Source organism: Harpia harpyja, chromosome 1 (assembly GCF_026419915.1).
Source record: "Harpia harpyja isolate bHarHar1 chromosome 1, bHarHar1 primary haplotype, whole genome shotgun sequence".
Taxonomy (NCBI): Eukaryota; Metazoa; Chordata; class Aves; order Accipitriformes; family Accipitridae; genus Harpia; species Harpia harpyja.
Window position 1 is genome coordinate 29,893,194 of NC_068940.1, and position 102,438 is coordinate 29,995,631.

Here is a 102,438-nt window from a genome sequence, read left to right on the forward strand (position 1 = left end):
AAATGCTTCTGCAGGTTGTGCTCATGAGAGTTTCTAGGGCACTGTTAGGGTGGAATTAGCCCTTGCTCCAAGCATCCACGGGCTCCTCTCCCTTTCTACGGAAACCTTCCTGCCTCTGTTGGCCTTGCTGACCTGCCATCAATCTCCCGCCCGGCTGAAACGCCCTCTTTCTCTCTCTTCCCCTCAGTTATCATTTAATTCAGGAGAGCATGTCTGTGTGTACTGTTTGCGAAAAAGGCCCGGCACCAAACAAAGCAGCTCTGGGCAGATGATGAGCCAAACCCTGACCCTTTTCCCTGTCTCTGCTACACACAACCACAGAGAGATGCTGCGAGTTTATTCCTTAACAGTCAAGGGAGTTTGTATGTCATCTCACAGGGAACAAAGGTACCTCTAAAGAGGATTTTCTATTTAGGCTCCTGCCAGACATTTCTGGTACGCCCTGCCAGGCCCTCAGCCATTCCTGCTGAACAAGGGTGTGCAGCTGGCAGGTTCTGCCAGGCAGGTACCAGAGCAACCCCACCACCGCTCCCCGCCAGCCCCGAGGCTCTCCAGCATGGACAAGAGGTAGGACATGGCTGGGGGGGCACAGCTCCTCCGCTCCACCACTGGAGCAGCTGTGAGAAGCCGGGAAGCATGGCCAGGGCTTACATGAGCAGGGAGCAGTGGCTGGGGAGAGGTGGGGGGTCCCTCCCCACCCCTGGGGGCAGGCTGCACGTCCTCTGCATACCGTGCCACGGACACGTCCCTCCCCGTGACGGAGTGACTCCCATGGGCAGCATGGCTGGACTGCCCAGCGCTTCTGCAAAAAATCATTCCAGCAAGAGCCATTTTCACACCTGGCTGGCCTCCCTTGGCCAACATTTCAAATCCATGGAGCTGGTGACCAACCAGCTGAAAGAGCCACTCTGTCACCATCATGACAGAGTCGGGACTGGCAACATCCATCCACATCAAAAGGGACTCCTCATCCTCATCTTCCACTGAGAATGCTTCCCAGTGACCGCACCAGCACTTCCATGCATAACTCATCACTCCCGACCCTGAACCCTCCTCCTCACCAAAGGCTGCTCAGCCGTTGCCTTCTCTGCAGTATCCCTGGGTTACGGCACCAGGCACAGCTCTTCTCTGACCACCCTATTCTCCCACTTCAATTTTCTTGCTAAAATTCTCCTTTGCCACCCTGGCCAGGCAAACCAGCACCGTTCCCTGCCCAGAGCTCTGCTCTGGCTCCAATCACCCGCTGCCTCTTTCTTTGCACCCAAGTGTTTGAGTCAGGACCTGCTCCGTGCTTCATAAGCAGCGTGCCTGGAGATCCTAGACAAATAAAGCAATTGAGCAAATATGTGTCATTACCTACAGCCGCCAGCAGCACAACCTCGTCATCTCTGGATCTGTGGGTCCCAGATTCCCAGACCCCAGTAACAGCTAAGTGCTTGTTTAGTCTTCTAGCAGGTAGGGAGAAGCACCAGCACCATTAAATCTCCTCGAACAGCTGTGAGCTCCTGTAGCAACCCTGGGGCAGGGAGCCGGAGGAACTCTTCCTTTTGCTGAAGCCAGCGGCAACGCTCCTGCTGAGTTCAGGCTTCGGGGTTTCCCGTGTCAGTGTACACACGGCACAGCGGCTCTTTCCCAGCCCGCAGTAACAATCATTTTCACTGCCTGGCATTCTTCACTGCAAGACCCCATCAGAGCACGTCCTGCGGGATATGTCCTCCTCTTCCACGAGCAGCTCTGTGGCCTGAGCCCTCGCCCCAGCCCCACGCTGGCCGCCTGCCTCTCCACCAGCTCCACTCCATTGCAGCTCCCAGCGACTGGCTGCTCCTCACCACTGCTCCCTGGAGAAGCTCTCCTGTCCGCGGCATCTCTCCTGAGCGTGGGGAGAGCTGTGCTACTCAGCAGCACAGTGGCAGGGCTCTGGCTGCTGAAAGCAAGGTCGGTCCCCGCTGTGGGAAAGCCTCATCCTGCTGCCATATGTGGGAATACAGCATCCAGCCTCCCCTACAGCTGGGCTGGCTTTTCCCATCTGGGGGGAATTGCTGTTTACACGGAGATAGGAAGCGTTATCCCTCCTACATGAAGTTTCTAGCCCTTCCTGTGGGCTGGGCAGGACCGCATGATACAAACCTCTAATAAAAATAAGGTTAAAAATAAGTGTCATCCCTGTAACCAGAACATCTAGAAAGTCTGCAGCTACCAGCGTGTAAACTTCAAACGCAAAGGCACACAAAGAAAAATCTTCAATGCCTCTCTAACAAAGCTGGCCACAAAATCCTCTTTTTCCTAGAAAACAGGATACGCCTGCTACAGCCTAATCTGAAGTGACGAGGCCTCCCCAAACCACCCTCCTAAGCATATATACTTTTATCAGGAGAAACGCTGCTCCCGGGGGTGGCTGCCAGCAGAGCCCCCCCTCCACTCCAGGTCCAGAGCTGTTCCTTCTCTCGTGGGTAAGGAGGGTAAGGGATTATCATCTCTGCCCCCGGGCAGGGGAGATGCAGAGGAAGGGTTTTGCCTGCGATCACAAGGCAGGAGCGTACCAGAGCCCAGCAATGGCGCTTCCAGCTCTGCCGCAACCTTCGCACGCAATGCTAGCAATTACTTACTCCTGCAGCAACGTTTGCCTGGGAGCAAACAGTGCAGAGTGTGGTGGGGGAGAGGAAGGGACGTCAAACTGCAGGAGAAGCTGAAATCCTGGTCTCAAAGGTCTCATTTATATCAGCCTCCCCTGGGAACAGAACTAACCCCTGCAAAGTTTCAGCTGGGCAATCTCCATCGCACCAGCAAGCCGGGAGGAGTTGCAGCATCCCTCAGCCCGTGTGGAGAGATGTTCTCCCGAGTCTACACAGCCCAAGGCAGACACTGCAGATGGGCAGAACACACAGAAGCGGGTGGGCTCAGCACCAGCCAGGGCGAAAGGCGTCTGGGTTTTACCCCCAGCTCATTGACACACTCTTACCTTTCCCAGGCCTTTCTCAGGCCAGCAAGTGCAGGAAATGCTTCCCCACTTCAGGAAGGTTCTCCAAGGCTGACCTCAGAGTGACTGCAAAGGGCTTTGAGAGCTTGGGGTAGGAAGTGGCATCAGAGAACAGGACAGTGACACCCCAGGATTTGATCTCTTGGGAAGATGTAAGAAGGACCCTTCCCCAGGTAACACTCTCCAAGTGCTGAGGAAGCTTTTCAAGTTTCACAGGTGAAATGAAGCTGAAAAATGCATCTGAAGTAGGGCACATTGCCCCTCTGGTTCATTCTGGAGTGCACCATTTTTAATACCCTATTTCCCTCGTGTGTATGTGTGTGTGTGTGTCCCCTCCATTGCTTTTTTGCTGCTGTTTTTACTCCAGTATTTGTGGTGACCAAGCCTGCGTATCTGTAACTCCGAACTGCCGTCCTCAGCTCTGAAGAGTCGATCAGCAACACGTTCTGCATGACAATGGCCTGGCAGGGACACCCTCGGGGCCGATGGCTGCCAGGGGACACGGGCCACCTGCACCAGGCAGGGGCAGCCCTGGGGGTTCTGCCCAGGGCACTTGGGACCATCCTCTGCCTGGCATCCCTGTAACTAATCCAGACCGTCACCCTGCAACCTTCTCTTTTATTTGAGCATAGCCTTTTCAGAAATGAGCGCTGGCAGAACCAAGCCCGCCTGCCAGTGCAGAACCACCAGTGCCATACCAGGGTTCGTGGCACTTGCATGCCACACTGCAGCCAAACCAGCATCCCAGGAGCTGACTGCCAAATTTCCTCGTGATTGTTTGAACAGGGTGTTTTGAGCACGTACCTCAACTTAAACACTTCTTCTTCGATCCCATCACTCAACTTTCTCCAAGAATTTGGTTTGCTGCCTGGGAAATTGTTTAACGACGTTGGCTTCTGCCTACTGCTGTACCTCCTGCATGCTCACACAAGTAGGCATGCGTGCAGAGACCATCCTTAATTAGCTCCTAGAGCATCACCCCAGAAAGACGTAGGGAACTAAAGATCAGTCACAGGCTGCTCCTGCATGGCTAATTCCGGCTTACAAACCAGACAGAAAATTGCCTCTCTCCTTGTTTCAGTTTTTTGGCCACACAGTACAGGTGAATGAATTTTGGTGGTTATGAAAATGTCCAATAATTAACTGCAATTATTAATTTACACTTAGGAAAATTTACATAAGGCTGTATGCAACATTTTAAAGCCAGAGAGGAATGTTGGTGTTCACACGCACTGGCATCCGGTGCTACCCAGTCCATACATCTCCCTGAATGAGTTTTAGTTCACTATTTTTGAAAGACAAGCATATCCTGTGGTTTAAAAATGCCAATGTGGCCAGTTCACCACAGAACCTGATAAATTGTTCCAACGTGAAAAATCTGCACCTCGTTTTAAGGTGTCCTAAATATTTAGGGTCAAATCCTGCAGGCACGCCCGCATGCAATTTTTTCACCTCAACAATCCTATTCAATCGAGGTACACAGTTCCACCCTGTCTATATGAGACAGAAAATCTCCCAGCTGGGCTGGGAGGTAGAGGGAGAAGGAAAAGAAGTGTGAGTGCTATTTCCAGCCAGACCACCAGTAACTATCTCCTAACTCCTCATCATTAGTGGTACTTCGCTGCTTAACTCCTTGTTTATAAACCACTACTGGGATATCTTCACAATGAAAGGCCCTATAAAATTTCCTACCCTCTCATGCTCTCATTTGCAATTGAAAGTGTCAGTAATAAAACAGAAGCCTTGTGGGCTGCTGCAGTTTTACCTTCCACAAAGGCTTTTATACACTGTCCGCCTGCGCGGCAGCCAGTGAACACCTTCCCAGATAAAACGGATCAGGATCAGACACATTCACACTGATAGTGGAATAACTGGTGGAGAGCTTATTTTCCTGCTCTTGGAAAGCTGCGAGATAGCAGCTTAAGGCAAGGGAGTCTTTAAGGATGGGATCAGCTCCATTGTCCTCTCCGGGAATACATCCAGTTTTAATATTTCCTGGATCGAGGCCTTCCTCCCGAGCACAAACAGAAACAAGAGCAGGTAACAGAGGGTGAGAAGGTCATTTTACAACTCACCTGCCTTCCTAGACCTTTCTGAATCAAGGAGACCTCCTGCTTATGGGTTATGGCGAGAATCGGGTCAAAATCTCCCTGTGAAACCCTGACCCCTTTGACATCTAGGCACCCCCTCCCTGGCAGTGTTCAAGGCCAGGCTGGATGGGGCTTTGAGCAACCTGGTCTAGTGGAAGGCGTCCCTGCCCATGGCGGGGGGGTTGGAACTAGATGATCTTTAAGGTCCCTTCCAACCCAAACCGTTCTATGATTCTATGATTCTGCCCGTGGGCTGGCGCAGCCCCGGGCTGCCTCTTCCTTACCTGACACCCGTCCATCCCATGGACACCCATCCATCCCACAGAGCCCAGCCTTGGGACATGGGCTGCTCTGCCCGGGCCACCATCACCGTGAGCCTGTGCCGGGTGCAGCACCGGGCAGTGCTGGGAGCAGCAGCTGGAGGGGGAAAATCATACCTGACTTTTGGGTCCTAGGTGGAATTTTCAGGGGAAAAAAACCCATTCACTCTACAAACTATGGTTTTTAAGCCATTTATTTGAGGTTTTTGTACAGAAAACCAACTTAGACTATTCCGCTGTCAGCCAGACCTCCACCCCGCAGGTGAAGTTTAAGCCTCTGCACACTGAGGGTACCCGCAGCTCTCTCCCTTTTTGCCACGCTTACCAGGAACCGCGGGTTTTACTTTCCATGGAAGCGATCAAGTGCACAAAACTAACACGCGACTAGACATCTCTGGGACGGAGACCTTGGCAGAATGAAAGCATCTATGGGCACAAACACGCACAGACAGATACACAGGTACCGCAGCTCTGATTCGGGGGTTCCACCGCCCCGGTTTTGGGTAGGAAAGCGAAAGCCTGTCCGAAACCTTCCCGTCCAAAGGAACGGTTCCGTAGGGCCGGCGAACGGCACACCGGGTCGTGCCGGGTGGGGTGGGGGGGGTCAGCCCGGCCGTGCTCCCCGCGGCCCGCGGAGGCGCAGCCGAGGGACCGCGGGTCCTCGGCCCCCCCCCCCCCCCCCCGCTCCCACCGGGCCGCCGGGGAGCCGGGGCCGGCGGCGGTGCGGAAAGTGCGGCCGCCAATGCTCAGGCTGAAGGCGGGCGCCGGCGCCGGGAGCGGGCGGGGCGGGCGGAGCCGCGGCCGCCGCCATGGGGCTGCTCAACTTCACCCGGGAGCCGGTGCCGGAGGCGGTGAGCGGCGACATGCACAACCTCAACCAGCTCAGCGCCCAGGTGAGGGCCGGGGGAAGGGCGGGATCCCGCGGGGCCGACGACTCCGGGGCAGCCGCAGCCGGCCGGGGAGAGCCGCCGGTCGGGGCGCCGGGCCCGGCTGGCCCCGCTACCGGCCCCGGTCAAGGCCTCCAGGCCCCGGTGGCAGGGCTCCCAGCCGGGTCTCAGCCCGCTCCCAAGGGGAACCGCGTTTTCTGGTGCCGGGGCGGGGTTGCGGCCTCTCGGGAGCCGGCTGGGCTCGCGGTTGAAGTTGCCAGAAGAGTCGCGGCTCGTTTAGCCCCAGCTTGCCAGGGCCGCGGGTGACAGCCCGGTGCCGCCTCCGTCACAGGGGCGAGGGCAGGAGGGGATGAGCCGCTGCAGCAGCAGAGCAGCCAGCCGTACCCAGGTCACGGCCAGCGCTGGTGCCAGGGCTGGAGCTGGCGGGGGGGGGGATGCTCTGCCCTACAGGCAGGCTCTCCAGCCCTGCCAGCTGCGCGCTCAGAACACTGAAGGCAGCAACTAGACCTTTAACCAGGTCTCTTCTTTTCCCGAGTTAGTCTGGTTACCCCATGGGGTTTGTGAAACATGAGAGGAGATGTTTGCATCTTTTCCCACTCGCAGTTTTTGGATTACGCAGGCTAGAACAGCAGCTTCTGATTAGCCACGAGTCACAAAAGCCCTGTGCGGTGCCAGCTACCAGCTGCACAAACCCTTTGAGAGTCTCCGAGAAGCATCCGTGAGCAAATCCTATCCAGAGGCATCTCGTAATGCCGAGGACGGGGGTATCTTACCAGCACAGGAGGTCAAACTCTGGGACCAATGTACTGCAGGCAGGTGGAGCTGCCTCAAGGTGATATATCACCACCTAGTCGTGGTGGTGATGGGGGTGGCAGGGTGCCGAGAAGTGAAGCGAGTTGATGCCAGACTCCGTGACACTGTCCTGTTTCTTCACAGCAATTCTCGGCGCTGACTGAAGTGCTCTTCCGCTTTCTAACAGAGCCCAAGGAGGTAAGGCACGTGCAGAACATCGAGAAGTGTGTGAATGCAGTTCTCTGGCGAGAAACCTGCAGAGGTAAGATTGTGTCGTTGCTTTTTCTCTTGAGCAGGTGGAAAGGTTTCTGACTCAGCTCTCAGACTTTGCCACCATGAATAAAATCAGCTTGGGCCCCCTGAAAAACATTGTCAAAAGTATTCTTCTGGTACCTAATGGTAAGTGATACATTTGCATATGCTGCCCTGAGGCCAAACTATTTGGTCCATTCCTGCATGCTGCTAAAGTATGTCTTCAGAAATGCGGTGCGCTTCCTTTGCACAATAAGTGCTAATGGTAACTAATAAATGGCTTAGCATTCAAGAATGAAAAATTCTCTTATTGAAATATCCCTGTTTGGTGACTCGGGCTTTGTATTCTTTGTACCCTGCCTGCACATGCATTTCACAGGCTTAGCTAAACTCACTTAAATATCTATGCATTAAATGCAAGCACAACACTGTGGCAGTGCTTGGTTTAACTTGTACCTGTAAATCCAGACCAGCACAGCCTTGTGTTGGCACTAAATCTTTGTAGGAACTTCCACCCAAGTGACCTGGTACTGCAATTCCTACAAGCACTGTTTGAGACAGGTCAGACAGTGTACACACCCCTCTAGAGTGAATGGGCTGGAAACCGGTGTGGTTCTAGGCCACGTAAAGGAGACATCTGTCCTTGCAGTCTTGGTTTAGGAAAACACACACATGTCCAGCAGTTTCTCATTCATAAATAGTGGGGAAGAAGGGCAGGGGCATTCCCCTTGAATACCCCAGACTCCAGCACTTTATGAGATTACTCTGATGTTGTGGCTGCCGTTTGACATGATAATGCATCAAACACCTCCACTACACGTTCATCCCATTGATCCTTGTTGTTATTAATAGTCCCTTGCTATTATCCTTCAGTCCTGGTTCCCCATAGCTTTCTTCACAGCAGTGAAGCCATGCACAACCATTTCCTACATTTGGTCTAAACTCATTCTACTATCTCAAGCCATTTCTTCTCTCCAGGAGTAGCAGTGAATAATTTCCTTTCCGACAGCTGTCTTGGGGGTATTTAATGTGGAATCGGCATTATTGTCCCTTCTCGATTCTGGCCTAGGTGCACTCAGTCCCATCGTTCCCATTTGTGCGCACTGGCTCCAATCCCACTGTAACTTTCCGTTAGCTCTGGGATGCCACAGACAGTATCGGAAGAGATTCCAGCAGATAACTTTGCCTATGTGCTACACAGACGGAAAGCCACGTGGGACTGGCAGTCTCTTTGAATTTATGAGATTCCTGCTCTTAGCTTCAGAGAACAGAATCCTTGTAAACTTCCATGTGCTGCCTGTGCCCCAGAACAAAGGAGGCAGGCACAGCAGGGGAAAGTGTTATATGCACACGTTCACACCCATAATCCAAAACACAGCAGGTAGGTCAAATTAGTAGCCTGCCAGCCTTAACAGTTCTCCTTTAACAAGCAAAGCTTCTATAGGAGAGAAAGCAGCAACTTCAAAACACAACCGCTGCTGCCGTTTCCATGGATACCTGCAATGAAATCTCTCCCTCTCTCTCAGGCACTCCCAGAGCCCTGACTTTTAAAGCACTGGGCATCTGCACCGGCAGGCACAACTGTATTTCCTATCTTGAGGAGCTGTGGTTTGTTTCAAAATGCAGTCCAAGAACAGAGGCTTTCTATCGCAGGGTCTCCGTCCCTGCGTTTATTTGACTCAGTAAAGATCGGTTTGACTCAGTAAAAAGTGATTTTTCTTCTTTGCATTGTTTATTCAGGTGCCCTGAAGAGGAATTTGTCTTCTGAGCAAGTCAGAGCAGATTTTATTGCTCTAGGTAGGTCACCTGACTTTCACTAAATAAAAGATAATTAATATTTATCACATATAGTAATCTCATGTTTTCTCCCACAGGCCTCAGTGAAGAGAAAGCCAGTTATTTTGCAGAACAGGTATTGATATATTTTTGCTTGTTTCTAAGCTAACAAAATGACAGTCTTTGAGTGGGAACTTGTAAAACCCCGCTGTGATACTGAGATGTCTACGCACTTTGGGTATTTTCTTCAAAACCAACTCAGAATTTTGAACTGAAGATCCTCAGATAACTGATAAGGAGCACTTTGTCTGATGGTACTTCTGGTTTGCCATGGCCTTTACCTCATCAGTTTAGTGATTACTGCACTTCTGTGTGGCTTTCATTTGATTGTTTTTCTGCTTTGCATGCTTTGAGCCCTGAGGTCATGCAGCTACAGGAACACATGACTTTTTGCGCAGATATTGTTACACTGAACGAGTGTTAAAACAAAAACAGTGAGTTTCGTTTACAGAAGTGACAAGGCAGATGGAAATCCTAGCAGGACTCAAAACATCTTTGAAAACCCTCCCAACCACGTTTGTTTGCCCCTTTGCACTCCTCCACTTTTGGGCTTCTGCTGTCAGTCTGCCTCATTTCTGACTTTTGTTGAAATTACAGGTAACATAAATAGAGGCCTCTCTGAATTGATTGCTCGTGTGTCTTTTGCTCTTGCAGTGGAAGGTGAATTCCCCCACCCTAACACGCCTGGCTGTTGGTCAGACGCTGATGATTAACCAGCTGATAGATATGGAGTGGAAGTTTGGAGGTAGTAGAGCTAAAACATAAACTGAATGGGTTGGGAAACCCAACAGCAGCTCTCAGCTAAATAACTTTTAATTTTACAATTTAGCTAACAGATTATCTCCTTTCTTTCTGACTCACAGTGACTGCTGGGAGCAGTGAACTGGAAAAAGTGGGAAGTATCTTCTTACAGGTAAATCTCCTACATCAGAGAGAGTTCAGGTTGTAGTGCAGTTAAGGAACAAGCTGCGACCAGGCATGTGGGAAGTGCTGGCTCTGAGAGGAACTAGAGGAAAGCTAGAGCTCATAGGAACAAGCTCTGCAACAGTGCATCTGCTTCAGTCTTCTGAGTGCGACTGCCAGCAGATAGCAGACATACTGCTATTTGTTTCTCTTCTGAAGACATCACGTATCACAGAAGTGTAGCCCACTCTGAAAAGCTGTTCAAAAAGCTCAATCTAGCAAAGGTCACACTGTCTTGGGGAAGGAGAAATGTGATCATTTATAAGGACTTCCAGAGATCCTCCCAATGCTTAAGGAATCTATTCCTACAGTGACACTTCCCGAAAAGCCTGTCAAAGATGTGTGTGCTTTGCAGCAGTCTGCAGGTCAAACTCACAGCAGACTCCTCTACTTCTGTTTTTTCATGGCGCTTAGAATACAGGTCTCTCTGAATTAAAATACCTCTGCTTTTTCTTCCCCCAAGCTGAAGCTGGTGATTAAAAAAGGGAGCCAAATGGAAAACGTATATGTAGGTAAGTTAACAGTTCTGGAGAATAAGTAAGCATTTGAGTATGTGAACACCCAGAGCTCCCGGGTGTTGCTGGAGGTGGGGGAGTTTTGGGTGCAGACCCAGCAGGGGTCACTGCGAGAGCATCGCTGGGGGATGCTGCGGCTGCTCCTGCCCTGGCCTCCCCCCCGCCGCAGTCACTCTGGAAGTATTTAGGAACGCTGACTGTTGGGCAGCCTTCGCATCTTTGCATAAGTAAATATAGATATGCCGTGGAGCCGTGGAAAGCAGTCAGAGCAGCATGGCAGACGAAGAATGTAAACAATTCCCAAGCGTCGGTTCCTGTTAGGAGGATCCTAGCCCGGAACCCCGCGCAGCCCAGCTAGCGTAACGAAACAGCTGCCGAGAGTTACAGTGTCTAATCCTGCCTAGCTTAGGCAAACACGAGTTGCTCTGTGGTAGCACCAGAACGGCTTTGCCGATGTTGGAAGTGTAACCTGAAATCTAAGACTTGATGCCTCTCTTTTTTTTCCTGCAGAGTTAACTTTGCCCCAGTTCTACAGTTTTCTGCATGAAATGGAACGGGTCAAAACCAGTCTGGAAAGCTTCAGCTAAAACTGTACAGGCCTGAATCGACATCTGTCCAGGATGTTTAATTTCTCCTTGTGGGCCTGCAGATCTGCTCTTTCCCAGCTGACTCTAACACCCTGATAAGAGAAGACAAGGCTGTGTAACAGGCAGTGGTGCCATGGCCCAGAAGGACCCATCAATCCTTCAGAACCTGAAACTTTGGCAAGTGCGTCAAAGCAGCTATAAGTCCGCTCATCTCTTTTTTTATACTATTATGAGAAATTGTGGTCAGAAATGTGTGGATACTTGTATTAAAATAGCAAATAAATAAACCCATTCCCATCCTGCTGCATTTGTATTTGATTTTGTGAGAAAAAGAGAAACAGAAGCAAAGAATCATTTTCAAACTTGGAAGAATTAAGCAGAGAGGACAAGGGAAGCAAGGAGAGCATCTAACCTGGTGAATCACTTAGGGCTTACTTTCAAGCCTCTCACTTCTCTTGTATGGAGAAATGGATTGATTACATCCTTTCCAATCATGCCTCATTATGGAAAAGTATCTCAGTGGTGATGATTTTAAATCTTAAACAACCAAACATCTGCCTCCATGCACAGGGAGAAAAACATCTCGGGGGGTGACTAGATAAATCTAGTTTGTGCATGCTGGGCTCTAGCGAGCAGCTCTTTAATCGGCAGTTTGTGTGACATTGCACAGTTAGATCCAGCCCTTTTCCTGGTGGACATATGTCCAAACCCCATGAAGTGCCATTAGCTCAACATCGGGAAGCGAAGGGGTGCCCCTGACCTGACACGGGGGCAACGGAAGATGTTATGTTCGCCGAGGTTCCTCCCGTGTCCAGACCATTTAATTGTCCAGTGCCTCTTGGCAGCCCGAGCTCGCTGTAGCCTCCTCCCATGGCAAAAAGCTGAACGAAGCTCCCTCTTACAATGCCGGGATTTCCCGAGGCACCTCCGTGTCCCTGATGCACTTGGTGGTTGCTGTGGAGGGAATAAACTGCAGCAGCGGGGAAGATACCAGTAAGATACTCTCCATTTCCGGCCTACACTTGACGTAATTCACTGTCCTGTGGCATCCTGCAAGTCCGCTGTGGGACAAGCAGCGCTGCGGTCCCCTGCACGCGCATCTGCTTCCAGTTAAAGCCACGCACAAAAAGACAGTTTCTGTGAGAAAGGTGTCGCAAAGCTCCCTGCAACTCACAGCTCTACCCGCAGGTTTTCAGCTTGCGGAAAACCCGGCATTTTTCTGCACTGCATTTCATGCGGTCCTGCATGAGTGACTAGAACCGGTAACGAGTATAGGCTGAACCATGTGTTTGGGAAACAGCTCGGGGAATCCTGCTGGCAAACCTGGGGACAGTACTTGCATATTTATTTTCCCACTTATCAGGCCATTCACAAGCATTTCAAGCTCTGTCACATGATTATGGTAAAAATTATAAATAAATAAATAAATAAATAGTCTGAAATAGTGCCCTGCAAAATATTCCATCTCCTTTTGGGTGGCAGGAAAAGCTATTTCAGGAAGGAAGAAAAGGTCCGAAGGGCTGCTTTCTCAAGACAAAAGGAGGTTTTTTGCTTTACGTTTTCTGCCGCCTGTTCCTGTTATTTCTCCTCGCCCTCCCCAGTGCCAGGGCGGCACCACTCAACCCTCTCCGGTTACAGCGGGAGGTGGACCGCGGCGATGCCGCAGAAGATGCCAGGCTCAGCTGTGGGTCAGGAATCCGCCGCCCCCCCCCGCGCTCCCCCCCCGCTGCCCGGTTGGGATTAAGCCGCTCGGGGCTGACGCACACCGCGGCCCGCTGACCCCAAGCACAGGGGTCACCTCCATGCTGCTCCGCAATCCCCATGGGCATCTCTGATCGGCAGCATTAGAGAGTGCCGCCGCCGCGCTGCGGCGTGACCTTCGTGCCGCCACCAGCGTTCCCCGGTACCCCGCTTTTATCCCGCGCACTTGGCTGTGCATGAGCCGAGCTGGCAGCCCCGGCAGGGAAGGGGCACGGGGAGGGAGCTAGCTCCAGCGGCACCGGCACGGGGTGACGCCAACCACGGGGGAACCGGGTCACCTTCCTGATCGGGCTGGCCTGGGGTAAGCACGATGCTGGAAAACGCAACACGACGGCCACGCTTTGCCTGCGCGGCACAGCCCCGGCTTTGCCACGTTGCCGCCGGCGCATGGGGCGACGGTGAACGCCCGGACCCCCGCGCCGGGGCTCGGCGGACGGCAAGCGCGGCCGCGGGGAAGGTTGAGCGAGCAGGGGACTGAGCTGCAGCCAGGAGGGAAGGGGCTGCTGCGGCGCCCGTTTTGCCCCAGGTTTCCGGACGGCCCCGCCGGTGCTCGGCACACACGGCCTCTTCCGCCTGCCCGTCAAGCCCAGCCAGCCGAGAGCTAATCTCTGCGGGACAGCGGGCGCAGGGGAAACAGGGGCCTCTTACCAGCTTGGGGTGAAGCTAACTGTACTCCGGCAGCGGTTTGCCTCCCCGAGGGCTTTCTCGGTCCATTTCCTTTGGGGGCGGCCGTGCCGCAGCCCCCCCCCCCCCCCCATTCCTGCCCAGGTCCCCGCTGCGGGGGTGGGATGTGGGGGACACACACGTGGGCCCTCCTGGCTGCAGCAGTGCCAGGGGGGGCTCAGCCCCACTGAAGCCGCAGCACAGTCACCCCCCTGCACCCTCATTTGCTCCTGCAGCCCCGCTCGCCGCAGTGGGGACCCTCTGCCGCCTCAGGGACAACCTTATTGCTCCTCGGGCTGCCAGGCAGTCTCTCCCAAGCCCCGGGGAGATGGCAGAGCGGTCCCCAGAAGCCAGGCTGCAACGGGTCCCATGCTCCCAGGCATCCCACACACTCATCCCTGCCAGTCCCCCGCAAAGCCGCACCGGAGCGGCCAGGAGACGGGGGCTGTGCTCGCAGGGTCTGTCGCTTCCCAGCACCAATTCAATGCTGTTGTGATTCTCAACCGTGTCAGATGCTAATGACCGAGGGAGCCGGGATGTTGTCGGATGCAGCATCTTCTCCCCACTGGAAACGTCGATGCCATTCCCTTCACGTGTGAAGGAGCCCTCCAAGCCCAGAGAACAAAAGCCTCGGCGGCGCCCGCCGCCCTCGCCCTGCTTGGAGGTAGCAGAGCAGACGCAGGCTCCGCTTCCACCTGCGAGCCCGCGGGCTGGCAGGGAAGGAAGGAACCGGGGCTCGCTGCTGCCTTTGCCTGACCTTGAGCAGGTCGCGTGGGAACCGGCAGAGATCCTGCGGGAACCCCTCTGCTTTCACAGACCTCGCCGGGAGCCTCTCCGTGCCGGGGGCTTCGAAAGCTTGGTCTTTATCCCTGTCCCAGCTTTCCTGTTTGCAAAATAGGGCAACAAATCTTGGGGTTGGCCAACAGCTGGGAATGAACCATGGCAGGTGAGAAAAGCTGGGGAGAAGAACCAGCAGGCAACGGCCCTAACAGCAGTCCAGAGCTCAGCCCAGCGCCAGGCAAAGCTCGCAGCTTGCAGTGAGGGTGCAGTGTTGTGCCTGGCCCAGCTGAACACCAGCCCTGGAGGGAAAGGAGAAGGCATCGCCTCCATGATGGCATTAATCCCGCACAGAGCAGCGTGGCTGATGAAGCCAGTCCTGCCCCTCCTCACCCCATGCTGTTCCCCTCCCCAGTTCCTCCAGGTTTTGGGCTGATGCAGCACCCAGGCTGTCACCCAGCAAAAACACCAGCTGCAAACTGCAGCTCCCAAAATTGCTTTGTCTGCCTGGGAAGAGCAGTCCAGAGCAGATAGGAGGCCCCAGGGCAGCGCCACCACCCCGCGGTGCCACGTGAGTCCCTGGGGACAGGGACCCGCAGGGGTGCATGGGGCTACCTGGGGCTCCCATGGCACATGCTCGGGGGAGAGGGTCTCGGCATCTGCCTCCCTTACCGGGAGCAGACGGGCAAGCGCTGCGCTCGGTGCGGTACTGTGCCGTCGCTGAGGACACGCTCCCCAGGAATGAGCCCTCAGCCTGCCTTGGGACAGGCTTCTTCTGCGCCTGCCCTGCTCGGGACAGGCAGGGAGGCATCCCACCCTGCCTGCGAAACTGAGCTGCTGCCTCCCATTCTTGCAGGAGGCGGGGAGGGGGGAAAGCTGGTGGTGTCAGTGGAAGGCAGTGGAAATATTCCTAGCATGTCCTCTTCTCCTAAGCCTTGCCATCTCTCTAGGCACTCCTTTGTCCAGGCACACTGCGAACAATTGGGGTTGCTCAGCCAGACCACAGGCTGTCGATCAGCAGAGCGAATGAATGCTCAGGCATAAGGAACCCATCTTCTCCCGCAGCACGGGGAGGTGGCCGCCAGAAACAGGGCCTGTGGCACAACAGCACAGGCAGCAAACAATTCCCAGGCACCGATGCCAGTACCAGCCCCGAGAAGGACGGTGGGAGCTCACCAGCCCAGCTGAGAAACGGCAGATCGGGAGGGGATCGCTGGGCTTCCCCAGAGCCCACTGCAGGGCTGGGGGCTGTGCGGTTGGCACAACGCAGGTGCCCTGACGCCCGGTGCCGAGGTCCCTGTGTGCACCAGTGCTGCCAGCCCTGACGCCAGCCCCGAGCGCCCACCCTGCAGGTGGCAGAGGAGGATCCGAGTCTCAGGAGCCAGAGGGCAGCCCCCCGAGCTGTGGGGTCGGGGCTGGGCTGGCCCCTCACAGCACCCAGTGCCCTTGGGGCAGCCCTATCCGGGACTGACTGCAACTGCTTCCCTTGCGGGCACAGCTTCGTTACTCGCACCCGGACCCGCTGTGACAAACCCACACCGTCCCCAACAGCCCGGTCCAGCAGGTCCCCTCCGTGACACCCCGAGAGGCCATGGGCTTGTGCATGGCAGGGGGGGGAAGCACTCCGCCAGCCACCCGCGGAGAGAGCTCAGCTACCATTTCCCAGCGGTCCCCCGCAGCGCTCAGCTCCATTTTATAGGGCTGCTCTGTCCCAGGGGCATCGCTGCCGCAGCGCAGCCGCTAACGAGGTTATCCCCAACCACGCCACCAACTTTGCCATGGAAAGAGAGGGAAAGCAGGGTTAACCCTTGTGCTGCTGACGTGTCTCGCAGCACTGGGGAATATCTTTGTTTGAAAGCGTGTTCCTAACAAGTCCCAGCGGTGATAGGCTGCTGCAAAACACCAGGCGAGGACCCACGGTGCCATCCCCATGCTGTTCCCTGCACCGCAGCATCCCTCCTCTCAGAGCATCCCCACATCCATAAGAGCACCGCTGAGCCCCGAGGCAGCGCCAGCCCTTGTGCACGGCGCCCTCGGGCCAGGTTTCGGGGCAGCAGCCCAAGGAAGGACTGTGCATGTCCCCATTGGCAGCCAAGCCCCGATCCTTCCCTAAGCTTTGTTTCACGCCAGCGGGTGGGATGGTGAATAACGAGTGGGACACAGCCAGCCTGCGGACAGGAGCCGTTGCTTGACCGAGGCCACTGGGAGCGTCGCTTCCCGCAGGCACCACGGCACTGCTGGCCTTTCTGCCTGAAAATCTGGGGGGCTGTGAGCAAGGTCAAGGGCCTTTCCCTTGCTGGGACCCTGCTTCACACTGCTGCCAGGCTGGCCAGACCTGCCATCCCCCAGGGCTGGGGACTGTCCCTGCGCATTCCCCCCACGGCTCCTTGCAGGGCTGGCTACAGGGCCGGGGGGGGGGGGGGGGGGGGGGCGTGCATGCAGCGCTCCCCAGGGAGCACCAGCCGGGGCAGCTCCATTTTCCCGGCTCAGCAGCCTCGCGGGGCAGGGTTTGGGGGTCCCCAGGCAGGGCCCCCCCCCCCCCATCTCCTCCACGCCTCGCACCGCTGCTGAGCCCGTGCAAACTCACGGCACGGCAGGGAGCCCCGCGCCCCCCCCCGCCGCGGGGCGCAGCGCCGACCAGCAGAGGGCGCCAAAGCACCGCGCAGCGGCCGCGGCTCCGCGCCCCCCCCCGCGCCCCGCCTCCCCCCCCCGGGCATCGCTCCCTGCGCCCAGCTCTCGGGGCGTCCCGCCCGCCATCCCCCGGGATCAATCCCCGCATCCCTCCATCCCCCGGGCACCCCTCCCTCCCCACAGCTCTCCCTCCATTGGGCACCCCCCCTTCCCTCCGACCATCCCTCCCCTGCCCCAATCCGCCACCCCCGTCCCCCCCCCCAGCAGCACCATCTCCCCCCGCAGTCCCCATAAGCGCTTTCCCAGCCGGGACCCCCCGCAGCCCCCCCCCCCCCAGCTGGGCCATCCTGCGCCGGCCCCCCCCCTCCAAGGACTGTCCCTGAAGCAGCGACAGCCGGGAGCACCGGCACCCCCCACCCCGAGCGGAGCCCCCTGCACCAGCTCAGCCTCCGGGCTAGGGGCAGGACGCCCCGCCCCCCCCCTTCCAGATTTAGCCAAAATGCAATAAAACTGAAAACCGACTGCCCCCCCCCATTCCCTGCCATCACCTGGGGACAGTGCCCAAGCCGTCCCTATCCCACCCCACACACCCTGCAATGTGCAGGGTTGGGGCCCTTCATCAGTCAGGGTGGTTTTGCCAAGAGCACATTAATAAAAATAATAGGGAGAAACATTGCTTCGCTGGGGGCCACCTCACAGCATCTGGTCACCCGGCCAGGCAGGCTGGTATTTTTAGCTTCCCCTACCGAGGGACTGGCTCTGCATGTGTGTGTATATATATATATATATATATATATATAAAAATATACATATATACACACACACACATATAGAAGTTACCAACCCACCACCTATGTGGGACGCAGGCAGGTGCCTAGGCCCCCAGCTCCAAGTGGCCTCCGCAGGGCCAGGCCCCGAGGACGGCAGCAGGACGGGGGGGGCCGGGTGCCTGTGGGATGCTGGACCCTTCGCAGCCCCCCTTGGTGCGGAGCGGGGGACCCTGGGGTCAGGCAGATCCCTACGGGCTGGCCCAGCCAAGGTCCCGCTGTGTGGGGAGGGACACAAGGCCCCCGGGGCTGGAGCCTGCAGAACGGGGCTGGAGCCCCTCCACGCAGGGCTGGGGGTGCAAAGCAGCTTTCGCAGAGCACTGCTGGAGTGGGTTAAAGAGAGGGGGAGCACACGCCTTTTCACCGGCTTTTCTACTTGATCCATTTCACGTACAAGTGAATTCCTAGCACACAATGCAGTTATTGAATAAAATTATGCTTTTTTTAGTACCTGTATGCATGTCGTTTTTAAGGCTCTGCCTAGAAACCAACCTTACAGCCAGGAGCAGAGAGATCAGAGGGAAAAGCCAGGCCAACCCCAGATCCCACACCGGACTCAGAGGGTTGCAAGACGCATGGATACAAGCACAGCTCCACCACCAAGAGCAGCTCGCAGGTGGCATATCCATCCCTCACGGGTGACAAGCCCATCGTTCCTTCCACCCCAGGGAAGGAGAAAAAAGCACTCCTGGCTGGGGCAGGGACGCAGCAGGAAGGGCGGATGCCACAGCCAGCCCAGGGGCTGCCTCTCCTCTCCCTGTCACCATCACCCACGAGGATGAGTCCTGCCTTGCCCTCCGCCATCTCGCTCACCCTCCAGGCAGCAAAGCCGAGGTGCTGGCAGCTGCGTCCACACAACGCAGTGAGCACCGGGCCGAGGGGCAGGACCCGGCAATCGCGTTTTCTTGGAGCACATCATGCTCCCACCTTGCCGAGGGTGTTAGAAGCGGGTGGCTGTAATAATGGTGCCGTGAAAAACTGCAGCTCACTCACCACAACCTCCCAGCCTGCTGCATGCTCCTGCTCTGCCTTCAGCTCCAACCTCATCCCCTCCTGATGCTGGTCCAGCTGGTTTCCAGCCTGCCTTATAGCCTCCTGCCCACAGCCCTGCCCCAGCCCAGGTGCCCGCAGTCCCCAATCCCTCCCACCCAAGGGCTCCCCCGTTAATGCTTCTCCCTCCTGCAGCTGGTTTGGCTTTTATCTATCACTGTCCTCCCAGCAGGACTCCCATGAGCTGGGGGCACAAAAAAAAAACCCAAACCCAAATGGAGGATCTGCTGCCCCGTGATAGAGAGCATTGCCTAAACATGGCGCAACACAAAGGGCTTGCAGAGCTGTTATTGCTGCTGATCCCTGCGCCGCTACCCCAGAGCTGCCTGGAGCAGAGTCTGCCCTTGTAGCTGGCATTCTGCAAACAACCCTCCGAGGGCCCCTCAGAAGGGCCAGGGTGCAGCTCCCCGCTCCTGGCCGTGACAGACTGGCCAGAGGGCAGCAGGTACTCCTCTGTCACCAAAACCGGCTGCGGCGGCACTGGCTGCGGCGGTGCCATCTGTTTGGCAGGCACAGCCCCGTGTCACGCTGTGCTGCGGGAGCGATGCCAAAGTGCCCAGACCCCGCTGGGGTGCCCGCATGGGAGCAGGGGTTTGAGCGCGGTGACTGATGTGATTTTCAGCCCTGGTGAAAAGGTGAGGGCACGGATGCCAGCGGCGCCTTCCCCGGCTCTGTACATGAGCCCTGTGGGGTGGAGCTGCGGGCACTGGGGCTGTGGGGGGGCAGCCTGGGGGGGCGCCAGGGCTCTGGTGGAGGGCAGCTCACCAGCCCACCCACGGCTTGGGAAGGTGGGCGCCTTGTGGGGTCCCAGCGGCAACCGAAACACTGGCACATCCCAGCAAGCACACAGCAGTTGCAGGGCTGGAGCGGTGCTGGGAAGCCTCGTGCCGGGCTCCGTCCCACTCTGCTTGCTCGTGAATGAAAGGATTTGTCAACAGGGAGCTGATGAGTCCCACGGGGCTGCCAGCTCGCCCGCCTCCCAGCACCTCCTGCCTGGCGGGCGGCCTCCTGACAGCGCACGGCCGCCACAGGCATCGGAGAGCAGGCTGGCCCCGAGCAGCTGACTGTGCTGGAGGGTCTGCACCCACTGTCCCACCAAACACCCCGGTGTGGGGTCCCTGACTCTGCTGCCTGGGCAGCATGGTGGGTCCGGAGGTGCTGACCCCGTAAGGTGTTTCTGCAAGATGCTCAGAGTAACCTGGGCAGCGCTTGGCACACGGAGCAGCCACACGCTGTGGACAGAGGAATATTCTTTCACTGGGAGAACAAGCAGAGGCCTCTGATGGCTGCCTTGTCCCTTGTAAACACCAACTTTGAGAGCATCATATTACAGCCACTGCAGCGGCTCCAAACAAGATGGTAATCGGGAACGGAGCACGGGAGGCACTGTGCCTGCACAGCGGGTGCTGCCGGGCAGCAGGCAGTGCCGGGCCCTGGCCCGGTGGTACCGCTGAGGCCATGACACCGGCTCCAGCACCGCCGGACTGCCGGGGCCCGGTGCAAGCAATGGTCCTGCTGCCACCCCCGACCCCACATGGCGCAGTAGCTCAGCCGAGCCCTGGGGCGTGCAGGAGCTCCCCTGCCCTCTGCCCCCAGCCCAGCTGCCGGCCCCGGCAGGACCGTTGTTTGCATGTCGCTGGGCACTCGGGTGCAGACGCAGAGGAGGGACCCGGTGGGCACAGGGCACCCATGGCAGGGAAAGAACCATGGCTCGGCTGCGGCCCCATCAGGGCACACCGCAGCCCGGCCCATTGCAGCCCTCGGTAGCCGTCGATGCGTGCCGTGGATGGCTCCCACGGAGAGGGCTGGGGTGGACCAAGCCCCCGCGGGACAGGGCTTGATGTGCTGCCACCGCCCTCCCTCCCAGCTCGGGAGATGCACCGACCCCGCGGCCTGGGGCTTCTCCCTAAACCCCACCCGCAGCAGGGCCGGTGCCCGGGGGTGCAGCCCGTTGCACCAGGCAGAGCTTGCTGCCGAGCCGACCCTTTGCAGGCAGCCGCAGCCTGGCAGAGAGGAGGCCCGGGACAACGCAGCTGGCAGCGCTGAAGGCAGCTGCCTGCAGCGCAGGGCTCCCCCCTCGCCTCTGCCCCGCTGCTCCCCCCCCACCGCCGGGCAGGAACCTGCCCCCCCCCCCTCCCCCGCCGCTCCCCGCCGGTGCGGAGCTCCCGTCCCCGGCTGCCGGGCTGCGGGGAGGAGGCAGCCGGCGCCACCCGCCCTCGCTCCCGCCCCCCCCTTCACCCCCCTCCCGGCTCCGGCAGCGGGCAGGGACCGAGCGCTTCCCCCCGGCCCGGTGCTCCATCAGCCCCGCACAGCGCGGGGGCAGCGGGCACCGTCCTGCCGCGCCGCGGCCCCTCTCCCGCACACTCCCTCCCCCCCCCCCCCGCGGGGATCTGCTTACCCCAGTTCCCCCCCCCCCCCATCCCCGCCCCGGAGCCTCCGCGCTCGGTCGGGCCGGGGATGCTCGGTGCCGGCGGGGACACGCGGGACCGCGGCTGCGCCTCCGCGCCGACCCCCCGCTGCCCACGCTGCGGCAGCTGGCGGGGTGGGCGGGCGGCGGATCAGCTGCGGGCTGAGGCCGGGGATCAGCTGCGCTGCGCTCCGCTCCGCCTGGGCGCTTCCCCCCCCCCCACCTCGCTCCGCTCCCCCGGGGAGGGGCGGCGGCACCGGGCACCGGGCCTCCCCCCGCCCCGGCCTCCCCCGGGCACCCCCCGCCCGGTGCTCCCGGGCCGCGGCGCTGCCCGCCCTACCTGCCCGCCGCCCCTCCCGGCCCTCCCCGGGGCCGCTGGCTGCCGCCCAGCCCGGAGCTGCCCTGCTCTCCTCCTCCTCCTCCTCCTCCTCCTCCTCCTCCTCCTCCTCCTCCTCCTCCTCCTCCTCCTCCTCCTCCTCCTGCGGGCGCTGGCAGCGGCGTGCACAGCCCTGTCTAATCTCATGGGTATAAAAATCCACTCTGCGGCTTTTGCCGCGGAGGAGACGGAGCGGATCCCGAGCGGTGCTGGGCTGCCAGCCCCGGCGGTCGGAGGGGCCGGGGAACCGCACGGCAGGAAGGAGAGGGATGCTCTCCGGCGGGTATTATCCGGCCGAACCCTCCCCGCACATCGCAGCCATAGCAACGGCGATGGGCTGTCCCAGCCCGGGTCTGCAGTGCAATAAAGGGAGAGAGAGGGACGCAGGGAAAGAAAGAGCCGCGCGTTGCGCTGGGCAATCTCCTTAGGGGTTGGCACAAACAAACAGCAACTGGAAGCAACTGGAGCCAATCCCCCAGCTCCCTTTGTAATGCTTTCTGACACAGATTCCCTCGCCATGGCTGACTTTGCAAGTTTCCCCATCCTCTCCCCTTCTCGCGCGGCTTCTTTTCATGCGACTAAATTATACACGAGAGGAGGGACGTGCTGGAAATTCTAGTGAAAAAATAAAAATGTGCAGGTTTGTGTGGGCGGCTGCAGCCTGGCCGCCTCCAGGACTCCTCCTGCGAGCGAAGAGGGACAGGACCTGCTCCCAGGTCAGCAGCATTAAAGCCCGTGAATTTTGAAGCCGCCGAGAAAAAAAGCTTTTCCTGCGGAGAGCGTGCAGACCGCGCTGTGCCTGCGGCGAGCTGTGGGCCGAGTGGGTGCCGGGACCGGGGCCCCGCCACGAGCCGTGGCTGCTGTCCCAGCGTGCAGCACCCTTGGGGACAGAAGACGATGCATTTGCTTCCCCTGAGAAATATCTTGTTTAGGGGCCAGTAAAGAAATATGCAAATCTGGCAGGGCTGGGCCTCTGAGCCTCTAAGGCAGCCTTTCTCCCTCATCTCTGTAGCTGGATGGGAGCGAGCCGAGCCCTGGGCAGCAGAGGGGATGGAAGGGAAAGGCAGGGCCGGAGGGAGCGCGGGGGCGGCAGGGGAGGCTGTAGGCTGAGATTTGGGATGCCATGGAGCAGGACGGGGAGATGTGCGTGGGATAGCAGCTCCTCCAGACAGCGGGCATGTGGAGAAGGCTCCCGCTCCTCACAAGCCCGGGTGGGTGGAGCGTGCTGTCACTTTTTGGTGCTGGGCAAGCCCGGCATCGCTGTCGCAGAATTGCTGCCTGTGCTCTGATGAGTCAGTAACAGCACTGCCACATTTTCCTCCTACCACACAGCGTCCCGTTGCGGGTCGGTCGTGCTCCGCACCGGGACGCTCCCGCACATGCAGTGCCAGTTCAGCTCCGGAGCCACGTGGGTGGGTAAATCTCCGGCAGCGACTCTCTGGGGAAGCTCCTCTGGAGCCAAGGGCTGCGCGGGGATGAGGACGCTGACCTGTGACTCGGACGAGACGCAGAGCGCCTGGCTCAGGCGGTGATCCCACAGGACACGGGCATGTTCCTGTGCCTGCGTCCCACCTCCTCTGCCAGACAATGAAACACTGCCCTCCTTCCTAAGTCGCAGCAGAACAAATAAAGCAAACGCCATATGGTGCCAAGACACATTGGAAATAGGGCCAAGCCCAGGAGGTAGGGGAGGTGGCAAGCCTCCATCCCCACGCCAGTCCCCATCTCGAGCTCCAGGCCAGGACTGGCCTTGGGGGAGCACTGCACCCGCTCCTCCTCCCCCCACAGCCACTGCCCTGCTCCTGAGGCTGCCGGGCACAGCTCCGCATTTCAGCCGTGGCTTCACGGTGACTCACTTGCCCTCCTCCCTGCCTGCAGTCTTGGGGAGTATGGAAACCAGAGCTGTGCCCAAGAGCCCTTCCTCTTCTAAGGGCTGGGCTAGGGACACGGGAGTCACCGCTGGACCAACACTGGGGCACTGTCAGAGATAACACCCTGCACCCTGCCACAGGATCATGCATGTCCTGCTACCCTTCCCCCAGAATTACAAATAGGAGCAGAAGCCGCAGACAGCTTGTCGTCTAAAGCCCCTGCAGCCTTGGGGCCAGAGGAGAAGCTTTCCCACAGCTCCAGGACACCACAGATAGAGGACCCTCCTGTGAGCAGAAAGTGGCATTGTCTTCCTGCCTGCCACAGCAATCCTCTTGCCTGGACACGCTCCCGAAGACCTGCAGCTCACAGATGCCCCGTGTGTTTTCAGGCAAGTCACCTCCAAACACAGGCACCTAGAAGTGAGATACCTGCAAGCAGAGCATCCTGAAGCATCCTGAAGGCTGGGCTTCAGAGGTGCTGAGCGCCTGCAATTCCCCTGCAGCCAGCTCTGTGGAGCAGATGCGCATCCCACCGAGCACCCAGCCCACCCCGGCTGCCTGAGGCTAGGGCCCTCCTGGGGGAAGAGGGGCTCCAGGAGCCCCCCCAAACTCTAACAGACCTTCTGCAGGTTTAGCAAGCAGGTGCCGGCCTCGGCTGTGCCTGGGGGCCCCCTTTGCAGAGCCAGCGTGGTACCTACTCACCCTGCCATCTTCATTTGCCCCATTCCCTCTGCAAGAGCCTCAGAGAGGGAAGGGCTTGGCTCTGCCCTCCAGGCCGCCTGAATCAAAATTAGGATCTCTTGAAGGTTTTGTAGCCATGGGGCTCAACTCTATCACTTGCTAATGTGAGCGGAACATTTGCACCTGAGTCATGCCGATGAGAAGCAAGTAAGTTGTGCAAGCAAAGGAGTTTATTGAATCATACAGAAAAATGTACGGATGATAAGGATCAAACAGGACCTGGGAGCAGCCCACGGTTGTCTCTATGCCACCCTTCTTCCTCTTTTAAAGAGGCAGCTCTGCCTGATGGGGACTCCCACCTTCCTGGCCCCGGTCCCTACCTGTCACTGGCCTCCAGTGAGGCACTCAGCCTCTGGAAATGCCCTGCACCGACTAGTGCTTGTGGGGCACTCTGCAGATGTGAAGCGCTGTATGAAAATCTTATTATTTATTGCCGGTGTTACAGATAATGGGAAAAGCAAGGGGCAGCCTTGTCCCGCACAGCATACCTAGACTTTTGCAGAGCGAACACAGCCTCGACGGAGGGTCCCGGCTGTGATGCTGTTTGTTGGCCAGCAGCTGCGGAGGTTTGCGCTCTTCGTGGTCCCAGCTCCACTTGGACTTCCTACCCCACCACATGTTGATAAACAGAAAAAAATGTACAATGGATGCATTGAAGTTCATAGTTAAGCAGAGTACAGCAGCGTCTGGTCAGAAGGGGAACTTCTGCATTATTTTTTGCTCTATTGATTCAGAGGTGGGACTTGCTGCAACAGGGACAACCCACAGGACAGAGGTCTGGATCTGGATTTTTGAACACCCCCAAGGTTAGAACCAGGGCAGGGTTAAATGCCAGTAAGCAAAAGGACAGCAGCAACACCAGGAACAAAGGGGACGTGGGTGTTGCAGCACAGGCTAAAGGCAGGCTGACTCTTAGGAGCAGAGGAAGGAGTCGCCAGGAGGCATGGGGTCAGTGCATGCCACGTCCCCAGAGATGGGCACTGCTGGGAAGCACGTGCAGCCGCAAGGTGAGGCCGGGGATCCCGGGTGGATCACCAGGCAGCGGCTGGCAGTGGGCTCCGCCAGCACTGCTCGTGCAGTGGGGACCAGCAAGGAGCCACCTTTCCCCAGCAGCACCCGTCCCCGGGGGATGTACCGGCCGGTCACGGCGCTGGCACCCGCGGTTGCATGCACAGGACTGTGCTCGGACGCTGCAGGGGTGAGCAGCATGCACAGCTTGATCCAGCAAGTCACTGAGCTGCAGGCGGTGGCAGCGCAGGCAGGGAGTCCAGGCAGCGCTGCAGGCAGCAGCCACGGCTGCAGGCAGCAGTCTACCCAGGGGCAAGAAGCCGGGGAAGCCCTGGGTCCACGCTGCGACCCAGGACCTCACGGCTTCCGAGGCCCCCGAGGGGTGTGGAGGGCTCCTGGGGTTTGCACCAGGGGATGCGTCCGCTCCACCGCCGCGCCGGCCGGATCCTGCTCATCAGCAGACAGGCCTGGGGCCTGCGCCTGGCAGGAGGTATGGCATGGATCGGGCCCAGAGCAATCTGTTCAGATAGAAGTGGGTGGTAAATTAATGGAAATGGGAGAACAACTCCCCTGTAGCTCCGAAGTGGGGCGTTACCAGCGAGCAGAGCTCTAACGAGCCACAGCCACGGAGAAGGCTGGAGCCCTCTGTGCCATGTGCCATTTCATCGCTGCTGCTCTGAGTCGGATTTCCCAGGAGCCCTGCAGCCTCGGCCTCATTAATTATGCAAATGAAAAGGTGTTGCCAACGCAGCATCCCTAGGTAGGATCCCTGGGACTGAAGTTGCGCTGGGAAGGGCGGCCGCTGCCCCTGCATTTGGGCAGGGAGGGTCCGGGAGCACATCAGGCAGGATGGATGTTTGCAATAATTATCCAGTCATCCCCTTCAAGTGTACTGCAGCCATAGCAACAGACAGATGTTCTGTCCCAGCCAGAGTCCGCAGCGAGCTGGGGAGAGAAGCACAAAAATTAACCCGTTCAGCCCCAGGACAACGCAGAATCCGCTTTATTCTGGGACCAGACCAGACTTCAACATCTCTGCGAAAATTCTAGGAAATCAGGCCAAAAACCAACGACACACCTCCCAGATAAAAGCAACAGAAATTGCCCCAGTGCTGGCTCAGCCACTGTCTGACACAAAAAGTTGAATGAAAGAAGCATCATCCTGCAGGCTGGTGGCCCGGCTCTGCTGACTGCCCCAGTGCCTCTCCTCCTGCTACAGGGAACGAGCCCTGCTCATGCTCAGCGTCTCCCGGGGGCGATGCTGCAGGCGAGGCTCTCCAGGTCTGGTGGTAACGAGCCTTTGGAGACATACGGCACCGGGGAACCTGTTCTGGGATGGCCACGAGCAGCACGCTCTCTGCGGTCAGCACCCACACAGCAGCCGCAGCATAGACCACGCTGGGCACCCAGCCGGGCAGGGAAGGACGATGGATGAGACACGCAGACGAGCTAAGTTAACAGCTGTGTCGAAGTGTTTGAAGCATTTGGAGGTGGGATGCAGCCAGACCAAAGAATTGCCGACATTTCATTATCCCGCTGCTGCACGGGTCTCCAGGATTCAGCCCGAGTCCATTAAATCCCACCCAGAAATATCATCACAAGGGCCCTCGTGCCCACCAGCACACCAAAAATTTAAACCCAGCTTCTCCTGGGGGCCCTGATGAGCAGGCAGCCCTCCCCAGGCACAAAGTCTCCGCTGCCTCCTCCCTTCCCCACCAGCCAGTGATGCCTTTAAGCACCAGCATTTAAATGTTTTAAGCTAAAGGCCAGAGCCTCACCTCACAGTTCCCTTCTGAAAGGATCGGAGCTGCCCACCTCGGCCAGGACTCGCCTCTCCCCTCCCATGCCAGCCGTGCCTGGAGGTCCCACAGAGGCAGCGGGGATTCCTGAGAGCCCAGAACAATCCCCTGACCTCAGAGCAGTGTAAATGGGCTCATGAGAAAGCCCCGTCCAGATGTTTGCAGCTGCAGATGCTGCTGGAGTGCCCCCACAGTGAGGATGGGACCGGGGGAGGACAACCGCAGCAGATGGGCCTGGAGGGACCGATTACACCTGGAGGGAAGGAGAGAACCCTCTGCTCGGCTGGCGGAGCAAGACAACCCACTGCCCTGCACATAAGCACAAGTGTGAGAGGTCACAGGAACAGTTTCACTTCCCAAACTGTAAGACTATTTTTGGTTCATGTTACTTCCCTTCTTGTCCTCTGCCACACAGACAATGAGAACTCCAGCTTGCAGAGGGCATCCCATCTCCTCCAGGCTTGCCTGGCGACAGCTTGTACCGCCTTAGCACAGCCTATCCTGGAAATCTGTGGTCTCCCAGTTGGATTTTTTTCTTCTTTCTCCTGAAGAAAAAAAGCAGAGAAGGGTAAATTTGCTGATCTTGAAACTGAGGGAGATGTGGCATCATGTGCAGTCGCAGAGGATGTGGGCAGGTGCCATCAGACTTCCCCACGCAGCTCTGGAAATGTAGCTCAGTCCTGATCTGCAGCTCCCTGGCTGTTCTGTCCTGGGCTCCCACACAGCCCCGGCAGCTGGTGGGTATTTCAGTCCTCGCCACAGCGCTTGGGCTACTGCACTCCTTCTGTGGTTTTTCCCCCAAGCACATCAATTGAGCGTCCACGTGGTTTGATTCCCAGCCCTCTGAAGCCACGCTGGAGACAGAATAAGAAGGTGGGGAAAAATGTGTATTATTTCCACAAATCCCCATTCAATTTGTAACTCCAGCTCCTCCACTTGTGTCAGTCCCAGGCCTCTCCCGAGCGAAAGCCACACCAAATAATGCTTTGGTGCTGTGACACGGACAGAAATCCAATAGGCTCCAGGAGGAATTCATGCTCTTTGCTACCCTTGGCTGCTTTGACTTATTATCTGACCCGGATCTAAATTAGGTTTTGATTAAAGTCAAGAATAATTCTACTTGGAAAAATCACACTGTTTAGGTTCAGAGTTAGCAAAAATGACACAAGAATTAAAACTCATTTCTCACTTTGGGGACAGAGACCCTGAAGGGACCTTAGAAAGCGCCCAGTCCCCTGCTGCGAGAGGCAGCCACACTGTGCCATGTCACTCACAACCTGAGCAAGCTCCGTTTTCGCAGTGGCCAGGTTCTCTCGCCAATTCTTTTCTGAGATCGCTCCTGTAAAGACTGATGGCTCTGATGCTTGGTCAGCATCTTCTCATTTCAAGTGTGGGTTTACCCAGAGTCCGTTTATTCCTATTCGTTCTCGTGCCAAGGCGGTGCTGGGGTTTAGTCCGTGTCCCTCCCTGGTGTCTGTCTCTTGATTGTCCACAAACATGTCTTCTCTTGGCGTTCATTTTGCTGAGATCAGTGAGCCAAGTCATCTCTGTAAGACACTCTCCTTTCTCCTGAACAATCCAGAAAACTCCCTCTGTACTAGTTTCAGGCTAAATTCTCTCAGCATGGCTAACCAGAACCAGACAGCAGTCCGAAGCTTCACCAGAGCCTTTATACTTCTCCATACCTCTCTCAAAATGACTCTCCTGAGACAACTTGGGATCGTTTCCCTTTTTCTTGACTGCATCCCATTGGTGCATCACAGCTGTACCGTTGGTGGATCACAGCTGTACTGTTGGTGGATCGCAGATCTCCCATCCAGCCTTGGGTAGGCGAACGTCTCAGACGCAGACTGTGTGAGACATGCGGGCTGCCTTTGTGTTTGATGGAAAGAATAAGGCAGCTCCAGCGAGCAATTCATCTCACTCCACGATAAGCATTTAAAGCACCGGGATGAATGGTTTCTGAAGGTGCTCATCGTCGCGCAGTTGAGACACCCAGGTAATGGTAACACTGGCTGTCCAGCTTTGAATGACTGAAGTTACAAGAGCCAAACACTCATCCGTAGTGATTCCATAAGTACCTCAACATTTCTTTATCCTTTCCCAACGAAGCACTCCCAGCTGCCAGCAGAAGTGATGGTTATTAACTCCGGGGCTCACTTTGCACTGCTCGGTACCAGGCTACGTCTGCTGATGGGTTCTGTTCCCCCCGTACCCACCGTGCTGCCTGCCTCTCTTATCCCACCCTGCAGCACACAGGGGTAATTGGTAAATGGTTCCAGTTTGGGTCCTACTCAAGTGTGAATCCAGATGCTGACCAACAAAACCAGCGTAGCTGGGGACACCTCAGGGAACCCGCTGGCACGGCGCCTTCTCCAGCTGGGATCTGTGGGGCACTTGCTGCTGGCCTGCCGTACACAACTTTGTGCACGGTATTTGCCCTCATTTCCAGCCGATAAATTGCTTTTAAAACAGCTTCGAGGAGAAGGGTACCTGCCAGTTATCACTTTCCCATGTAAGCTGTAAACGTAACTGTGGGGGTGTCCGGGGTGAGGGCTGGGAAGTGTCCCCCCACTGCCACCCCCCCTGTCAGCAGGCAGCCGCTGTCGGGGTGGATGGGAGAGTCCCCGGCACGGCTGGCGGGGGTCACCGCTCCCACTCGGCCCAGACCCAGCTCTCCCACTGCTCTGCCCCACCGAGGCAGGAGCCAGGCTCTCGCAGAAGGAGCGGGAGCCCGGAGCAGGGGCTGGGAGCAGAGGCTGCGGGCTCACTGTGCTCGTGGTGCTGGGCACATGGTGAGGATTGACTGCTGTCGCTGCTGAACAGGACAGTCGTGGGAAATACAGGGACCGCGGGAATATGGCTGAGCTGAATTTGTCCCTCCACGCTGCTGTGCTGCCCCTGCCCTGATAATCATCAAGACACTTCAGAGGAAGGCTGGGGTGCTACGGTGAAAAACTGGGGAAGGAAGTATCCTCAAAGGAAGCATCTTTCTCACTCCTGACCATCAGCTTTAGACTTACCTCTAAAGCACGAGTGCTTATCTCGCCCTTCTCTTTCTTAAACCTGTACCTTCCCAGGTCTTTCTCCTCCCAACAGGCACCCGGTCCTTTTGCATATACAAACACTCTCTGCGGTGATAAATTCCACCAGCTAGCCATCAGATGGGTAGAAATTATCTGGTTTTATCAGTCTGGATGACTCATACTTCTGTTGATCATCCCTTTTTCTTGTACCTCGAGAAGGGACCTCTACACACACACCATGTACCTTCTCCAGACTCTCACCATGCTACAGAGGCACCGCAGCCTTCCCTCTTCAGCTCCCATCTCAGCTAAGCTGCCCTGATATTTCTAATTAAGCATTTTCTAGATATTACGATCACTAATTCCCGATTTCCTTAGTTTTATGTAAGTGAGAGAATAATCACAAGCCAATACAATAGTCCAGGGTCTGGGGTACCCCTACGTGAAAAAATGTTACAAAGAGAACTAATGTCTAGTTTATATTTGTTGGAAGTTTCTAAGAACAACTTTTATTTATGTGGTATAAATAACAATGGACCTGGAGTTATTACGTTTTTGTCTATGAAGAAGCCTGCAGCAGACACCCTGTGCTGAACACCACCCAGTATCTGTCATCCAGAACTGACAGTTTAAGGTCCAGTGCCATCAAACGCTTCCACTTTTTTTTTTTCTATCTTTAAGGACAAGAGTGGCCTCAGCATCACGCATTATAATCTGGCACGTCATGAGATTGCTCATGCAGTGCAAGCTAAACCTCAGTTCAGTCCGTGCTAGATTGGGACCTAAAATACTGATCTGAACACTGAGCCCCTGTGTGAGTGGTCTTCCCAAAATCCTCATTCAGAGGATAACAGTTCTTGGTTTGGCTGGCCTTGCCTTCCCAAACTGGGGAAACTCCCGTCCGTGCTCTCCAGAGAGCGACCCTCTGTATGGCTTTCTAGGTGGACCCCCAAACCTTCTTAACAGAAACCCTAGACAGATTCAGCTACTCCCATCAAAAAGCAGACGAGACATTTAACTGTAACTATTAACAAACCAAACCAGGTGGAAGACACGTGAGAGACCTAGTCAAAGGAACGGCTAGCAGGACATAGGTCGCCTCATCTAGAGGACCAGGAGGCAAAGACATCAAGCCCAGTGAGTGCTGTACACCAGACTAAGGTCATTCACTAGAAATACTGCCGTTTCCAGCAGTTTTCTACAGAGGACAGTCACTACCGGTGAGAAGACCGCTGAAGTCCTTCCCTTCCATCAAGCCATGCCTACCATGTGGCTGGAGCAAGGGGCTCACCCCATGCCAAGTACGTGTCCACCCAAACAAACTGCTGTCTGCGAGCAGGCTCAGGGAGTCTGTGACCGACTGACAACCATGCGTGGCCCCTCACTCCTCCCTGAGCCACCCTCCGCTGGTTCCTTCCCCTCTTCTGGGACAGACTCAGGCCCCTCAGCTGACGTCTTGCTCTGCAAAGTGTCGTCCAAGCCAAGGAGGGGTGTCCATTAATCGTTACAGAAAATGTAACGCTTCTCACTCTGCTTCACGCCGATGGAGCTAACCTTTGATGGTCATCATGATTCGGCAGTGATAAAACTCAAATTGGTGCTGTTCATGTGAAAATATCCAGGTTCAATGGAGATGCAATCTCCTACCTCAGCTTCAAATGGGTGGGCTGAGGTAGGAGAAGACTTTTGTCCACACCTATGGTGGTGCGAGAGGACATTCCCTTTTCCCTTGACTCCTGAGCGCTTGGACTGCAAGGTGGGGAATTCAGCGATTACCTCAGCCAGGAGGTCTGATCACGGTGAAGGCGGCACCGGCACCCCCCGCTACAGCAACTCCTCAGCAGAAGCAAAGTGTCCTTTTACTCTCTTCCTCTCTCAACATCTCCTGCGGAGCAGGTGGACTCCAGTGCCGAGTGCTTCCCTGGCCCTCCTGGACAGCCAACTGCCACCATACCTCCTACAAAGCCTATTCATAGAGTTCTTATGGGAAATCCCACCCCTGTGGTCACCCCGTGTGCCAGCCGGTTCTGGACACCGAGTTCAGCCGGTCACTGCTTCACGCCATGCAGGCGGGATGCCCAGGTGCTGTAGCAGGCTAAAAGCTGAGCCTGACTTCATCCCCAAAGCTTTTGTGAGAAAGTTGCCCACCGAGCCCCAACTGTGCAGAATATCCTTCTCTTTTCTGCCATTTCCATCCCCCCAACTGCTCCTTGCAGCAGTCCCCCGAGAAAGCTGTGCTTCCATGGCTGACTGAGGCTTGAAAGGGTGTCCATCTTATTTTTAGTGGTCAGCAAAAATACTGCAGTGCACTAGCAAGTTCCTGTAGGCATCCTGTATTACGTGCGTTTGGGTGGAAAACCCCACAACGGGGAAGACCTTCTGCGCTCCACAAGTCCCTCTCCAACGGTGTCATCCTGGGCCCAGTGCAAACTGGATGGTGACACTGGGAATTTTTTGAGAGGTGTCCAGACATCCAGTGGGGTAGAGAGGGCCAACATGATTTACAATGGCGTATTTCAATAATTAATTTCAATGCTCCCATGTCACGGACATCCCCTGTTTGCACCGTACTCCCTCTGGCATGGCTAACCCGTGGCTCAGCTCCCGCAGCACTCGATTCCCACCTCGGGGATCTGTTGGATGGGCACAGTGCGGCTGGCACGGGGCGAGGGGCAGGGAAGAAAAGTGCCCTTCAGCCGGTGAAGTGCCCTCACCTTCCCCCCTGCCTCCAGCCCCGGGCGTGCGGCATGGTGGCCGCCATGCTCTGGCTGGCTCTGCCACCACCGCGCCCTGCACCTCCAGCACCAGCCTCAGACAACTCCCTGACACATCAAATTCCTTTTCCAGGTTCCCACAGCCTCCCAGCTCCTGCTCCTACATCCTCACGCTGGCCCTACCGCTGCTGACAACGCAGGAAGCCCCTCGGTACGCACCACTGCCGTGCCCCCAACCGGCACGGAGCGGGCGCGTGGCCCTGACGGATGGGCATGGAGCACACGCGTGGCACCGCCGGGCAGGTGCGGAGAACACGCAAAGTGCCAACAGACAGACCGGGAGCACATGTGTGTCACGGATGGAGAGACCGGGAGGACGTGTGGTACCCACGGACAGACCAGGAGCACACGCGTGGCAATGCCAGGTGGGCATGGAGCACGCATGTGGCACTGACAGACCGGGAGCACATGCGTGACATGGACAGACAGGCAGGGAGCACGCATGACACTGATAAACAGACCAGGACCACGCTCAGCACCCGGGGACAGAGACCACATGCACGGCACCCATAGACAAACCGGCAGCACACACGCGGCACCACCAGAAACATGGCACACGCGTGTGACTGCCGGAGGGACACAGACCCACCAGCTGCCGACTGGGACGCGCGGCCCCGTCTCGCCCGCCCCGGGCCAGCTGTGACCGCCCACCGCCGAGGACCCCTCGGAGACAGAGGAACGGGACCGTGGCCCGAGCCCCCCCCCGCTCCCCCGCCGCAGTGGCGGGGCTCGGTCACGCCGCGGGACAGCTGCCCGGCCGCAGCCCCCCCCGCCGCCGCCGCCACCGGGAGGATGCTCTCCCGGCTCCTGCCCAGGGACCGGGCGCGGAGGGCGGGGGCGGCTGCGGGGGAGCAGAGCGAGGCACCGGGGCCGGGGTCCGGCCTTTGTCTCTCGCTCCGGGGCTGGTAGAATCTCGACCGCCCCCGGGGCCGAGCTGGAAAGCGGGGTGCGGTTCTCCCGGTCCGGTGGGACAAACCGATCAACCCCCCCCCCCCCCCCCCCGATCGAGGGCGCTGCGGGACGATCCCGGTCTTCCCGGCTTCGTCCCGTTTCGTTCCAGGCCGTACCGGCGGGTGGCGGACCTCGTCGCTACCGCTGCCCCCGCGGCTCCTCCCCGGTTCTGCGGCGGCGGCTCGGCAGGTGCCCGCCTCCGCACCCCCCCCCCCAGCACCCCCCCCACTCCCCGCCGCCCCGTCCCGCCGCACACGTGCGTCCGCGCCCCGCTGGCCCTTTGTCTGGGACCGGCAACGGGACCCGCGGCCCCCGACACCCCCCTCCCCGGTGTCCTGTCCCCCCCCCCCGCTTCCCGGCCCATACGGGCCGGGGAGCGGGGAGGGGGTAGGCGGGGGGTGGGGAAACACATACACCGACCGAGCCGGGGGAGCGCATCCCACCGGCAGCGCTGCGGGGAACGGTGGGCGGCCGGCGCGGAGCACGAGGGCCGGGGCTGGCCCGGGGCGGGGGGGGGGTGTGAAGCGGCGGCCCCGGGGCGGGCCGTCCGTCCGTGGGAGGGGGCGGGCGGTGGCGGTGAAGGGGGGGGGGGGGGGCCGTCGTCGTCGTCGCTGCCGCTCTAACAGGTGGGATCCCGCTGAGAGGAGGAGGCGGCCGGAGGGGGGCGGAGGAGGCAGGGACGGGCGGGCGGGCGGGCGGAGGGAGGGAGGGAGGGGGGGGGGACGACGAGCCGGAGCCGCCTGTGATCCTGTGACAGGAGCGGCTGCTGCTGCTGCTGGCGCCGCCGGTGCCTCCCTCCGCCCCGGCTCGCCGGGTCGCTGTCCGAGCCCCCGGCGCTCCCCCTCCCCTTGCCGCGGCTACCTCCCCCCCCCTCCCCTCCCCTTCCACCCCCCGCCCCCCCCCCTCCCCCTTCCCTCCCTCTCCCTCCCCGCTCCATCCCGGCCGTCGCCCCCGCAGCCCGTCCCGGGCCGCACCAGCGCCAGCGCCGGCCGGGCTTCGCCGCGCCGCGCCGCCTTGCCCCTCCGGCCGCTCCGGGACGGGGCGCGGGACCGGGCGCCGTTCGCCGTTCGTTTGCCGCCGCCGTTGCCGCCGTTTGCCGCCGCCGCCGGCCGGGCGATGCCGAAGCCGCCGCTGCTGCTGCGGGGGAGCCGCCCCGGGGACAGCGAGCTGGGGCGGCAGTTCCGGGACTGGTGCCTGCGCACCTACGGGGACTCGGCCAAAACCAAGACGGTGACCCGGAGCAAGTACCAGCGCATCGCCGAGGTGCTGCAGGGGGGATCCGGCTCCGGCGGCGGCTCCGGCGGGGGGGAGAAAGGCAAGTTCCAGTTCTGGGTCCGGTCCAAGGGCTTCCGCCTGGGAAACGGCACCAGGGAGGCGACGAAGATGGGTCAAGTGGTGGTATATGTGCCGGTGAAAACGGGAACGGTTAGTGCGCTCCGTGCCCCGGGGGCTCTGTGTCTGTCTGTCTGCCTGCCTGTCCGTGTCTGTCTGTCCTCCCCGGGGGTGCGGGCGGGAGGGGGGGGGAGCGGAGAGGAGGGGGGGGGTTGCCCGGGGCGGGGGCGGGCACCCCCGGGGCCCCTGTCCCCGCCACCGCCGCGCCGGCCCTGTCCCGTCAGCACCGGGCGGCCCAGCCCCGCCGCGCCGCCGGCCGCCGGGAGCGCGCATGCCCCATGCGGGGCGCGACGCGGGGCCCGGCCGCTCCCGCAGCCCCCGCCGTTCCCGGGGCACCCGCCGCGCCCCCGCCGCCCCGACCCACCCGGGATGCGGATGGGGAGAGGCGCCCGCCCGGAGCCTTGCACCTTCCGCCGCCCCCCCCCCCCCTCCCCATACCCCCCCCCCCGGTCCCCATCCCCGTCCCCGTCCCATCCGGTGCGGCCGCCGTCCCCGGGCGCTGCCGGCGCGGAGGGGGGGAAGCGACCGTGCCCCGCGCCCGCCGCCGTGCACCTGCCCCCGCGGGGGGGCCGCGCCGCCGCCCGGTACGGGCCCCGCCGCCCCCCCCCCCTCGCCCCCCACCCCCCCCCCTCCGCGCCCCGTCCGATCACGTTCGCCCGGCATTTCCCATCCGCCCCACGGCCGGGGACAGGTCTGCAGTCAAGGGCAGAGAGCGGCGGGGAGGGGGCGCCGGTACCCCCCGCCGCCCCCGCCGCCGCCGCGCCCTGCCCGGCCGCCGCGCCGAGCGGAGCGGAGCGAGCCCGGCCCGCTGCGGCTCGCCCGGCCCCGGCGTCCCGCGGCGCTGCCCGCCCCGGCGCGGCCGCTGCAGCCGGTGCCCCGGGGGGGGTGTGTGTGTGTGTGTGTGTGTGTGTGCGGGCAGCGGCAGAGCCCGGATTAGGGCAGCCCCCCCCCGTCACCCCCCCACACACACTCCCCCCCCGCTCCGCGCCTGCCCGCGGGCCGCCGTCCCGGGAAACTCCCCCGCCGGAGCCTCATTGTTCGGCGCCCCGCCGGGCCGGCGGCGCGGGGCGCACCGGCCGCCTCCCTCCCTCCCTGCCTGCCCGCCTGCTGCCTGCCTGCCTGCCTGCCTGCTGCCTGCCTCCCCGCCCCGCCGCCGCCCGGGGCTGCCCCGCCGCCCCATTGTTCCCGTCCCGAGCGCGCCCCGTTCCCCGGCGCGGAGGGAAACGCGCAACTTTCGCGGCCCCCCCCCCCCGCCCCCCCCACCGGCCCTGCGCGCAGGGGTGCGCCCGGCGCGGCGGCGGCGTTCCCCCGGCCCCGCTGCCCCCGCGCTGCCCGGGGGAGGAAGGGGGGTTTTGGGGGGGGGGGGTCGGCCCGCTGCCCCGCCGGGGACCGCTGCGGGCCAGCGGGCACAGAAGGGCTCCGGGAGGGATTTTTTTTTTTTTTTTTTTTTTCCCCTCTCCTCGTCCCTCCCCTCCTCTCCCCGCTGCTGCTGCTGCTGCCGCTGCTCTAAAGGGTGCAGTGTTTTCTGTGCACACACAGACTCCAGCATTGATGTGGCTGGAGGATGCTTCCATTGAGGGCAGCCCATCTGTGGCAAATGCTTCTAAACGCACTATTTACCTCCCATCTGGTCTGCCTTATTATTGGGGGGAGGGGGAAGGGTCATTATTTCTCCCTTTCCCTTCGTGGTGCTCAGAGGCGCCTTTCTTTCTCCCCTTGCAGCCCCCCTCCCCCATGCCATGCCCCAAAAAAATTCTTTGCCATTTTTTTTTGAGACCTCTTCGCGGCCCTCCTCTCCCGCTCGCCCCCCCCAAAGAGCCCCTGCCAAGGGCGGATCAGGAGCGGTACCCCCTTCTGCAGATACGGCACTTCCCCCGGGTCCTCTCCATCTAGCCGGCGACTCTATCCCAGATCTTCCAAATGCTGCAGAGTCATGGTACCCCAGAGAGGCCAAGCCAGACTCCCTCGACCCTGCTGCTAGCTAGACGCCCCCTCCCCTTTGTCCGTGAGGGAGTCCCCAGGGTCAGCAGCTCAACCAGGCTGGCACAAGCCCGCGTATTCCCAAAGGGCTTCTGCACAGATGAAGTTTCAGCGAGGAGCGCGTCTAGGCCCCCACATCTTCCGTGGCAGAGTCCCTGCAGGCTACAGATAGGAGATACACCCAGACTCCCGTAAACCAACAAACAAAAAGCAGGCATGCCCTCGGGGGACAACTGAATTTTCCACGGGGCAATATTGCTTATTTCCCAGAGCCCGCGGTGCCTGCTGGGCGTTAGGGCTGGGAGCGCTTTACAGAGCCCCGGGCTGTCGGGAAGACCAGTCATCGCGCTCCCCCAAATCCTCTGGCAACGGGTCTGTAGAAGTTGCTGCCTCCTGGCCCCCCTGTCCTGGCCCTCCCCAGCCCCACCGTGCCCCTCTCTGCCGGGAGTCCCGTGGACCGTTTCAGACGGATGCAGTTGCTGCCTTTTGGTTTTGCCTGAAGTGGCTCTCAAATTTAGAGATAACTTGACAGGGATTTTCTTCAGCTCCTGATAATTCAGTGCTCTCTTCATCCTCCGTGGTTTGGGCTGGGCTTGTGGGTGTATTTCATTTCTCTCATGCATGCAGTCAAATAATTCATGAAGCTGATAGGAGCCTTTTGCTCGACAGTAAAGCGTGTATTCTGGTTTAATGCCTGTTCAGCTGCTTTTCCCAAATACTTCTGGAGCGGCGTTTCGGTTGCTTTCTCCTGGCCGTGCTCCTCAGCAACCTGATACGGCTCATCCTGTCCGCTTGTCCTTCTCGGAGCACATCTGCCGGAGAAGCACTGCGCTCGGGACTGTCCCACGGCTGAAGAGACAGGCAAAACACACACAGCCCGGGTGCAGCCGAGGGGGAGGCGGGGGGGTGTGCGCAGCTCTGCTGTATCTGCAGGTTGCTACAGGAAATCCAAGGTACCGGGAGTGAAAGCCAGAAGAGAGGTGGTAAAGAGCGTGTAGAGGGCAGCAGTGGGGATAAGATCTTGCCTTCCCCTGACAGGGCTGGGGCCACTCCTCCTCTGGAAAAAAAAAAAAAAATCCCAAACCCCAAAAATAATGACCCTCCAGCAGCAACCTGGTAGAACTGTTCCTTTTGGCTTAGGCATTCTGAGCTGGTTCGTGTATTTTCTGTGCATCCGTAGCGAAAACATAATTAACATGTGGTTATTATTTTCTCTCCTGAGTAACTTTCCCTTGCCCTCCTCCAGGCCTCTCATCAGAACAGGCCTAATCAGATTTGGGTGGCTTGAGAGCTGGGGACTGTGCACTGAGAAGGGGGCATCTGCCTTAGGTGGTGGTCAGAGCAGATGGTGGTCTTCTCAAAGAATGCACTGGGAATAGGAACAGCAGTGTGGATGGATGTCTGGCACAGAGACTGTTCAGATTTCTTTTTCCCAGATGAACGTCCCAAAGATGCTGGACATTTAACACATACAATTAAAAAAAACCCTACGCAGATAAACACATGGGGTTTAGCAGTGTAGGACGTTGTTGTCTGACAGCCCTATCCACATACGGGCTGGATGCTGCATCCTTCAGGTCAGGGAGTCGGAAAAAAAACACGTTTAGGCTGTACTGAGGAGGAGGAGGAGGGTATCTTTGTGTGCTACTGCAGCACAGACAATGGATACAGCCCAAAGTGCCCAGCTCTGCCCTTTCACGTGGCTAACACGTGCTAAGGTGTAAAACACCTCATTATCCGCAGAGTGGACTGAACCCCAGTAACGGATGCGCAGCACTCTCCCTTCTCCCCAGATTTGCTAAGAACTGTGGGAGAATTTGTTCGTGACAAGGTGCTAAGATGCAGTTCATTATAACCTCGTGTCCCTCTTGTCCTCAGTATTTAGCATCATTTAGACAGTCTTTCTCATACAAATGTAGAGTGAGATGGAGACTCGGCGCGGGGAAAGGGACTCGGCGCGGGGAAAGGGACAGCGCTTTGTGACAACCAGCGATGCAGATGGGTTTGGCTCTAGCAGCAGGGTGTGCAGGGGAGGGTTAGCCTCAGACTTCGGTTCAGGCAGTTGCTGCGGGAGTGGTTACGCACACTCTCTAAATCAATGCTGTACTTCACCGTGCGTGGTGGGAGCTTGTCACAACTCCGGAGTGGTGGCCAGCCTCGCAGGACAGATTCATCCTGGCAGCCCGTGATGCAGGCTGGAGGATTGCGGGATGAGGCAGGGGGGAAGCCTGGTGTCAGACCGGCCCTTCGGGGACTGTGCGGAGGCTCGGGGATTGGGTAGGCTCTGCAGCGCTGCCCGCATTTCATTTTGCTTTCCTGCTCTCTCCCCGTCCCCTGCAGAGCTGACAGGAGGTTTTGGGGTTCCTGTGGGCACTGCTAAAAGGCTGAGGACATCTGTGCGGGTGGGTTGCTGTTGTGGTACAAGTACAGTTCACCTGTGCTGGCTCCCCCGGAGCCAGATGTTCGAAATTATTTCACAGTTGTGCCTGGTGAAATTCAGCCGAGGAAAGGTACCATAGCCGGGCGAGCGCTATAAAGAGAATTGAAGAGACCAAAAAGCAAAATGGGTGGAGGCCTTTCACTGACAGCAGGAAAAACATCACACGGGACACCAGCTAAATCTGACAGTACAGCCTATCCCTAAATATGCTTTAGCTCCGGAGACAGAGAGCGTTGTGATGTGAAAGCCATGATGCCAGGCCTTGGGACAGCACGGCACAGTGGCAGAACGCTTGAGCTGAGAAGCCGGGCATGTTGGAAAGATGCTGCTCCAACAGCTAATAGAGGCTACATTTTTCCTGGTACAAGTACCCTTCAATGCCCATATTCAGTGCCCCAAAAAGCTGCACATCTATAACTTCTAAGAACATTAGTCAACAGAAGGTTTTCACTATGTGAATAACCACTTAGGCTTTCTGTGGGCTTCAAGTGATAAAAAAAAATAAATCAAGACCATTCAGAAGAGCCTTAGACAAGGCAAATGGGCCTGAGGGTATTATCTGAGAAATTCTCTATTACTTCTACAGCACAAGCCTTACTTAGAGCATACAGAGCCTACACCTGCTATGAAATAGCCTACCCCTGAGTGTGTGGGGCAGCGCTGGCTTTGTCAAGGAGCTGAACCAATGGCAGTTTTACATTTAAATGTGCACTTAGGAGACCGGCACAATGCTGGCCCAGGTGCGTGGTCCCAGCCAACCCAGTCTAGAGAAAATCTCCTACATCAGCATCCCTTCCAGATTCGGCTCCAAGTTTGCACAACGTGAGTCGCAGTTTTTACTTCTGAAGCTGCTTGTGGTAAGAGTCACAGCACTGATACCTAGTCCTCTGGGCCCGAGAGCTGGCTTAAGCTCACCAGGCAGCAGCAAAAGCCTCCAGTACCTTTGCACAGTGAATTTAAAGAGCTCTGACGATCTGCAGTTACCCAGACTGGCAGAATGAAGTTCCTCGCCAAGCCAGGAGCAGGAGATCTGGCAGCAGAGCCTGTTTCCAGCTCCTGCCCACTCCCACCCCTCTGGGACAGCCTGCCGAAGCCGCTTCTGGGGATAAGGGGGGAAACCAGCATCTAATTCAGTCCTTGCTTTTTTTCTGCCAAGACTGCAAGCCTGATTATAAGGCAGCCCCACCGTGGTCGTTAGTATTGCGGTACGGCACACGTGGCGCAGCTCCAGTGGGAGATACCACCATCCCCAGACAGCTCCAGCCTTGGGGACTGGCTTTGGTCACCAACGCTCATCAGACCTGGAGTCGCATCAGCAAAGGTCCCACATCCCACCACTCCTCCCGGTCCCAGTCCCCTGATAGATATCTGACTGAACAGTTTCTAAAAGAATAATCTCTCTGCCATCTACACTATACATCCTATGTGATTCCAGAAACATCGACGGCATTGCTGATCCGAGAGGAACAGCATTTTTTGGATAACTTTCACCCAAAAGTTGTCTCCCTCACCCCACAATTGCTTTCAGATTTGTGGTTCTTGGTAGGTATTGCTCTGAAGAAGGTAAAAAAGCAAACAAAGCAAGCACAGCTCTGCAAGGCCTTGTTAAATGAAGCTAAAATGGAAGGGAAAGAAATCCAGGTCTGATGAGGTGCCGTTGTTCCAACTCCTCAGGTTACTTCCCACCTTTGCAAAGGAAGAGGGGTCCAAGCGCTCAGGGCCCTGAATTAACAAGGAGCTGAGACGACTGTCAGTAAGAGCGATATGTAGGCTGTTCTCACCTCTCCTCGCAGGCTGTGACTCAGAGGGGCTTGCTCTGACCACGAGCAGGCAGGGGAATTTGGTCACTAAGGACAGCAGCAGAGCCCTGGAAAGGTGGCCACACTCCTTTCAATGATTCTTTCTCAAGAATCTCTTTGTCCAAACCATTCTCAGCAATAATCTCCTGCTAATATCACTTCTTCAGTTTTGTTTTTGCTGTTATGTTAGGCCTGATATGAGCAGTCTGTGAACTTACGTTGTGGACAATCAAATGGCAGGGAAACCACAGAGGCGTGGAGGAGCATCGATGGGGCGTCCATTCACCTGGCCCACGCGGATGCTCTGGCTTCACAAAACCTTGTCTGCATTGCCGTGACAGAGGAATGCATATTCATACCTCTTTCCTAGTGCAAATTAGCAATTACCTTCCCTGATTTTATATTAGCTCTGCCCACCTCTAAAGAATTGCATCGAGATGGGCCAAAGCCACCACTGAGTTTCAGTGTCTGATTTAATTAGCTGATTGTAGCGAGGGCAGGTACCTGTTGGCCAAAATCGTCATCTTTTTTGGAATGCTGCTGACTGCCACTTTTATGGCTGGTGCCAAAGACTAGCAATTTATTTGAGGAGAAATAGCTGCAGACTGTATGTGCGTGTATATGGGAGCAGACAGTAAGAGCAGAGGTTTGGCGCAACGGTTTCTTTCCTGCGTGCCTGAGATTAAGGCAGCAGTCATTGAAAGTTAAGCGGAGGCTGGTTGTGTCTTACCAGCGCGGTACAGGGCCTTTCATGGAATGACAGGTGGGAAAACGAGACACTGCGCGAATGATTTCTCTCTGTCCTCGCTCTGCTTCAGCTCGGCAGCCCAGGAGGATGCGTTTCCCTTTGGACACACAGGCAGAGGCAATGCTAGCGGCTCAGATGGACCTGTTCCTTGCTGAGAGGGAAGGGTTGTTCTGGGGAAGGTGGGGTAACTCAGTCTCTGTGGCTCAGAGTTTGGGCTTTCCGCTTGCCAGATACGGTGATGGGTCGGTGTTATGGGAGTCTCTGGGCTAAAAATGAATTCAGACTCATCAGGTGCCCCCCACCCCCCAAAAAAAGGATAGTTTGGGACTCCTGGCTTGGCTCGCATTTGAAGGAGTGATCTCAAAGCAAACCCTGAGTCATCCACTCACCCACGCTGTCGAGACATCCAAAACCTGGGTTTCAGTGCTGCGAGCACCATCCGCACTGGTGCCCAGGTACCGACGGGGCGTTCCAGTTTGCAGTCTCCCGGCACTGGGACAAGCAGCCAGCCCAGAGGAGCTGGTCCCTTGGGGATGCTTTCGGGTTTGTCATTTCCCATCATCAGTTTGGACGCCGGTCGTGCGGCTCCCCGAGCCGGGACCAGGCGTGTGTGCCGGGCTGGGAGGAGGCCTGCCTGCTCCCACTCACCTGTGTCGGGTGTTTGGATCCAGCAGAAAGCCCTTGAGCTGGTGACAAAGGTCTGGATGTGGGCTGGAAAGTACAGTCCTGTCTCTTAGCAACTGGTTCCTACCTCTGAGCTCTCGGAGCCGTGTGTGGGACAGAGAGCATCAGTCACGCTCCTGCTGCAGCAGCAACGCGCGAGGAGGGGATGGGGGATCAGGCCGGCTCCAGCCACTACCAAGACGCTTAAAGAAGCTCAGGCATTTCTAACACAAGCAGTCATCTGTGAGTCCTAATCAAAGCTTCGGTTTAATTGCTTTCCTCGTGCCCTTCTCTGCACGGCGAACGGAGCACCGATTGGCTGGCTGCGGCGGCTGCCTGCCAGCTACCTCGAGAGGCTGCTCTGCACTGCCCCGGCTTTTTTGGTCACAGGGGTGGGGACCAGGGAGGGAGGAGGAAGAGGGAGGACATGGCCCATGTATTTCTAGAAAAATTAGATGTCATAGGGTCCTTCCCTGAACCGCTCTGCACTGCGCTTGGGAATCCCCTGTCCCTCTTACGGACATTTGCATTGCTATTTTCTCTCACGGTGCTCGGTTCTGCTGTTTCACCCTCGTGTTTCCTCCTCCTAACCAAAAGCAACTCCTCTCTGGTGAGTGTTTCTCAGAGGCTCCCTTGCCAAGCACTGTTCCATAAACATTTTCACGAATCCTCTGCTTTGTCCTCCTAATTAACCATCCAATTGGCCCCCAATGGAGCCTTCACCTCTCCTGTGAAGATCCTGCTTGCACAGATTATAACCTGTCAGCTGCCAATTTATTCCTCACGCAGAGGGCAGGTTATATTAATTGTCTGGCTTCCCTGCCCCGTTTAGTTTGCCCTCCCTTTCTTCTGCTCCCAGTAGCATCCCTGTTTGGAGACACGGATTCACAGAAAACCAGGGGGACCCAGATGTGAGGCCGCTCCGTATGTCCAACCTGCAGTGATGTGGCATTAGACCAGATGTGATGGGATGTTGCTGGCTTGTGTCAGACCTGGGAGAGGGGTCTCTGTGGATGGATTACCATGACAGAGCATTAAAGAACATGCTTGACTTCTGCTCCCCCCATGTGTAGTCTCAGTCAAGAGCTCAAAAAAATCCACTTGGTTGTCCCAGGTTAATGGGGATTCCTTCCTGGGTGTTATTTACAAGTTAGAGCTCGGCTTTTGGAAGAGTTGGGGTCCACCTAGTGTGGTTATGATGGAAACAAGCCAGAATACAGAGAGGGTTTACCTGAATGCAGGGAGAGACCTGATGATAGATTTCCATCGATGTCTCTCTCCTGTGCCCCCCTCCCCGACTCCCAGTACAGGACCCCCCTGTCCTTGCAGAGCCACGTGTGCAGCCCAGAACAAATAGGAGTGCCTGCTCTCACCGAGGGTAGCTGTCGTGTGTTTTGCTGGGTTCCTGTGTTGGGAAAGGGGGTGATGGAGTCCGATGTGACCATTGTGGTTTGGCACTGTCTGCATTTAAGGCGCAGTATTCTTGAACCCAGCGTGCGCTCACAGGGAGCAGCAGCAAGCGATGTGGTGGTACTCGGGTGTAAAGCGGGAGACAGGCATTTCCAGGCTCCGGCATCAGGGACGGGCTGTGCTGAAGCTACTGCAGCGCGGCGCGGCACGGCTCGAGTCCTCGGCAGTGCCCTTACCTGGCAAGGAGGCTGGGTTTTGGGAGGGGAGGGTGTGCAAGCGTTTTACCCCCCTTCAAACGGCTGCTGAGCTGTCAGCATTTTCCTAGAGGCACATCTTGCTGTTCCTGTGGGAGTCTCCGACTGTGGCCCACATACTCTGAATTGCCAGGGAACAGGGAGCTGACACCAGGATGCCATGCATCCAGGGCTCAGCATCTCATCCCGGCCTGACCTTGATTCACTGTAGCATCATTTGTAACTTATTTTACATAATTTTGCTTGCCAGTGATGAGCTGAACTGCCGCTGTGGCTCTGTGCCTCCTCCTACTTAGTTTCATTTTGACATCACCGTGTCCTCTCTGTAGGTATGGTGATGTCGCCCAGCTGCCCTAACACTGCTGGGTCTATTCCCAGGAAGAGAGGGGTCACCTTGCTGTGACAGGTAACCTCATCACTTGTTACAGTGCCTTGTCGCCCTCCAACTTGAAAGATTTTGCTTTGGTGGTGATCTTTATTAGATTAGTGCCTCGGCGCTGTGGAGATTGCTCACAGTGATAAGTTACTTCAAGGAAAACCCAGCTCTAAACGTGTTCTGAGTTTGTGGTACAGCTATATATTTTCAATATTTTTTAGATTTCTAGTTTTAGATTTCTTTCATGATGCTATGGAATACAAACGCTCTTCTAATTATAAATGCAGTTTACCATTTTCCCCCCTTTTTTCCACCCTGGTAGCATGCCCCCCCAAATCACCTAAGCCAAGATCATTATGACATTAGGAAATTGCTACCCATCTTTGCAGATTTATTAAAAAAAACCCCATACTCACATTTTAACTCTGCCTATTTAAAAATAGTCAGAAATACTCCAACATTATAATAATCCCTAAATAATAATGTCTGTGATACCTTCCCTGTTAGCGAGCCACGGTGCGGCACTTCTCCCGCACAGGTCACAGCACGCCGCAGAGCCGAGCAGTGCAATGGTCCCCAGTTGACGGGTGGGGAAGACCACGGCCCCGGAGGAGCGATTTCCCGGGCAGGTCAGTCGGGTGCTCTGCTCACGAGGTTGCAGCAGCCTTTTTCACCAAACCCAAGAGAAACGGTGCTCCAACGGCAGCTTAGGCTGCTCCACGGCACCCGGTATTTTGTTACCTTCGCAACAGCCTGCTTGCCTGCCCCGTAACCCTGCCCGCAGGCAGCACAGCGCAGGCAGGGCAGTGCCAGCTCCCCGCTCGTTCCTGGCAGGCGGGCACGGGGTCACGTTTATTGGGGAGCGCTGTGCTTACCTCTGCGTGCCAGATTCAGCTGCTCCTCCGGCTTCCCCGGCCAGCACGCAGCCCGGTGCTCACAGGGAGGCAGCTCTGCTCTCCTGTGCCATGCAAAATGTCCTCTGCCGCCTGGGCAGAGCGGGCATCCGAGCGAGCCTCTCTGCCTGCTGGGCTTCTTCTCGGCAGGCCCGGGATGGAGGGCAGCCCTGTTCCCCAGGGGAGCAGCCGCCCACCAGGCCCTGCGCCCACCCGTCTCTCCTTGGCACCGGCCGGCGTCCCGCGGCAAAGGCTGCAGCCCACCTGAGCCCTCTCGGCAGCTGGAGGCAGGGCTGCCATTTCCAGGCTCGCCCCTCCCAGGCTGCTGTGTTTTCATTCCCAGGCCTGGGAGCCGGGAGAGGAATAAGCCGAGGTCAGAGCAAAGGCCTGGACCCATCTCGATGGCTCAGCTGCGGCTGCTGAAAAAGCAGCTCGCTTGTAAGAGGTGCCTGTCCCCCGCTATAAGACATATACCTCAGCTTTGTTTGCCGTCTAAAAATAATGCGCCCGGCTCCCCCTCACAAGGAAGTATTTACTTTGCAAAAAAAAAAAAAAAGTATTGTGTACAGTTCTGGGTAGAGAAACAATGTGAAAGCACCCAGTGCAGGCTGGCGGCCGCCTCGGGCACGCCAGTCCGCCGGCTTCTGGCCTGAGTCAACGTGTAGCTTTGGGAAAATGACTTATTCTTTGTGCCTTGGTTTCCCCCGGAGAAATGAACTCTCCTGGGCTGGAGTGACACTCAGCTGATCAGCAGAGCCGGGGCTGTTTTTACTGCAGTAAGTAGGACTGAGGCTGTAAGTACAGGATGGGGCTTCACATTTGCTTGGTGGTTCGTGCAAAATGACATATAAATGCTTAGCGCAGAGAAACATCATCAACATTTTAGCAACCACTTTCCCCCCATTTTTCAACCAGAAATGATCAGAAAAATTTCCCAGCAAAGTATTTCCAGGAGAAAAAAGATCAAAATCTGTAAGTGAGAGCTTTTCCCATATTCTTCTGTCGGGTTCTTTTTATTATGAGCAATACAGCTGATATTGTTCTCAGCCTAGCATTTCCCCAGTGCCTATTTCTAAAGCACGCACTGTGCCCGTGGCATGAGGGACAAGAGGAAGAGGGAAGTTCGAGGAATCTAGCTCTTCATTCTCACAGCATTAGCAGAGGGAGCCTGCTGTGGTTTAACATATCCCCCGCAAAAGCTGCTTTCATCCTACACCTAAATACCATGAGGAGTGAACTTCCTAAAGCCCTGGAGAAGTCTAAATATAGAAGCCAATCAAGGGCTGACTTCCCAGAGATGAGAAGTACCAAGAACAGTTTCTTGATCAAAAGTTGTAAGAGTCCATATTGAAATAAAACGTCTGTTTCAGTACTGAAGCCTGTGCAGAAGGAGTAATTGCAGAGGTGGGCTGTGCTCCGCGTGCTCGCCACTCCGTCTGCCGGTGGTACCCACGGTGCCGGGCGCGGGAGGCAGCCGGGGAGGCAGTGGGCTGCCCAGGGAAGTGGACTCGAGGTATCATCTCTGAAGCACCTGACGGGGATGTCTCTGACGGCAGGGCAGGATTTCATCCCTTGCTGTATGTTGCAGTTTCTGTCCAACCGCTTTTTCCTGTGCACGTCCGCCCCCCGTTACAGCTAATAATTTTTTTTCAGAAGAACAAAAATTTCCTTAGAACAAAACACAACTTGTAGGAAATTAGAAAGGCACCTTAAAGAGGGAAGAGCAGCAGAGTGCTCAGATAAAACACAAACCCAGGTTTGCTAATCTCAAAACAGGTATGTGACGGCACCTTTGCGCATGCAGCAGAGGGAACCACCGAGGGCTTACAGTAAGGGCGAGGGATGGCTGATTGCCGCAGAGATAGCGCTGCCAGGCGTGGGCTGGGGAAACCGCGGTCACACCGTGGGGCTGCTCGCCGCAGCGCCGGACGGGGAAACCCTGATCCTGACCCGGCTGGGGGGACAGCAGCCGTGCCCCGCTGCGGGCGGGCAGCAGGAACGCAGGCAGAGCGAACGACGCTGCCTCTCTCCTGCGTGCAAGGGAGGTGACCTTGAGGGGCAGCTCGATACAGCTGGCCCCAGACCTCCCGTACGGGTGTCCCGGGGATGAGAGTGACAGCAGCCCTTCCAGACAGCAGCAGGAAAATGAGAGTTTAACGTGCCAAGAGACTCTGTACTGAGGCGGGGGGGGGGGGGAGATGCTGTGGCTGGGAGGTAGAGAGATGAACGCTTTCACGTGGGAAGTATGAGAAGAGGCGAGGGCAGAGGGTCTGCTCCTCGGCCAGAGAACAGAGTGCAGCCATTATCAGGCAGGGCTCTGCTGGCAGGAAGCGGCTTTTGACTCACAGGAAGCCAGATTCGGGTGGTATCGGCCCCTCACGCGAAGGCCAGGGCAGCATTTTATCTGCCGTGGAGCACAGCAGATGGGGAAGCAGTCGGCACTCCCTGCCGTCCCGCTCCTGCTCCAGCACCCGTGCCCGATGGCCCTCCAGCATCCCCCCCCCCTGAAAAGGGATGCTTCCCTGTGGAGCAGCGGAGCGGGGGCAGCTTCGCAGGCCCCAGGAGAGCTGCCAGCCCCGCTGGAGGAGGCAGAGATTCCCCCCGCTGGCCAGTGCCAGGGCAGAGCCAGGACCCTCCAGGCTGTTGGCCCCAGCCCGGGGAAGGTACCGCATCCTCCAGCAGGCCCAGTGGGTCTGAAGAGGAGCTGGGAGCACTCAGACTTTGGTGAGCCGGCTCCCTGGCTTGCAGCTCGGATTAAATCCTCCCAGACTCTCCCAGATCAGAGCCCGAGGTGGGGAAGGGCTTGCAGGGACAGGGAGCCCGCTGCTCATCCCTTGGCCTTTCTGTAGAGCTGCCCTGGGCTGGGAGTCTGGTTTCGCATGGGGTGGAGGTCACCGCCGAGGGGATCGGGTGGCAGCTGCCGGCCTTAGACCTGCTGCCCCGCCGAAAACCCGGTTTGCTCGTCAGCGCTGCAGTTCAGCTGTGAATCCCTCCGATTAGGACAGTTTTCACGCACGTGCTGGGTAGCTGAGGAATGGCTGCAGGGGCCTGTGGAGACCCAGCGGGTCACTGGGAGCCGAAGGAGCCGGCCAGGTGGAGGAGGCTGGCCGCGGACGCATGCGGGTGCCGCTGTCGGGCTCTAAGGCAGGGCAGGTCCGTGTGGGAGACATGGCAGGGCTACCGTGAGGGGCTCGGAGAGAAGCAGGGAGCAGGCAAGGGCGGCAGGAGCCCGCCCTGTACCCGGGGCCTGCCCACACCCAGGCTCCGTCAAGCTGCCTGCGGCCCGGCAGGCTGCCCGCAGCCAGGGGCCGGGCGTGTCGGGGCCCTGCCCGCAGCCTGAGGCCCCGGCGTAGCCTGTGTGTCTGGGGGGGGGGGGGGGGCCTGCCCGCAGCCGGTAGCCGGACAGTGCCGGGTGGGGCCCTGCGGGAGCGGGGGCACCGGGGCGGGCGTGAGGAGGAGCTCGGCGGCGGGCCCGGCCCGGCCCGGCCCGGGGGAGCGGATTACCGCCGGCAGTGCGCGGCCCCGCCGGTTGCCATGGTTACCCCGCTACCTGCCGGCGGGCCTCAGCCCGGGCCGGGCGGCCGCCCTCCCTCCCCTCCTTCCCTGCCTCCCTCCCTTCCCTCCCCGCCGCCGCGGCAGATGTCACCGCCGCGCTGCCGGCCGGCCGCGCCCGGCTCCGGGCCCCGCCGCCTCTCCCCGTCCCCTCACGCCGAGCCGGGCCGCCCTCACCCTTGAGGGGAAGGGCCAAGGGCCCGGCCCCGGGCAGCGGCGGGGGCCGCCTGCGGAGGATTGAGGGGAGAGGGTGGGAAGGGGGAGCCCGCGGCGGACCGGGCGGTGCGAGCGGGCCCCGGGGGACGGGGGTCGAGCGTGGCCCTCGGCGGCGGGAGGGAGGGCAGGGCGAGGGCGGCTGCCGAGAACAAAGATGCCGGGGCAGGGGCTCGGCGGGCGGCGAGGGCACGCTGCCAGCGCCATGGCCGGTCCCCACGCGTTGCCCGTCCTCTTCCCTCACCCCAGGACATCTCATGTGCCTGAAATGGCTGTCGCCTCCCGTTGCTCTTCACCGGCCTCGGGGACGATGGCCGCTGCTCCCCGGGGGAACGGGGTGGTGAGGCCACCCCGGCCCAAAACGGCTGCCCCCCCGGCACGGCTCTCGGCTAGAAAGAGAGCCCGGTCGCCCGAGAGCAGGAGGTGGTTGCGATGCGCAGCGGGACGGCTGCGCGGGAGAGCGGGAGGTGGGGGAGCCGAGGACGCCGGGGCTGGTGGTGAGGTGGAGCAGGGGGACATGGAGGACAGAGGAGGTGCGGGGGGGGGACCGAGGCACTGGGGCCGTGCAAGAGGCTGGAGCGGGTGGCTGACGCGGAGGGCAGGGGGACGTGGGGCTACAGGGGCTCGTGAGGAGGAGGCAAGCGAAGAAATGTGGGCCTAGAGGAGACAGGGAAAACAAAGGACACTGGGGAGGAAAGAGACCTGATGGGAAACCTGGAGGAGAGGAGAGAGAGCGTTAAGGACGGCTGGGAAGGTGGGGAGGAGGTGGGAGAAAGGGGGGCGAGACCTGCGGGGCAGGGTACGCAGGGACGGAAAGGGAGGAGAGACCGGCAAGGGGGAGAGAGAAACTAATGGTGGGCAAATGTAGGGAAAAAGAGGATGCCCGTAAGGTGGCAAAGGGACTTCCCCTCCTCAGCACCTGAAATGCTGCCCACTTCCGAGCACTTAATGTCAAGGCTGAGCTTTGCTCCTGAAATCTTTTACTCATTTTGGGGGCAGGTGACTTCCAATAAAGCTCCAACACCAGCATCCCTTACTCCCATCCTTCTTCCCAACTGAATTTTTATTGCTTTTTAAACCTAAGGGGTTTTAAGCCGTTCTGAGATATTATGGGCTCTGACTCATGCCTTGAATACTCTGAGCAATACTGGGTGTGGAAGAAGGAACCAGAGGGGCATGGGCCCTCTGAGAGGTAGTCTATAGCACGTGTGTCCTCTTAAAACCTAGGTCAGCGTTTGGTTATATTGCCGGATATAAACCTCTGTAATCCTAGAAGCACTGACTTGATACAGCATCTTATATCTGGTGGCTTTGATACCGCTTGCATCTCACCTGCTTTCCAGCGCTAAATAATCATCACAGGGAGAGAAGTCACAAGGCTGATGAGGGGCTGGAGAGACACGAGGAGTCAGGGGAGGGTCGCTGCAGGCAATGGGATGTCGAGGAGGCAGCTCCGGCATCCGGCATCCAGCCGGGGTGGAGAGGAAGGCAGTGCTGGATGAGTAGAGAGGCTGTAGCGATGCCCAGACCCTGAGGTTACCTTAACTGCATTCATTCTGAAACCAAGGAGGAAATAGAGAACCGCTGACCATGCAGGGAGGAGGGTATTAGTTGGTTGGGATGGCCCTGGAAATAGCGATTTGCGTAGAGGGTTGGTTACAACCTTAATTTTGAGGGCTCTGCTTGTTGCATCTGACTGTGCGTTTCTCCTGATGCATTTTCCTTTGTCCTGTTTCTGTAATTATCCTCATGTCAACCCTGCTCTGAGGATTATTGGTCAGTAGGAAGCCTCCTAATGCCTGCTCCTCCTTGGCAGGGGAATACCCATGCCCTCGATTAAAGTGAAACTCCCTGAATGGTGACAGAAGAAATTAGATCTATATTCCTCAAAGACACTCCCTCGGGCGAAGTTTCCCGACCCCCACCACGGCAGCACTGCCACCCTGCCCCTTGTGTTCGTTCTCAATATTCTCTTTGTTACAGCCACCTTTATACACGGCTCAGGGCTCCCCGGGGAAGGCAGAGGTGGTTTGTATTGGAAAAATCCTCATGCCCGTGTCCCAGGAGAGCGCACCGACCCCATCCCACTGCAGTCTGTGCCCAGCACAGGCAGTCTCTGTTCCAAAATTGGGGTGAGGAGCCAATTTTAATAGCTAGCGCTTTACATTAGAAGTCTGCTTCCCCAAGATATTGGGTAGTCTTCAGCAGAAGGTGGTCCCTCTAAATGATTGATTTTTGAGAGTCCCTTGACTGGTGGCTTAAGAGCAGCATTTAGTCAATCTATAGACCGTATAAGATACACAGAGCCCAATCACCAATAACAACAAAAAGTAGAAGTTATGAGATTGGGTGTTCCCTTTGCATGCAGACCTCCGCCAGCCTCTGCCCGCACTCACAGATGCGTGAATGCACGTGAAAAAGATAGTTTGCAGGTCATTTCGATGTGCAGGTTGCTGCTCACCAGCCTGGTGTGTACCAGCTGGATGGCACCCGTGCATACCTTTTTGGAAAGCATGCCTCAAAGGGAGGTATATATATGTATATGTATATATAATATATATATTTGTATACATACCGCTGTCTATGCAACAATGGCATTTTTTCGAGGAGCAAGCTAAGCGACCTCCTGAAGCCTAGCCCTTTTTCGGTACTCCCTGCCATTACAGTAGCCACCGACTACCTCCCATTAGCACTCCCCGCTCTGGTGCTTTGTGCCGGAGCACCGTTAGCAGCTGCCGGGTACCAAAGGCTGCCTCCCCTTCCCGCGGCACACCCTGCCAGTGTGAGCTGACACCGTTGGTGCCAGTCAGCTTGGAGGAGCACTGCTCCCCACACTTCCCACTCCCACCAGTCTGTCACCACTGCCGTGTGGCAGAATTACTGCCTCCTGCTCTCCAGCACATCCTAACACACAAAGAGCTGTGCTGCTGCTGCCAGCGCTCAGCTGCTCTGCGTATGCGAGAGAGGGAGGGTGCCTTGGAAAGGTCAGTGCAGGGAAGAAGGGCGATTCTGTCTCCTTCCTTTAGGGGCCGTATCCTGGCATCACAGTGAAACCTTGTCCTGCCAGCTGATCTATATCCATGGGGACTGCAGCCAGCGAGGGTGCCCCATGTCGTAGCGCTTCCTGGGATGGTTTAGTACCATGTGCGGGTCCAAACAGCTTCCCCTGCCTGCTCCCCGCCTAGCAAAATCATCCCAAATTGTGAGAATTGAATTTCTTGATTGATTGTGACTCCACTCTGGACTCTTCCTTGTTTTTTTTCCTGGCCCAATTTCACTGGCAGCTTTAGCAAGCAGCACAACAGCAGCAGCCGCCACTGCCCTGGCTACAGCAGGATCCTCCCTGGAGCACTGTTTAATTTATCCCCCACATCCCCCGTGCCCAAGGCAGCCCGGGGCTGGAGCACCACAACTCTGCCCTCTCCAACCGCATTAGCCCCGGGCCGATCTCGTCACCCCTGTCACCCATCGCTGACACTAACTCAACTTGCCTGCACTGTTGTAGGGGGCAGATGGACTGTCGGAGCCCGAGGGCATCTCTCTGAAACGCGTGGCTGTGGTGGAAGATTTCTTTGACATCATATACTCGATGCATGTGGAGAGCTCATCGGAGCCGGGCAAAGCACCCAAACATGCCGGGCAGAAGAAAACCTACCGAGCGGTGAGACTCCCCCTTCGCGTGCCCCGGGCAGCGAGGGGATGGGAGCGAAGGGGGCAGAGGGGCCGTGGGAGTGGGCATCCCACGGGGATGGGGATGGGGGTGGGAGGGCAGGTAGAAGCAGAGCTGCTGGCGGGAGGCAGAGGCGAAGGAGACTCCTGTTTGCCTGTGTGGGGAGGCGTGAGAAAGGAGTCGTTTAAAGGCAGAGCAGCTGTGCTCGGGAGACGGGAAACAGGGCTGCAGTGGCAGCACAACGGTACGGCTGCTGGGAGAGGAGAGACCAAGTGAATCATACAAAGACAACTGTACATGTCTGGGGGGAAAAAAGAAAAAGAGAAATGCTCGGTATTATTGATGGGCAAGGAGATGTTTGCCCACTCCCCTGCACGCTCTGCTCTGTGCCATCTGCCTCCCTGTCTCCCTCAGCCAGAGGGAAATGTCTCGTGTGGGCCTTGAAGGGCAGGAGCAGCCAGAAAGGGGGACTGGGGCACGGCCAGAGCCCGCCTCTCTTCCCCAGCTGAGTGGATGCTCTCGCCACCAGCCCGTGGCTGGGTTTGTTCCGTTACAAAATGGAGGCAGGCACCGAGCTAAGCCTCGTCAGGTGCTCCATGAATGCTGAGAACCAGCTCTATCCATCCTGAAACCACTCTAGTTAGGTCAGGAATAATTTAGCTTGAAGCGTGCTTCTCCAGGGAGCTCGCTGTTTCTCCTGACTCTGCACAGCCCTTCAATACAAACATTTGGGCTCTCCTTTTACAAGAAGAGCTGAATTTACTGTCCAAAACCAAGCTACACCCTTGAATCCCACAGCCCTAAGGACCAGGTCGCTTAGAGACAGAAGTGGCTGGCTGGCAGCTCGTGTCTCTGGTGTATACATCATCTTGGAGAGATCTGTGCGGGCTGCCCTGGTCTCTGCGATGATGCTTGAGATTATGCAGGGCTTGGTGTGCTGCCGGAGCCGGCTCAGGGGTGGAGTCTGTCCTGCCTGTCCTGCCTGCGTATGTCGCTGGATCCATCCACGGCTGTTCGTGCTGGCAGTGCCGGAGGGGCAGCCCAGTGCCCTGCACCCCCCGTGTGCGACAGGACCCTCCGGGGAGCTGGGCTCTGCACTCACAGCTCGTGGCACCGCTCGGCACCCTGCACGCTCGACTCCTGCCCCTGCAGGGCAACACGCTGACCCTTCCCGGCCAGGAGCAGGTGACCTCTTTATAGTTGGGTTGGGGGGGGCAGCCCCACCAGCACAACCACAATTCAGATACTTTCCCCTCATTTCCCCAGCAGACCACTCCGACCCTCCCCTAATTCCTTCAATTCGGCTCTCTGGAGGACTAATCTGTGCCCTGCACAGCCCCGGGGGAGCAGGCTGGATCTGTCTGTTTTCCCAGGCCTGCTCGCAGCAGTCAGAGAGCTTCATGCTCCACCCCTCCGTCTCCCTCTTGAGCTGAGATCATCACATTAGCAGTGTGTATCCCCTCCTGACCTGGCAGGACACTGCTGGCTGGGCTGGCTGGCCTCGCTCATGCCCTGTCTCCCTGGAGCGCCTTTGCAGCCGGGTCCGGAAGGTGGAACGCTGCATAGCGCACCCCGCGCCATGGCTCGGGTGCACAAAGGGACGCTGCTGGGCGGTCAGCTCGGGAGGCTTTGGTGTGCCCTGCCGTTTCTCTCCCTCTCCCTTTCCCCACCATTTCTGATTAGAGGCACGGGAGTTTGCCCTTGTCCGTGACCTCCGGAGGGAGGCAATCAGAAAAGGAGTTTGGATGGGAGATAACTCATCAAGGAAGCTGTCTGCTCTACAGAGCATCAAATCAGCTGAGAAATAACAACTGTATCACTAAAATTAGCTGAACATTTGCAGCAGAGACCGTGGGCTTGCTGGAGCAAAAGAGGCAGGGAAACTGGGCTCAGCCCCACGGGCAACACAAAGGGACAGTTCCCCGCCTGCGCCACGATACCACGTTTGCCACTGGCAATTTTCAGGCCCCTAATTTCAGTGTTTCTGTGGGAGTCCCTAGAGCTTGTGCGTTGATAAATATCGCACAGAGGCAAGGGCTGAGCCGGGCAGCCGCTCAGTCACAACGGAGCTCGGTGGGGCTGTAGGTAGATAGAAGGAGAATCCCATGAGGACCGAGCAGTGCTGCATCCTCCATTTGAAGGGCTGGGACAAGGTCCCTGCCTGAACTTTCCACCCATCTGGCATTAGCGTGTATGTAAAACCTCGGGCTCTGCTGCCGCTCAGTGGAGATAAATGTCTCTCCCTCCCACCGCAGCGTCGGGTCATGGGGCTGCTTTAGCCATCATCAAGCAAACCCTCTGCCCTCTGCCCCATTGCCCTTCTTCTATAACGTTATTTTATTCCAAGCTTAAGCATCACCCTTTCCTGTAGGGTAGAAAAATGCTTGGAATTTAGGTATTTTTAATTTTCGTCAACGAAATAGGGCGGGAGGATGATGCCCACTGGCCGGAGGAGGGGGATCAGGATGTCCTGGGCTGCCCTCCTGGCTCGGCCCCCGTCACCAGCCATTGCTCGCGAGGTGTCTGGTTGCAGCCCTGCTTCCCGTTCCAAGCCCCACTTCTGCCGGGCTCGCAGCCCTGAGGACTGGCACAAACAATTGAATTTCTGTCTGCTTTATGACCCCACTTGTAAGTGCTGTGACCCCTGCTGGGGTCACGGCCCCTGGTTTGGGAACCGCCATGCTAGGACAAGTCACTTAGACCAAACAGGATGGGTGATTAACCGTAGGAACCAACCCCAAAGTAAGAGGTGGGCTCTCCACCTCTTAATGCCTTCCAATTAAGACCAGATGTCTTCCTGGAAGATGTTTCAGGCAAACCACAGGCTACTGGGCTGCAGGAGAACCTGGGTGAAGTTCCCTGACTTGTGCTACACAGGTCAGACTCCATAATTTGATGGTCTCTTATGGCCTTAAAGAAATCTACATTAAAATTGCCTCATTCCTTCTCCAAATAACCTAGTCTTGATCTTTAGAAATACTGTAAAATTGCTGCTGTCAGGGATTAATTGGAATAATAGGACTTTGTGATAGCCAGGCACCTTCTGTGGGTGCTTAGGTCTGGATATAGTGTTTAACTTCAAGCATCCAAGTTTTAAATATTTATCCATAGCTTTTCCTGATCTGTAAAATACAAATATCGCACAAAGGTTCAGGAGACTTAATTCATTACTGTTTGTAAAAATGTTTTCAATTCCCTAGATAAAATATGTCACAGAAGTGCAAAGTATTATTAACAGTAATTGATTGTCATTGTGGGAAAAAGTGACCTGCCCTTACAAAAGATTAATGGATTCTTCAGGTTACTGGTGTGATGGTAATTAACAATGCAAACAGAGCTGACGGAGACCTTACTTTCTCATTTGATTCTTACACGTTCGTAGCTTCGCTCTTCCCAGACTCCGAGGAGGAATGGAAAGGAGTTTCTGGGAAGGTACGGCTACACAGGGAATCCAAAGGTCTGTTCGTTTACATCTCAGTGCCTCTCTGACACACCAGTTACCCTCCCATAATGTTCCTCCATCAACAGTTGCTCCGGAGAGAGGGATACAAGGATCCCAGGACTGGGCTGAAGGGAACGGTGTGTTGCTGTGAGTCGTTGATGTTCTTGGCTAGGCTGAGCAGGCAAGGTGGGAGGGTGCCCGTGGTCTCCTGCGCCCTCCACCCGACTCTCCACTAGTCATTCTCGCTTGCCCAGGACATACAGCCGTCTCGTTGTTTTCCCAGATTGCAGAGACCTATGCTTTTCTCCCGAGAGAAGCTGTGACCAGGTTCCTGATGAGTTGCACCGAGTGCCAGAAGAGGATGCATTTCAACTCCAACGGACTGGAGCCCAAAGGTAAAGGCAAATGACTTCTGCCAGCAGAGCTGACACAGTATTTCGTACCAGCATGGTGTCACAGATAGCTGTCAGGATACTGCCCCATCGATGCGATACTTCTTAACCTAACGGTTTTCCTAACCGGTGTTATTTTTCATGCACTTTTATAGCCAAGTTGAAAGAATTGCTTAAATCTGGTTTGTCTGTCACTGTTTTCAGCCTAGAGAGCAGAAGCAGTCTGGCTTTCTTTCCGAGCTTCCCCAGTGCAACCATACAAAGCGTGGGTCAGAAATATTGCAGATACGTCTGCAATCAACCCGAAATCATATGTGGGTGGAAACTTGGTTTTCTGAAAAAATATGACCTAAATTTTTTCCCTTAAACTATTAATTTTGTAATGAAAGACACTGAGTATGTCTGAATAACTGAAGTTTCTGATAAAGAAGTAATTTGCAGTAATTAATAGATATGCATGTCATGATCCTATTTTTGATAATGGAAAGTATTTTGGTAATCAAAGTTACATTATGCCTATGTATACAACCAATTAGTGTGGCCATTGTGGTGGTTGGCTCATTAAGGTTCTTTTGTAAACAGAACCAATCTGCAGCTCCTAGACCTAAAAGATACAAGTGGCGCACAAGATGGGACCAGGTTTTCTTCCAGAGTAAATGGTTACAGTTGATGTTTGTGTGTTTTTTTCTGAATTGCAAACTTGTTTTCATGATCCAGTGCAAAGCATCAAACTGACTCTGAGAGGTTTCACCCAACAAAATTGCTTCTTTAAAAAAAACTAAGCAAACTGCAGAGAGTTAGTCTGTTTCAAAACTGTTAAGGCAAACAGGCTCATTTGGGAGCTCTTATCAAGCAGAGAAGTAGAATTAAATGAACAAAGGACCCAACAATAGAAAATTTCTAGTATTAAATACCGATTCCCAACTGTTTACTGCTAGGAGCAGAGCTACGGACAGCCCAGAGGTTCCGTTTAAGTGGATTATGTGTGCCAGCTATCCAAAGCTAGTGACTGAAATGCTTTGTACTTGTTATATTTTTTAGAAACTCTCCCAAATAATCCTATGTGACATTTAATAGCCTAAGCTCCATTACCACAGCACTTCCCACTCTGCTGGCTAAGGGCCCGATCCCACTTTCCAATTAGGTCAAGAGAAGTTTTGGCCTTCAGCCTCACTGGGAGCAAACCTGACCTTTACACTGATTGCACCGCATCCATCACAGGTGACATTCCAAGCACTGCGGCTGCAGCAGTCGGCTCAGTGGATGGGAAGGGCGATGGGATGAGTCAGGCCAACAAGGATGTCGCCTGTTGGCTTGACCCAAACCAGGACACTTTTCTAAATGCCTGGCACTAGCCGAGCTGTCTGTCCTGGAGCTCGGGATCCCTTTTCAGGAGGGATGAAAAGGGTCATTGTTCCCTCAGGGGCTCCCTCCTGCCCACCCAGCATCCCCCTGTCTCCCATGCCTCCCCCAGAGACAGGGCAGCCATCCCAGCCCAGAAGCAGCTCAGAGAAGACCAGGTGCTGAGTGTCCTCCCCAGAGCGGTCCTAGCTGTGGAAACCATGATCAGGGCTGAGATCTGGCTGTCCTGAGCAAATTTATAAATGAATATCAATTCTTTTCATAAAGCTTTCCCCCTTAGCAGTTCTCTTAAAAATAAATCAAACAGGAAAACAAAGGATCCCTCATATAAAAAGTCCTGCTTCTTACCCACCAGGAATGGAGGGACAGAAGTGCCTTTCTGCTGTGAATAGTACCTAAATAGTGACTAAGTACCTGTGAAAATGCATAGAGTAGATTAGATAAGGTAACTTTTACTGGGGAGGAGTGTCTGATTTCACTAATTCAGGAATTTATCAGGAGTAAATCACCTAAAAAAACATTGGGGTCATAGAAGAATTACCTGGGTGTATGCCCATGCATACACACATACAAGCATCTATAGGTAAAGTTTAACTCAGTAAGATAAAAAATTTGAGTCATTCCCATCTCTTTGTACTTCTTTTGTCCATTAAACAAATCTCAACATGTTTCATTTGTGATCACAAAAATCCTTAATTAAACATATCTGACATCAAACCCTGCAGGGCACCCACATAATTCATAAAAGCAAATTGTCTTGCTCATGGGAAACTTTGAACATCACTGGACTTCACTGTGATCTCTTTACACTGTTATTAAGTTAGGACTAATTCCAGTAGAGTTATACAAGTATGGAATTAGGATTGAAACCATTTTACTTTAAACGATTCTGCCTGTTCCATCTGTATGTCCAACACACGGGGCATGTGATATAGATAACTTTTTGAAAAATGAGCTAAAGGATTCCAGTAGCCCCCTCTTGTGACGTAAGATATGAGGATTGTTCCTGTGGAGTCCCCCAGGCCTTTTAAAACAAAGGTTTTCTTTCTTTTCCAATTAGCTTAAGAAAGAAAAAGGTTTTGGTTTCTTAGGCTCAAGCTCTTATCTGTTGCAGTTGCACAAATTCACAGTAAATTTGTGGCTGCTAATGGGATTATTCCAGATTTACATCAGGATGGTTTCAGGCAGAATCTAAGCACCAAAGATCACCCACGTCCTGCTTCCTTCCCATGTGAGGATGCTGAGGTGCTTCTGTTGAGCCTCATTCATTTCTGCAGCACTGAACTATTAAGTATCGGATGGCGGGAGAGCAACGTACCATCTTCAGAGGTCTGAAAGGCTCACCTCATCCATGCCTGTGCTTCAAGGAAGGAGCAGCTCTATCTTTGCTACTCTCGGCAAATGCTTTCCTAAACTCTTCTTAAAGACTCAAATATTGATGACCCCAGCCAGCCTGGGTAGGTGTCGGATTTTGTTCCTGGGAGCTGTTTCCCCTTTCACTGCAGAACCAGACTGCGACAAGCACCCCTTGCACTGGGATTTTACCATCTTTTCATCACAAAGTAGCTTCCTTGCACAGTAGAATAATGGGTTATTTTGGGTGCTTAATGTATAGAGATGTAGAACTGTTCTTAATTAATCTGTAGTTCGAAGCATGACAGAGACCACTGACATACAGCCATGAGAAAAGAAGGGAGGAATTAGTTTACAAGGTTCCTAAAAGCTTTGCACTTTCATATTTGAGCGAGCTGGTGGCCTGAGTAGCTCTGGCTACCCTTTCCTGCATCCACAGGCACGAATGCTTCAGCTGCCCAAGGATGAATTAGATGGACCTGGAAGAAAAACATTGTATTTCCGTGGCCACAGTTAGCATCTTGGTACAGAAGATTTGCAAAAACCTATGTGATGTTTAAGTCAGTTACAGACAGTTTTGGGGTCAGGTCACTTCTTAATCAGACATGATAGATCTGGTATTTCCAGAGGTGTGAAGCATCTTCAGGTCTGCTGAGTTTCACTGGGATTTTCTGGATATTCAGCATTTCTGAAAAGCAGGCCCATTGTGTTTGGGTTGATGGGTTTTCTAAGGTGCTGTAAAACATTTTGTGAAGGCTCTTTTTCAAGGGGCTGTGTCAGAGGTGCCTGTGAAACCAGTGACCCCAGGAAATGCAAGCCAGCCAGGGAGATTCAGAGACAGGAATGGAAACCTCCCACCATCGATTCACCTTCAGCTCCTGGAAATCCTTCTTCTCCATCCATTGTTGCTTAAGCTCCCTTTCCAATGGACACCACACATCCTTCAGAGTGTGCTGGAAGGCCGGATTAATTCTCCACACTTGCATCTGCCTGTGCTGAGGGCAAAGAAATCTTCCTTTTAGCCAGCAGCCATCCCTGTGGGAAACGGCAACTTTCCTCTTGAACAAACCCATTGCATGAGCCTGTAAATTCAGTGTTAGAATAGATAATTCTAGCCATCTTCGTGTCCTATGTGGAGAGCTTGCAAGCTCCACAGTGCTGATGGCAGAGCTGACAAAATCATTGAGAATTTGCTTTATGGGGACTCTTCTGGTCTAGCTAGACAGAACGATCTGCAGGAGTGGTCTGAATCTAGACTGATCTCTGGAGCTCAATATGATGCAGCCAGAGGAATCAACAGGAACAATTTAAATTAAAGATCTTTAAAATTAAGTTTGTGTTTTAATGAGGGTGTTAAAAATAGTCTTCATCACCAGATAGAGATACTTAATAAGTTGCCTTAATGTTAACTCCTACCTGAGGGAATCCCAGCAAAATTGGCAAGACTTTGCAATGCTAAAGCAAGCTGCAAATATATTCTTGTTTGTCAACCTCTGCATAAATCCCATTTGCATAGAAGTGCTTCTGAGGCATCGGCAAGACTTGGTTTCTTCCTCTGCTACATTCTAGTTTGGTAGACTGAAAAATTATATATTATGTGTAGTCTTTTCCGCAGGTGACAGCAATGCTATTTTTTTTGCAAAACAACATCTGTTCTGTAATTATGTTCTTGGTGGGGTCGTGTTCTTATAGGAACCTTAGCTCAGCAGGCACCAGCTCTCACTAGGGATTTGAAGTGCTTCTAAATACATATGTTTAACGATTGTGAGAACACATCATAGGTTTGTGCTTCCACATCCCTGTATCTAAATAAAGTTTTTCCTCTGTTCTTCAGAGAGCGAACCACCTTCCTCTTTGGTTTCTGGGATCATTGACTACAACATGCCCCTCACCTCTACTTATCTGAAGCAAATGAAGCTGCGGGTAATGAATTCACAGGAACAGGTGAGTCGCGCTCCGGGTGCAGGGCAGTGCGAGGTGCAGAGTGGGTTTCTGCCCGTGCTGAATGGGTGAAGGGAGTGACTGGTGCTTGGCACATTGATTTTTGGAGGATGCTTTTGGAAATGGCTGGTTTGTCCAGGCGGGTCAGGCTCTGACCAAGTACAACAAATGTTGGTGCATGAAAGTTGGGAGGGCAACGTGCCTCTGATCTTCTGGCTCAGAGAAAGCAAATAGGGCTACTTCAGAATTGTGTCAGTGGAGAGGAGCGGAGATGGAGTTGATGCAGTTTATTCCTTAGAACAGTCTGCTTGTTCTTTAGATGCACAATTCTTCTAAGAAATTGTCTTAAAAATTAATATGGCAAATAGGGATTTGTTTCTTTACCTCCTCCTAATTGCCTGGGAGCTTTAGCAGACGGGGTCTGAAACCCAGACCTTGCTTCAGTTGCTCTGGTGCTCTCTTAAAGTGGTTGGCCACTTGAGGAAGTTCAACTGCAGCCACTCCACTCTCATGTCAAAGTGGGAGAAGGCTCAGTTGTTTGATGAGACTGTTAAGCCACTGGATTTTGATTTGGGAATGGATGGGGCAGACTGCCACAGGATAATACCCAGGCTGTGCAATTTTCTGAAGTTCTGCAGCTGCAGAATTAGCTATGGGAACCTCTGTGCACCATGGAAACAGTCTATAAAAAGAAAAGTATGTTTTACTTGCTCCCCACAATCTGCACTGGAAGCCAGTGCTGGATTTTCTTTCCAGCACGCTGAAACCTGAATCTGATTTCCTACATTACTGCTAGTTGCAAGAAGTGAAAGAGTTTGCATTGTGCAGTGGTGGAAAACATTGCTGATAGCTTGAACTGTGAAGTTGCACCCAATGCGTACTTTTATCTAGTGACGCCCTAAAGGGACATTGGTTGGAGCATCCCTTGCCAGGGTGTAAAATGTCAGATGTGGGTTTGCTGTCAGGAGCTGGAGAGATACCAAGCTCCTCCACTGCTTCAGCAGTGAAACCTTCTTGCTGGAGGACAAAATGGCATCTGATGGGAAGCACTTCTGTGTTTTGGAGTTTTTTTCCTTTGCGCACATTGGACGTTTGAGTGGGTTTAAGGTTTTGTTTGCAATAGGTTATGTCACAGCTTTTGAAACGTGAAAGGCTGCCATGTGCCAGGTTTTGCACTTGGGCTGGGTGGGCGGTAGAACTATGGACAGTTCTGTGGGGTGGTTGGGCTGGGCTGGACTGGACTGGGCTGGGCTGGGCTGGGGACGTGGAGTGAATGAATGCGCTGCTTCGTGGCATCTGGTGTCTGCTTCAGGACCACTTTTGGATAAGTGGGATCGAAAGCTGACATATTCCAACCACCTTTGGCTTGTGCAAAGTGTTTGCTGGGTCTTGGTGCAACACCTAGCAGAGAGGCGTTGAGATTGCAGACCCTACCGTTGTCCGTACCGTTGACTACCAGCCTGCTCTTCACCCAGGTTAAGGACTCAGTGGGCTGTGAAGGCTAGCTGTGCTTTTCAGCATGTGGGGCGGTTCTTTCAAGTTAAGTTTGATGTATACAAAGGACGGTCTGAGAGGTTTGTCTAGTTACCATTTATGCATTTTCTACCAATTCCTCTTGGCTCCAAAGCTCTGTTCAAGACAAGTGTGCTATGAAGCTTGATTAAACTCCTGTACCCAGTTACTACAGGTAGAAAACTGGACTTGCAGTTTGATTTTATTTCCATAATAAAAAACACCCAGAAGCTGGCAGGCTTTAGTACTGAATCTTGAGTTCTGAAGCTGCATGCTTAGGGATGCTTGTTTTGAGAACCTTGGTTGGTAATTTAGAGATTTGAGAAGTTTATACCCTGAATTTTGGTATAGCAGTTTGCATTGGAGCTATCACTAGACGGATAGATACAACGTGCTGCTAACATGAATACTCTTGAAGCTCGCTAAGATCCGAATAGAAGCATATGTCATACGGGAACAAAAAAGGGACCAGCTGAGGCAACCAGCAGTTGTTGGTTTAGATCATAAATCAAACGGCTTGATGTCATTCCCTGCCTCTAAAGTTTTTCTTTTCCTGAGCTCTCATTGGTATGTTGTGGTGCAGCTTTCTAAGCTTTTCAAGCTACAGCAGCCAAGGGAAAAACCTATTTGGAAGAAGTAAAATTTGCCGTTCAGTGTGTTACTGAAGCTGATTCCTGAGAGCAAAATAATGAAAGATCAGTCTTATTGCTCAGACTTCTGAAGCACTAAAACTTTCCATAAGATCTGGAGGTAACAACAGTCTGGAGAGTATACAGGTGGTTGGACCTGGTGGAGAAAATCCAGTGGGACTTGGGTGCCATCCGTTCTGAGATACGGGACACTCCCCAGCTTCCCCTGGGGAAACAAGTGCCACGCTCCTAAGGCAGCTGTGGCTGTACCTGAGCTGCTAACGCTGAAGTCTGTGTGAAGACAATATGTGTAATAGTATCAATACCAGGCTTCAGTTCCCTCCACCAAGCATTTCCTTGCTACTTTTTTCCTTCTTCATACTTTGCAGTGGAAACACGACAGTACCATCCTTTTTTCCTGGATGGTCCTGGCAGTCTTTGTGGAGCATGGGCTGTGAAACATGGGCTGCTGCTCTCCCTCTCCCCAGGGAGGGAGCTTTAGGGTCAGGGACTTGCAGCTGTTGGGGTTCCAGGTGTTTACAAACTGCAAAAGTCCTCTAAAGATGATAGAAATAATTCTGACTTTGCTACAAAGGCAAAACAGGAAGAAAATACAACCTGCTTTTAAAGTTTGCGCTACACAAATATACACCACATGGTTTTTGTATATCAACATTTACAAAATTACATTGGTCCCTCTTTAGCTCAGCTTTGCTGCCATGCCACCTTACGGCCTTGCACTCACTAACATTTGATGGTGATAATAGAAATAAATTAAGCAACGGACTTGTGTTCGACTTAGCTTTTGCCAAAAGCAATTACTTGTATGCAGCAGCACCAGGAGGAACTTGCTTCACTTGGGGTAACAATAAATGAATTTATGCCAAAGTGGCCTTTTAACTTCATTATTCAGGGGAAAAAAGTGTGCATGTAACTGTAATTTATTAGTGCTGCTAAGCACATTAGTATTAGGGCAACAGTGTCTCCAGAAGGAAGCACAGCCAGAAGAACCTTAGAGAAAGCATTTTATCTCTGCTTAGGGACAAAAAACAGTCAGGAGAGGAGCTCTTTGCGTGGTTGCTCACAAAATGAAGAGTTCCTGCACAATATATTTCAATGTATTTCTTGGAGTCAGTACATTTATTTTGGCATGATGGAAGACAACTGTGACCCATGTTGCTTAAATTGGGTTCACTAGAACATGCAGGAGCTTCTGGGGTGCAAGTCTTCCTTCATTCCCATTTTATACCAATTCTCACACGTGTGAGAAAAATCAGGCCCCTTACCCTTTCCAGAGAGTGCTGGATTAGCCACATTTCTGGGTATCTACTGAGGCATTAAAGCATCTCTGAACTTCTGGTCTTCCCAATCTAGCAGCAAAAAGGAATGAAAAGAAGATATTTGATATTTATCTATAATGATCCTTCCACTTCATTTTCAAACGCTAAATATTAGCATATTAAAATGATTGGTTATTCGAGTTTATTGCAGTCATTTTCCAGACAATCTTTTCTGTCTTATTCAAACTCAGCCTTGGATTTATTTTTCATGCCACACTGTTGGGCATGATTTCCACTGGTGGCTGGTGGAATATGAAGATTTTAAAAGAACAAATCCCAGCACTGAAATGCCAGGCTCACTCTCTGCTCTGGAGATGTTGCTGCTACCTTGGCAGATACAGTCCAGGGCCGGGTAACCAGGTTTAAATGATACAGAAACATTTTCAGAGGTTGCTTCAATGACTGCTGACAGAAGGTCATGCAATCAGTGAATGGCAGGAGCGGCTCTTGGATGGGAAATAATACAAGCGTTTTTCTTGTTGCTATAGCTTTGCTACACTGACTTGTAAGTGTTTGAGAGGGATGGAGCCTTGTCCTGCACCGTCACATGCTCCATCCATCCAGTAATTTCCCTGTAAACCTGGAGTGTGTGACGGTGCGTGGATGTGAAGTGGCTCTCAAAAGATGATTTCAAGCAATGTTTTAACCCAAACAGCAGTATAGTCCTGCAAGAGGGGGTGGAGGGGTTCAAATCCCACAGATGTACAGGGAGCTGGCTTCATCTAATGCAGGTGAGGGTCAAACCTCCTCCGCAGGATTTGGGAGCTCACGGAGCCTCGTGACCAGAGGCTGGTTTGCAATGTTAAGTCCTCCTTCTTCCACCCGCCTTTCTCCTTGGTCCACCCCTTATTGTGTTTGCTCGCTTCAGTGTCTCAGAAGGCTCCGGTATTACCAGAACAGCTAAGATGCATCTTCCCCTGGCAGCTCGCTTTCTTCCTTCTGCTTTGGATCCATCTCCAGGCTAACCCTGGGGGTGCAGAACTGGCACAGGGGAGGCAGCAGAGGCAGGGAGGGGAGTGAGCGGCTGCAGAAGAGGGCACGCCAGGTTTTCATTTTCAGTCTCTAAGTTCACTGGTGAGAATTGTAGATATCTCATTTCATGTAGTCCAGAAACCAGAACCAAATCTGGCAGAGCTGGCAGCTGCTGTGCAAGATCCGGGACCTGGATTTATCTGTTTGAGTGCTTAGACAAGGGATCCAAAGAAATGCTCTATGTGTTCATAGATGGGCAGAGAAGGCAGAAGCATGCAGTCAGTATTTGGAAGGAAGTGGGATGATGCGTTTGCATCACATGAGGATGATAAGGTACTTCCCAGTCCATTAAAGAGGGTGTGAAACATCTCCAGGAATAAATACCTCTAAATCAACTTGACGAGATAACTCATTCAAGAGACTTTTCCTTGACTTGAAAAGATCTTTGTTCCCTGATGTTAATTTTTAAGACATTTTTGAGCACTAGAGAAGTTCCCTAAATGCTCCCCTACCCACAGAAGAAAAGGGAATATTGGCCGTACACACAGTGAGGCACCGTGACCATAGCTGTTTGAAATACAGATATTGCATTAATCTATGCAATAAAGGCTTGCTCGTAGATCTGCATCAGCAAAGCCCTCTGGTGGAGACACAGCTTCTGCTGGCAGAAGTGGGCTTTGGCCGGTAAATTTAAATTCTGTCCTAAATGACAGACTTTGTCCAGGCAAAGCCAGGGAGGCAGGTCCGGCCATCATAACAGCGTTCTGTTAACTATCTGGCAAAGATAGTTTAGCAAAACTTTCATCCTTGGCCTTAATGGCTCATGAGATGCAGGAGGTCAGATGATCAAACCATTTAGCCTGGTTTCAGACTCGTGTGAATGGCTTGCTTTCAGTGAATGTCAACTCATTTTTGTTATTGGAATTAACTCTGACGTTCCCAGCTAGTAAAAACTTAAGAGCTTTTATTTCCCGTTGCGTAGATCTTTCAGTATTTTTCCCAGCGTAGCTGCATTACAGGTGTTCATTGCAATGCTCAATGCAAGCAAACAATTTGAGAGCTCTACTGGGGCTGGCTGGGATAAATCCTGCCACCGCAGCTTTTATCTTCAAATGAGGTGTGATGCCAAGGTCCTGACTCTTTGCAGTTTGGGGGAAAATAACTTCATTTTCTGTAAGAAAGGAGGTGGCATTGCCCGATTCCGGTGATGCTAGGCACAATTTGTCCTCCTGAACAGCCGGCTTGGGTGTATTTAGTTGCTGCGTGCGACTGGTCCGGTCGATTTTCCTCACTGGTCCTGTGCACCAGTGGAGAGAAGCTGGTGCCTTTCCCACTCTCTCTTCCCTTCCCTGTGACGTTGTGCAGCTTAACTAAGGTCCTGGAGAAGTGGCTGGGGGATGTTTAGAAGTTTCTCTCACTCTCGGTGGAGCCATGGTTGTCATGCTAGCAGAGGGCTGGGTCGGATCAAGCAGGAGCAGGGCATGGCAGACCAAATGTGAACCGGGCAGTAGGAACCTGCGGCGGGAGTGCCCGGGAGGAAGGACGGGTTGGAGACACTTGGCTGGGGAGCGTGAAGTCCCCTGGGCTGGTGACAGTGACTCCACGGAGCTCAGCGCTGCACGGATGGGGCCACTGGGTCCCTCACAGGCTGGCCCATGCAGAGCCCGTGGGGGTTCCCGGCTTGCTCCGCAGCAAGGCTCTTCTGCACTGGGGCTGATCCACCCGTGGGTAATTACGACTGATTGCCCTCCACCATGCATACCTACCCCCCAGTGCACGTTCTCCAGCGGTGCAGTCTGAGTAGCCTACTAAAGCCGAGCTGCTTGAGCCTGTTTCTGGGAACACTGAGTAGGGCCAGAAACCACATTATCTGTCTTTAATTCATCCTTTCTTCCAAGTACCTCCCCTATTTGGTGAGGAGAGATGCTGCCCATTCCCTGTGCGTAACCAGCATCAAAGGCAGCTGCTCCCAGTAGAACAGGAAACAAAGTTTTGGTTCAGGTCCTGTAAAGTGGGGCTAGGAAATGTTCCTGGGGAAAATGTAAAGACCTGTACTTGCACGTTGATGAAAGCATTTAACATCCATGGGATAGTTTCATGGATTCACTTAAATTTGTCCTGTACCCATGGAAAGCTTTGCACGGTGAGGTTTTCTGCATCGTCTCCCAAGCTCGGGTGCTGACATGCTGTATGTTGACTTTGATCAAGTTACACAAATGGCTGTTTCTTAATTGCCTTCTCCCTTTAAAAAGGGGATAATACCTTAGAGAGACTTCTGAGGTCTCGCTCACTAATAAAGCTCTTCAAGAGCTTGGATGGCAACTACTTTGAGAGTGCGAACTATTATTAATGATTTCCGTTATTATAGAAGATGAAGCTGTGTGGTTCAGCTTTTTAACCTTGAATCATGTACTTGCTTTTGTTTCCGCTGCTGTTAAACCTGCGCAGGCAGGCTTGCACCTTGCCTGGTTGCACAGACTCCTAGGACCCACATCGTGAGCCTTGTGTGCGCAAAACGGGCGTGTGTATCTCTGCGGAGTCATTTTTTTTTTCGCAAAGATGGATTCTGAAACATGTGGTATGGCTTGAGAATGGCCAAAAATGGGTTTAGTGGTGGTTCTGTTTATGTTGACTCAATTCTGATTTGGGTGGCCAAGAGATAAGCTGTGAGGCTCGTCCTCGATGCGTAACGCAATGCAGACATTCCTGCCAGTGCTGTGGGTTCAGGCTTTGGCAAGAAATGTTAGGGGATATTTGACCGTGATTGAGCCATCCCTTCAAACACCCATTCCCTGTACTCCAGAGGAAGGTAAATCCCATGCACAGAAACAACTCCTTTCCTGCTTCTTTACTTGGCAGTGACTGGTGTACCCTGTGAGGTATGGAGATATATTTCCTTTCCATCTCTTGGTCTTGGCTCCTGGGAAAAAAAACCCTTTTATTCATGCATATGCCAGATGCTAACAACTGCTACTTTTGCAGAAGGAGCAACCAAGATGTAGTGGGAATACAGCCCTCAGCCCACAACAAATCTGGTCTATAATAAAATTTCCTAAATCTTTACTCTCCTTTTTTTCCTCACTCTGCTCTGGATGGCAGATAAGTTAAAATACGTGGTTGATAAAAGCTGCGTATCGCCCTCGTGTCATGCGACTGGGGCCCTCCTTCGTCAGCTCTTCTGCAGCGCTGCCCTTCTTGCCCCCCTTTTCTTACTGGCCTCGCCCCTGAGAGATTCACATTTTAATGCTTATTACCCAGTAGGGTTTGATGGTCACGGAGGACCCAATGCAGGAGGTCCCATTTGTTATTTAACCTACTTTTCAGAGGCACAAGAACATCAAGTGACTTGCACAAGGTCGCCCATGAGTCAGTGACTCCTCTGGCATGATGGCCGGATCCTGCTGTCCTGCAGTCCCCTGCTCTCACCACTAGATCACTGCACCCACACTCCTCAACAACGCAACTATGCAATTAAGCTCCTACAAAGTGCTGTAAATGTAGTTTATTCCTGGGTTTGACAGCAGCCCTGGTATTCTTGCGGAGCCTTGCCTTAGGAAATTACGACAGATGAGGTCAGGGCATCGTTAGCGATGCCCTTGGAAGCGTCACTGCCTGGTACGCGGGCAGGCTGCGCGGTGCAGGGCCGTTACAGCCAGGGCATGGCTCTTCTCAGGACCTGCAGCTCAGGCTCTGCTGGCATCCGACGGGACCCTGTCCGGGCAAGCACAGCCTGACAGGGAGCCCCAGGTTTTCTGTATGGGCAGGTCTGTGTCCGCGTGAAGGGGTTTGCAGGGACCAGAAGTAACGAACACGTTGCGAGGAGAGAGGGAAGGAAGCGACTTATAAATAATATATTTGATGTGTATTATATATATAATAACAGTAGCACTGGTTTACTATGGTGTGTTTTTTTAAAAATGTAATCTCCTAAGGCACTTACCCCTGTTCCTGACAACTTGATAAATTATTATTACCAATTCTGTATCTAATTGCCAATTACTTCCCCCTAGATAATTTGAATCCGAAAAATACCCACTAGAACGGAGCTTGGCGTGCTGTTTCCCAAAGCTTCCCTAGCCGTTTCTGGAGGCAGCCCCTCTTCCGCTGGTGAGCCCCACTTCTGCGAGCCTCGTGACCCCGAGCACTGGCACAAACAATTGCATTTCTGTCGGGCTCATGACCCCACTTGTAACAGCGGTGACCCCCCTTGAGGTCAGGACCCCTCCCCTGCATGGGGAAAAACTCCTGCCCAGCAGCTATTGCTGAATTGTCGTTCCTCCCGCGCTCCCTGTGTGGACGCGGCTGTTCGGCAGTAAGTTTGCCGATGTGAAATTTAGGTTAATCCATTTCCAAAGTGGATTAACCTAACCCACACAAAGGCACTTAGTATAAAATAAGAGCGTCCACATGGTGAGGCAGCACAGAATAGTGACTGTGCTTCAAACTCGCACCCTGGCTGGCTTGGGTCCCCTGCGAGGTCTCCAAACAGAGGGGCAGGCGCCTTGGTCCCTGGGGGTCTTGCTCTCCTAAATGGCCTTAAGCCGGTCTAGCTGGAAGGTGAAGGGAGCCCAGGGAGTAAACAAAGCCCGGCAATGGGAATTGGTTAAAGCCTGCTCCGCTGAGGTCCATGGCAAGTCTCCTGTTCACCTTAAATGGTCAGGATTTTATTTTAGCTTCAGGGAGGAGCAGCAGCCATTGAGCTGGAAGTGAGCGCAGAGCAGGCCCCCCGCGGCTGGGGGCTCGTAGCCCGCTGCCCTCCCCGGCCAGCTGCCGCTTCCTGCGGGAGCGTGGGAGGCCCCCGGGGCTCCGCTCTCGCCCTTCAGCCTCTGGCTCCACAGATCAGCCTGGACGAGATGGAAATGCAACACCGAGCGATACCCATTTTCACCTCTGGCCTCGGATCTTCCCGAGCCGCCCCTCCTCCCTTGCACGCTTTCCCTGGCAGTGCAGTGGTTAACGCCGGAGTAGAAAACATCATAATTGGACATCCGCACTAACAAGCCATAAACACGAATGTGGCAGTTCCCATCCTCAGCTCTGGCACCGGCCTACCACAGGCTCCACCGCTGAATCCGTTACACTTGGTTTATTTTGTAAAAATTTCCTTCATAACCATTAAACAGCGAGAGACGTGAGACGGGCTGGGGAGGGGGATGCCGGGATGCCAGCACCCATCACGGCGATCCCCAACCGGGCCGGAGGTCAACGACCCGTGGCTCTCGGGGCCCTGCCTGGGAGCGGGTACCATCCTGGGGGATGCCAGGACACCACGCGCTGTCCGCCCGGAGCCGGGTCACAGCATCCCCAGCCCTCCCGGGGACCTGGCGGCACGGTGTCCCTGCACAGGGCCGTGCTGGGGGGCACGGCCGAGCTCGGTGGGCAGCCTCGCTGTCAGGGAGCTGCCCTGAAGAGCCGCCGATTTAACAACAGCCGAGATGCAACGTTCAGACAAGAGGCTGCAGCGTTGAGGGATGCTGCTGCTTGGCGGAGTAGGGTCCTCTTCTGCTCCCACGGTGCGATAGGGAGAATCATCTGAAACAAAAGGATTCAGCAGAGGCAGCGCGGGGCCCGGGCACCGCTGCACCCACCGAGTGCAGGGGAAGGGGGGCAGCGGGGCGCCCGCCCTGCTCCCCGGGGGACCCACCGCCGGGGTCCCGTCACTTGCTCCCCGCGGCACGGCCGAACCCCGGCGCTGCCGGACCCCGGAGCTCCCGGGGCCGGGCTGAGCCGGGCGGGGCGTCCCCGGGAGGGCTGCGGGTCACCGGGCCGCCGCCGAGCCGGGTGTCCCCGGGCGGCTTGCAGCCCCCCGGGCCGTGCCGAGCGGAGGATGCCCGGGCGGGTTGCAGTCCCCCCCCCCCCCCCCCCCCCCCCCCCGGCCGTGCCGTACCGAGCCGTGCCGTGCCGTACCGAGCGGTGCCGCCGGCCGTGCATTCTCGCGGCTCTCCAGCAGGCGCCCGGCCCTGGACATTGTCTCTTCCTCCGGGAGGAAGGGCCCTCCCTGGCCCTCCACAATGTGCTCTTCCAGGCGCGGCTCCCCGCGCCCCCCGCCCGGTGCGCCCGCCCCCCCCCCCCCCCACCGCGGCCCCGCTCCCCTTCCCCCCCCCCCCGCCGCCCCCGCCCCCCTCCGCCCGCGGCCGGGCCCCGCTCGCCCCCCTCCGCCTCCCCTGCCCCCCCCCCCCACCTACACCCCCCCCCCCCTCCGCCCCCGGGAGCCGGGAGTGACGCGCTCCGCAGCGCCGGCCCCTCTCCCCGGGCAGCAGCTGGTTGTCAGCCTCTCCGGAGCGCCGCCAGCCTGGGCCCCCTCCCTCCGTCCCTCCGTCCCTCCGCCCCGCGCTCCCAGCCGCGCCGCCGGGCTGGCGCAGGCCGGCAGGCCCCAGGCCCCGCTCCAGGTAGGCGCTCGCCCGCGGGGCTCCGCTACCGGGCCCCGGGGCGGCGGCGGCGGGGGGGGGGGGGGGGGATGCGCGGGGGTTCCACGCGGCTGCGGGGAGCGGAGGGGGGGGGTGGAACGGGGAGGAGGAGGGGGGGGTGCATCGGCGGGAGGGGCGGGGCGGGGAGGGGGGGGGGCGGCCGCGGGGCCCTGCCCCAACTCCGGGGGGAGCGGCCGCGCCGCCCCCGCTTCCCCCGGGAAGTTGCGGGTCGCCCGCACGGCCGGCGGCGGTGGGGAGGTGTGTGTTTGTTTGGGGAGGGGGGGGGGGGAGTGAGGTTGGCGCGTCCTTCCCGGCGCGGCTCCCCCTTCCCCGGAAGAGCACAAAAGCGCAGAAGAAAGTGGGAGGAGGCGGCGGCGGGAGCGCTCCGGCCCCATCAATTCGCGGGCACCGGCCCCGCGCCGCCATCGCCGAGCCGCCCTCCCCGGCCCCGGCCCCGGCCCCGGCCCCGGCCCCGGCCCCGGCCCCGGCCCCGGCCCCGGGCGGGGATTGTGCTGGAAATAGCCGCCTCCCTGGAGGTAAAGCCCTACTTACGTGTCAATCCCCGCCGCACGCTGAGCCCCGTGCGCCGGCCCCGGCTCGGCGGGCAGGTCTCCATCGCGGCTGTATTTATTTATCTGCGGGCGGAGGGGCGCGGGGGGCGGGACGGGGACGGGGACGTTAGCCCGGTTCCCGGCACTTCGCTGCTGCGGGGAGACACGCGTGGGAACCGCGTCTCACCGCGAGGGGGGAAAACGTCGGGTCCCGCGGCTGCCGGGGGCGGGTGGATCCCCGGCCGCTCAGCCCGCAGTGCTGGTCCGCTCGGCCCCCTCCTCCAAAGCCAGCCCCCCCACCCCCCCACCCCAGCACCCGTTTCCCGGTGCTGGTGGAAGAGCAAAGTGCGGTTTATGGGTCTCAAGACACCATCCCCGCCTCGCGTGGAACGGCAAACGCCTGCCCGGCTGGCAGCAAGTTCAGGTGCTGGGCAGGCGGGTGCGGGGCACCGGGGACGGACGGACGGACGGACGGACGGACGGACGGGGTCGGGTCCCCCGTCCCGGCGGCCCCCGCGTTCAGCACCTCCCCGCTGAACAGCAGGAGCGCGGGGGGAGCGGCTGCGGGAAGGGGCTGCCGGCTGCTTCACCCTGCGCAGCATCCCTCCACTTTGGGGCGGTGGGAACACTCCTGGGGGGGGGGTGGTGTTCCCAGAAGGAGAGCTCTTAGAGAAGGGGGAAGGGGGAGGAGGTGCTGATCCTCCCTTCCTCTTCCATTTGCCTTTTAAATGAACTCCTTTGCCCGTTTTTGGGAACTAACAAATACTCGGTTTTGCCACATCCCGTAGAAATCAGCAGAAATTGCAGCAAATAAGGACGTAAGTGACCTGACAAAGAGCGCTGGGGATGTTCTGTTTGGTGTGTGAATTGCACAGCCGAGTAGGCAGCGCAGTCACAGCTCACAGCCAGCGTACACCCTTGTGCTTTAAGGCTCCTCGGGCTCTTTGAAGCAATGACCACCACAGTATTTGTGGCTGCAGTATCAATCTTTGACCTGGAGTGTTTTATCTTCCATTAGTAAGCCTTTCTCTGTGCTGAACTGGTTAAGTTAGGGTCAAATCTGGTTCAATACCTTCTTGGCATGCTCAGAGGGCCGGGTTTAAACAGTGGCTGAGACGGAGATGAGGCTGCCTTCCTGAGAGCTCGTCCCTGAGCACCGAGCTGCTGCCGTGGGTCACGGCGGGAGGTGCTCTGTCCTGGCCAGGTTTGGCAGGCCTGGGGGCTGCCTGTGCCGGGCAGGTCGTGGCTGGCACGGCAGTGGAGCAGCTCCGGGGGCTGGCAGTCACGCGTTGCCTTTTGTTGACTCTAAAAACACGGCTGCTTCTGGTGGGAAGCTGAGCGTGGCTGCGTGCTGGGGAGGTTGCACGGCGCACAGCCTCGGTTACTGCTCCGCGGAAGGAAATCCCATCGGGATAGTAGGCTATGGCGTGAAAGGACACGTTTTAAAATAAAAGGACTCAAAGAGAGAAAATAAACCGTCCTGAGACTCGGAGCCTGGAATATTAAGCGTGAGGCACAGCATGTAAATGACTGGAGAGACACTTGCAAGGCAGTCCCTGAGAAACTGAGCCTGGCTGTAAAATAAGCAGGTTACCGATAGCCTTGCATATATTTACGAGATACGGTTATAAGAGTAGCTTCCCCCCCTGCCCTGTTCCTGCTCACGCTATGGGAGGTTGTTCTCCAGGAAGGAGAGCTGCCAGTGAAGAAACATTGTCTAGCAGTTAAAGCCTTGCAGTCCGGAGATCTTGATTGTGTTCCTGGATCTGCCAGCGACTTGCTGTGTTCTTGGACCAGCCAGGGCGGCTGTCAGTACCTGGGGTTTCCAGCTCTATAATAGGAAGAATACTTTTATAACTCGGAGGGAAGTTGTGAGGCTCAGCGGATGCGTGCACGCGCGGTGCTCAAAGATTGGTGAATGGAAAGTGGGACAGAAAGGCAGAGTGTGAGTCCTGCACATATCAGTGTCTGCCTTTGCCAGTTAGAAAATATTGGCTGCCAGTGTCTGCAGAGCAGCTGTGAATGTTGGACTGTAGATAAGGAGAGGAGCAAGGATGTTGTTTTCCAAACCCCGTGCGGTGGCGGGAGCCCTGCTCCGATGTTTGGGTGTGGCCTGTGAATGCACCAGCAGGATCCGACTTCCCCTTGCAGAAGAGGAGTTGCATGCACATTGCCTGACCCTTGATCGCTCAATCCCTTGAACGTTGGAAACAAAGCGATGGGACTTTACTGCGGGGTGAGGAGATCTCTCCGGAGAGCTGGGAAAGGCAGGAAGGAGGAGGGCGGCAGCGGCAGTGCCGGGGCTTGGGGTTTGGCTCTGGGCTGCCTGGTTGGGGCAGCCACTGTCACTTCCATCTCTGCCATGAGTGGCGTGGAACTGGGGAAAAGGCGTCTGGTCCTGAGACAGGCACTGGTAATGGATTGCGCTCGGCTTTCTAATGAAAGTTTCATTTGAAGTTTGTTTACAGGAAAGAAGAAATTAGCAGGGAGAATTCTCCTGAGAACCCAGAGAGGAAAAAGAATGAGCTGCCTGACTTGCAAGCCAAAAGAGGGTGGAAGGGTAGATTAGATTTACCGTATTGCTCCGAGTTGTAGCTGTTGCTGCTGTTGAGAAACGCTTCCTTGTTTGGCTGGGTGGTGGAGCCCACTTTGAGGCTCAGCCTTCAGCCAGGTTATTGGCATCCAGGGGAAATTCAGAGCTGCCCACACAGCCAGAAATGTTGATCCCGCTCTGGTGTCCTGTGTTTTGATGCCAGCACGTGTGCTGTGCTGCTGTCCCTCCGCTCCAGCCGACTGAAATGGGGCTGCTCCTGGGCCATGGCTGGGCAGCCGGTGCTCTGGGCGTTGCTGCTGGGGCTTCCCATCCCTGGGACTGTCCCTGGCGTGAGGGGGCCAGTGCCAGCAGTTGCCACTGGCACTGACGGGCAGCACGAGGAGGTCACAACGCTCAGCCTTTGGTCTCCAAGGCGTGTCCTGAGGACGGAGCTTGCTGGTGGCCTCTGGTGTCCCAGTGAGCTGAGTGGCAGCGGAGGATGCCAGAGCCGCAGTGATGGGGATGGCCAGAGCCGTGCTCGAGGTCGGGACCTTTCTCTTGCGCTTTAGGGGAGAGGCACAAAGGTGTGAGGAGCTCCGGGGGCACCATGGCGTGGGTAGAGCTGCGGGGGCTGCCCCAAGCCAGCAGGCAGCAGATGTTCTCTGGGCAGTTCCCACCGCCGGCTTTGGCCGTTCCCCGCTGCTGCGAAGGGTTCACGTGATGCCGCCTGCATGGTCAGCTTTGCATTCCCTTGGGGCGGGCTGTGCTGCGGGAGCTGTGCGCTGCCGGGAAGTTTGTCCCGTTGGTGTTTTGGCCAAGGGTATTAGTGCTGGAAAGAGGAAAACTCTGGCTGGAAAGTAGGGGGTGACACTGTGGATGTGGGGATGGGGCCGCCTGGCAAGGTCCCACAGCAGCAACCTGCTCTTTCTGCTGGTGGCTGGATCCTGGACTGGTGAACATGCGATGGCCTTGTTTGACTTGAGTCATTTATAGCTTATCAGTTTCTGGTTTGATACCCAGAGTATTTCTAATAATAGGCGAATGTTATTGCACCTCGAGAGAATTGTACACATTTATAAAGCACTTTACATAGCATGCGCATGCGAGGCATCCTGCATGTCACCTCTTTTCCACCATGTGTGAGCGCATGGAGAGCGTGATGCCTCCCGGGTTGTGGTTTGGGTGCCGAGGCTGGGCGTCTTCTGCAGCTGAGCCCCGCAGACGCCATGCCTGAGCCAGATGCTTTCTGAAAAAAATTGTGGGTTGCTCCCAGGGCTCCTCCTCCTCACCAGACAGGTGAGAGACTGTGGGCAGCAAGGACCTTGGCATTTGCGTTTGTCTCTTAAGCTCTGACAGTAATCTGGAGTAAGCCTTGTGAAGAAGGCCAGATATTAGGGTGGCTGCCTCCCTGCAAATGCTTACAATAAAGAGACTATTTATAGTTTGCAACAGGGAGACCTTTGCAGTTCTGTTCCTGTACGTACAAGATGGAGTTTCTGGAGAGGCAGGATTGCTTCGTGGCTGGCATGGCAGCGGTGCTGTGCTGAGCCAGGGGACGCCGTGCCTCCCCCCTGCCTCCCACCTCTCTTGCTCTGCTCGACCTGGGCACTGGGGGGGCTGCACAGGGGGCACCTGGCTGGCAGCACAGGTGGGTCTGGGGGTCAGGGTGTCCCCGTTCCGTTGGTGGGCGTGCAGGGGGCTGCTGAGTCCCATCCGTCCATCCGTTGGTGCGTGCGGGGTTTAACAAGCTGTAAATTCCAGGAAACTCCCCGGGAGGCACATGGAGGGAGCAGGCTGGGGGCGGCAGCGAGCCCCGAGCCAGCAGATGTGTCTGCAGGGACGAGGAGCGGGGAGGAAAAGCACAAACCTGTCTTTAAAGACATTTGTTTGTTCACAATAAAAACTGTCAGCCAGCGGCAGCCAGACAGGGCAGTTTTTATGAGGCGCAGGCGTAGGTTGGAGGGGCGCTTGCCAATTGCTTCTTACACGGAAAGGGAGCAGGGATTGTATTTTATCTCAGGACCGGGGGAGGGAAAAAAAAATAAGAGCAGAGAGTTTACAAGCCTTTGAAATGTTTCAATCAAAGGAAAGCGCAGTTGAAAGCGGTTCTGGAAATATTTTCGGTGTTCCCCTGCACCCCAGGCCTCTGGATGCGGTCTCTGCCCATTGCTTTGGGAGGGGAGCGGGCAGAGGAAGGCAGATAAAGGGATCACCAGCAGGACCGTGTTCATACGGGAACATGTATCTGCTTCGTATCTGCTTCCTCCCAAGCTGCGTGTTTGGAGAGTTCAGCCCGGGGAGGTCCTGCAGCCCCTCCTCTCATTCAGGATCTCAGTGCTGCCTTTATGATGATGGTTTTGAAATCCTGTGGCTGACCTTTCCGGCGCTGGAAGCGATCCAAGGGCTGTGTCTCGAAGTACTGTAAAGGTTAGCGAGAAGGGAGAGAGAGGGAGAGAGAAAATGTCCTTTCAGCTGCAGGAGTGGGAGAGAGGAATGTCATCTATGCCATTGGGGAGCAGGCGGCTGGCTGGGCTCCCCGGCCTGAGCTGGGGTTTCCTTGCCTCGCCAGGGACCTCGCTCCCCCAGCCCCTTCCCAAGGTGTGTGTTGTCATTTTTGATCAGGGTACAGAGGCGATATCCCTTCGGAGAGAGCTGAAGGAGCCGTCCCTCTGGGCTGTGCTCCAGGAGCCTCCTCTGCAGCATCAGGCAGTGCGGGTCTGTGGGGACCGGTGCCACTATCCAGATCTGCCCCACCAGCCACTCCCTGCTGGTGCCAGTCTTCTGGTGATTCCTGTTGCAGCAGATGATTTGACCTCAGAAAAGTCCGAGATGTTTTACGGAGCCGTTTCAATGGAGTTGCACCCGTCCTCGGCTCCCACACGCCGCTGCCTTGCCAGAAACATGCTGGGGTGGATGGAGATTAAAGGGTAAACTCCAGGGCTCAGCCATCCGCTCCTACAGGATGCGAGCTCTTTCTAATTGTCCTCAATTAGAGACAGTGCCATTGCTCAGGCACGTCTTCAGGCAGGAAGCAGAGCCCGGCCATCCCCGCTGGGGCAGCCACCTAGCCCAGCGGAGGGAAGGGCTGCTCGCCGTGGCCTTGGGGAGCGCCGAGGGGCCAGCAAGCGCTCGTGGGGGGCAGGAGCTGCCGACCGAATTGTTTTTAGGAGGGGTTGCGTGGTGAGGAGATGTTAAAGCCAGAGAGAGGAAAGAAAATAGCTCAGCGAGTTAACCCTTTCCTGCTTGCCTCCAGGATGAGACATCGGTGAGCAGCGAGGACTTTGATATGAACGACTCCACATGGATCTCAGCTGACCAGCACCTGAACTCCAGCCTGAGCCCCAGCCAGGACGAGAGCATGCGCAGCCCACAGAACCTGCACGGCCACGAGGACGGTGAGTGCCCCAGGGGGTGGGAAGCGCTCTGCACCTCTGCCACAGGATGGTTTTGTCACTTATTAAACATTAACCAGTCCTTTCTGATCAGGTGTCCCACCTGTAGGATGGATTTCGTATCAGCACAGGCTTTGAAGCAGTGCCGACTCCCAGTCCTTCCCATTTAGCTTCTGGGTTCCTGCTCAGCCAGGGCCCTGTCCAGCTCAGAGCTGATGGTCCTTGTGCGGGGATCTGGCTCCCAGCTCCTCCAGCAAGAGGTCACCAAATCCTCTCCTAAGGCACCAGGTTGTAGTTCCCCTGGTGTGACAAGGAGAGCCCAGTTAGTCCTGAAGCGCGGGCTGTGCGCTGTCCCGCTGCAGGAAGGATGCCAAGGCTTCGCAATACAGGTCACAGCTTTCCATGCTTGGAAAGCTGCACCTTAGACAGTGTCTTGGATCCCCCAGGCAAGAAATGTGTAATCTGCAATAGCTGATAGTGATGGGAGTGCGGGGTGGACTTGGGTGTCCTCTCACTCAGGGCAGGCGGTTGAAAGGGGTGAAGGTGGCACACAAGGGCTGGGTGGGAGGAAGTGTTTGGTGAAGAGAAGTGGTGTGTTACTTCTGTGAAACATGCTAGTTTAAAGTAAAAGAGCAAGTAAATAAATGGTAGAAGTACGAGTTCGGGTCAGAGTTCATCTCCGTGATGCTTGGAAGGCTTCAGTGGTTGGACTGTTACTGGTTTTTGCTCAAGAGGTTGAATCCCTCATTGTCCCCAGCCTGGCTGCTGCTGGGAGAGCGGGAGGGGAGCGGAGGAGTTGAGGGACAACCTGGGATGGGTTGGTGCTGCTTTAAGAAAAAGGGGACTGGAAAAGCACCCCAGAGGAAAGAAAGGGCTTTTGTGCTGGCAGGTCTCCCTGGGGTGGCTTTTAGCTGCTTGTGTGGCCAGTGGCAGGGACAGCAGGGATGGTAGGGACAGCAGGGACACTGCTCTCTTCAGTCCAGCACCTTGTGGCACTTCAGTTTCTATTGCAAATCTGCAGTTTAGAGAAACAGCTGGTTTTAACTAACTAGCACCAGCCCCGGAGTCAGGCAGCCTTGGTGAGGATGTGAAACCTGCCAGCGCTAAACCATGTCCCCGTCCGGTGGGATGGGCAGTGGCACTTCTGCTTGTGCAGGGCCTGGCAGTGGGGCTGTGCCCATGCCAGGAGGAAGGGTGTTTCAGTGGTAACACAACTGCTCACATCAGAAGCGTTTGGCTCTTTGGGACCAGGCTGCAACCTCCGTCCCGAGCGAGCGCTGCCTCTCATACCTGTGGCCTGGCCAGGTCTCTCTGTACCCCCTGAACTCTGCCATTTTCCCATCGGGACATTCCAGGCTTGTGGCTTATCCCTCACCACTGAATTCCCAAGTCTCATTTACAATCTAGAATGGCACGGTTTTGATCCCTTTGCTGAACACTATTATTCAACAGGACAGTAATTTAATAAGGGACTCACGTATTTAGGCAAACCAAGATGTTCTCAGTAAAGCTAAATCCTCCCTCTCTCTCTCTGCCCTCTTAGGAAATGCTTCCAGTTTTTCATGCCCTGTGGTTTTTCTTCAGAAGCAGGTGTCCTCTTTGGGGCCCTTCTTGGCTCCCTTTTATTTCTTTTGTAAGGTTCAGAGGTGAGCAATAAGGCACAAATACTCCCTTCCTTTCTGTGAGGAATGCAAGTGTCCCAGGCTGTCCCTGTGGTATCAGAAGGCTAAACCAGGTAGCCTTTGGCAGATCAGAAGTGATGGAGTCGAAGAGTAAGCAAGCCAAGCCCAGGGTTACTAACGAGACCCATCAAGAAGAAGCCAGGGACTGGGATTTCCATCAGGCTGTCATACTTCAGGGGGCATTTTATGGGAGTGAAAAGAGGTTTTGTCACTGTGGTGAATGTCAGTGTCCTGTATTGGAGCTCTAAAATACAGGCTAATGGGGCAAAAGGCCTTGTGTCAGTCCTTCTGCCAAACCCAACGCTCCCACCCAGGACTGAAGCATGCACAAGGCTGGGAAGGGAAGAAGGGCGATGGAGCGACCCAGGTGGGCAGCGAGTGGTTAGAGGAGAGGAGGAGCACGGAGCAAAGAAGGAGCATGTCGTGAGAGGAAAGGCAAATTACTGGCGTGGGGAAGGGAATGTGCCTGAATCAGTGTCAAGCACTCTTCAGTTTCCTCTTCTCTCAATCCATGAAAGTTCTTTTTTTTTGGAAGCAAATGTGTTTTACCGGGTTCACACTGGCTTGCTAAGGCTGTGCACATGCAAGACTTTCCCAAGGAAATCGTATAAATGTGAGTAACCAGCCTGTGTGAACTGCACCCTCCTTGGAGTCCAGCTGGCCAAGGTGCCCCGTGCAGAGTGCCCGTGCCAGGGCAGCCCAAGGGCTCTGGTTAAAGTACTCCATGCCAAAACTGGATGTTTATCCACGTCTCCCGCGCTCAACTGTCCACCGTGCCCCACGGCAGCCCCGCAGAGCCCCAGCCTTCTTCCACCAGCTGTGGGAGATCTGGCCAGTGCCGCAGCGAGCCCCGTGCCTCCCCTGCAGCCTGGCTGGGCTCAGCTCCGAGTGTCCCGGTGCTGCAGAGGGGTCTGGTCACATGCTGCCTCCTTCGATCTGGAGCTTGTTCAGGACTCGGTAGTCTCCTCCCTCTGGAAATCCTTTTGAGTTACTGAATTGCTCCCACCTGCTGCTGTCTGACAGGAGGGATGCTTGGAGTGTGTCTTCTGTGAAAGGCTTCCTAAAGTATAAAGTTTTAATGAAGAGTTGCCTAGTAGGAGAGCAGTATTGTCTGACATGCTTGTTAAAAAAAAGTCTTGTTTAAAGTACCGAAGCACCAACTCCAGGTCTTTCGGAGGCCTGGGAGGAGCGAGTGCTCTCCTATGGCAGACGAGCAGAGCGGTATGAAATCCAGAGAGGCGGGAGAGCAGGGAACTGTTGTCCCATGCTTTGATACACAGGTATCTGCTAAATCTTCAGAGAGCTTAAAAGCAGCTAAGACAAAAGCCAACACCACCTTTTGTCTCCGTGCCCAGAAACCTTGGCCCGGTATAGCCGTGCTGCAACCAGCATCAGCCCTTGGAACAGCAGGGAGAACAAATTAGACCTAATGACTTTGGTGGGTAAGGGACAGAGAAGGCACCATTGGGAGAGCATCAGCAGCAGAGCTGGGGTTCCTGCTGGGTTGGCGGGCGCACGGCGGGATGCAGGACACACCGGCCAGCTCTGAGCAGCGACGCCGACGCGCACACACTCGCTCCTTCCATTTTCCTTTGTTACTCATCCTGTGGGCCCCTGCACGGAAAACGTGAAGCTCCCTGCAACATCCCTTCCCCGTCGGATGTTGCTCACAGCGTACGTGCCCGCAGGAAGCCGGCAGCTACCCAAAGCGACAGCAAGATCAACACAAACTCTTTGCTGCTGAAGCGAAGCTATTGTGCAGGACATCCTGGAGGGGCACGTCTGTGGGAGCCAACATGCGTTCGGAGCAAAGTGACCCTGAATGCTACGCTGTCTCGCTGTCTCCTGTGCCTGTCACCATCCCTGAAGGGGTCCCGTACCCACTCCCAGCTGAGAGCAGGTCCCGGTGCCTGGCCCTGTCTTGCTGCAGCAGTTTCAGCTGGAGTCTGTCCATCTTCAGAGCCCGTCTGCATCCACAGGCGAGCGCAGCATTACAAAACCTCCCAGTTTGGTCTGGTGCATGGGGCTGAGTGGGGTGTCCCACCACAGGGATGGTGTGACCTGCTGGTGAGTGCAGTGCCCTTGAAAAGAAAACAGGAGGCAGACCCCCAAAACCCCAGTGTATGTGACATGGCAAAGCACTTGAACTAATGTAGAAGACACCTCTGTCTTGCCTGCTAATAGGATACATCTTGCCTCATCCCTGGCCATACATCCTGCTCAATCGCCTAGGAGCAGCGCTCAGCCCATGGGCAGGGGTTGCTGCTCCTCAGCCCATCCTGCCCGGTCCTTCTGAAGAGCAGGGAAAGCTCCTGGGTATAAGATCTGCTTTCCCTGCATGGGGGGCATAGGGTTGTTTCATGGCACCGTGTTGGGTCAGATCCCCTTCCAGCTGAGGTCCCTGCGTGCAGTCTTCACTTGACTGGCAGCGTCCCCGCTGAGCCCATTCTGCCTGGAGCAGCAGTGGCTAATCCAGACCTTGGAGAAAGGACTTTCTTAACCTACTTAACTGTGAAGGCACGTGCTCCTTGGGGGCATCCCTCGAGGCAGCTGGCTGGGAAGGCTCTCTGGTGTTGGGGACATCCCTCAGGAGTGCTCCAAAGGAAGGACATGCAGGCAGGTGTTATTTCAGGATGCTGTCCCGGGAGTGGATAGGGCACGTCGCTCCTCTGGACACCCTGCCCTGGGACCAGCAGGGACAGCACCGAGCTGTCCCCAGCACAGCAGTCTCTCTTCTGGTATGGCATGCATCCCACAGCTCCGGGTCACGCCGCCGTTATTTGGCGAGATGCCCACGACGTGCTGCACATCACCAGGTTCCCTGAACCACCGACCTTGCAGAGTGCTTTCTGGGGAGGAGAGCAGCCCTCTTGTCAAGTGCAGACCAGAAGCCAGGCCCGTGCCTGCACAGCGAGCTCAGCTCCTGCCTGCAGGACTCCAAACACCAGCCTCATGCCAGGCTCCATCCCCAGGGCAGCCGTGATGCCCTGCTCCACGCCTGCACCTCCTCGACAGCTGGTACCCGACCGCGGGGCGATGGCACCCTCTTCACTTCACCATAGCAGGGTCACTTACCGCGGGTAGCATTGGGTGTTGCGCAGTTCCCAGTTCTCCTGTGCCACTGGGGCTTTCTTCGGCCGGCCCCATCCCTGCTCCAGGTGAACACAAACGCACCTTTGCCAGCCACAGGGAAGGCCCGGGAGATGCATGGACAGCCATCTGACGGCTGGCCATTGCAAGAGGTGGTCTGCAAGCCCCGAGACCCTTGCTTTTCCCAGGCTGCAAAATCCTCACTGTTTTCAGGGCTTCTTGCACCGGTGTTGGATTTCACCCTCCCAGAAGCCCTAGCTCAGAGCCTAATCGAGACTAGGACCAGCATCCAGGCCTTACAACAGCTAGAGGTGACCTTATCTTATTTTTCTTAGGCATATATTTCCTCTGTCCCTCGGGTGTACCCACACTGTGCTGTTCCTGTAGCAGAAGTCAGCAAGTGCATCCCTGCCTTGCCTGAGCACTCTGGGCTGGTGGCTCCGTTCCCCGTCACCTCTTCCAGGGGCATGTCTGCTCCTCCCGAGCAAAGGCCCTCACCGGTGATAAACACCCTCCTTTCGGCGTCTTTTGAAGAGCTGTTCTTTCCTGCTGCAAGGCTGAGGAGTGCGGCATGGACACTGTGGTGCCGTGGTGGCTTCACCAGCCTGTCACATTGAACTCGGCTCGGGGCTCCCTCCCGGCTGGTGCATGGAACAGAGTTTTGGGAGGCTCTTCCTTGGTCTGGAGCAGAGGGGATCACCAGGCTACTGGGCAGCCAGCACCACCTGTGCCCCCACCTTCCTCCCCAATTTGAGCAGCCACGGCCAAGGGGGTGAGCAGGGACAGCAGGGTGAGGTCTGCAGCTTGTCCCTTGCTTGGGAAGTGTGCAGTGTCCAGTGGCTTGGATACAGTCCCCACTCTGTCTTGCCCAAAGGGCTGGGGGCGAGCAGCAGGGTCTCTCTGGCGGCAGGCTTGCGCTGGAGGCACCAGCTTGGCGTGAGTTCTGCCCAAAGCCACCAAACCCGTTTGTTTGGCATGGGGAGAGGCAGTGCCCGGGCAGCGCGGGACCGTGGCATGTCCCCTCCCTGCAGCAGGATCCGGGTGGCTGCCAGCGGCAGCAGCACAAGGAGAGGCTTGGTCTGCGCCACCTCTTTCCCTGCCATAGGCTCCTGGCTCGGGCACCCCTCGAGCAGCGAGGTGGCCGGGGCAGCAGCGGTGGGAGGGACGAGGTCAGGAGGAGAAGGGAAAACGGAGCAACAGAGCGCGTTTGTGGCGAGGCTGCTTTCTGCAGCGGGAGCTGCCAAGCTTTGGTGCATGGGAAAATGTCCGTCGTGGGGCCAGCATGGTGAGGTCCCAGTGCCGCAGGGAGCTGCTCCCTCGGGCTGGGCAGCAGAGCCGGGGGGAGATGGCACCGGGGGGCACCTTTCATGCTGAGGGAGGGGGAGCCGGTCGCACAGCGCTGCCTTGTCCGGCTGAGCTTGCCTGCGGACGCGCATTGTGTCCAGCCGTGCCAGATGTCTGGCTTGTCGAGGGCTCTGGTCGAAGGCAGGGAACCAGGGAGGGAGTGCACAGGGTGGACACTTTGTCTGGGACATAACAAGGTTTGTGTTAACGAAGGAAGACAGGAAATACAGCGCCTTAACCGGACACTGGCCAGTCCCACCGCTCCGTGGACCCCAGCGACATTTCTTTTTTCTTTCTTATGCATCTTGGAGGCAATCAGCCGGGCAGGACCTGGACAAAATAGGCTTCGTGCTCTGGCCACGTGAGCGGCGCAGGGCCGGGGCGGCCACGGCAGCCGGCATGGCTGGGGCCTCTCCTGCCACTCACCGCCTGGTCGTGGGTGCGGGAGCCCCGGGGCGCCGCTCGCTTGCTCCTAATGAATGCGGTGCTGCCACCCAGCCGTGGCCCCCCCGTGGGGCCCCGTTCCCACTCGGTCTCTCTAATTTGTATTAAGTATCCCTTCCTCGCAGGCTTTCCTCCTCCCCTTCTTCCCCCTTCGCGTCTCTTTTGTGAGTGAATAATTTATGGCACTTTTCATCTTCCTGGCTGTTGTTCCAGGCAGGCGGCAGTGGGATGCTCTGCGCCCTCCTGACAGCCGCTCTCAGGCTGGGCGTACAGCTCCAGCCCGTGCTGGTGCCACGGTGGGCTGGAAATGGGGCATTCCTCCCGGTAACGATGGCGAGTCTCCGGTTGGAGCAGCAACCTCTGCCGTCACCCCCGCCGGCCACAGGCAGGCAGGGCCACGGCTGGTGGCTCCATGGCAGTCCACGGGGGACCGAGGGTTGCCGGTGGGACCTGGCGGTGGCCGCAGCGCCCGAGGCTGCGCAGGCAGGGAGTGCCGAGGGAGTGCCGCCCCGGTGCCGGCCGGGGGCTCCCGTTGCAGCGGGGCGCGGGCAGGACCGGGCGGCCGTGGCCCACCGCGTGGTGCGGGGCTGCGGCGAGGTTTCCGTGGGCCGCTGGCTCTTACATAAGCTCATTGTTTTCCGAGTCAAAAGAGGTTTTGTCTCCACTCTGGAGATGTGACAGGAGGAGGAACAATTTGCCCCATTCATCTTTAACTCTGACTTTGGAGAGCGGTGCGGTGGCCTTCACCGACAGAGACGTTAAACCCAACCACTTCCCGGCCGTAAAAATCTCCTGGGGAGCAGGTGTTGGAAATCGCCCCTTCCCCTCCTGATCTCCGCAAATCCAGCGCCACAGAAATCAAGGATAATCCAGCAGCCTCTTCAAAATGAAAACGCTGAGCCCTGATTAATTCATTTAATAAGTGACTGATCCCCTCCTCCCCCAGCACCGCGGCCCAAGAAGCCATTTTGCTTCTCGCTCTCCGGGGCTGGGCACCGCCAGGGAGATGCCGGGGCCGCAGCAGAGGCGCGAGGCGGCTTCCCTGTGGCCTCCTCGCCAGCCTGGCCGCTCGCCTGGCCGCAGCCTGGCCTCCGCAGTGGTGCTGAGGAGGGCAGTGCTCCGGGGGGGCCTCGGGGCCAGGCGGCCTCCGTTGGGCTCTCCAGCCTCACCGGCATCCCCCATGCAGTGCCGAGGTCCCCTCCACCTCCAGCCCCTGGAGCCCCGGCTCGAGGGGATTAAACAGGAGAACGAAATATTCCGTTTTCCGACTGAAAGATCAAACCGGTTAGAAGTGACGTTGTTTTTACAGTTCCATCTGCTTCAATTAGGGCGTGGGGGTGGAGCAGGGGGGCTCCCAATTATCCTCATTAGAGGGGCTCCTCATGCAGCCAAGCTCCAGCCGTGAGCAGGGAGCTCACCAGGCTCGTGCTGGTTGATAATGAATATATTCATGGCTGCGCAGCCTGGCCTTGCTTGCCTGCTGCTGCCAGACCCCTGCTCGTTACGTGTGTTTTGGGCGATCTCTGGGAGTCTGCAGAAAACCTCTCCGAGCTCAGAAGTTTGGTGGGTTTTATCGAAACGGTGATTCTCTGGGAGCGTGGCCAACACGGCTGCTCGGAGTCCTGCCTCAGCTGCTGTTGGCAGAGCAGGAGCCTAAACCCAGTGCTGGCATGCAAGGTGGGAAGGCTCCTGCTCCCTCTCCCCCAGGTCCTGCTTCGCTGTGGGGTGCCCCAGTCACTGCTCGGGGCTGGCCGTGGGCTGGAGATGCCCCAGCGAAGCTGCCTACGGAGCGGCACCGGCACCGGCACCGGCACTGTCCCATCCGTGCCAACCAGGAGAGCGTAGTGCGTTTTTAAGCTGGTTGAAGCCATTCCCATTCAGACCCAAGGACCTCAGCAACCTGAATTTGCAGCTGGTTTTCTGCCCACAGAACTGAGATTATCCGCCACTTTATACGCAGAGCTTCTGGGAGAGCATAACCTGTAAAAAGGTAGAAATAAGAAAATTATCTGTAGCTAGCAGGTTTACAGACCTCATTATTTACTTACGTTCATACTTGGTTTAAACTAAATTGTTCTTGCAGTAGATGCTGGTCCCTTATGTTAGATTCCCATTTCATTTTCTTATTCCACCTGGACGGGTTCCTAGACACGTCTTCCTCTTTGTTTTCAATAGGTTTTGGCTGTAGCAAACCCAAGGTTCGTAAATGCAGCCGAGTCAGGTAGAAACCTGATTTGCAGCTGCTGTGTGCGTTTTGTGCAACACAAAAGAAAACCTGAGACATTGAGAAGTCGGGGGGTCCAGACCTCACCCCCAGGATCCCGCCTGGTGTGAGCTGCTGGTGTGGGACCGGCACTGCCGATGGGGACGGGAGCTGCAGGGACCGGGGGCAGAGCTGGGGGCCGCGGGGAGGCTGGAGGTGGATGGGCAAGGGCAGAGCAGGATGCCCAGGGCGGAGTAGGGGGTGCTTAAGGCAGATTGGGGATGCTCAGAGCAGGTTGAGGATGCTCAGAGCAATGCAGGGATGCCGAGGGCAGATTGGGGATGTCTGGGGCGGGTTGGGGATGCTCAGGGCACCTGCGCAGTCTTCCCCCAGCAGGTTGAGGATGCTCAGAGCAATGCAGGGATGCCGAGCGCAGATTGGGGATGTCTGGGGCGGGTTGGGAATGCTCAGGGCACCTGCACAGTCTTCTCCCAGGTGACGCCTCTCTTGGTGCCCCTTGTCTGGCAGGGCTTTTGTGGCACGGAGGGCCCTCGGCCCTTGCTCTGCGCAGGCAGCTGTGCCGGGGGCTGCCTGCCGCCCCAAGAGCCGGCAGGAGGTCCCCGCCGTCAGCCCGCGGGACGGGCGCTGATTGGCCCCGCAGCATGGTGCTGTTGCTGTGGCTGTGCCCGGGCTGACGGCTGGGCCTGGCGTGCGGCTCGTGCCTCCGCGCATGGGAATAATTCTCCTTAATCCTTCCGAGAGGCATCACTGGATGAGGCTGGAGCCTCCCTCTGGGAGCCCCGTCTCGCCTGGTGCGGAGAGCAGAGCAGGGGGAGGGATGGCCGCCATCCCAGGGGCAGGGAGCCCTCCGCGCCCCCAGCCACCTGCCTGCTGCTGCATGGGGCCGCGGCCGAGCCGGCACCGCTCCCGCGCCCGTGCCGAGGGCGCAGAGCGCCGGTGGTGGGTCCGGCTGCCCGTCCTGGCAAGGTGTGCGCGGGGCAGCGAGCCCCGGTGCCCCGGGACAGGAGGGGGTGCTGGGGCAGGAGGTGGCGGTGCCCCCGGCATCCTGCCCCTCCAGGTACGGCCGAAGCCCTGCTGCCGTGGTCCGGGCTGCAGCTGCCTGCTGGAGCCCCGCCGCCGCGGTACGGGGACGGGAGACCAGAGCCGGTCTTGGGGGGTGCCCCAGGGTAACGCCGGCTGCTGAGCTCCCCTGGAGCCCTATACTCTCCGGCACTCAGAGCCAGTGCTCGGCCCCGGCCAGGAGCAAGGATGTCTGCCTGGAGCCAGCCCCGTGCCGGGGAGGGTGACGCCTGCCGCTGGCCCGGAGCGCCCGGCACATGAACACCACCCTGGGGATTAGGTCAGCTCTGGTCATTGCTCAGACGAATAAGTGGATCAGCGCAAGGGAAAGGAGGGGGAGGGAGCTCCGCTGAGCGGGTCGCTCGAGTGGGGACCTTTTAATTTAGGGGCTCGTGGGGCCAGGAGCAGCCTTGGCGCAGGCGCGAGGCTGGGCAGCGAGCGCTGGCGCCCATGGCGGGGTGGCTGGGGACACATGGCAGCAACCCCGGCCAGCCCCCACGGTCGGCTTGGATGCCCGAGCGTCCTCAAGTCTGTTTATTTTAAGGGATACAAAGTCCTGGCTGCTGCAGGGTCACAGGAGCGCTTGCCGAGCCTCTCATTAAAGTTTCCTAGCGGGTGCTGGCGGGGGGAGGAGGAAGAGGAGGGCACCGTCCCGCCACCCCGCGCCTGCACACCTTCGGACCTGGCGCCCATGCGGCAGGAGCCGTCGGCGCGGTGCCGAGGCTGTCCCGCAGCCCGACCCCATTGTCCTGTGGCCGCGCGGGCCGGGCGCGGGGACCACCATCTGCTCGTCGCTGCCGGCAGCTTCTTTGTTCGCCGCCCGGCGCACGCTCGCGCAGGAAGCGGCTCCCCACGTGCTTCGCCCTTTCCCTCTCGCAGAGGCACCTAATGAAATAAAGGATTTACTGCAGCAAGGGGGAGGGAAGGGGAAACGGGCCGAGCGGTTTGAAAATGTCGTGCTTGGCCCCAGGGCTGGGCTCTTTGGCCGGGTGCAGGCAGGGCCGGGTGCCGGCAGCGCTGGGCACGGGCAGGGATGAGCTCTCTGCCGCAGCCGCGCCGTTCTTCAGAGCGGCACAAGGCTGGAGGCCGGCATGGTGGGAGCCGTGCACGGGCAGGGGGATGGTGCCAGGACCTGGGGATGTGAATATAACCGAGACCGAGCGGGAGCCGGGCTGTGCACCGGGTGTACGTGGCACTGCCGTGGCCGGGCCCCCCGGCTGCGGGCTCTCGCCTGTTCGGGTGCTGGGGGATAAGGGGTGGCCACGGAGCTGCCGTGGGGATGGCGCTGGGGCGTGTGGAAACAGGGAAGCGGGAGTGTCCACGTAGGGTGTGGGAGGTCACTCGGGCTTTGAGGAGGTCAGGAGGGACATCCGTGCACCCCAGGCCCCCTCCCCACAGCGGCGTGCCGAGGTGCCTTGCTGGGCAGCGTGCCCGCTGTGAACAGAGCTCCTAACGCTGCTTCCAGGCAGCACAAACTCAGGGTTTTCCCACCCAAGCGAGCCTGTCCTCCTGTGCTGACCCCACGCCCCAGCACTCTGCAGAGCAGCACGTCCCCGAGCCGCTGGCTCTGGAGCTCATCACCTCTGCACCCAGCGCCAAATTGGGCCGGGAGGACCATGCCGGGAGGCGAGGGACCTGGCTGGGAGAGGCAATGCCCCTTTCTCCTCCCTGCAATGCAAACAGAAACCGAAAAGGACCAAATTCCAAAGTTCTTATTCAAGCCCAGGCACCATGGCCCCAGGCGGAGGCGTGGGGACTGTCACCTGCCGGAGGGACGGGTGGCCGGGATGTGGGGCACGGCAGTGTCCATCGTGCTTTGAGGGACGAGGGAGCGGAGTCGTGTGACGATGGCCCTGCAGCCGCGGACGCTGGCGTCTGTACCTCCAGCTGCTGCATCCCAGGACCCGCACCACAGCCGTGCTGGCCTGGCTCCCGGCAGCACATGCGGCGACTCGCCCACCGAGTGAGCCCAGAGCAGCCCTGGCCGGGCAGGGGCTTTCAAAGCAGCGGCACATCCATGCTGCACATGCCAGTGGTCCCGCAGGCGGGCTCAAGGGAGGTTGGCGTCACGGGGGACAGAGCCGCTCGCCCACCTCGGGGAGGTGGTCACAGGGTGCCACGGGAGTGACCACATGTCCTTCTTTGCAGATGATTCCTCGTCAGAGAGCTGCAGCGGGAATGGCTCCTCCACCCTGAACCCCTCCACCTCCAGCAGCACGCAGGGCGACAGCGCCTTTCCCGAAATGAACGGAAATGGCACCGCGGCCCCCATGGACTTCACCACCTCCGCCGATGACCAGCCCATCAACCTCTGCGACAAACTCGCGCCTGCCCACGTCACCCCTTCCTACCAGTCGGACAGCTGCAGCGCTGACGGGCTGCGCAGCAGGGTCAAGTACGCGGTGAAGACTACGGCAGAGGTATGGCCCGCGCTGCGGGCGGCTGCTGCCGGGGCTGGGCGAGACGGGACGGCCGCACGTCCCTGGCTGGAGCTGGGCATGGGGCACGGCATACTGGGAGCGACCGCACGTGAGGCTTCCCAGGCCAGGCAGGGACACGGCTCCTGCCCCCGTACTGGGAAAGCGCAGAGTGGGGGCAGCAGGGCTGAGAGCCTTTCCCTTGTAGGAAGGGAAGGACGGACAAGCGCTGCACTCACCCGCCACTGCTGTGGCAGAGCAGCTGTGCCTGGCCGTGCTCCAGCCTCCAGGCTGCTGCTGCTGCTCAGCAGAAATCAGCCCGAGTGCCGAGTGAGTGGTTGGCAGAGGGAGGGCGAGGGATGGTTTGGGAGAGCCAGGGGCATCCCCCACACCCCACCTGCCAGAGCTGAGGCTCTGCAGTGGGCTCGCCTTACAGCCGTGCTGCTCCCACCGTGCAAGAAGGAGTCCATTCCCAGTGTGTCCGGGCAGCGTTTCCCACAGGGTCAGGCAGAGCCACGGCCCCAACCAGCCAGAGCTGCGTTGCCTGCACTTCGGGCCATCACAGGCTCCCTGAGGCCACCGTGTCCCCCTTGCCCCGAGCAGGCAGGAGCTGGTGCTCAGGGGAGCCCGGCCGTGAGTTCATCTGAGGTTGCAGGGGGACATGAGGAAAGGGGACAGAAGCAGTGAGCCAAGGAGAGAGGGCTTTTTCCTAGTGACCCTGGGCAGGGGCGGGCAGGCGAGGGCTGCTCGCAGTAACGCCTGTCTCCTCTCAGTCCCCTCCATACAGCTCCGGCAGCTATGACTCCATCAAGACAGAGGTCAGCGGCTGCCCCGAGGACCTGACCGTTGGCAGGGCCCCCACAGCCGACGAAGATGATGATGACCATGATGACCACGAAGACAACGATAAGATAAATGACTCGGAGGGGATGGACCCAGAGAGGCTAAAGGCCTTCAATGTAAGGAGAGCGCCATGGGGAGGGTGAGCCCGCCTGCCTCCTGTCTCGGTGTTCCCACCGTCTGTCTTCTCCTTTGCAGATGTTCGTGCGCCTTTTCGTGGACGAGAACTTGGACCGGATGGTTCCCATCTCCAAGCAGCCCAAGGAGAAGATCCAGGCCATCATCGAGTCCTGCAGCCGGCAGTTTCCCGAGTTCCAGGAGCGGGCGCGCAAGCGTATCCGCACCTACCTCAAGTCCTGCCGCCGCATGAAGAAGAACGGGATGGAGATGGTGAGCGGCCACCCCGCTGCCCTGCTGCTCGCCACCGCTCCCGGGCCAGAAGGTCCCTGAGCACCTTCTCTGCTTGTGTCTCTGCAGACCAGGCCCACGCCGCCGCACCTGACCTCAGCCATGGCAGAGAACATCCTGGCCGCCGCCTGCGAGAGCGAAACGCGGAAAGCAGCCAAGAGGATGCGGCTGGAGATCTACCAGACCTCCCAGGTACGTTGCATGCGGCTGGAGGTGGGCAAGGGACGGAGCCGACAGCATCCTGTGGCAGGGCGGGGAAAAGGAGAGATGTTTCTGAGCAATTTGGTAAAGCATTTTAAAAAGTCTTTCTAAAAGTCAGAGGGCTGCAGAACAGGGCCCTGTGGTGTGTCCTAAGACTCAGGCCAGCGGGGCTGGGGATGCTGGTTTGGGCTGGCAATGCTGTAGCCGCAGGAAACCAGGCCTCCCTGCGCCGTCCCTTGCACCGGCCGCAGAGGACAGCCGGGCTCCTTGCTGGACTATGTGTTTCCCTCGTGCAGGATGAACCGATTGCTCTAGACAAGCAACACTCCAGAGACTCCACAGCCATCACCCACTCCTCCTATTCACTGCCAGCTTCATCTTACTCCCAAGACCCAGTCTACATCAATGGAAGCCTGAACTACAGCTACCGTGGCTACGGGTCCCTGGGGGGCAGCCTGCAGCCGCCTGCCTCCCTCCAGACAGGCAACCACAGTAACGGTAAGTGGTTGCACGCTGCACCAGGGTCGACGGTGGCACAGGGAGCCCACCCAGGCAGTGTGCCGCGGGCTCCCCAGTATCCTGCACTGTGTGGCTGAGCTGGTCGCTGGAGGGGAGGCAGGGGCTGCTCCCATGGCTCACGCCAAGCCCAGTCACAGCAGCACCTCTCCTGCCGCCGCGCAGAGCTGCTCCAAAGGCCCCTCTTCTGCCTGTCTGCTCAGCTTGCCTCATCAGTGGATGGTTAATTGTTGAACTGAACTTGGAAGGACAGTCTAGGTGGCACTGGTGGAGGGAAGGAGTGTCACTTAAAAAAAAAGAGAATCTCTACCAGCTATTAATTATTAACAGGAGCGGGCGCCTATCGCTGCCCTGATCTTGTTGCTGGTATGAGCTGTTCCTTTCCCAGCCTGCGTTGGCTGCTCTCAGAGACGGGGATGGGGATGGGGACAGGGCTGGTGAAGTTCAGGGTCTCTACAGCAGTGCCCGGGGCACAGCCAGCTCCTGCCGCAGGTCAGGAGGGTGACGAGGGGCTGGGGGGGCTGCGTGGGACAGGAGTGAGGCTGCAGGGTGGGAAGGCAGAAGGAGAGCGCAGGCGAGGCTTGAGGGGTCGGCTGAGCGAGGAGCAAGTGAACAGAGCGGAGTAGCCTGGGGCCGAGCAGGGCACTTGGGGAGGTGCCGTGGTACCTGGTGACTCCCCAGCACTCAGGAGAGAGAGGTGTGGGATGGGGCAAAGGCTGTCCCCTTGGGCAGCAGCCCTCTCTCTGGCTGTGTCCTCCCGGCAGCGGTGGCACGACGGGCTGGAGCCCGCCCTGGTCCTCGGCTGCCTTCACTTGCCCCGGTGTGCTCTGGGCTCCTGCCCTGCCCCTGCCCGCCCCGAGGGGAGTGAGGATTTGGAAGGATGTGATTTCCGGAGCCCTGAGAGATGCCTGTCTGGGATTAACTCTTATCATCCCTTCCTAATGCTTCTTAACCCTGAATAAAGATCCCGCCCCGGCCTCCAGCTGCTGAGACCTAATCCTTGCAGCCGCTGAGGAGGCAGCAATGGTTCCTCCCCAGAGCAGAACAGGCACCCCTGGCCCCCCACACTGCCCAGCACCCTCCTTTCACCCAGCCCAGCCGTGAGTGCTGGCTCCTTGATGTGAGACAGCAACCATGCAGGAATGTCTCAGAGCAGCCCCAGTGAGCGCATGCCCCAGGAGGAGCAGACAGGCCCCGCGTGTAGCACACGGCAGCAGTACACGGCAGCAGTACACAGCAGCACCTTGCTTCTTTCTAATGGATTTTTTAAACCTCTGCTTTGCAATTATTTTTTGCCCTTTGCCCAAGCTCTTGCCGAGTCCTTTAGAGGTAAGAGTGTGCTGCTATAGCGCTGGCAAGGAGCGCTGCAAGGAGCTGTGCCTTCTCCCTCTGTGAGCAGAAAGCCTGCAGGGGTTTGCTGCCCAGAAGTGTCTTCTCCCTCCATCCCCCACCTGAGGAGATTCTTGCTCAAACCTGCATCCCCACTCCCAGCTCCTTCCCCCTTGGTGAGCCAGGAAACGGGCTCCGTTTACTGCTGCCTTTTCTGTCCAGTGAAATTGCTTTCGCTAGAGAGCCTCCTCCTCCTCCTCCCCTTCGCAGCACTGATTAGCCTGGCATGGAAGTCCTCTGCTGGTGCCACTCCTCCCACAGCATTTGCTGCTCCAGCATTGCTTTCCTTGGATGCTTTCCTTCCTACCCCGACGCAATGCGCTCCCCTCCCTGCCGCCAGCCAACAGCGGGACCCACCTGGTCTCTGGTGGCTGCTGAACTCTCTTGTCCTGGTTTGCAAACCGCTGCAGCACCCAGTCCCTGCTCCATCTTCCTGCGTGTCCCACCGCAGCAGCGTCAGGCCACCCAGCGGGAGCTCAGCCCTCCTGAAGCCTTTCTCCAGCATCACCAACTGCTCCATCAGCCCGCAATGCTCCAGCCCACAGCCAGGGGATTAATTAGTTCAGTGTCTTCTCTTTCTCCTTACCCCTAGGCTGCAGCCTCGCCTGCCTCCTCTCCCTAACTAGTGTCACATCTCTAGTACACGTCTTTCCATTTCTAGGTGAATGTGTGGTTCTTGCACCTTGCTTGGCTTCTCTTACTTAGTCCAACGCAAAGCTGAATCCAGTTTTTCCACTGTCTTTACCTGGCTGTGTCACTCCTCAAGCTGTGTACCAGCTTCCCTGCCAAAGTCTTCCACGCACAGCCACCCAAACCAGGCTGCACATGTGTGCATGTGATTGTGCACACATATCTGCAGACAGCCATCGCAGTGGCTGACAGTGTTCCCTGCGTCTCGGAGAACTTGATAATTTCGTGACTTTTTGCAGGTTTAAGATCTGTATTGAGACAGGAGGGTTTGTGAGCCGGGGGCAGCTGTGTGTCCTGTTCTGCAGAAGATAGGCGCACGTACGTGGCCAAAAATCATGTGCACTAGAGGTGGAGCAGAGATGGACTTAGGAGAAAGAATTATCCCTGCCCATCAGGCAGATCATAAATTTTGCAGGACTTCATTTCATTTACAGGCTAAGCCATAGAAATGTGCAGCCTAGGAAGACCATTTAGACCCCCCCAACCTGATATGTAAGGCTGAGCATGTAACCGTGTTGGTGCCTGGGGCGGTGCGCGAGAGCCCGGGCAGGGCACGTCTTCTCCTTGCCACGCAGCACAGCCCGGCCCCGTGTGGGCACAGACACCATGTAGTTATCCAGCGCTGAACCAGGGAATCGCACCCCGTGCAGGATGTTACTCTCCATGTGCAGAGGAAAAAACAGAACCTGGAAGATGATTCTGATGGGGCAGGTACCCCTCAGGTGCCAGTTTAGCTCCTGGCACAGCGCGGCCACAGACCCTCCCTTCACAGAGCAGATGGGACAGGCTGCAGGACGGGATTTTTGTCATGTTGACTCTGAAGTCTCTTTCCTTGTGGCTGTTGTAGAGGCAGTGGCTGGCTGGTGCGGGAGCTGGGGCTTCTCACATTGTCCGGGGCACCACACTTTGCCGGTGCAGAGGTCCAGGAGCAGCAGCTCCCACTGGGGATCTTGTCCTGGCAGGACGGACACGGGCAAGGCTGCTCTGCCTGAGCTTCCCTCTCGCTTTTCCTTGGCAGGTCCGACCGATCTCAGCATGAAAGGTGGGGCCTCCAGCACGGCCCCCTCCAACAGCACCAGCAGGGGAATGCAGGCTGCCCAGCTCAGCCCCACGGAGATCAGCGCAGTGCGGCAGCTGATCGCTGGCTACCGAGAGTCGGCGGCGTTCCTGCTTCGATCTGCAGACGAACTGGAAAACCTCATTTTACAGCAGAACTGACTCCCTGTGTCTGCATCACTCCTCTGTCGAGAAGACAATTTATACCTGCTAGAAAGAGGCTCCCAGCGGTGTCCTGCTCAGGACCACCATCGTCCTCCCGTGAAGCGGCGGGTACATGTAGTTTTAGAAGGTGGAATCCAAAAGACCTGTTTTCTTTTACACTCCAAGCACCTGGGACTTCAGGCACAAGGACACATTTTTGAACCGTACCAACTCCTGTGCGTCCAGCCGACCAGAAGCCAAACCTGCGGCTTGGAAGGATGTGGGACTTTCAAGGGCAGAAGGGAGCCTGGGGAGGTTTGGGGCTGCAGATGTATTTAGAAAAACCTTTGTGGACCCAAATGTTAGATACCCATCCCCAGATAATTTCCAAGTCTTAGGTGAGCTGAATCACATATTTATTGAGAAATGGACCCTCCTCTCCCCTTAGTAATTTATTTTTCTGAAAATGGATTCTTTTGAGTTTGTACAGATTGCCAGTTTTTTGTCTGTCTGATCAGAAGGAATTTATTCCTGTGAAATAACACATTCCATATCACTACACTACTAATTTCCAGGCAGCTCTGCCTGTTTCTCTGGGGAGCCCTTGTCCCACAGGGAGCAAGTTTGCCATTCAGCCCTAGACTTCGAGGCTGCTCAGCCTCCAGTAAGCGTAGGTGGCAGCTGGAACAACGGAGCAAGGAAGCATCCTGCTTAGACCTTTGTTCTAAGCGGTCCCGTAGCAGCAGTGGGGTCTAAATCTCCCGCAGAGACTCGGCAAGCTCGGCAGACCTCCGGCTAGAAGGACGTCTCGCACTCATTTAAGTCATTGCAGATAAGGAAGGAAAGAAATACCTGAGAACCACTGTCTTGCGGTCACCATCCGTACTCTACCTCACACTCCATTGTGGGCTTCTTCCAGGCCTGGCCGAGCTGGTCCTGGGGGACGGTGAGTGTCGCAGACGCGTGGATCGCGCCGAGGAGGCTGGAACCGACCCGGCAGATCCAGCGGATCCGCCAGGGTCCTGCTGCTGGGCGGCAGCTCGCCCCCACCCCGCTGTGCCCGGCTGTTTGCTCCGGTCCGTGTGAAACCAGCCCTGGGGTAGCATCAGGAGAATAAACCGTTTAGGAACCGCATGGGTGTAGTAAAGGCTAATGCCGGGTCTCTGCCTGAAAAGTCAGCTCAGTGCGGCAAGCCACTTGCTCCTCTGCAGAAGATAGAAACGGGCAACATTCAGCAGCAGAACTGACAAAGTCCTCTCTGGGGCCCAGGATCCTCCCCCCTCCCTGCTCACAGTCCTGGAACAAGCCCACAATTCCCAAAGTGTGGAAAAACCGTAGTCCGATGACCATTCTGCCCTGTTACCGCCCCCCCCCGCCCCCAGTAATGCACTTCGTTTTGCTCAGTGCAATACCTACTACCAGTGCTGCTAAACCCAGGGACTTCGCTCAGGCAGAGATGCTGAGCCGAGCCAAGCAATGCAACGTGCGCTGGAGCCACGTAGAGCAGCAGAGACCGGCTGCCGGGGATCCCAGCTCCTCCTCGTGCCCTCACGCCAGCACAGCTGCCCCCACCCGGGCAGGAGTCCTCACCACGAGATATAAATTCGATAAGTGTAAACCCCTATACGCTCATTTTAAAGGTAGATACTTTCTCTCTTTGGAGCCAGCTTTTTTCTTCTTTTTCGGTCACTCTGAGCCGGCGGCAGACAGAGGCTGCTGCTCCCTGGGGGGCTGACGCCACTGGCCCGGGCTCGAGCTCGGTGGCAGCGGCTGGTCCCAGCCAGGAGTGGACCCGGGCAGTTTACTCAGTAGCCTTTATACCCAATTATACTCCGCACACACTGGAAGAGAAGCAAAACCTCTACCCTGCTCTTAGTCTCAGTAGAGAAAAAGCCAGCGGCTCCTGAGGACAGGCTTGCCTGGCCCGGCAGCAGAAGGGATTCACCATTGCATTGACTGTTCTCCCCAAACCGTAAACTTTCCGTAGCATTCGGAGAAAAGGGACCTAAGCCCTGGCCGTTTGGTGCAGTCGGGGTGTCCGTGCAGAGACGAGGTGGTGGCTTGTTAGACCTGAGCCGATGCTGGAACCGGGAACATCGCGGCCACCCCGAGGTGCCCTGGGCCGAGCGCCCCGTCCCCTCCCTGCCCGCGGCAGGCAGCAGAGCGGCGTGGGGGCCAGCCCGGGACACCAGCCCCCGCCGAGCCAGGGTTCAGACTCACGCTTTCCCCAGCACTTCACAAGCCTGCTTGGTTTGTCCACTGCATCCTCCCATACTTGGAATTTATGTAAATATTTATTTTTGTGTGAATACCATGAAGTAACAAACCTTTGACAAAATATGTAACCGCAGCCATTTGTGAAAGTCTTAAGGAAGGAGAGGCAGAGACAATCGCTGTCCCGGAATTCTCTCTTTCTGCGATATCCCACCCAAGTCGGTGCCTCCCTCCCCGTCAGAGGCCATCGAGAACATTTTAGCCATAAGTTTGCCATCCAGTTTACTGAAAAAGAGGTTACCCAGGGGCTTACGGACAGATTGCCATCAGCTACAGTTTGTTTAGTTTTATTTATGCAAGTTTTAGCTGTCATTACCAGATCACCTTTGAACTTGTCTTAGCATGTATTGAAGTTTAGTAGCTCTTACACTTTGTTAAACTGCTGTAGAAGACAGATGAGGCTCACGGTTGCGTAGGAAGGTATCCAACAGTCTACCCTGTCCTAACAACTGATGTTCATAACTTGCAGCTGAATGGTACAGACTCAGATTTCCAAAGCCCCAGTGACAGCCACATCTGTGACAAGTTATGAAACAAATGGGATTGACTACGAATTTCTGTCAGGGATCTCTTTTTTCTTTCTTTCTTTTTTTTTTTTTCGGTGAGCCGCAGCTTTATAGTTTCTTTGGAGTGAGCTCCACAGACATCTCAGTGCTCTTCAGCTGATCCATGCTCAGTTGCGGCTCTTCTGTGCTCCAGGACTGTTTCACAGCCACATTCCTGCGCTCTCACTAGGCAGGACGGGGTCAGGAATCGCTAGTCTGGGTTCTCAACGAGAAGGAATGAGCAGGAGCAGAATACACCGGCTTTCCAGATATTCTGAGAGGTGGAAGGAGAATGCTGGGTTAGCAAATGGTCTGGATGTTCTTGGTTTTGTTTAAGAAAAGCTAATCACTGGTCGAGAAAATAGATTTTTTTTTTAATTTAATTTTATTTTATTTTAAACACAACCATCCTGCCCTGGATGTGCGGTTCCCATGACGGTGTTTCTACATGGGAGAGCGTTCCTGGGATTGCGAGCAGACGTAACTTGTACCTCCCCAATCCAAAGGGCCACTTCCCTCCCACGAGTGGCCGTCGGATTTAGTACCAGTTCATGAAAAAAAATGCTGCTTTGAACTCAGAGGGTTAATATACTTTTGATTTGTAATTTTTTGTAAAACTTTTTACAAGGTAGCATAGTATTTCACCAGAATACCAACTACAATCCGTCCATGGTCTGATTTTTATATAATTTAGTGGTGCTTTAGAAACTTTTGTTTGGTTGTTTCGGAGCTGTACAGCTCAGTTCTTCGCCTGTATCTACCTAAGACCAATGTGAACCTTTGTATTTTTGCTCCTAATTTTGGACTCAGTGAAAGTGTACTGTTTACATGTACAGAACTCCCGGCCCCTGTGTGTTCTGCAAGACCTGCTGTTGAAGAGGAAGATGCACCTCACCCAGTTCGTCTGCTTAAGCAAGCCACAGCTTCACTCACCCACCGACACACGCACCTACCCTAAGGAAGACCCCACAAAATTGAAACGCCCTTTAAGCAATTTTGGGTTTTGCACAAGCTATTGTATTTTTTTTTTTTTTCCAGTAGTCGATTTATGGATTGGCTGCGATTCAAATCGAGAGCTGACCCGGAGCTCAGTTAACTGAAGCACCAGAACTCAAGCAGGCAGAGTCGCACAGTGCTGCTGTTTCACCATCCTCCTCCTGCCACCCGAGGCAGGAGGGTGAAAGCTGCCGAGCTCAGTGTAGGGTTCAAACAATGCAGAAGAGCACTCGAGCCCAGGGGGCTTGCAGGGAAGCAGGGGGGAAACACTCATCAGCATAATTGGAAACATACTTTACCGAACCTGGTGAAATCGCCCAAGCTGGCTGCTGATTTCAGATTGAGAGGGTGGGAGCGCGTTCCCTCAGGAGGAGGGGGGCTCCGACACGAAGCAGAAAGCTCTTTGGAAAGTCGGTGCTTTCCTGAGGGCTCAGATAGAAAGCATATGGCACTTAATCCAGCTTTTAAGGTGACACTTTATTGCTTAATCAATTGATTCATTTTGAAATGATATTTTTGCAGATAGGCACCTATGCAACTTAATGTGGCTCTTAAGCAGATGAGCACTTCCTCCTCAACGAGCTTGATAAGAGTTATTTGTGTTATATACTGTGGATTTTTCCAGTAAATGTGGCTTAATATTTTAATTCTTAGAATGTGTGTCTATTATATATGTGATGCAACTTAATTCTGTTCTGTTTGTGGAATGATTAGCACAGGCCAACTCCCTGTTCCCCTCACTTAACAAAGACCAATGAGCTGTTAATCAAGCTGTTATCTCCATGGTATTACTTGCTAAATGCACTGATTTCATAAGTATGTGGAATCCTTTTTTTTTTTTTCTTTTGAATCTGTATATCATATATAAGACTGAATCTACTTAATAAACACTGTATAACAAAAAGGGCTTTCTCCTCCACTGTCGAGCACCGCTGGGTGCTGCCGGCACCGGGCGCTCTCCAGCCGCTGCCCCTCACCCCGGCGCCAGCCCGCATTTGCTCCCCAGCCCCAGCCTACGCGCTGTGTGAGAGGTCAGTGCGATTGGTCACCAAAGCGGGATCTAAATTTAGGTGTTAAAGGAAAAAAATCCTCCATATCTTTCAATAATTTTGACATAAGCTGTGCTTCCCATTCCTTAACAGACAGCTGCGGGTACCATAGAGAGCAGCGTTAGCACTCACAAGTGGGGCTAGTCACAAATTTTATGCTTAACTTATATTTTGACAAAATTAATTTTGTGAAGTGTCTGTTTTTTGTGGAAAAAAAAAAAAAAAGTTTTCATTGAAGTTTGTGGAAAGTTCTCCCTCTCCCTCATGGAAAATACTGATTTTTCGTTACCAGCTTTATTCACTAAGTATAATAAATCTTTGCATCCATAAAACGTTTATCTCAAAGCACTGTGTAGATAAAAATCTCCTGATTTGCATCAGTGGCTGGCCAACAGTCAGGAGGGCCCAGGAAAGATGAGTCAAATCGGTTTGCAGCTTTGGTGGAAGCGCTGCCTTTTGCTTCGCATACGGGTGCCTGCGATGCGGTACGGGCAGGACCTGCCCCAGGTTTTGCTGCTGCAGCCTTCAGCGACAGCCAGAAGGACCCGCCTGAACGTTTGCGCTTGTAAATAGTCACGCGGGATAGCACATCCCAAATGGACCTTCCGTAATAATTAGTTAATGTATGTGTGTACACAGAGCGAATGTGAGGGTTTTGTAGTGCGCACAGGTAAAGTGTCTCCCGTGTGTCCCTGACGCAGTTGGGTTGAACACCGTTAAGCCTCTGGATAAGCTTTGCCCCCAAATTTCAAACGGAGTAAGCCATGGGGATTAGCAGTGCTCAGTCGCACCAGCGTGCAAACCCGTTTTCGGTACCTCTGGAAATAGCTGCTGTTGCTTCCGCAGCTCCACGGTTACAGGTCTCTTGGCCGACTTGGCTGCAGCCAAGCTCCACTGCGGAGCCAGGATGCTCCAGAGCACTGCAGAGCCGGACCCAAACAGCGGACGGTCTGTGAGAGAAAAAAATCTATTA

The 102,438-nt window shown here is 56.4% G+C and overlaps 2 protein-coding genes across 4 annotated transcripts; both read left to right on the forward strand.

Moving 5' to 3' along the window:
- The first annotated feature begins 6,140 nt into the window (after positions 1-6,140).
- COMMD7 (COMM domain containing 7) lies at positions 6,141-11,524 on the forward strand. The gene is made up of 9 exons (XM_052783342.1): positions 6,141-6,280; positions 7,211-7,264; positions 7,363-7,465; positions 9,059-9,115; positions 9,193-9,230; positions 9,809-9,899; positions 10,018-10,067; positions 10,581-10,629; positions 11,143-11,524. The coding sequence occupies exons 1-9, from the start codon at positions 6,197-6,199 to the stop codon at positions 11,217-11,219; spliced, it is 603 nt and encodes a 200-aa protein (XP_052639302.1). The 5' UTR covers positions 6,141-6,196; the 3' UTR covers positions 11,220-11,524.
- A 23,458-nt stretch (positions 11,525-34,982) lies between these two features.
- On the forward strand, positions 34,983-101,063 carry NOL4L (nucleolar protein 4 like). 3 transcript variants are annotated; one of them, XM_052783354.1, is made up of 11 exons: positions 34,983-35,306; positions 53,107-53,262; positions 56,997-57,108; positions 61,655-61,764; positions 78,959-79,100; positions 91,089-91,360; positions 92,131-92,316; positions 92,396-92,587; positions 92,675-92,797; positions 93,103-93,304; positions 96,420-101,063. In XM_052783354.1, the coding sequence occupies exons 1-11, from the start codon at positions 34,998-35,000 to the stop codon at positions 96,617-96,619; spliced, it is 2,004 nt and encodes a 667-aa protein (XP_052639314.1). In that variant the 5' UTR covers positions 34,983-34,997; the 3' UTR covers positions 96,620-101,063. The 3 variants fall into 3 exon arrangements, with proteins under 3 accessions (XP_052639314.1, XP_052639322.1, XP_052639331.1); XM_052783362.1 differs by lacking the exons at positions 34,983-35,306; positions 53,107-53,262; positions 56,997-57,108; positions 61,655-61,764 and adding an exon at positions 72,416-72,603; XM_052783371.1 differs by lacking the exons at positions 34,983-35,306; positions 53,107-53,262; positions 56,997-57,108; positions 61,655-61,764 and adding an exon at positions 72,909-73,157.
- Positions 101,064-102,438: the final 1,375 nt, after the last annotated feature.

Excerpts from the sequence above, each read along its gene's own strand:
- NOL4L (XM_052783354.1), top strand. The coding sequence starts at position 34,998 with ATGCCGAAGCCGCCGCTGCTGCTGCGGGGGAGCCGCCCCGGGGACAGC. Across the intron at positions 91,361-92,130 it reads CGGTGAAGACTACGGCAGAG|TCCCCTCCATACAGCTCCGG; the intron begins GTATGGCCCGCG and ends GTCTCCTCTCAG. Across the intron at positions 92,588-92,674 it reads AGAAGAACGGGATGGAGATG|ACCAGGCCCACGCCGCCGCA; the intron begins GTGAGCGGCCAC and ends GTGTCTCTGCAG.
- COMMD7 (XM_052783342.1), top strand. The coding sequence starts at position 6,197 with ATGGGGCTGCTCAACTTCACCCGGGAGCCGGTGCCGGAGGCGGTGAGC. Across the intron at positions 9,231-9,808 it reads CCAGTTATTTTGCAGAACAG|TGGAAGGTGAATTCCCCCAC; the intron begins GTATTGATATAT and ends TTGCTCTTGCAG. Across the intron at positions 10,630-11,142 it reads AATGGAAAACGTATATGTAG|AGTTAACTTTGCCCCAGTTC; the intron begins GTAAGTTAACAG and ends TTTTTCCTGCAG.